Source organism: Camarhynchus parvulus, chromosome Z (genome assembly GCF_901933205.1).
Source record: "Camarhynchus parvulus chromosome Z, STF_HiC, whole genome shotgun sequence".
Classification (NCBI taxonomy): Eukaryota; Metazoa; Chordata; class Aves; order Passeriformes; family Thraupidae; genus Camarhynchus; species Camarhynchus parvulus.
Window position 1 is genome coordinate 36,698,307 of NC_044601.1, and position 144,179 is coordinate 36,842,485.

Sequence of the window (144,179 nt, forward strand, 5' to 3'; positions counted from 1 at the left end):
ATAAAAAGCCCTGGAAATCTTCCTCTTCCCATTAGCACTTGTAAGCTTTGTGCCTTGATTCAGTTCTTGAAGCCTACATAGAAACTGTGTTAATCCATCAGTTTAAACATTCATGCAACCCCTTTCTGAGCTTCTATAAGCAGATTGACACTGCAGATGATGCCTTAAGATGATGCCTCTGAAACCTGTACTGGTACCTGACTACCCTGGCAGGTCTAGCAGCTGCAAGTGATATTTCCTTCTGACTGTGAGCAACTGAGGAAATTTAGCCCAGCCTATCTGATACTAATTTGGTTATGGTGACTTACCTCCTTACATGTTTTCCAGGGTAATTGTTACAATATTCTCTAGCTGGCAACACAATCCCCAGGGGTCTGTAGAAAATTTGAATGTGCTCTAATTGTAGAGGTGGTTAATTTCTTAAGCATAACCAAATCTGAGTCTAATCCTAGCCATCAGGTTATTGGGAAACACTTCTAAAGAAATATCTTTCCTGCTTCTTCTGCAGATACATACCTTAAGAATGATGAAATAATGCATACTATAGGCTTAGAAGAGCAGGATATGTTTCTGCCCTACAACTCATCTGTACCTACACTGATTTTCGTATGCACTGACACATTGCCTTTGGCACAAAATTCCAGACTTGTACTTGTTGTTTTTCTAGTAATAAAAATTTTGGCTTAGCAATAATTGATTGCTCTCAGCACTCTGCAGAGTACTTTTTTCTCGCATTTGCAGCTAATAGAAAGATGCAAAAATGATACAAAGTGATAGAACTTTGTAGGTAAATTTAGTGATAGCAGGATTTGCTGCTAACCTACTCTCTGAGCTTCTTTTGCTTAGCTGATAGCTACATCTGTTTTGACTTGTAAGCAGTCCTGTGTAGGGGGTCTGAAAGTGAAGCTGATTCATCTTTCATGTGAAATGGACTAGTCAAACTATAATTCTTTGTGGCCAGGCTAAAAAAGTTGATTTTGCAATGCAATGAGCAGCTCAAAAAGTGAAGCACAGGATGACTCAAAGAGTCATACACATGCTGTCTTTTAACATCAGCAGTCTAGCCTCTCTAATGCAAGAGCCTTCCCCTCTCTCCCATGTTTCTCTGACAGCAGTTTTGAAAAGTACACTTCATCCTCCCCTCCCTGTGCACCACATGCTGGTGTCTCACTCAGTCCTTACTCATGCAGATTCCAACCCTCTCCCCCAGCCCTCCAGCTTCAATTGCTGAGGTGCAGCAGAAGCATCCTGACTATACTTCCAACACATATGGTCCAGATATAAACACATACTTCCAGTTACCTTCTAGATAGCACATATACTTCCAGTCCACGTATAGTCTCCAGGTGTGTTACAGTCAGCTGTGACCGTGCCTGAATCCATAGGGAACATACCTCACCAAGCTGCATTCTGAATCCTGTGCAGATACAGCAGAGAGCGTATTCATGAGCCTGGACACAGAGCCACCAGACATGCCTAGACCATTGCAGCAGGTGCTACATTTCTGTAGAAGGAGTATGTGTGGGCTCAGGCTGTCAGCATCTCTTTGCCAAGAAATCCATGAAAGATGCAGCATGTCCAAGCATTCACTACTGTTTGAGACCCCCTTGTCACCCTGCCCAAAATTCTTCTAAGTTTTCCTCTCTGCCTAGCGTATGTGAGTGCATATTGGTAGTGCAGGTATCCTAGGCTTGGTGACAGCAGGACCCAGAGTTTGGGCAAGGTGGTCCAGGTCTGCCTTGTCTCAGGGCAGGCCAGTGAATTTTAAGCTAGATCAAACTGACTCAGCAACATAATTGCTTTCTGAAAAAGGATCTGTAAATATGCATGTGTTGGATTTGGACGTCACCCAAAGTAGTCTGGCTGGTGCAGAAACGCTAGGTCAGTTTGGTTAATGCAAAACTGAACCAGGTCCACAAAGATCCTCAGCTGGCTTTGAGGCAGAGCCCCACTGCTTCCTGTAAAGCTTGTTATGATAAATAGTGTAGCCATACAGAGGAATACCATCCGTTCTCTTCTATATAACACTCGTCTGACTTCTGAAGACCCAAGTACTTCTATCTGCAAAATCTGAGTGGCTTGGCTGTATCCCTTTTGTAAATCTTAGGCATTGTTTAAAAACAATTTTCTTTCTCTTTTCCACCCACTGCCTTGTCTTCTGAGTCAGACAACACCTGAAATGTGAGTGAATTTATTTTTCTTTTCTTTTTTTTTGACACAGTGGACTGAGTCCAGTGTGTCAAAAAATAAGTCCACAAATAAAAAAAATCAAATAGAAATAAATTTCAATATTGTGCACAGTGCTTTTAGGCTAGCTTCAAAGATATGGCAATGCTCCATCTCCTCTGACTTAGCCAACAGCATGCTTCATTTACTTTCCTTGGAGTTACAATTTTGGGCATTACTCCTCCATTTCATTGTCAAAGCTGAAATAGTGATGCAATTCAAATTGAGGCACCTGTTTTAAGTGATGCTGTAACACAGCATCTCTGCAATAAAAAGATTGCAACGAATTAGGGAGGTAACTTCTCCTTTGAGGGAGGAACACAGCCAACAGAGGTTTAGGACCTGGAACTGGCTCTGGCACAGCCAGCTCTAAAAACTTCACTGTTGCTCTCTATAAAGACCTGACCATTTAGGAAACTGGCTCCTTTCTAAACCTCCTGGCTCTGTCAAGCATGTGACATTTGGGAGTTTCTAAACTCTTGTTGTTCCATAACTTTTTCAATCACTTGAATCCCAAAGGTCCTAAAACCTGTGACTCTCTTCATGTTACCCTTGCCTCCTCATCCTTTTAAGGTGAGAAAAAACATATCTATCCACCTCCACCTGAGGCCGTCTCTGGATGCCCTTGGCCTACCTTAATATCATTTGCATGTAACCACTGATCTCTTGTGGCTTTCTAAACTCAGCAACAAAACTTCCAAAAATAGTACAACCAATAACACTCAATAAAAACAGCCATATGAAGCATTTCTTTTATTTGATGCATATTGCTGCATGCTGGGGAGAAATCACTGGAAAAATGGCCTTCACTAAAGTGTTTGCTTCTTCCCTGTCTTCTTCAGAAAATTTCTTCAGGATTTGAGTCTGAGTGCCAGTAGAATGCTTCTCTAAAGTGCAAGATAATCTGTAATGACTCTTGGCCTTGAGCAGCAAACTTCAGAATTTGTCTATATTATGGATTTTGAAGATAAAATGAAAATTGTCATTCATTGGTTTATCCTCAAGATTATGTTTCAGCAGCTCTTCTCTGAAGCTACAAAGATGGTTACTGTTCAGCTTCAGTTATTTCACTGTCAGGAGCTAAGCTCATGATGTTTCTTGCATGCACTATACATTCTGTACAATAATGACTAAACTCTTTTGACTTTACAAAGGCCTGCATTTTCTCCATTTCTGGAGTGAGTCAGGGCAGGATCTGTGCATCTTTTAACTCTGTTCTAAAAACTGTAGAATGAAGCTCTGCTCCTAGTTGCATTCATAAAACAAAACTAATAAAAGTGAAGCAACAGAAGAGATGTTCATTTGTAACATCTGGCTAGCCTTTTTTTTATCCTCAAATTGTCATCTAGGAAACAAATTTTTTAGTTTTTTGATCAGTAGCACAGAATTTATAAGAAAGGAGTCCAAAGCTATCCTGTGACTGTGATTCACTTTCCTGAGCCTATTACCATGAAAACTGTAAATGATGCAACAGGCTGTGACTGCTAGTCAAAGGTTCATCATAGAGTCCACTAAGTAATTTATATTCCCAGGTCTACATTTTACAGTAAATGGAAAGAAGGAACTATGAGAAACATGCTGTTGGGAAGGGAAAAACAAAAATAAAGTAAAAGTAGCTAATCAGTGTTGGTAAGTTGACCACATATCTCAAGTGTGCATAAAGCATCTGGGGAGGTGGGCAGGTGAGGAAACCTTTTCTGGTAGAAACCTGGGAAGTTTTATGACATGAAAAACACCCCTCCACTTACCAGAATCTGACAGAAGTACTGAACATGTCTGCAGCTGGAAGCTGAAATATGGTAGTGGCCATTAATTGACAGAGGTAAATACAGGCTGTGTAGAGCTGGGTCTGCACTGGGCCTCTTAGAGCAGTGGTGGGAGATGCTGAACGTAGTTTGTCAGAAGCAGAATATCAAAACACAGACAGCTCAGGGTAGGACTGCTCATAAACCATACTTCTTATTGAGGACTAGACTTAAAAGGAATGGTTAACTATGGAGTCCAGCAATAGCTGGGACCTGGGGAAAGATTTAATTAAGCAAGGCTAAAATAGGCAAAGAAAGGCAGGGGGAAACAAGCATTACCATTTTAAGAAGATCTTGCATAAGTCCTTTGCAGCATACATAGGGCAGAGGTATTGTGCAAAGCTGCCTGCAGACTGTGCCACACCAAGACTGTCAGGGAATAATGTTGAGATTTTAAATAAGCAGCACCAGCAGAGTCCCTTGTGTGATGAGGGGATATTTAATGTAAAGGACAATTATTGCAGCACAAATTCTAATACAGTGTCCCCTCTCTCTGCAGCACAGCATTATCTGGAGAATTCCTGATGACAGACTCACATTTGCTGTTTTGGTTTCCATTATGAAAAACCACAAAGGAAAAGCTATGTAGCAAACTGCTTTGGCTTGTCATTTGTTAAAATGAATGCAGATTGTTCTGCTGTACAGGGACCACCTCTCCAATTAAAAAAACCCCATAAATATTCCTGCAGCATACTAAGAAATTCCCCTGAAGTCAACCAGGAGGTTCCAAGAACTTCAGAAGGTAGGCATTGCCTCTCCTCAATTCTGACTGTAAAGAAAAGAAGTTTTGATACCCTTCAGCACCAGAATATGACCAACAAGGATGCAACAAGCAACAGTTTATTTGTAGAAAAATCCTTTAAAATTTACTACAATGTAAGATTAAGGAAAAAATAGTCTTAATATATATACATACAATATATATAAACAAACACATATCACACCATGAAAATTACATGCTTTTTAGAACAGAGAATGGGTCATATTCCCTCATATCAATTTAAAAGTTATCACTGCAAGAAACCTTGCTTCCTTTTTTTTTATCCCCATCAAAGTTTTCAAGTACAGGAAGTAAGTAATGCAGGATCTAATAGTAGAAAACCTTTGTTATACACAAATTACAACTGACAGCTAGACAATATTATTCTGCAGTATCCAACACTTGCATTTTTTGAACTTTATTATAATGATATGAACTTTTACCTGAGGTGCATGAAAATAACAAAGCATGATAATTGGCAAGTTTAAGAGATTTTCACATTATGATTTGACTGTAATTGAAGTTGATTAGGTATCACACCTATACCTATAGTACTGGCACAAGAATGTTCTGCGTGAGTCATCACCAATGACTTACAAGCGCAGGAAAAAATTAATAGGCAAGCACCACTTGCAATGATAAGCATGCAGACAATTTAAGTGAAACAGAGGTAGCATGTTCTCGTAACTCCAGCAGGGTCATTCAAATCAACTGCACCCTCCCTCCTGCAAAAGGCACTCACTTTTTCAGCTAAAAACGATGCACTTAAGTTTGGTCAGATTGACCACAAATGGTGGATTTCTCTCCTTACAAATATAAAAAGAAGTTAAGCAGAGGACACAGTGAAAAGGAAAAAAAAAGAATGGAAGAAACAGACACATAAGGTACTATATGCTATTCCTCTCCCCCTACCTTTTATGAGCAGAATTGTATAAAACAGTTGCAGTATGTAATCTAAAAGTTAAGACTTTCCAGTTGAAATGGCAGTATTAAGCAGCACATTCTCAATCAGAAATAGTTTTAAACCACCAGAACTACACCAGTCTTTTTAATAAAGAGCAACAACTCACAGTTAGGAGTAGAAAGTTTACGCACAAAAAACAGGTGGTGCCAGAGAAGGATCCTCTGATGCAAAAGCTCATAAATTAGTATGCACTGTAACTTTTATACTATATCTTTTATCCTTTCTGCACTTTGGAAGGCTATCCATACAAAACACCTCGTCTTACCGTGACACTACAGAACTAATTGAGTTATAAGATGTGCCACTGTTGCAACTGGAGGCATAAGCCTCTTGACCATTAGCATCTAAATTAATTTTGAATACAGAAGATGCCTTCAGTAAGAAATCTGCTGCATCTCTGCGACCTAATTCCCTCAGCTTAGACATTAGTATCCCTACAGTGCTGTCAGGTGCATTACTCCATTCCTGCAGAAGGGCATGAACTGGACTTGAAAGATAGTAATTTTGTGTTCCATTATTTATATTGTACTTTGCAACAAGATCAGGGAGGCCCAGGTTCATGGCAAGAAGGCACCAATCTTTGCCCATTGGATCAGGTGGATCCAAAAGTCGACTTAGTTTTCTCCTGGTAAGTAGATTCAGATCAGAAACATGAATATCCATTCCTAGGCTTCCCTGGGAGTAAACATCAAGACACCCAAAACACAGTATACTGCTAAAGCTCTCTTTATATCCCCCCATAGTGTTAGTTAGTGATGTCTCCTTTTGACTCTGTGCACGGAAAAAGTCTCTAGGCTGGTAGACCATTACTGGTTCATGATGTTCCCTCAGCTGCTGAGGACTAAGGTAATATTTCCCAGTCAGAAGACCCGGTAAGGTTGTTGCTATTAAGTTATCAATGGTGCTGCACACAGAATCCAGAAGTAAACAGCACTTGATCTTCTCTGTTTCCAGTCCTCTAACTTGAACCTCTATACCCTGCCCATGGTTGACCAGCAGCACTAAAAGCTCAGCTCCACGATTCATAATCTTTGATCCATTTACCCACAGACGTATATCAGCATCTCCCTCTGTGCTCTGCTGATGAATCCACCTGCAGAGATTCACCTGAACTTTATGAAAAATTCCACAAGGAAATGGGGTAAGATGTTCCACAGGAACGATTCTAACACCACCATAAATCAGCACTTCATCCTCCTCATCTGTCCAAGACCTGTGAAGATTGTCAGTCTTTATGAGAGCAGGAATATCCACCATTGCTCCACTGCTAAGGTCCCTTGCACAAATATCCATGGCATCCAAAATCTGTATCAGTTCTTCCACGTCACTATCTGTCACCAGACGCTGGATGTCCTCTATGGTGTACCGACCTCTATAGTGATGGAGGGCTTTTGGGTTCTCCACTGACAAGATTTTTCCAAGGACATTAGAACAGAGCCAGCGAGGATCCAGAAGCACAACATCTTGGACAGTTTCACTCTGCATAATGTTAATCTGTTTATAAATATGAAAGTTACTGTTTACATCTTGTGAAGTCCAAGATGATAGCCCTCATGATGATGATAGGAAGGTGACGTTCTCACCTTCCTAACAGACTAACCCGACAATTTGATTAAAACTGCTTACAGGAAAAAAAAACCAACAGTGCATTTAAATATATGGCAAGTACTCAGAACAAAAACCAGATCTTGTTGCTATTTTCCATTAGTAATAAGATGATTAGAGCCCAACAGCTGGAAAGCCTAGTCATGCCCTGCAAGCTGTTAGTGCAAAGGTGTTATCCTACTACTCAATTTCTAGTGCACACAAATAGCAGTGAACACTTCATTGAAGGTGATAACACAGTGATCCTTTCTGGGTATTTTATATTACAACTATAGCAATAAACTGTAATTCTTTCTGTCTCAAAGAGATTATGGTAAGAAAATAGAAGCCACAAGACATAATGATAACAGAAAGTGTTCTCTACTTCTTACGATCTCTTAAGAGGAAGAGAAAAAAAACCAAACGACTTTAGACATTTGCTTAAACTCATAAAGAAATATTCTACCAGAACAGTAAATAAAGAAATGGAATTTAGATAAAAATACTTACTTCTCCTATGCTATGCAACTGCTGTGCAATATGTCGTAGGTCATTTTCGCTTGCTAAGGGATTAAGATGTTCCTGTACATCATACACAAACTGCTGCAAGGACATCAGCTGGTTGGGCCCATTAATTTTTCTCCAGGAAGGCAGTGTCGAGATTATTTTTTCACATAGGTGAGTCATAGGTGGGCAAGTCTTAGAAAAGCACAGAAAACATCCACTTGAGAATAGGGGTACTATTTTTTTTCTATGGAGGTCTAATGCATTTATAATGAATATTCAGACTTAAAGAACTCCCTTTGTGCTGGACCCTTACTCTTTCACCTGGCATTCACTTGCCATAAGATCTATCTACCTTTTCTTAAAAAAGTGAATGGCAGAAACTAGTTTTTCACTGAAATAAGAAAATTTTCCAAATATCACCATGAGTTGCCATCATGCAACTGTAAGTTAATGCTTATTTCTGAAATTATGAGAATTTATTTAGAATCTGTACTCATCAATTTCTTTACAGGACCAATTTACTTCAAAAGGTGAGACAGCAGGATGCTAAATAAGAAGCAAAAATGGTACTTTGATGTATTGATTGCCTTAGTCTTCACTGATGCCTTCTTGCTATCCTCAAGCCACAGCCTCCACTTCTTAGGCAGTAAACTCCTTCAGATTTCAAGCTATGACTATAGCTATAATAAAGCTTTCTGAGAGAAGAGAAGCTTACAAAATCAAGAAACCATCAGAAATGTAAAATGGGCTGAATTTTACATTAATCTAAATATTTTCCTCAACCCACAGAATTAACTCTGTATTACATCCACTTTTAATGAATTACAAAAAATATGTTTTAAAAGTAGCTGCAGAAAATCTTGTTGGTGTGTAACATGATATTAATCCATTTAGCACAGGCTACAAAAAATTTGACTTGGCCACCCTTATTATGAAAGTCTCCATGGATTCATGGTGATAACATCAAACCATGGCTACACTTTACCTTTAGTCTCATATGCATATATCTACACATACAGGTACAACTGCAAGCAATATTTTTCAATTAAAAAAATGCAGTCAAAAGTTAATACATATTCAGTTTACGTATCCATGTTTGGAATTATCTTTCTAACAGTTGAGAAAACTATTCTACTCTGGTGAGTTTTTAAGAAAAAAACTGTTTTCCTGAAATATGTTTATAATATATTTCTGTTTCTCTATAATACTTTGCTGAGTAAAAAAAAACAACAAAAAGGGGGGAACCAATGCTGGAATCCAGTCACTGCCAATCAAAAAACAAAATTATGACTTTGAACTGATATCTCAAATTGTTTCCTTTCAACAGAGAGTATTTTGGTCATCTGCTTGAAACAGCTACTATTTTCAAAATTCTGACTGAATCTTTGATGTCAAAGCTTTGTTTATCACAAGACCTGTCAAGTGTGCTGTTAGAACATTGGAACAACAGTGGTTTCTGAATGCTTCATTATTCTAAGTTTGAAATTTACAGTAGATCAGTACACAAGACGTTCACATTTTGGCTCATCCAACCCAGACTATTAGACACTACTTACAGAAATTATCTGGCTTCTTATTTCTTGCAAGTGATTTCGGAGAAGCTTCATATCTTTAGACCCAGATGCTCCAGCATCCAGGACAAATAGCTTTTCTGAAATTTGCAAATCATTTCCAAATCTAAAAAAAAAAAAAAAAATTATTATTAACTTAGCCCCAAATCCAGTTTATTTCTTAATACAATTGTACTTCAGTCTTAAATTATACTGGAGTTGGAATATGAAGTTTAAGTAATGATTATACTGAGATATTTTATAAGCACAGACACTATAATTGCTGTGTAATTTTCTTGAAAATAGGCAGAGGTATTGAGAGAAAATGGTTTTCTCTCAGGATGAAGAGTTAAAATGTGTAAGAAAATTGTAACTGCATCGCATGACCTGTAATAACAAACCAAAACCTTTTACTAGAGAAGAGACTACAGGAATTTATTTATTTTAAGGTCTTAATGTCAGTTGCTTGCTTTCTTCTCACTTTAAATAGTTCAGTAGTCATTGATGTTGACAGCTCTCTTTCCACTTCCTTTTGAGTTTCCAACCACACAAGCCTGTTTGCCTAGCTCTGGAGAGATTTGCATTTAAAAGGACTCCAGCACCAAAGATGACACACAGTTTTTTTTTTTCTATTGGTTTATTTCAATTTATTAAGATACTGCCCCCTCCCCAACTATTGTGCTGGAATTCCTACATCTGTTTCTTGTACAGCCCAGACAAGTGTCCATACTCGCAGGTACACATGATTTCTCATAACCAGTGTTTCCTGCTTATGCGCTCACTCTGAATATAAGGTATTGTTACTTTAAACAATAGTATGTTTATGGAAAATTCCCCATTTCCATCTACTATTAGCGTGTGCTCCAGACATTTGCTGAAGAATTCTAGAAGTTTCACTAACTTCTCTGTACCTCTTGGATGACCTTGTCACCTGTGTGACTCCACAATGTCCAGCTTTTTGCAAAGTGTGGAGAGTAAGGCCTCATTTAAGTTTTTTTCATAGGTATCCTAAATCAGTAAACAACTAAGGGTAGATCTCTGGTAAATTTTCCTCTTTTGCATCCAAAGTTTTTAGCTGCAAATGGCCTACTTTTCTGAGACCGGTGCAAAACCTGAGGACCAAGACGTTAGACAGAAATTTGGAATGGGTCTTTGGATGTAGCCCAGTGTTTACAGGGTGACAGTGCCTACACCACAATTAATTTTGACATAAGCTGGATCATTTTAGCTCACTCAGGGCAGCTTACTCACTGTAATATTGGTAAATGTTTCAATTTTAGCACAACATAAGCTTCCTAAACATATTCAAAATACCATAACATCATATAAGCCATATAAAAACCTTTTACCTATTCCAATGTATTTTAGTATTTTTCTTTGCAATTAGCATGTTTAGACACTATGTATAAATATACTTTCCACCTACCTGTTCCTGATTTCTTTCAACAAAGGGATGTCTTTGTCATACCAGAACTCTCCCCCGACAGGCCGAGGCAGATTCACTATGTCAGCATGCGTGGCAACCAAAACAACACGCAGGGGACTTTTCAGCTTTCCACCAAATGCTAGAAGAGAAACAAGAGGACTCCCTCACTACGAAGCATGCCTATGCAGATGGCTGATACTGACCCAGAAAAGCAGAAATACATTTTAGATTCTTCATACCAACCACTTTTGTAGTTATTTACCAACTCTAAGCACAGCCATTAACAGCCATTAACAGTGTAACTGTTGATGCTCTGGCAATTATCTGCTTATAGGACTGTGTATATAAGGCCCTATTTTAATAGCTAGAAAACTTAAATAACATCAGATACATTTATATTGTGTTACTTTATTGGTTTAACAAAAACAGTAATCAGTAGCACTAATGATATAGCTACTAACTAAAAACTATGACAGCATGAGGGGAAAAAAAATTAGAAACAGCAGCTTCATGAAAGGATTTTTACATAATCTTTGCATAGTCCTTAATATTACAGGTGCAGAATAGAAGATTGTAAGAACACAAAATGTCTACAACATTCATATGTTGATATGAATGCTATTTTGCAGTACTTACACAAACAATGACCTCTCACTTAGGTGAGAGTTAAGTAGTAAAGCCTGGCAGAAGCCATGAAAAAGAATGAGAAAGAAAGAAAGATACAAATGGCATGAATGAGGTGACAGTACAGAGCACAGAGTTTTCAATCTTTTCTCAAACTCATATCCCAGAAAATAGAAGACATCATTAAACTATTTTTAAATGAGACAGTACACCCTATCATGCTCTTTTAGCCTTAAAAAAAGGTCATATGCTTACATCACTGCTCAGTTCTCATCAACTAAGGGCTACATAATCTTAATTAAATCATAAAAAGACCCATTTCCCCAAATCTCTGCATAACACTTCCAGGCAAGTATTTTGTAATTATCTTCTTTTTATTTTTCTTTTTAATTGCCAGCTAAGGACTTAGACAAAATAACTGGAAAGTAATTCCAAGAGTTTTAACTTTTCTGCACACATCAGTTACTAAATATTACTTGAGAGATTTGTAGCAATACAGAGATGGATGGCTACCCATACTGAGCTGATCAATATAAACACAGATTTAAGTGAAGTATCTAAATAATGCTGATAATCAGATAAGCAAATAGAAAAAAATCAGCTGAGACTGAGGAGCAGTGAAAAGCTTTCAGCAGTTGCAAATTAGCTGCATTTGCAGCTTTGTCACCTTTTTTGCAAATCTCTGAGCTTGAACTTTCACTGGTCATTTATTGTTGGTTAGATCCAAATGCTGATATTATTAGCACTGTGATTTGATCTAAAACAGAAAATTAAAAAATGCAGATGCCTGAACTGAAAACCAAGGGTTGGCCTTGGCTCGTTGTCTGGCTGAGATAATGCATACAGAAAGAGAGAGAAAATAACTCTTTGCACAATGTTATGTATTTACTACATTTTTCTGGTGAATCCCTAGCGTTGCCAAAAATGTCCTTCAGTGCTGAGTTAGATCCACTGGCTGGAATAATCTTTCAGATCACAGAACCAAGACACATGACAGAGCTTGGTTACTCCAAGAGACTGTCACAGCCTGCAGACGAGTAATCAACTGCAAATGCAAACATGTTTAAATAAGTTACTGTATATACACCTGGACTACCAGGCCTTTTGAGAAAAATGTTATTTAAGTTAATTTACTGGGTTTGCTCACCAAGTAACTTTCAGTAAGCCTGAATATAAAACAAATAAAATTACTTAAAACCTGTGCAGAATTGGAGCATATGTGAAATTTACAAGAAATACTGATTTCTGTGCATCAGCACCAAACAGTTACCATATTTGAAGTCCAAATGGAACTTTATGTTAAACACATGAAAATTGCACATACTGAGGGATAACACTGTTCCATAATACTGTTCTGTCCTGTTGTCACTGACAAGACTAATTTATGCTGAAAATATTGTTTGTTGGGGCTAGATATAAAAGGAATTTAAGCAAAGTGTCTAAACTTGGTTCTGAATGGTTCCAGCCCTCTGAAACACTATTGATAGCTTATCTAACATAAAACTTCACCTGCCATGTACAGATGTAAATCCCAGTGCCACAAGATATTGCACTGTACTTCATGACATTTTTAATTGAGCTAAGTGGTGTGTGCAACACTTCTGGCTTCTTCCACAGATAAAATTCCCTTTTGCCAAGAAACATAATGTCAAGTTTGTTTGCATACATGGATGAAGACACCAAACACGGATGATGTACAGAGTTGCAGAGAAATACAAGAAGCTTTATATCTCTAATACTTCATTAACAAGAACATACCTATTGGCTCCTCAACTGGGACCAATGATTTCAGGAAATTGAGCCAAAAGGTCACTTGGTTTAACTGGATTTCATAAGGCTCCTCAAGGCTAAAAAGCACTATGTGAATTGCAGTGTGATCATTTGCAGCAAAATAATCATAACAGCAAAAGTACACAGGATTCCCAGAGAATTCCCAGATGCTGAAATCCCCAACTCCTGAAAAACAAACATATGAAGAGATCATCAGTAAGCATGAAACATCTTCTGGCCACGGAAATACAAACAAAACATTTAATCTGATTTAAACTGTCACAAACATAAACGGCATGCATGTGAGAAAGCAAGACTGAAAATGCAGTCATGAACAACGAGAACAAGTTTCAGTCAGTTTAGAGGCTTAGCAGTTGGGCCCTCAAAGTCTGCTCCTCTCTCACATTCCTTCTCTAGGACATTTAGCCTGATTTCACATGTAAGCACCTGTGTTAAATGCATGCAATTAAAAGTCTTATGCAATTAAATTGATTTTTGCCTTGAAGAACAGCAGCAGATCTTGTAATTGTCTTGAAAACCAAGAATAATGGCTCCCATTCTTTTCCCTGTTCGCCTCAAAAAAGCTTAATATTTTTATTAGTTATTCTTCTTAACATGCCACCACTGATCCCAAAAACCTCTGAAGCACATTCTAAAAAGAAGACACTTTGCTTTACAGAACTGTACTATTCACATTGTGCTGGTAAATCAGGGATGAAGAATCACCATGTTAAGGGTTCCAAGAGCTCCATGTTTCTTTTTGCCATCTCTAGCTTTGAGTGAGAAAAGTGTTAGTATGTTGCGCTTCCCAGATGCACCGTCTGATTAGGGTGATGTCTGCCTCGCCTGTACTGCTTCTAATTAAATACATGGTGGTTAAGAGGCACCTCAAACTTCCAGAGGGAGAGAAGTCAGAACACTCCAACCTGCTGTTATGAGTACAGCTACTCAGAGTTCACGTGTGTGTACACTTTGTTCTGTATAGTACAGAACAGAGAAAGAAAACAAAGTCCTTCTGACAGTCCATGGCACAACTCTGTTTCCCTGCAGAATTTGACTGGGCTTCAAATTATACTGAAGGAAGAAACTAGCCTACACAAAGAACAAGTTTTAGCTACTTGGCAAACTCTTCAGCATCTAGGATAAATGTTTTGTCGCTGCATTCATTATTATGCACTGATAAGCAGGTTTCTGTTTCCAAGGTAAACTCTTGATTAATACTAACTCAGCTTCAAAATTGCAGCTGCTAAGGCACGCAAAACATTTTCCATATGAAGAAGAGATCTGACCACTGATATAAATGACAGTTAATATGGCTGGGGGAGACAATTTGTGTGGTCTTAGAGCCAAAAGCCACGTGTGTACTTACGACACCTTCTGTGACCCCTCTTACTGCTAACTGGCTTCAAGGGCAGAGCAGTTAGTTTCCTTGCGAAAAAAGAAATTAAATCAGAAGCTCCACTCACAATGACTGATGAGCTCCGGGACTTACCAAAAATGCTCCAGTCCTGACATAAAGTGAGAACAGTATGTCCTTTGCATAGCCGGGAATATACTTAAATGATGAGGACTAAATGGGACCAGGCTAAATCTGATAAAATCCCCAAATGACATCTAGTATAGGTGAAGAAGCCTTCACACTAGTAGCCACATTGCTGACCTGCTTCCGTCATACCATATCCCTCTTTTCTACTCTCACACTTACTCACCTTAGAAATGTTTCTATGTAATATTGTAAAGATCTGACATGAATGATTAAAATCCCACCAGTGTTGGATTGTCAAACATAGTCACTACTATGCCAAGTCAGACTTTCCCCCCATTTTTATTTTAAAAAACAAGTTAAATGGCATTAACTGCTCTACAGCATTAAGGCATCCCAGCCCAGGGCTCTTCTTACCATGCAAGCAGGCATTCTGGATGTCAATGGCCTTGGTGGACTGGTCATCAGAAGAGAAGTGAGAGTGATGGGCAGGTGATACAAAAGTTTCTAATACCCCTTTGGTCAGGCCTGGCTCAAACATCATACTGCGGCTTCTCACGCTCACATTTTCACAGCCAGGATAAAGATTCGTAATACTTACTGAAACTGGGTCAGGGAAAGGAAAAAGATTACAAACCATGTGAAAATCACAACAAGATCACTTCAAAACAAGTATGCAAGCCATAAAAGCAGATTAAAAAACCCAAAGTGCTCTTCAAAGAAAGGAGATGTCTGTGAAGCTGTGAGTGTACACAACTACATTCTTATTCTGAATTATTAAAAGGAGAATATTAGAATGATCCCATAAAGCACTTATGTCCTATGTTCTGTTTCAAACTATGTCCTAACTTCTATGTTGCAAAAAATGCTGCCTTTTTTTTTTTTTTTAGCTAAAAGCTACAGTTTCATTGCATGACTGTAAGTCATTGCTTCCTGTAAGTAATGATAAAAAATATCACTGTTTAACAAGTGTCACCGGGGTGGTGGAGGAGAAAAGCAGGCCCTTAACCAAAATGATTTTACTAATAATCAAATTTTAAATTCCTTGTTTATTCAGCTTTCCAGAGTGCAAATGAGAAACAAAAGAGCTTTTTAACTGACTTGCACCATCTAGTGGATAAAGACTTCTTTCCTCCAGTAGTTGGCAATTTCTAATATTTGGGTTTTACAACAGAAAGAAGTTACCAGTTAGCTGTCAAACTACACTTCCATGTTTGATCTCCTAGCATTTTAAATCTTTTCGGCTGTTGTAAATAAATATTTAGCGAATTTGCACACTTATTTTTACAGAATTTAAACAAACACATAAAGAAACAAATCATATATCACCAAGTATAGACCAAATTGTGCTGATTTAAATATTTATCTGATTATGTCGCTCAGCCTAGAATATAATTTACATGCTATATAATGATTTACATCCCAAAAGAACATATACTGAAAGAAGAAAAACCCAAACTTCCAAATGCTAAAATAACCCCATAGTAGCTTTGTATGTATATAACAGCATCTCTTTCTGGCTTTATATCTAGGTAAGTTCTTTTGAAGGGCTTCAAATTCACCTTTATTTTTACATTGCTTTGCCAGTGTGACTGGCAGTCTTTCTGATTTTATGATGGTGTGAGCAACACAAAACCTCTTCTTTGGTTCTGTTACCAACCAACACAAAAAAATCTAACTTCAATCAAAACCTTCCTGTGCTGCCTCCAGGAACTGATATTCCTTGAGTAATTTATCACCCTTTGTATGACACAGTAAATTAAGATAAATAAATCAAGAACTTTTGATTGATTAATTTAATCAATCAGTTCTTTTTCCTGTTGTCACAGGTGTGAAGCCCCTGTGTTAAGTAAACATCAAATGCAGTAACAATCTGTGTGGTATGGGTCTTGCCTTGTTAAGCCATTTTGTGAATGCCCGATAGCTTCCTCAGGTGAATAGAGAGAAAGTAGACATGAGAACGAGTACTGTTCTAATATTACTTAAAAATCATGAACAAAATCCAAACCTGCAAGTATTATCCAAAGTTTTGGTTTTTTTTAAAAGGCAAACCTGGCCTAATCTAAAACTTACACAGTAAGACCACTTCTAAACATCAATTTAAACTTGAGCTCCTCAACATGCTTAGCTTGCTTGTGTAGGCTCCCAGGGTTAGAAAAGAGACCTGGACACGGTCTATCCACTGTCCCCCTGGTGGGTTCTTCAAAAACTGGGCACAGGCTTAAGTGTAAACCTAGCTAGTTCCTCTACACCTTCTAGCTCTTCCCACTTTGCACAGGCCAGCTGGTGCTACATGAGCATTCTGTTCCCTAATATTTGTAAACATTTACTTCAGTTTGGAAAACTTCCATTTCCAGCTTGTTTGAAGACGATTTTAGACACCACTAACTGGACTAATTCAAACCTGTATCTTAGGGAAAAGCACTCCAAGGCATCAGAGGCAGTTCTGAAACCTGTTACTACTTAAAAATCACATAGAGATGCAGCAACTCTTCCAATTTTGCAGTGTTTATTGAAGTTCCTCCAGCAGAAAGGAAGCTAGTAATGACACTGATGTTTGCAGCCTAGGACTTTTTGTGACAAATAAATAGCAGTGTTTACAAGTCCTGTCCTCTGCTGTGCAAGTTCACTTATGCAGCATGTAAGAAAAAAAACCCCTTTAACTACTCATATCCTTCACACTTGCTGGTCCTCTTCCTCTTACTTTAGGTACAAACCTATGAACAGAGAAGTCAGTCCATTCTCCCTTTTTCTTTTGTTTCTTACATGATTAGGCTGTCCTGTCTTCTGCAGTGCAGCCAACAGCTTCTTCTTAGGAGCTTAGGGAATAAGAGGAAACAGTTTTCTCATACAGGCATTATGGCTCAAAACCATACCTGAAGGTTTGGAAGACAAAGGTGATGGGGGGAATCTGCTTGAGTTTGTGGAAGAGAGCCTAGGCCTACGTCTTCGGAAAAAGCTTCGTATCAGGCCGCATTTGAGGGACTCCACCAGAGTGGTTTTCCCGGTGCCAGAGTATCCAAACAACTTCAGTTTGATCCGGGGTTGTGGATTCTGTGTGTGCCTCAGCTGCTGGATAAAAATCCCCCTGTGGGCATCCTAAAATTCAACACAAAGAAGAAATCAGAATGTGCAGCAGGAAACTTCTGCCTCCCAACAAACTCAGTCTGGGGTTTAGATACACTTTCTGGCTGGACTTCTATTCATCTGGCTCATCATGCAAGCTGTCAGCTACTGGACAAGCAGACAGGAGAGCTTAATGCTCACTCTCAAGAGCCACCTTGACGTTTCATGAAAATCCTGTGTCTTCAGGCTCAAATCAGTGAATAGAATTATTTTGATGTCTAACTGAGCGGGCAAAGGTGTCAAAACTAGCCTCTTTCAGTGCCCATTCTCCTAACCCACCAGTCTCAGAAGGTTAACCAATATGCATCTCTTATGGAATACACATGCAGCACTCAAGAATTTTGCTGTGACAGCTATCACCTGAACCATCCAAAAACTCAATGTGCATTTCTTCTTTTCTTTACATCAGCTTTTTCAGTGCTTCTCATGTTTGGGTGAATTTCAAAGAAACAGGGAGGAAGCAGGAAAGTGTGAGGGCAAAGGAACTAGATTGATCTTCCCTTTCTTCGTTCCCCTATTTGGAGCAGAGAGAGAGGCTCTGTTGCTCTGCATTTGCACTTAATTTACATGTAGGATGAGCCCCCCTTAATTATAAGCATGCAGCAACTGAGCTGAGAAATTTGACAGAAACAGTAGTGCAGGCAAATTTGTTCCTTCCTCACCAGCAGGCATTTCTTTAGCAAGTTAGACATTTTCCCCACATATATAGAGACAGGTCTTCAGTGATGTTATGTTCCGCAATCAAGAAGAGAGTTACAGTTTACTAATATTTCTTTCAAAAGAGATCTATCTGACCTTCTTCCTTTGTTCTAGGTCAATTTGTATTATTTGCATATTTACATTATGAATAAATCATTAATTTATCAGCCTGCATGCAGACACAAATAAGAGTTTGGTGTGGGGATGGAACTATGCAAAATGGAGCCTATTATGACAAACTTTACGAAAGCTGTCATTGCAAAGGAAGTCTGAACTTTGCACTTTCTCACATCGTTACAGTCATAGAGTTTACATTCCTAGGAAGTATAGATTTGCTGGCAGGCCTAAAGGACATGATTCTACTTCTACCTTGGCAATACATGATGTGTACCATCTTCTATTAGCAATAGAAATGGTCATTTATTTCAGTTTCTCCAATCACAGACTCATCTTTGTAATTATAACAGGATTATTTTAATTGGTCTGGCTCTTGCCTGCAATCTCCAGGCAAGTAGGCTCTGGAACCTTCCCAGCATGAGTGATGATGCCTATCTGACTAATCAATGTGTATCAGATGTGTCAGACATGCTGCCTTACAGCAAGCCCGGATTATCTTTTTGTTCTACTTAGCAAGACATTTGGATATACAGAAACTGCAGAATTAAAAGATGACATTGAGAACTTATGCAACTATTTCACATGGTATTGGTATTTTTGTAAGGGGCACAGACCTCCCATCCTTCACAACCTTTATCTAAGTGAAATGGTGATGGTGAGGAAATAAGTCATCCTGGGGGATGTGATAATAGCTTATTTTCTACTAAATACCTTAGATGCTTCGCTAGGCACTGTCAGACACTGATAGATATAAATCAACAGTGCATATTTGCTTAGCAAGCTTCTTGAATATGTACATATTTGCTTTAATTGAGGGCATAATTTCAAATTAAAAATATAAAAAGGAAAAAGAAAAAACCACAGCATTGCAGCAAGGAATTCTGCAACAGCTTTTAGAATGGCTTTGATGAAAACCTCACTTAAAATTTATGTATTCCCAACCTTTTTAAGTCTTGCAAGCAGACTGGCTACATGTTCATGCTGCTCTGCTCTGGCGAGATCTTCTGCTGTTTTCCCATCCTGTTAAAACACAAATTATTAGCAACATTTCCTTCATTTTTCTTTTACAAATGGGCATCTGGATGCCACTGTAACAAGATACTCTGAAATCAGAATCTGAGAGCAAAGTCAACACTCCTCCCCCTGAATTCCATCTCTCTTCTCAGCAATTAGAGGATGATAGTGATTTCTAGATATTGCCCACTGAATAGATTTAAAAGGTCACAAAGAAGAGACACATTAGCATATTGACTCACATGAATAGCAGGTGAATGTTTGTTTACCAATAGATAAAGACTGACAGTGGCATATCAGCCACTGGAGGATTCCAGAAAGCAAGAAACTTGTAAGGGATGCAGTTTAAATTGCATCAGCAAGTCTAAAAGGGGAAGCAAAGCTGCCTTCAGTATTCTGGTTGTACCATTTAGTTACCTATGTTAGATAGATCAGCAGTTTAATATTAAAAAGACTAAAAGAAAAATTGCCCACTACTTTGATTCTTACAGCTATTTTATGCTATTCTATTGTTTTAAATTTTGGTAAGAGTTAATTTAGGAGTACTTTGCTTATTTCACTCTCTTAGATAAGAGAATTAGAAAATACATCCACAAGCAAAATAGCAAGTTATTTTCCTATTCAAGCTTTCCTGAAAAGTACAGAGTATCTACACACTGGTGTAGCAATAGGTAAGAAAAACTGACATATAAAAAGGGCTTGGTTGCAGGATCCATGGAAGTGTATTTTGCACCTACTGGTACATTTCATTACAATTGCTGATTGGCTTCCTATATGGCAAATCAGACAGCCTGAAAGAGCTGATCCTGAGTTCAAATCACATTTGCAAGCATCTGCATTCAAAACTTTTCATCACTCTGACGATTTCAAAGTTTGTTTAGAAACTTCCATGAGGAGAATCCAACAGCATGGTGCCAGTTAACATGCGAGCACAACAGATGTTTTGGGGCATTTTCAAACATTTGAAATTGTTGCATACTCCAGGAGGGGAGGTTTTCTAAGGTCACTTAACACCATCCATGAAATCAAATTAAAAATAGAAAATGGCTTTAGTTAAATGGCTTTAACCCAGGAAGAAGGCAAGAAATTCATAATGCAGTACAGTTACTTAATGGTGTTGGAAAAGTTAGCTCCTCAGGAATGGTATACTGAGAGAAAAAAAAGGCCATTAATTCTACTGCACTGGCTCAGAAAGACCTGTTAATAAACTTTTCAGAACAGTTTAATAGCCTTCTAGCAAACCAATGCAAAACTGAAATATTAAAATTACAACATGCAAGCTCCTTTAGTCATCTCCTCCTTTTTCCTTCTCTCTTTATTCTGTGCTGCTAGAATAATGGATGGTTACATATATTCAGTGTACTGCTCCTGCTAGATTTAGTATCAGCACTATTTATTTGTCATGTCCTTCAAACTGACCTAAACTGAAGAGACAAAATGTACTTTTATCTTGGAAGGACAGTGTCCACACAGGCAATTATGCCAACACAGCTCTCATGACATAAATGAAGTGCAACAGCTCAAGAATTCCCCCATCACCCTTTTATTTTATCCTATCTCTACACTATGTAGTAGTGCAATTACATATGCACAATGAGATGTAAGAAGCAAACAAAAAAGACAAAAACAGATGACAAAGGAAATCTGTAGAGCATCCTACCAAGTCCACTGCATGCACATTTCACTATGATTAATAGGGGACATGGCAATATACAATCCAATAGTTGTTGAAAAGTAATTATTATGTCCTAAACTTGTTTAAGCCACAATTCCAGGTTTATTGGCATTCTCCTCCTACTTAAGATCTGTGCTTAAAATAAAAAACTGCAGTGTTAAATCTAGAGGAAAAAACCACAATAATTAGTATTTTCTACCAAATGGGTATAGCAAATGATATAGAAGTTTTCTTTTTTTTTCCCCCTCCATTTCAGCCATCTCAGGAAAAATTTGTTAGGAAAAGAGCTCTAAAAAATGTGGGCTCAACTAAAATCTAATGACAGCATGTCTTTCTCATATAGAGAAGTAGTTATTTCTAAGCAGAGTACACTGGTGAGTAGCAGTGAGTAGCAATGTAAAATGATCCGCTGCATCTGCGTAGAAAACATGATTCGTTTGTTCAAAACACACGTAGTGGTGTGTGTGATATCAATAATTTATCATGCATATGACGAAGGACACTTCATTCCTGCCGTGGATATGTCATTAGAAGGATGTTTCTCCCCTTACTGAGAATGAAAAATGCCCTCTGTGTTACTAATGGGAAGCAGGGGTGCTGGCTGATCTGACATGAATGATTTTGTTTACAAGGATACTCTCACGCCAGCTCGCTCATCCATTCAACCACACATCTCCCACCATAAAACTAGAACTTTGCAACCCCCTTAAAGCAAGAAAAATATTTAAGATACATACAATGCATTTGTATGTTTCTCAAATGTGAAATGGCATACATCTTAAGTGTACTCAAAACTTATATAAAGTGACTCAAAACTTATAGAAAACACAATGATGCAAGTAATTCTTAGATGAAGAAATTATTAGGGGTGGACAAAGTGGTAGCTGCACTGTACCATAATCCAGTTCAACTAATATAGTTTGGAACTGTACTGTTCCAAATTCAGTTGCAAGAAGGGAACAAGTAGACAAGAGACAGAACAATTCCCAAAGATAGAAGAAAACCCATGTTGTATCACATACAACAGGCCTTTTTTTAAAAATTTCAATGTCCTTTTCCTATACCTGTCTCTTTCATGAGTTCTCTTTCAACTATCATGCATGAAATAACAGCATCTCTCAATACTTACAGAGGTTAATGCTTCTACATTGGCACCGGTCAGGCAAAGGAACCGGACAACATCAAGAATGCCATTGTTTGCTGCCAGGTGTAAAGGTGTTCTTCCATACTAACATGAGGAAAGAAGTGTCACTACATTAGTCAAAGAACTTCACTTCAAATTTTATGTGTAATAATCAGGCATATTATACAATTATACATACTGGCACACAGGACGGATTTTGCAAAAACTGCAAGAAAAAGTACTTTTGATTGCAGCCTAAGCACAACTGCCAAAAGTGCAATTAAAAACAAAGGCTGGATGACTATTTAAAAAATGGGGAAACAACTGTGGAGGAATCCTTTAGAGGTTTTTTGGCTAAATTTGATAATGTCTTTTAATTCCAGAAAATTTAACTGCCTTTTTACTTAATTAAAGATGAACCACTTAAACAACACTAATTCCATAACCTTTAGAACTCTGGGTTCTACTTCAACCCAAGTGCTACTGAAGATTAAATATCTCCCCCTTTCACCCAAAGAAATAAAAGGAATGAATGAAAGAAGTCAGTATGAAATAATATATCTTTTTCAGTGAAGAGGGAAAGTGCTCTAAAGAATTGCTTATCCAATTTTTTCTTTTTTCCATTAATCTCTTCACTGACAACAGGTCCTCATGACAGCCACTTCTGGTTTTGCATGTTCAGAGTTACTGTTACAAAAATTACCATTTATTCTTTGCTGGTAGGCTACTATTACTTCACATTTTTATGCTTTCAATACTGTTCTTCCTGTCTACAACAGAAACAAACTCACAACATTACTGATAGAAATATTTGAGAGCAAAGCCAGCTTTCTGGCAACTGGAATCTGAAAAGATGCTCAGGTTCCTCCAGACCCTACACCTCAACTCAAGTAGCATCCTTTTACAAACGGTGTGTCCTGCAAGACCAGGGCAGTGATGGTCCCCCTGTGCTCAGCACTGGGCAGGCCACACCTCAAATCCTCTGTTCAGTTTTTGGCTCCTCATGACAAGAAGGACATTGAGGTGCTGGGCCATGGCTGGAAAAGCGGAATGAACCTGGTGAAAGGTCTGGAGCACAAGTCCTGTGAGGAGCTGCTGATGTAGATGGCATTGTTTAGCCTTGAGAAAAGGATGCTTGAGGGAGGCCTTGTCACTCTCTACAACAGCCTAAGGGCAGGGTGTATTGAGGTGGGTGTTGGTTTTCTTGTGCCATGAAACAAGTGACAGGACTACAGGAAATGGCCTCAAGTTGTGCCAGATGAGATTTAGATTAGCTATCAGGAAAAATTTCTTCACTATAAGGGTCGTCAAGCACAGGAATGGTCTGCTCAGGGAAGTGGTAGAGTCACCATTCCTGGAGGTATTTATGTAATATGGATGTGGGGACTCAGGGAAATAGTTTAGTTGTTGGGTTGGCAGTGCTGGGTTAATGGTTAGACTATGAAATTACAGTTATTTTTCAGCCAAAATGGTTCTGTGATTCTATGATTCTAAATGCATGTGATGTTCTGCTGTACTGAATCTCTGAAAGAAACAGTGCCTTCAATCAGTATTGCATACATGTGGGACAAAGACAAATGTTTGGACCAAGGACAGAAGTTCATTTTGTTAATGCCCTGTTAATACAGGGTTTTGTCCTGAAGAGGGGAAGTAGAAATTAATATTCTCTATTTAATAACACTCAAACTCCCCATTTCAAATAAAGGGCACTTTAAAAATCTGTTCAGAATACATTACTCTTAAAAGAATAACAGCAGAAGAATAACTACAACCACAGCTTCTGTAGCCATGAACCCACAGCAACTGAACATTTGAGGGCTAATTATTTTTTCCACAGCATGCCAGGGGTGATTCCAGCTCAGCACTCTCCATTAGCAAACTGGACCACAGCCTTGTGGTCCATTAACTCAACTTCTCTAAAATGTGCTCTTATCTATGGATCTGGATTTAATTGCCTAGTCAATCAGATTTGAGCTGAGAAGCGGGACTGGGGAGCTCATTGTTTTAACTTTTTTCATTAGACAGCTGATGACTTTAATTGTTGAAACCAGAAGTGATTGCACGGACAATCCTCAAAAAACCTGATAATTTTCTTTGGTTTTTATCTGGCCAGTATAATGTAAGTGCTTTGGTAATGAATAGAAGTGTTAACTACGAAAAAACACAAAGAAGCTAAACTACCTGAATCAAAGAAATTTCAGATAGCAACATAAAGATTCTTATAAGTAACTTTTAAACTTTGTAGCACATATAAAATTTAAATAGGGCAGAGAAAGACATTCAGAGATAAATATCAAGCCATAAGCACCACAGCCTGTGAGTAGAGTTCAGCGGCTGACCTTGACCTATTCAAACTACATAAAGAAAGTTGCATGAAACATCTCACTTTTCCCTTAAAGACCTCCGGGATAAAAGACATAATATAAACCTGTAAAGCATTATGTTTAGTTATCCCATACACTGCAGCATGAGCACAAAAGCAAAATAAAAGGCACTAGGGACTCTAAATTAAGGGGCAGGTAATTAAATATTCTTTTTGGAACCAACTACAGATTGTTTGCAATTTTAGCTGGCATTAATCTACCAATAACTGCTGCATCAAATAACCATTGCAATCACCATTTTTAGAGTTACAACATTGTAGCAGAAAACATACCAGTCTTCAATTCTGTGTATAGCTCAATGTTACATATGAAATCAAAGCCAGCTGCAATGCATTTTGTCTGTTCTTTTGCACTAGATGTAATCTGCATAATGCAAAGCTAAATGGCTAGGGAAGAAGGTTGGCAAAACAATGATAATTCACCTTGTTTTTTTCTTTATTGATGTTTAATGATCTATTCAACTGAAATGAATTTTGGTAAATTTGAGAGGTGAGCCATTTAATACTTTGCATTTGGCCACTTTCAGAGGCAGAAAAAGTTAGGAAGACTTTTTCATATCAGAGAACTTGAAAAGGTCACCTAATGCAACAGATGAGCTAATAAACAATGTAGTTCAGCATCCATATTCCATTTACCTTATTAGTGACATCCAAACTACAATTTGCTTCACAGAGTGCCATCACAATAGGCACATTCCCATCTTTGCAGGCCACATGTAAGGGAGTGTTGCCATGTCTGTCTTGGAAATCTACAAAACATCCTTGACTGATAAGAGTTTTAACTACTTCTATTTGGCATCTTCTTACAGCAAGATGCAGGGCTATATGACCATCCTGAAATAAAGAGACAGCTAGTAAGCGAAATCAAATAACACTAAAACTCAAAACATTTAGTAAAGTCACAACCATCTCAAGTAACAGGGTGCATCTCCTTGGTTCAAGAATCACAGTGGTTTTTAATTTGAAGGTGGAGGCAGGGAGAGGCACCATATCTGTCTGAATAAATAACCATGAGATGAAAGCAAATTTCTGTTAGGCCACTTGTCTTTGCAGTGGAATGGATGAAATACAAATGCACATTTTCTTCTAATAGCTTTCCTTGGAGGGAGGAGAGTGATCAATAGTAACAACCAGCTGAATATTGTAAACTCTAGTGTTTACTAGACAGAAATTAGTGATGCAAAAGTCATGCAATCTTGCCTTCTGATCAGTAACCTTAAAGGCAGAGCTTTCTCTATGTGGAACAACTTAAAGAGACAATGTAACCAGAAAAAACAATTTAATTCTTTTAGAAGCTTTAGAAATCTTTAGAAATTTTCTACTGAACTTGCTTTAATAACTATTTAATTAACATCACAAATAGAGGTACTTAAAAGGCCAGCCATACCAAAAAAACAAGCAAATAAATTCAAAATTTATTTATTTGGATTACATCATGAAAGACAAAAATTGATTCTGACACAAATACAGTCAAATTTTTAAATAGTTCTTATTGTAAATGGATATGATTTATCCAACCCATAGTAATCAAAGGCCAACAGCAAATCCATCTTTTTCTCTGAAGTTAACAGTTTGTTGCCAATTACAGAACCTAATGTTCCTGTAATTTTTCAAAGAGTGTTATTCATGAGGTGATAAATGATAAGGAGATGATAGATCAGCAAAAACCCAACCATGGAATAATAATGATCAATGGACAACCCTAAAGACTACTTCAGTCATCAATAGGCCCTGTGTGAACTGCTATGAAAATTCACACAGTGGAAACAATGCTGACTTGCAGCACTCAAATTAAACAATTGAGAGACACAGCCCTGTGATTTCCAGACACAACCGACCTTGTCTGTTGCGTGAAGGTCAGCCCTGTGTTCTGCCAAGCACTCCACAATATCATGATAACCCCTAGCAGATGCTGTCAGGAGCGGGGTCTCCCCTTCTTTGTTTTTAATGTTCACATTGCAGCCTGCTTCACAGAGTGCTTTGGCCACAGAGTAGTAGCCGTGCCAAGCAGCGCAGTGCAGTGGGGTTTCTTCTTCCTATCAACAACGAAAATCAAAACACAGTACTGAACCAAACTTCGGGAAGAACAACTTCCCAGCTTAAAAATACAAAAAGATGGTATGAAAAAGAAAAGACAGTCTAGTAAGTAAGTCCTATGAAAAGATACTGTACTTTCTAATTCCAAAACCAAGAATAACTTCAGCTGGCATGCAAGTGATTATGATACCTTGTATGTCAGCAATACTAGTTTAAATCTATCCTTGCTCCTGAGGCTAACTATCTTGGTTCTCTCACTTGTAAACAGACCCTTGTTCACAAACAACTTCTACATCCCGCATGCTCTGACTAATCCAGTGTCTACAACAGATTGATCACCACGGAGATGCAAATCCCACTAGGTCACTTCGCTTACCATGTTGAGAAAGCACATCCCAATGTTCTAGGTGTGAAGATACTTAAAAACTCAAGTTCTTTAAAGACACATCACAACATGCCTTTGAAACTGTTTGCATTTGGAGTTCAGTTCTGACTGAAGTACTAATTTGCTTTTTGCTTGAACCCAGGAAACTTCAAAACATTCGACTTCAATTCATTGTACGTCAGAGCAGTTACATGGAACACCATTAAAAACCTCAAATGTTTGACAAAAATATACTGAAAGCAGCCCACTGAAAAAGCAGGGAGAATTAAAACCACTAAAAGCTCTATCAAATTCTAAGAAATTGGTTAGCCTTTCTGTACCTGGCAAATATCAAAAAAGAGACAATTGAAGCTGATAATAGTGAAGGACTTGGACTGTATTCAAGGTTTCTGTAAAAATCTGAGTGTGAAGAAACAGACAAAGACCATGTTCTGTCCTCCCTCAGCCTAAGGCTCCTTAAACAATGAAAAGGAAGTCCTAGAGGATGCAGCACTTGGGGAGGCTTGTGGAACTCACACATACAGAGTCAAATCTGGGTCAAACGGATTTTCTTTCTCTGTTATGCCTTTTCTTTCTTGTTTTCTTGCAAGAGTTCAGACCTCTAAAGAAACCCTCCTCTCATTTTCAAAAATGAGTCCTTGACAGTGTAGAAAAATCCTATGACTGCTAAAACCAAGCAGAATTCAAGGCAAAAATTAATAAAAATCTTCAGCTGAACTCAAAGAGTACACAACACCACCCACACCTTCACAGAGTTGTTTCTCTGTGAAGCTTTCATTTTTGAGAGAACCTGTGTTTTATAGCACTCGTTGGTTCTCTCAGTTTTTCACATAATCTTTATCTATTTATTAAGAGCTACCAAAACCTCCATAATTCTGGTTTGCAAACATGCCAGAGGCTAAACACGAGACTTGAAGTTTTGACCACTTATATAAAGCCTTATTTGTTGAAAAAAATGCAGACAGTGTTCATGACTCACCTTGTCTTGAAAGTTTGGATTTGATCCAATGCTACAGAGAAACTGAACCACATCCACATGCCCATACCGAGCTGCCACGTGGAGAGCGGTCTCCCCGGACTGCAATTACAGGAGAACATGCCAATGTAATTCCCTGTGTCACACCATGATCATCACACTGCCTGCACACCCTGTGCAGCCTGAATGCCCTGAATCCTGCATGGGATACTCCTCCCTCTCCCTTGCCCAGACACACAGCTCCATCAGTAGAGCTTACAAGCTGGCTGTACATGACAGGCAAAGCACCACCTGGCAGGAAGGTTATTTCTTCAAAGGCTTTCTTTTCCCAGAACTTATTTTTCCACTTTATTTGTTCCAGATCATAGACACGGTGGGATTTCTGAGCAATATTAGGAGGAAGCCGTGTGTGCAATTGTGTTGAAACAGATGTCACAGTTCTATTCATAACATTTCCACATGCTCCCCCCTCCCTTGTTTATTCAAGGTAAGGAGCTGGCCTAACACATTTGTACACCCTGGTGCATTTTGGTCACTATGTCTAACTATTTGCAACACTTTCTTTTTTGAAATTATATAAAACAGAAACTGTATTTTTATTAAGAGAGTAACCCCTTTCCTAGTAGCCTTATCAGGAGTCTAACAACAATTTTCCTAATGTACCTTGCCTTGCATTAGCTCTCTCAACAAAGTAAACTGTGTTTCACAAGTATAATTTCTTCTGTACTGGAGCTCTGGCTAGTATAAAATCATTGCTATAGTATAAAAATTTAACAGCAACTAGTTTCTAGGGCATATGTTGCTCAAATAACACTGCCAAAGACAAGGTAAGTGCTCATCAGCTATAAATTGTTAGGCTTCCTCATACTCAACTTAATAACAGTCAAATTTACTTGTCAGACAAAAGTGATTTTCAATCAAGAGGAATGAAAAACCAAATCACGATTTCACTCTGAGTTCCAATGAGAAATCAAATCTTCAAGTGAAAATTAATTTAGATTTGTACTTCTCCACCTACCCACCATGTAGTCACCACATTTAACATGCACACTTGGCTAACATTTGTCAGAAAAATAATCAGTACATCCAGCTACTTTAAAGCTCTGTTATCACAGCCCTGTATGTCAACTTAGAAAACCACACTAAAAGAGCCAGTTAAATTCTTGGAATTATGGCACAGCTGAAAACCATTTCAATTGAAAGACCTCTCTCTTTGCGAAGATAAAGTTATAGGAAAAGGCCCTCTGTGTAACAAAGGAGTTATTTTCTTACCTTATCCTTAATATCCAGAGGACATTCATTATCATTGAGAAATTTCAGTGTTTCTACGTGTCCATGTCGAGAAGCCCAATAGATTGCATTAGATCCAGCCTATCGAAAAAGGTTATTTCAGATGTTATCGATCAAGTTAAAATCCTAATTCTAGGTTTTCAGCTGAGGTACATGTGCACTTAGGTGTACACAGACACACTGAAAAGCTATTCAAGCTTATATGAACACATTCACTTTTAAAAAAATTTCAAATTGATTCAACAACACCACATACCAACAGTGACAACAAAAACCTCTCTATGCAAGAATGGTTAACAGGATTACTAACTGTTTGCAAGGATAATCCTCTTCTCCCTTATTAGGGAGTTCTTTCTAAAGAACAGTCATGAGATAAAAACCTTACTTCTGCTTGCTTTACCATCTATCAGATGGAGAGGCAGACAGTTCTTCAAGCTTGCTTTAAATGAATTGTTACAGCACACTGGGGAAAAAAGCTTATTTTAAAGCATATCCTCCATCAAATATGAATATTAGTTGCTATATTCCCCACGGCTAAAATATTAATTTATCATTCTATATTAAATAAAGTTCACCATTGTGTTTTAGGGAAATCACTAATTTGAACTAATTGAGGTGGTTTTGTAAGCATGAACTACTTTGTAAGATTAGTATCATTCAAATTATTTCAGCTAATAAAGTGATGAAAATCAGAGGATATGTATTAATAACAAATGACTTTGCTAAAAACTTGGTCTTACGTTTTTTGCTGTGGAAGGCAGAAAACAAGATCTACAGCTCAGAGTTTTTAATTTCCAATACCACTTGGTCTGAACTGCTTGTCTCCTGCTAACTGTACTAAAAAACTTATAAAGAGCAATTGAAAAGCAGAACCCCAACCTTATCTTGAACATCAATACGAGATCCACGCTTTAAAAGCAACTGGAGCATTTGAATGTTTCCACAGCCAGCAGCAATCAGTAGTGGAGGTGTTCCATGCTAACAATGAAATACAAGCAAGAATGATATAGTTAATTGCTGAAAGATTAAGGAAACAGTGGAATAGAAGGCATGCATTGAATAGCATTTCAGATTTCCACCTTCAAATTAAGTCTACAGGAAATAGTGCATGGAAATAATTTATCCCTTTGTTCATAAAATTTGTTACACAGCAATTCTCCATATTTTTAAGATTAATTAATGATATATCACACAGTACATTTATGCTTTTTAAATTAGGAATATGAATGTTAAACTCTTACTATTAGCCTTTCCCTCCTGCAATTTCTTTGCAGCCACCATACCACCTCAGACACAAGCCATAGGCAACATCTGGAAAGTGAAATGGGATCACGCATATAAACAAAAAAACCCAGTGATTTCTTAAATGGTTCAAGATCTATCACAGTAAAATAACATTTTACTTCTATACTGTTCTTCATATTTCTTAAAGTACTTTGTAATGAAGGTCACTATAACCATGCAAAAAAGTGGTTGAACCACTTTTTGAACCTTGTCTTGAACCATTTAAGAAATCACTGTATTTTTTGTTTTAATGGGCAGTTCCATTTCACTTTCCTATATGTTGCTGATGCATTGAAATACTGTAGTGGAAAAGCAATTTCATTACTGAAAGTGAACACCACCATCTAACATGTTCACATATCCCACTTCTGCAGTTTGCAACTTCTGTTTCTAACAATACTTTGCAAAGTCAGTTTTAGCAGTCTGGTTATTCTTAGGTATTCTGCCATCTTCATTGGCCACAATAAACAGCAACTGCCACCAAGAGTGAAGGCAGATATTGATACACTACAGTTCCTGACCACAGATTTGAGTTACACTTTTGAAATGCCTAGGCAAAAAAATTTGGGCTCATTTGGGGTCCATTTTAATGTATCTTGAGAAGACTGAACACAAAGCACATGAATATTTCTCCTAGAAAAAAGGCAGAACTTTTTCCCATTCCCTTGCCTTTTAATTTCAGGTGTTACATTTCTATTTTACAGCCACACTGCTCTATTCAACAGGGTGGTAGCTAGTCCCCCACACACCTCATACCTCAAAACAGACCCACACTACCTTGTTGGGTTGATTGACATCGTAATTTGTCAGAGATCCCAGAAGGTGCTGTAATCCAGGAACATTGTCATCATTGATGGCATGAATAATAGCTTTCATCACAAAAGAATCTTCCTCATCCTTGCCATTAAATGAGAACGAAGAAAAATTGTTAGCTTTAAGAAAAAATCTGTATCTAACAGCTGCCAAGACATCAAAAAAAATTAAAACCTAAATTTTTTAAAACATTTTTTTGTAAAAGAGTGCTTCAGCTGCAAGTTGTAATCTTTCATGAAGCATATGGCTAGCATGTATGTATGTTATTTGAAAACTCACACTAAACCCCATGACATGTTTTCTGGTAAAGTATACTTCCCTCTTCATCACACACAAGCCTGTTAATCACTGAAACTCCACACAGCTTTCTTTAATAAGGTGTATTTTTTCCTCATAGGAAAAGTAGATGATAGATTTCAATAGAAGCAATACTTGCATAAAATGAAATTATTCCATGCATACATGTGACGATTAAAAAACCCAAGTGGTGCATGAATACCAGCTGAAGTATCAGGTTTTGTGCCATCCACAAGAGAGGTGCTTTGGTCCAAGCTTTCATCTACTCAAATGGATCAGTTAAAAATCTAGAACCTAAGTAATAAGCCTAGATACCTCTGCAGGTGTAACTTTGTTTTTCTCCCCTGCACTAGAATTTCAAAGAGCTGAAATTCACAGAGCCCATTATTTGGATTGCTCTTACCTCCTCTCTCCCGAGGTTTCAGATTTTTTAGGACACTAACATTGGGCTATAATCCTTTCTGCTGGAACACAGGTGTGAAAAGCTGATCCAGTGTTAAAAGGTATACAGATAGCTGAATTTGGGGGGTGTTGGGTAGGAAAAGGAGAGCAAGAGGAGAACAAAGAGGAGAGAAGCCAAAAGATAAGAGGAGAAAAAGTGGAAACATGAGCATGGAGTTGCACAGGAGGGACATGGGGAAGATAGTATGCAGAAAAGGGCTTTGCAGAATTTTTGAAGTTTAGTCCTATTAATGCATAGAAAAGATGATATTCCCCAGCTCTAAACATATTAACACACATTCCCTGCTGATCACAAGGAATTTGTAAAAGGTGTATTAAAACTTGTAAGTAAGCTAAGAAGACAGCTTTTAGATTTATAAGCATTTGTAATTACAAAACATACAGCAATTGCTCCTAACTGCAACTCTAGCCATATCTAATACCACAAACTGAATACATGGCCAGCTCTAAAGTTTCCTCCTTAAATAACTGCTTGTTGTGACACTGCTGTCTAGCATTCATTGGATTTAAAATGGCCTCAATGATTTTGAATATTTGGTAAAAAAAAAAGAAGGAATATTATTTTAGTCCACAAAATGGTGATGTAAGTAATGAGTAAAATTCAGATGACACTTTTCCACCATATAATTGTTTTGGATGACACTTTTTCACCATATAATTGTTACGGTACAAAAAATACTCATGAATCAAGTTTCAAAACCAAGAAATGAATTTTTGACACCAGGTATCAGCCTCAGCACCGTAAGTTAAATATCAAGGTTTCAAGAGGCAGAAGATCAAACTATGGATAACTGACCTTGATAACCTGAAAATCTATTTCTTCTTTCTTATGAGATTAGTTAATTATGCAAATTTTCAAGAGACTAATATTTCTGTTAGTTAGAAACTGGCAAAATTAATATGTGATAAAGCTTTCTAAATATATAAGAACACACTTACCAGAGTATCATCACTTCTAGCGACACTCATGCTACTTCTGGACAAGAAAGATCTTGATAATCTTTGGCACAAGGATATTAAGCGCACTGATTGCTTTATAAAAATAATAAGAAAAAAGCTATATGTAAAAAAATTAGAAAATTCTGATAGGATGCTATGGCAGAGATTTTAAAAGACTTGGCAAAACAAACTGAAGTTTGACTTCCACATCCCATCTGCTTTTTATATTGAATTTGAAACCTTAACTTTTGTTATTTATAATTCAGCAGAAGCACAAAACAAACGCACAGGCATTGGATGTAGATCACTGACAAAGAGGTCTTCTCCCACACTAGCATACTCAAGCATTTAATTTATTCCCAGTGTCGGAAGAACATGTTTCTTCTTCTTTTCCACTCTTAAATGTGCTAACCTTTCCCTGGAACAGGCAATGCTACTGCATTTGTATGTCACCAACATTTGATGTGTTATTGAATGACTTACTTTCCATTTTCGTCGTGCTGCAAACTTCTTGAATTTCTCCATATTCACTGCAGAAGCTTTTCTGCTGAGTGCTTGCTGAGTGTCTTTTGGCTGTGAGAAAAGGGAAAATAAAGATGTTCCAAAAAATTCCATAATTTCTGCATGTAAGTCTCTGTCCCTCAGTGATGACTTCCACTTACATTATAATAGTACTCCAATCATACTGTAATAATGAAGTAATTGTAAGCACATATTTTTAATATTCAGAGTCTAGTCTGGCAAACAGATGGAATTTCTTAAGAAAATGCTGTAAGGGAAATCCAGGCCTAAGAATGCAATACTAAAATGTGCTTTTTCATTTTAAACAAAAAACCCCTTCAAACATCAGAACATTCAGCCTTGTCCTTCACCTCCCTCTCTGATAGAGGCATTTGATTTCCAAGATAAATCCTGTCCTCTGGGAAGATTTCCTGGCTGATTTTAAATGCAGTCAATCTTTGTTACAGTCTCAGTGTAATCACCTGGACACTGTTGAAAAATTACTCCCTCCCCAAACAAAATCACATCCCACCTACCAGTGCAGCAAGCTCTAAGCCCTCATCCTTTAGTGGGCTAATACTAAGCACCAATGACTAGTGGAGTACACCAAATTTTGCATGTTATGATCCCATTCTTGAAGTCATTTTTATGGAGATATATATATAGCATAGAATCATGGAAAGGCTTGGGTTGGAACGGAACTAGTTTCAACTTTCCCTGCCATGGAAATGCAGGTAAAGATAGCGGTGGGAAAGGGGAAAAGAGGATATGACTAATGGAATGGGAATCAAATGCCTGGAAAGTTAAGTTATAAAGCAAAGTAATAGGGTACTAAACAACCTGTCTCTCTGCACAAGCGTGGAACTTGGTCCAAGAGAGACCAGCCTGCACAATGCTTGCTTTAGTGTTTTAAAATATCATGTCAGTATGTTCCACACATTTCAGCTATATCAGATTACCTCAGCAAAAAGTCACCAAAGCATGGTCAAATTTGTAGTTTGGCACTTTGGTGTAGAAATGCCTGCCCTCGGATGTTGTACTGTGAACTGAAGCAGTTTTGGCACAGGTAAATATTCTGCTAACTGATCTCTGGGAAGTCAAATGGGATCAAATACCCGCTGTGCATCCCCACCTCCTGGGAATCAATGGCACTGAATGGGTTTACTACTCACAATCATTATGTGATAGGAATTATAACAATAAACTGCCAGGTAGCACGACACACATTAAGAAGAATGATAGGTGCCATTTCCTCCCTCTCAACATAGCAGCTTCACAACAGCTCAATCCAAACCAAACACTGAAACACTGAAGAAGGAAGCGGACCACCACATCAACTGCTCTCTTCAGTGTAAGGGGAAGGACAGAAGAGAGATTACTTTTTTTCCCCAGTCTAAATAAAGGCATTAGAAGAAGAAAGTGCGAATTGGACTGGATTCAGAGACTGTATGTTTGTCAGTGCAATGTTCTTTGAAGATTACCTTCTCCGTCTGACCATGACTTTAATTCCCATACGGGGCTACTTCCCTACTGCTAACTCACATAGAGCATATATTAATGAAGCCCATATTCTGCATGTGTTAGCTTTCATACAGGCAGCTTTCCAAAACAGTAAGTTACATTAAACAATTATGAAAACATTCCATATCAAGGAACTCAAAAAGCATGAAATGAAAAATGATTAAAAACGGGACAACAGAGAATGAATGGCATGCTAACCTTGATCCAAGGATGCAGCAAACTGTCTTGAATAGTCATTCTCTTCCTTTAAGAGAATAAGAGATAAAACAGTTTCAGATATTAATAAAATACATACTGGTTTATGTTTATTAAACTATCATCTCCAAATATAATGTAATTTTAAATACTACAGATGTAAGTGCCACACAGAAGAATAAAGCTCACTTTGGATCTTTGACTAGAAGTCTTCGTATAAAGTCTTTAGCTAGGGCACTGGTATTACTGAAGAATTCTTCTTCAAATTCATAATTCACAGCAGACACATTTGCCAGTGTTTCCTGTTTGGTTTCTCCAAGAAATGGTGATGCACCACTTAGACTGCAAGAGAGACAGAACATTCCTCTCAGTACACGTTGTAACACTGCTGCTTCAGCCCTCTGAGATCAAATAACAGTAGAAAGAGAATGTTTTTCTTTTCCATTTTAAGGCTGCAGATCTAGTTTCAGGAAGATGTGATGTAGCGGGGCAAAAAAACTTTGCTATAATTTCAAAGAATACTATTAAGATATAGCTGTAGGAAAGTCACCTACAGATTTGAAGACAGTTTCCCATCCTAGCTCAATGCTGATTAACAGCAATGCTTTCAATAATTATACTACTGCTTTTAAGATCATACAACTTGAATCATGATGTGCAATCAGAATGCTTTGATTTGTACACACACCACCAACACCCCAGAGGATAGAATAAGAATTAAAAAACAACAGCATTTGCAGGAAACACCCATAGATTTTGGTACTTACAGAATATAAGTTATTACACCAATGCTCCTGGATTGAAGGAAAAGCAAACAAAAAAAGGATGAGGGAGAGGAGAGAAAAATAGATGGAAAGAGAGAAAGGAGAAAAAAAATGGTTAGAACATAAGCATAATCATGAGAGATTTATTTCAAGTAAGATCCAATAACTTACCACATATCTGCTTCAAGACCAAGAGGCTCATAATTTACTATTTCAGGAGCTAAAGGAAAAAGCAGCAAGGTAAGTACCTAGTCAAAGAACAGGTATAAGTCTCACTCTGAGTCCATGTATGTCAGAGATAATAAGCTAAGATGCTGATAGATTAAAACACCTTAATGCAAGTCTAATTTGAAATCAAATGCTACAAATTGCTTATTTAAATTTCAAAATGTCACGAATACACAAAAATTTCATAATCTGTAAATCAATCAAGCCAAGATAAGCCACAAATACTGTTTCACGGACTGAAAAAGAATAGTTTGAAGAAACAACAGTTTTCTCACCAACAAACTCTGGTGTTCCGAAGATATTTTTGAATTCATTTCCAAAGTCAATTTTGTGTGCTAAACCAAAGTCAATAATCTTGATTCGAGGCTTTGGTACATTCCTGTCCAACAGCATTATGTTTTCAGGCTTTGAGAATGAGGAAGGGGGGAGAGAAAGAGAGATTACATATAGGTACAAACTGTGGACAAGTGTTCTTCATCACTGAACATTCATTTTTACCTCTGTTAGACACTTAAATTGTATTTTAGGCAGAAAAATCCTGACTTTTCCTATTATGATCTAACATATGCTTTAAGTAACTACAGTAAATTAGGATTCCATGTTGATGTTGAAGCGCTATGATTTCCACAAGGCCAAGATTTTACTTCTTGTAGATACCACAGTTGCAGTTTTCATGTGGACTGACCCTTAGTGAAACACACTGTCCCCCAGTAAAGATCACAGACCCTGTGCTACAGCCATTCCAGCACTGCTGGGAGCATGCAGGAAATAAAACCCTATCAACTAATTACTGGGTTTGGTTTACATTAGTCCCTGAAAGAGGTTTCTTTCACACCACATAAGCAATCAGGAAGGTGTATCTTGTTGCCTTTGGATCTTCCAGGGAAACTTCTGGAGTGGTCCAGCTCACAGATGTTGAGGCTCAACATACTTAAAAGGAAGGAAAAAGAGCAGGTTCTCCTGTCTTTTCTAGCTAATTTTGAAATATGGACTTCACATTTCTTTACACCAAAGATCTGCAAGGCCAGAACAAAGAAGATGAAATGCCAGGATTATCAGCAAAGGGGGCTGTCTCTACACTGCATCACTTTAATGAGCATACAGAACCAGCTACTCAGTCACCATGTCCTCTTATGTCCATAAGCTGGTGTGCTCTGAAGAGGTCCTGTAGCTACATCCATCCTGTTCAGAGTGTTAGGGGCTTCTAGAGTCATTAAGGACAGATCTTCATCATCACCCTTCTTTTACCTTTTTTTCCCAATCACAGGACCTGATAAGTGCAACTGTAATTTCTGCATTTCTGTTCCATACTTTTTTTTGGTCTGCACATTGCTGCCTACTTTAATGCACAAAGTTTTGGTATCCAAGGATGACTTGTTCAATTACAAACAGATTGGCAAAAATTCACATATCATACTCTAAGAAATAAAATTCTTTCTAGCTTTACAAATTTTTTCTCTTGCTGACTGTCATACAAAGACCAAATATATTACCCAGGTGATGAGGATGAAACTGGAAAAGGTATGCTTACACTGAAATCCATTCCCTTCCCTACCTCATTCCCCTTTCAGAACGACATTTCAATTGTAATGAAATAATCATGCCTCCTTTTTCTCTTACAGACATAGCTGCCCACTTCAGGAGACTTCTGAGATGTTTAGTTGTCTACCTTTGAAAAATAACAACTTCTGGGGGAAAATGTGCTGAAATTGAAACATTTAAAAGCAGTTGCTCAGCTTAGATACAAAAAGCTCTGCTTTTATTATCAAAAGGATGCAATTAACAACTTTTCTGAAAACCAACAAAAAAGCCCCAAGAAGGGAAAAAGACATCAGTGGAAATTTGCTGCCTGCTCCACAAAAATCCTTGCACTTAACTCAGTGCAGTTTCAATTAAGCACCTAAAAAAACCCACAGTTGAAAAAGGCATCTAGGTCAGAATGTTTCACCCAGATCCCATTCACAATGGAAAAAAAATATCATAGTCCTCATTTTTATTTCAGGTTTGTTTTTTCAGAATGGTTTAATTTCATCAGAAGGTGCCATTTCCCCTGAAGAAACATTTCCCAGACGGGAACTATTTACAGTTCAGTAACTTCTTTCCAATGGCTGAGCTTCTCCCTGTCTACATAAGCTAGCAAAACAAAACCATGGCCAAGATCTTCATGATGACTGATTTGTGGCTAGAATTACAAAGGACTTCAATGGATGTTGATTACAGTTTAAGTTTTTATCTGTTCCACACACCTTAAGATCAAAGTGGGCAATTTGCAGAGAGTGGAGATACTGAACACCATTAAGTATCTGTTTGAGAAATTCTGTGGCTTCCTCCTCCGTGAGAGATTCTTTCTCAGCTAAGAAGTCGAAGAGCTCCCCACCTGCAACACTTGGAGAGTAGAAGCAGAGTTATTGACAAGTTTGCTTTAACCAATGGGTTCCTTTTAGTATAGCTATCCTCAAACCTTGAAGAGCTTTGAAAAGGATCCAGATGCTTTAAATGTTTCAAATATCAGAAAAAATGATGAAAAATACTTAATTCAATACCCAAAAGAGTTAGTAGCTCCCTCCCTTCCCCTGAAAAGAATACAGTAAAAACAGTCTTACTTTCAGACAAAAAAAAGTTTAGAAAACCTGAAAAAACATAGTTAACAGTAATTTAAATGAAGTAAAAGCCTCCTATTCTCTGTATGCACATTTAAAAGAATACCATTAAATATGAAGTAACAAGACTCAAAACATACCAACACAATGGGACATGACATTATCTAGAAAATAAAACATGAATTGGCTCATATCAGTAAAATACCAGATTTCTACACCCTTACTGAAAAATAAAAATTTTAAATCTTATATTGAAATATTTATTGGCAGCTGTCCTACTTTTAGTTTCTTAATTCCCTAGAGCATCCAACTTCTGAAAATAGATTCTGGTTTTGAAATACTGTATTACAGGCACCTATATTGCTATATTGTACTCTAACATGGTGAAACCTTTTCTACATTGAAATGTCCTTAAGACTGTTTCCAGCAAGTGTTCTAACCCCCCAGCAGAAAGAAAAGAGCTAAGACAGAGTACATAAGCACATCTGGATTTTTGCATTTGAGAGAGAGAGGAATAAAGAGAAGATGATCCTCTTCTCAGCTCAGTCAAGTAGCTCTTAACCCAGCCAACAGCACGAAGAGACACTGAAGTGATAGAACTACAGCTATTCCCAAATAACAGACACGTTTCAGCTGAAGGACACAGTAGTTTGCCCACTGTGGCAAACTACTTTTCCCATCTGTGAAATCAAGGGTACTACTTAGAAAAGTCTTAGAGATTGCAAAAATGGTCATAATATCTCCTGTGTTTTTCCTTGTAACGATACTAACACAAATTCAGAAAGTGCGCTCTAATTTTTATTGCTTTTCTGCAGGAAAAGAAAATAATCTGTTCATGATTTAAAGCTCTGATTATGAAACATGAGGTGGTGATTAACATATAACAACGGGTAAATAGTTTGGATAAATTTCTTGAAATACATTTGACTTCTTTATCATGTCTACTTTTTCAGGGACTTAATCTGCATTATTGTAATGCAAATTGCATGAAAAGTGTATTTTAATGAGTTCTTGAAGCTTTCATTGAGCTGCCTAGACAATAATGAGAGTATTGTTTTGGGTATTATTTGTGTTGTAGTATTTTCTGCATGAAAGCAATTATTGAAACAAAGTGCCATTAAAATATAAGAATTATAGACTGTAAGGACGAGAGGTAATTTTAATGATTTTCTTTGTTGTTGTAGAGACATTAAAACGGAATTCCTAATGATTAAATCCAACTTGTTATTTTACAGAGACTGGTCAGAGGTGTCTTCCAAATGGACACGCATATTCTCTCATTGTTTGCTTCTGACTGAAAAAAAAAAAAAAAAAAAAAAAAAAATTCAGGCTAATGTCTGTATCTCTGCAGCACTGCACTGAACGGTCACATTCATTTCCAATTACTGGGCTAAAGGCCTTAGCATCACGTGAAGCTTGCTTCCCCATGTTTACAAGAGGATGTTGGCTGCAGTTGTTGAGTGGCTGTAAACTGCAGCACAGCCTTGCCACATGGAGCAGGCAGACTCACTGTGGCTACTGCCCCATCAAAGCCCATCAAGTGCAGGCACTCAGTGTGGTTTGGCACTGGGCTAGCTTTCACAGTTTAGGGAACCAGAGAAGATGGATCCTCAGCTGAGGAAGAGCTTGTAAGACTGCACCAAAACACTGCATCTGGGCCCACTTTTTAAGCAGCTGGAAACCCCGAAAAACAGCAAAATCTCCTGCTGGTGCTTAAACCTTTCATCAGCCATCACAAATACAAGAGAAGTACTCAGGCAGGCATTTGCAGCCGTGGCCTCTCCAAGCACTGTGCTGTCCACCCTGCAGTCTAAAACAGACTGTGACAGTGTCACACAGGTGGTGTTATGCTTCATGGCTGGCAAAGCTTGCTCTTAACTCCTCTTGGCATTTTAAAGACATGCAGTCTGTAAAACTTAATAATCATCTATGATTATCACTTATTATACACATTCCATATAGACCCCTCAAAAAAGATTTAATTCCTAAAGTTTGCAACTTTTCAAGATACCTGCATTTGTGTAAAATGGAAAGAGCCTCTTCAGTTTCTTCTTATCTGCAATTATTCTGATTCTATACTGCTGAGTACTATTATTCTGTCTTTGCCACAGATTAATTGTAATGACCTTTCTTTAATGACACACCATAAGCCTTATAATTGTGTGCAATAAAACATTATCTGTGTTTCACAGGTGATATACCTAGTGCTTGCAAATCTCAAAACTGAGGGCCAGAGAAGGCAAAAGGCTTGAAATGCTTTTTTTTTCTTCTTTAAAACTGAAAGTTCATTAGCAAAAGTGGTAGATTTTTGCAATCTGTTGTGTGCTTCTGTGATGCTTAAGCACTGTTACCCTAAGTGACTTGGCAGCCCTTGCTGAACGAGTAGGCGAGTGAGGAGGGACGAGCTGTAATGAACTCAAAGTGTTGTTCCAGAAGCAGCTGTACCCCTGGTCTGTGGGACTCTGGTGTGCCCCCTCATGTTACACATCTCACTCCTGATGTCTAGGAGGAGATCCTGCGTGGGATCACCTCAGAGAGGGGGCCGTTGTGAATTCTCCTGCTGGTAACTCCTCAGCTGTGGGGGCGAGCTCTGGGAGCCGTGCTCTCCCCTGGGGTGCTGCCATAGCTGGCAAGCACAGTGCCCATCTAGCTGCTCCTGCTGCTTACTTATGGTAGAGACATAAAGCATGAGGGAAAAGGGTTTTTATAGCAATGATAAGTAAAAGGTTATACTAGCATGCATAAGGAACTTCACCTGGAAGCTCAGAAATGCCTGGCTCCTCTGCACCATGCAACCTCCAAAGGAGGCCCTTCTCACAAATATAAGGCAGTGACCCCATGGGATGTTGCATTTTTCAGCTTCCTCTTCATGCTTGTCAGGAGACTGCTTATTCCTTACCCTTTTGCTGACTCAGGAATATCTGATGTTAAGCTGTGCTATCATGGCCATAAAAAACCCATGCTATCGCTGCAGGGCAATCTTCAAGTGAGTCGTGGAGGGTTAATACAGGTCTACACTCAACATACTTTATAAGTTTGATTTCCACAGTTAATTGACTGAAATACAATGTCCTCAGATTTATCAGTAGAGCCCAGTTTCACAGATTTTGTAATTGGATTATATGTGTAGAATAACTAGAGGATCTTGACTAGACTTCCAGATATCACAGATGAAGAAATGGGTTAGAAGAAGCCAGTAAAGACACTGGCTGTGTAAGATATTGCAGCCTTCACAAGCCTCCTAAAATGCTGTTGGGCTGTCAAGTCTAGTCCTGTGCCTCAGCCAGTGTAACAAGAGTCCCACAATACATAAACACTGCATGTTTTTGTAAACCAGAGTCACCTTCAAAGTGGAGCCAGAAGCAAGGAGAGAGCCCTATTCCACCAATGTGGATATCCCATCTCACATACAGAACCAGTGTTAATCTAAAGAAGAAGGCACAAGTAATTTCATACATCAGCCCCTTTGACTGGTCTTTATGAACATCATCTTCTACCAAGAAGCACACTGCTTCCACCTCCATTACAACGGGCCTTTGTTTCTAAATTGGCTTTGGGGATGCTGATGCACAAACACTCCGCTGAAATCTGACTGAAACCAGACCATTGCAAGGGTTTCCCAAGCCACACAAACTGGCTCCCAGCCTCTTTAGAGGCCCAAAGGCCACACAAAGGCTCCTTTGGGCCTCTACAGAGGGGCCCACACAACCAACATCTAAAAGACTGCTGCCCCCAACCACCAAGTGGATAAAGGTTCTTCCTGAAGGAAGCAGAGGCAAGAGGTTCACCAAGCACTAGTCCATCTTCCTGTAGAGGACTTTGGAGTATCTCTACCTGGTATCTCCAAGAAGCACAGAGCTTCTCTCTCTTCAATTTCTCAGTTTGCTGGTAGGAATTACCAGACAGCTTCCTGATCAGTTCTTTGTGCCCTAAGACAACTCTAAATGCCAAAATGCCAGTTCATAAAGGATGGATGGCAACCTCTTAACAGAGAAACTTAATTACAAGTCAAGTCACAGCTAAATTTCTTTATGGCTGCAAAGCCTCCCTGTTCTTGTTCACATACTGTTTTCCTCTAAAGCTTTAATTCATTAATGTGCCTGCATAAAACGTTTCTGTTTACATTTAAATTTAATAATAATTTTGCAGTCATAATGTGCTGTTCAAATATCATGCTCAATAAAATAAGAATTTGTGCTTTGTGGCAGTCACATCTTAATTCCACCTAATTGTAATGCATTATTGACCATGTTATAACACAGAAAGTCATAAGGGCTGAGAAAATCTATTTCATCATTCTAACACAACTTTTTATATTGTTTTAAAGTAGCAGAGCACATGTTTTTAGAAGTATTTTGTATAAACATTTTCACTAAGAGCAAAGCTGGTATGTGTTATTTCACTGATACTTCTAGGCAGAAGTGCTATCTTTCCTGAAATGAGAGATGTAAATTAAAGCTCTCAGCTGACTGTGTTCTTTCTTACAAAACGCAATAGTGGTAAAAGCATTTCCCAGCCTCCCCAAAGGAAGGTTGACAGATGTGATTGCAACCCACACACCTCCCTCTGGGAAATAAAATACATCACGCCCATGGAAAAAGGATTTCTGTATAGTGCTTTTGCAAGTTGCCAGGCTTTCTTAACTATGAAACAGAACTATCGTCAGATCTCAGAGGAAGTCATTATGGGAACCTACTCAGGGAACTTAGAATCAATTAACCTTCAAAGTCAGCATGGTCACCTCGTAATGACTCAGTCATATGCTATGGTCACACTGCTTATTATGCAACAGCACCTAAATGATAATTAATGATTATCTAAGGATTTCTAATGAATTTTAAAATCTACAAATGAACCCTAAAATCTAGACCCAAATCCCTTGAAGGAACATTTATCTTGCTTAGATTTCAAAACAACATAAACTAAGTTAAAGAAGCATGCCATCAATTTATTCCAGTTTTAAAACAGATGCAATTTGATAAATTACCTGAATTCTTCTCTAGTCCAAACATTTATTCTGTCAACTTGTAAAAGAAATGTTTTCCCTAGGGATTCTGTGGTCACCGGTGTATTTTATGACATCCAGTTATGCAGTTGTCAGCCCAAGACTAGACTCATATATTATTATTCTGCTTTACGCAAGAATAAGGGGGTTTGCATCCACTTCATTTCACTGCCTTTATGAATTGTGCAGTTACCAACCCACTCCTCAGAAGTACAAAGTGTATCAAACATTTTGAAACAGCAGAGCAGGGCTGCTAGCTCATTAAATTACCTACCGGCTGAACAACATTGCACTTAAATTTTTCTGTATCTAGCTACCAGAAAAATGAAGACACGATCCAGTATCACCACGCCTTTTCATTTTCATTTGTCTAGCTTCCATTAGAGACATCAACTGTCATAAAATCCTCTCTTTAGTGTGCCTAAATTCTTCAATTATACTGAACAAGAAGCATTGGCCTCAATGGTCAGCCAGAACACACGCACCAAAACCTGGACTATAATTTAAGCAGTTAAGTCCCACTAAGGGGGGGTTGGGTGAGTGGGAGAGGGCATGAGAACTCCTGTGAATCTTTTCTGCACTCAAACACCTCTGGTATTTAGGTTTCCATCACCGAAATTCCTGAAGTGCCCAAAGTCTGCATACAGCAGGTGGTTACCTTGGCCCAGCAGAGTACCTTAGTATTTCGATCTCATCTACAACATTCAGATTAATAAATGAGAAGCATTCAGGTTTAGCAAACAGGAGGGGCAGTGATTTAGCTGAGGGACTGCAGCACACAGAAACCAGTTCTCCCTTTGAGACCTGCTCACTGTGTGGCAGAGTCACACCAGCTCTCGAGTCTGTCCTGTCAGCCCTGTCAAGCCTTTGTTCCAACCTGCCTACATATTCTCTGTGCATCTATCTGTGGGCCTGGAATTTAGGATTTTGAAATCCAAAGGCGACACAAGATCTACAAATTGGTGTCACAGGGTTTGCTAACTGCATGCTACATGTCAGAAGCACCAAATATTTAATCCTCCTCTGAAATTGCAATGCAAAGCCACTTGATAATAACTTTCTCATTTACTTATGGGTAAAATTTACAAAAATCTCAGAGGTATTTCTATCAAAAGACAAGTAAAAATTAAGGAAGCCCTGTGAAGACTTCAAGCTTCTCTGGAAGACAGGCTTTAAGTCTCTTCCTGAGCATAATTGTAAAAAGTTAAATTTAAGCCCCAATAAGATAGAAGAGGAATTTAAAGAGTTCAGAGTTACTTGCTCTTATTTGCTCTTCAATGATCAATTAATGAAATTGTCATAATTTTTTACACAAGGATGTATCATCCTCTTCTTGCACTGTTCTGTTTTGATTAACAATATGAAGCTACCACCAAAGCAGAAAGTCAGAGACAGTGTGAGATACAGGACTAAGCCGAAAATAAAGTTTATGCTTTCAAATGAAGTATAAATCCTAGCATTTAATGCACAAATGCTTCTAATACTTTCAAAACTTTCTATTTTAAAAAATTTATAAAACAGATAATTGTCACTCAGAACCATGCTAGAAGAGATAACCATCTTAAATCAAGATTTCAAATTCAGAAATGAAGTTATGCTTTTTGCAGAGAAAAGTATGAATACCTAACTCCACACTACCAAGTAAAAGGAGTCAGGTATTGCTATCAAGCCATTTTTACAAAACAGACCATCTGCATTCCTTTTGTGAATTTTGAGGAACTACTGTACAATATAGGATGAAAATATTTATTTTTTGTGTTGCAGCATGAAACCATAACCAAGACTCCACAAAGAATCACAAACTGAGTATATTTTATATCTGCAGTCTATATTAAAGACCTAATAAAATGGAAGAGAAAATAAAATGGAAGAGAGAAATTATGCATGCAAGGCCAGGAAAAGGGGAACCAAGTAGGTGCAAAACATGCTTGAGGAAAGAAAATAATTATTACTGTAGAGACATCTGTGTTTTCTAGTCTGTGAAATCTGAAAAAATGATGGCTTCAGCAGAGCTCACTAGAAATAGCTTAGTACAGCTAATATATAACAGACTGTAAGAGCTGCAGCTGGATAGAAAAATGTAAAATTAGTCCAAAAAATTCAGACTAATTCAATTATTTGTGTGATAAAAGCAAAAAAAGAAAGCTATTCAGGTTTTAAGTTAGATGAGACAGTGGCTTCCAGTTTGTATGTAATATGCATAACATTCCTTTCAAGATGATGTAAAAGTCCACAGAGTGGGAATTTAAAAGGTTATTTCCAAGTCAAGAAAGGAGACATTTTTCACTAAGAGCTAGAGTTATGAAAATATGTCTGAATGCTCTAAATATACCAAAAGACTGCAATAAAGTAAGCTTCTTCAAGGATATTTCATGCTTGTCCCTGGCTGCTGAATCTTTTAAGGAAAGATTTCGTTTTAAAAGTTTCATAAATTAAATATTTTGTAGAACTTGTTTTTTTTTTTTTTTTGTAAATCAGTTTCCTGATATAAAGTAGTTCAAATAAAAACTTCCAAACACCTATGTGGATAAAGTAGCTCTGTTTTCTATTCGGTGCTGTGAGGACCTACTTGGCCACTGCAATAATTAACCAACTGCCCACATATTCCTGCATATAAATCATGACCTTGAATAGAATCAGAGAATGGCTTGTGCTGGAAGGGACCTTAAAGATCATCAAGCTCCAACTCCCCAGCCATGAGCAGGGTCACCTCCCACTAGACCAGTTGCTCAGAGCCCCATCCAACCTGGCCTTGAGCTCTTCCAGGAATGGAGATCCAGAACTTCTCTGGGCAACCTGCTCCAGCGCCTCACCACCCTCACAGTTAAGAATTTCTTCCTAATAACCAGTCTGAGTATGCCATTTTTCAATGTGATGCCATTCCCCCTTGTTCAGTCAATTGCTCACCTCTGAGAAACTGCCAATTAGTAAGGCAGAAAAATGTTTAGGAGGCTGTATGCAAACCTCTTGCTGAAGCAGAAAATAAAAATCAATAGTGAACAGGCCATAGACCCTGTCACCCTGGGACTGTGCATGTTGACATATGGCAACAAAAGGGCAGCTGTGGTTGCTCAATTATACAAAATTGTGTCTCTGTGTGATATACTGCCTCATAATTGTAGTCAGAACAGAACACAAGAGCCAGGAAATACACTATGTTCTAATCAAAATGGAAAATGGACACGTAGGGTAGATTCTGAAGATAGAGAAACAGGTTATTTAATGAGATTTCAGCTTTATTTCTGTTCATATGAAATTGCTCTATAAGAACAAAGACTGTCAAGAGGGTAGGTCCCTAGGCAAAATGTGAATATTAGAACATTAGAGAAAAAGGATTACATATTTAATGTCTAAGCATGCAATTAAAATGACAATCCTGTCTATTCAATAGCTTTATGTAACATCACAGTGATTTTGAGAACTACAAAACTTTGTAGCAGTTAGCATATTCAAGTTTACAAAGGGATTGCTAACATCATCTTTTCTTCTTTGACTGTCTAAATAAATAAATGCATTACCTTTGGGGTATCCAAAACAGCACTTCTTCAATTGAAAGACTCACAAAGCAGTTTGGAAAAGTGAAAAAAAAAAAACTCAGATTGAAACTATATAGGGATTGCTCACCTCGCAAAACAATTACCTAAATTGCAATACAAATAATTTGCTGAGCTTCATGACATCAAGCTTATGAAATACGCAGATAGTCATTCTTCTGTTCAATGGACAGTGGTGGTTACACACTGATACCCACACAGAGCAACCTTGCTGCCAAAAGAGCTCCCATTCCATGCCTGAAGTGGGGGTGGGTGGGGTAGTCCCATTCCTCCTACCACTGCTGTGATTACCAAGTCTCCCTCACAGCTTCCGAGTACAGACACTGGCCTGACTTCATCTGCACAGAGTTCAGAGCAGAAGCAGCTGCAGAAGCAGCAATCCTCTGACAGCAAAGTTGTAGAGCAAGAGAACATGAGAGTTAGCATCAAGTAGGGAGAGGAAGAAACATCACACTAATTTTGCTGTGTATTCACATCACACTTCAAAGAATTCTGAACAAAACCCAGAAATAGTAAGAATATAAGGAACTTTTACTTTATACGAGATGATAATTTAGTTTGGAAAAAAAAAAACTTATTTAAATTATCCACATTTGTCAAACTAATGCAAGTGTATACAACTGGAACTAAAAAACCAAGCCAGACTACAACTATTACAATAAAATATCACATGCTGGACTAGAAGCGTAAAAATATGTTTGCATAAGCATAACAAAATAGTATCATTCATATATAGACCATAGGAAAAAATGGAACTCCAAAAGCTACATCCTAGTTTTCTTTTCAAATCTGTACTGTAAATATACATGTTACTGAAACCATGCAACACTGAAGTACCCTTATAAAGTGGAAATACCATTTATCAAAGCTAGTAAACAGGAAGACAAAACCTGCACAAGAAAAAACACATGGACAGCCCACAAAAAGACACAAGTGCTGCCCAAGACTCCTGCATGCATGAATTTCTTACTGTACAGTATGGTTAACTGATACCGAGCAGGTATGGCAATAAAAAAGTGCCAGGCATGCCATCTGTGTAAAGATATGCACATTCCAGCAGCACCACTCTTAACACGTGACTAAGGCTTAACTCCTACAATTGCAGTCTTTGAGGAAGAAAAAGCCAGACTTTAAAAAATGGAGAAGTAGCTTCTGCTGACATATTTAGCTCAATCTATTAGCAATGACATTGGATGAAAAATTGGGAACTAAACCAGTATAACAGTATGAAACAGTGTGGAAGTTCAGTTCTCGTTTTAACAAGAGAGAACTGTGGGAAAATTCTGTTCTATGTGGGTTAGAAAATGAGAAAAGGCATTCACTGAGGCCATTTTACACCAACACAAAACACAGTGAAATTTCCTAAACTACTCTCTACTTAGAATCTCTATTTTCCTGTGCTCTGATCTTCAAATCATTATATTTAGTTCCAGGCCATTCTTTTGGATCCATAACATCAACATTAAAGTAAAAAGCAGAAAAAAAGAAATCCTAAATATGCTGATTTTTTTAAAAAAGACTTTGTAGTGCATTCAGAGTGAAAAATATGCGTGGAAATCAGGAAACTATAACACTGACTAAAAACCAAAGATTTCTAAGGCTATTACCTATTTTCTTTTGGGGTGATAAGGAACTTCCATTGAATCACTGCAATTCTCAAAGTGTTTGTTTTTAAAAACAAAAGAAACAAATATTGTCCTACAAGTCCGTGGGTCTCTAGAGTTACTTACAGCTCCAGAATGAGAATGACATCTGTTTTATTCTCATAGACGTCATGAAGCGTTATCACATTGGGATGCCGAATCTCTTTCAGTATTCCAACTTCTCGCTCGATATCTTCCCGGCTCACTCCACGACGGCTGGACTTCGTTCTCCTTTTCTTGATGAATTTTGCTGCAAACTGCAGGCCGGTACTTTTCTCACGGCATTTTTTCACTACAGCAAACTGCCCACTGAAAAACAAAGAGATGATGGGGGTTCAGTTCAAGACAATTTACAGTAAAGAGTAGCCTGTTTGCTGTGGTGGGGGAAATCAGCTTTTAACTCTGCCCGACCTAAGTATATAACTGCTTCTTATGCCATCTAGAATAACATTTGAAGAAAACCTAGAAGAGGCAAGAAATGTAATTTAAGATTAATTAAATCTTAAATTGTCACACAAATGTACACATTTCAGCACATCAGTAAGTAAAAGGTAGCACCTTACCAGTGAGGACTGCTGGATTTTTGACAAATACATGCACTGGGGATTACTGGGCAAAAGCAATGGTTTCTGGTTTTCTCCTCCCATATGCTTGTTGAATATTTTTTCTTTGTTCTGCAGTTGAGACAATTCGTAGTTTCTTACAATCTACATTATTTGTCAATATTCACTTTTTTTCTATATATATTCTATCCTTAAGTTTGTTTAAAAAAAAAAATTTAAAACAAAACTTGGTTTCATGACACTGCTTTGGATTTTGAAAGCACCAACTAAACACAGTAGTATGAAGAATTACTCATCTTGTTAAGTACAAGTTTGAAGATGGGAAAAGTACCGAGCCACTGAGAAAAAAAAAACTATGTTTGTATTACAAAACAGAAGAAACTCCAGGAAGCTGCTGACTCCAGCACACCATCATTGATGTAGAAGCCTGCTGTTGCCAGATGATCTAGATCAGAAATCTCCAGGAGCCTAATGTTGATTTAAAGAAAGAACAAGATTTCTAGAAGTGTTTTTCTTTTAAGTTTCTCTAATCTCTTGTTGAGGATTCTCAGGAAATTCTGTTCCTGTTTTTTTCACTCTATGAAGGAATAATAGAATTACAGAATGATACTAAGGAGAACATTTTTTGAAGCTACCCTACGCTGGTAACTGAAGAAGATCTGTTCTCTAAAGCAGATTTAGAACAGCAATTAAATCAGAGCTAGCCTTAATAGGTTTGACTACATGAACAGCCATATAGCACTCAGAGCTACACATTTCATGCCACCATTACTATGCTGATCCCGCATGGTACTCTGAGTCACACACTGTCTTGAACTGGGACATGCAGTTGGGCAAGACTAAATGACTGTCACTCGTGAAAGGGCAGGGCAAAGACAGGACCTCTCATGTGAACTCTTAGAAAGACACTCTAGAGCAGCCACCACCATCTGGGAAATCTTTGAATGCAGCCATGGGTAGTGAGTGAAGTAAACTTTGACAGAAGTCTTAAACCTCAACAGTCTAAAGTTGAGGTTTAGATTTGTTTCAGTATTATGATCACCATTCAAGTTTCATTCTTCATTGTTTAATGAAATCAATTCATGAACTTGTGAGAAGATGTTATATTGCATGAAAAATGACTTTGCCTTAAATTCCACCTGCTCCCAATTCCACACAAAGTTTTCAAGGATCAGATTTCCATATGGGGACTGCCACATTATTATTACAAACTGCAGTGGACAGAGCAGTGCTTCAGACCACACCATATCCTCTTCTCCATCACACACAGGCTGGAAGACCTGCTTCACTTGCCCAGACTTGGCCTGCTAGTGTTATCAGAGACGCTCTTTGACATGTAAGACTTTCATATGTGACTGAAAGAGAAAGCACAGACCTCTGGAACACCCGTGTCATCCTAAACTGACAGCAGAGAGCTAGACAAGGAATCTTAAGGTCATCAGCCTTCTCTGCCCGGTTCAGTCCAATTTCACAAAAACTGAGTTTGATCTCCAAGCTCTGAGCAATTTTGCACTGCCAGAGTAGAGGTATTTGCACAGCTGAATTGAAAACATAGCCTTTCTGGCTCTTGCTTCCAGTGAGAAAAGCAAGTGATTGTCTCACACTCTCCCCCACAGCACGCACATCTCCACAGAGATACAAAGCTTTATTTAAAAAGCAGTCAGTTTTGCAGAAAATTCACAGTTTCAGAGAAACAACAAAGTGGAGTAGTAGACAGATGCAGACATCATCACAACTCCAAACAGCTACTTAAGCTCATAGATCACAAGGAAGTCAAAAGCTGCTGTTTGTCTTCTGACGACCTAGCTGGCTTTTAGGCTAGAAGTCTAAAATGTCTGATAGAGGAAGAAAAATATTTCTGCTTATGATTCATCCACAGGCTTGAATGCTGAATGGCTAACCACTCTCTTATCGCTGCACAGCCTCTATGTTTAGGAAAAGCTACTGCTTCACTGTGGAAAATCAACAAAACAAACAAAAAAAAGAAACAACCCTCCTGTCTACCCACCCTCACCCTCCTGTAATCCCTACACAACCCCTACAATGCAAATCAAACAAACACGGAAACAACAACCCCCAAAATAAAATATTAGAACCAAAATTACATCTAACATCAGCTCTGGAAGGAAAAAGGAAAAACATAAATCAAAACTACACAGACATACAATATATTCTGATATCCAAGATTTAATTATAAAAGTTGGCGGGGATTAAGAGTTGTCTGTGTTTTACTGACATGATGATTTTTACATAGTATTATGCATATTTTAATTACATCATTCCCCAAAGCCACTTCATGCTTGCAACGCCTTTAAGGCTAAGACTGTTTAATCTTATTTTGGCAATGGGTCAACTATGATGTTACAGCATGAGGTTGACATCCTGTAACAAAGGGGGCTACATACAAAAAGCAGATCTCCTCTCTCCTGAGATATGCCATTTATTTTTTCAGTTGCTCGTTATTTTCTCTCTCCACAACCACCTGTTGGAAGGATGCCCTGACCTATCACTATTCAACATAAAAGTGTTATCAGAAGTCCAATACATTGTTTAAAACACATTACTTTAAAGATTGGTCTCATCCACAGTTTGACAGGAGGTGAAGCTCCAAAAATCTTTGACACTGCTCAAGACTGTAAGAAGTTCATCAACTAACAGGTATCGTGAGTAAGTGCCAGTTATACACCAAATAACCTTCTTATTGTTGCTGTTGTGGTATTTATTCAGCACACAACCGCACAATTAGCTGCTTGTTATTAAACGCTGTACATGCAGATCACACTTAAGCTGCAATCAAAGGGGCTGTTTCATGCCTGTGATCCCTAAGCCACACCACTTTACAACTCTCTCTAAACTCCTGTTTTAAAAGCAGAGGAGATGTGTATATCAAAATGTATTTACTGGGTTTCCCCTTGCAGAACTGCAGTGACAAGCTGATATAAATCAGCTTTGCACACATAACACTCATAGAATATCCAGTAATATCTTCCCAAAGATCCTACATTTTCAGAGTCAGCATTCATTCATACAGCATCTTCAAAGCCAGACAAGTCCTTCAGTTTTTTAAGTTTCCTTGCTTTTGTAGGTTTGATTTAAAGTGCACGGAGTCAAAAAATTACTGCCATTTTAGAAGAAAATTACACTAACTACCCTGCACCCTCTTCCCAAAGTAAATCACAAATTCATACTAAATAAAGTATCTGACATCATTCTTTTTCCACATAGCAGAATCAGGTTAAACAGCCAGGCAGGACGACAGCTTGATGTAAGAACAAATACTTCTGCTAATAATAGTAATTTGTTTTGTGATCTTGTAATCCTTAACTCAAACAGCCCTTAATTACTACCTTAAACCTACTCCTTGTGGGACACTTGGCATACATCCATATCCAGTGATTTTTCAGACTCACTTCAGAACAAGTACTTACCCATTACCTAATCATGACATTTCTGTATCCTTTTTACATCATGAGACACACTGCCCTTTACAATAAATATATGTATAGCAGAAGTCACGCAGATAGGGGATGGAAACACCAATAAAGCCCCTGTATGTCAACTTTTATTGGTCTTTGCCTAGAGGGATCACAAAAAAACTACTCAGCAGCATGAATTAAGGAAAGTTTTAAATACAGAAACATTTGGTTTAGAATCAAAGGGAAAACACAAAAGAGTACTTCCATTTTTTCCACAAGGATGATGACAGTGATTAGGGGTGGCAGATACCCTGTATTCTTTCCCACTCCCAGCCATCTGCACCAGCTCTATCCAGGTAGTTTTTTCTTTGAAGAGTAAAACTCTTGCTCCAAGAACCTGGTGAAAGAGTTCTAAGCTGGACACAGAGTTGGTCCAGAAGACTGCCTTCCAAAGTTTGATGGGAGCAGGAGATAGCAGTAAGGAAAAGGCATTAAGTTGCCATCAGAGTAATAAGGTGCCTCAGTATGTTTCTGACATGCAGGCATTTTCTTCCTATTTAAAAATTTGATATTCAGTACACAACTCTGAAAACATAATGTACTGAGATTCAAAAAATACTTTCACTATTTGTTTGACTACTCCCCTTTTTAAAATTACACTAATCCAACAGAAAGAGATTTACATAATACTATTTGATCAGCCTGTGGAAGAAACTGCAACTCGATGATGGGGCGACTTGTTTCCTCCAACAGAACACCTATCAGCATGCTGCACACGTCTGTCTTTCCTCAGAGATCTCCTGCAGGGAAGGCAAATGGACCAGGGGATGTGCAGCCCCAGGAGCACCCCAGCATCTGTCAGCCCCACCAGCAACCACTGCTATCCATTACTGTCCGTCACCAAAGGCATCTGACCTGCTTCTGCTAATAATAATAAAAGGTTAGCTCTCACAAAACTCACTGGTGAGGCAGCAGTGTCCAAGTCTTTTCCAAAGAACAAGAACACTTGTCCACAAACTTGACCACTTGGCAACATGAAGGAAGAGCATCTATATATCTGATAGGAGAACAAGCTGGAAGCACCTGAAGCCTATTAATCACCATAAACTTGTTTCAGGCTGCACATAAACAGTTGTTATAGGAAAGGGCAAAGTGGCCATAGCATAACAGAAGTAGTAATTTTGGGAGTCACATGAAAAAAAGCAGTACTAAAGAAAGGAAAAAAGGAAAAGTTAAACATGATACAGTATTTAAGCTATAGAGAAAATACTCCTCAAATGATATATGAGTGACTAAGCAGAAGAATAATCAGCTGGAAACTGATGGTGGGCCACAGAGATCACTGTTAAGTGCTGGCTATTTCAAGTACTACTAATACAGAAAAGTAAACATAAGGGTTTAACTAGATCTGACTGTGGAGCAATAAAAAGTTGAGTGCTGCAAGTACACAGGCAGGAGATGAACATGTGTTAGGCAATTGTGCAGTACATTTCCAATAGGTGCAGAGTTAAAATGAAATTGCAATTTACACCCACCAATATAATGCATGCCAATACATTTTCCTTAGAAATATTTTGGAAAAGCAGCAAAGACAAAAAGAGCAACAGCAAGGGAGGGGAAGCAAAGGGGAAAACTAGACAGATTTATAAAAAACCCAAGTGTACTAACACCTGGTATTTCAAAGTTCTGATAACTCCTAACTTCCAAATTCCTTGTTAGGCACAGATGAATTTATACACTTATAACATCCACATCTTTTAAATTATTTTTCTGTATTTCTGACTTAGAATAAATTTTGGTGTCTGATTAGCAACTTCCAAAAGTAACAAGATTCCACCATTGAGACTCAATGCATGTATGTGATGCTAAGTTTAATTATCCTTCACTATGAATACATCAAATATTTAATTTAAAGCTATTTTCCCAAAATATGCAAAAGTATAAAAATAATTATTCCTTTATGTAATGCTTTAAATCAATAAAACCCCAACTTTCAAAAGGAACTCTATTATATTATTAATATATAATTTATTTAGATACTTTTTTGTCTCTATCCATCTTCTGATACTTCTGTTGTACTATCTATTCAAATACAGTTGGAGCAGTGTAACTGTTAACTTAAAAATTAATAGAAGCATTTTTAGAGTATCTAAGGCATGACAACATGAAGCAATCAGAATCTGAGGTTTCAAGCCGTGTAAGAAGCAGGTGGGCTAAGTCAAATTTTAAAACATATTTATAGACTAAAGTGCCTACCATAACTTTGTGTAATTGAATGGCAATCAGGTACCTCTCCCCAACCCCTCCATGCTGTGATGGGGAGGAGAATCAGGAAAAAAATTAAAAACTCAAGAGTTAAAATGAGAACAGTCTATAACAGATAATAGCTGCAATGATAATAAAAATACTAATAAAACCAATTACAGCAACAGTAACAATGGAAAGAAGAGGGTGTGTGTGAGAGAGAGTAATAAAACCCAAGAGAGAGAAGAATAAAACCCAAGAGAGAAAAGTAACGCACAACACAATTGCTCAGCACACACTGAGCAATTGTCCAAATCCATCCCCCAGCAATGATTGCCCCTCTCTTATGATAAACTCCCCCTGGATTATTTTTTGGGTATGATTTTCATGGTATGGTATATAACATGGCCCCAAATTTGCCAGTTGGGGTCAGCTGTCCTGGCTGAGCAGACTCTCCCAGCTTCTTGTGCAGCTGCTGGCTGGCAGAGCATGGGAAGATGAAAAGTCCTTGCCTTAAGGTAAGTGCTACTGAGGAGCAACAGAAACCTCAGTGTGTTACCAACATTATTCTCATGCTAAATCCAAACCACAGCACTGTAAGAGCTATTAAGAAGAAAACTAACTTTATTACAGCTGAAACCAGACACAAAGAAGTAGAGAATTTGTCCAATCTATTAATTTCCCCAACATTTTAAAGCTTGTGCCTCATATTTTTGTGGTTTGGTTATTTTAAAAACAAATCATGCCTTTTAGCTATGTATTTATATCCTGCAGAAATTATCTTGTGCTGTCAACGTCAGAAATTATCTTGTGCTGTCAACGTCAGAACATAATACTGATAAAATTGGAAGTTTCTGTTGCTCTGCTGATTTCTGTAATTTCATTAGGTTGCTAACAGACTTCTCTAGATGTTTGCTAAGCTTACAGAAAAGTGATTTTTTCACTGTTTTCTCAGATACCCAGAAGAGCCACTAGTCCTAAGAGATGACATAAGAGCATGATAAAAAAATTTATGACAGATCTAAATAAGGTATCTCAGAAAAATATATACTGTTTACTGGTTTTTACTATTATTTCTAAAATGCTTCATATTATTCCAAGAAGTGCATGAAAAATTTTAGTGGAATAGATATGCATAGAGATGGGGAAGAAGAGAAAAAGTGATAAAAAGACAAGAGACTTTTACTTCACCCATGTACAGATATGCATGCCTATGCAGTACTGAGTGCTACAAAGTATTTTAATTGCTTATGGTGAGGGTGGTTTATCATAGAATTAAACTGCTTTCTGTGCCACATATTAAAAAGGGCAAGTTGTGTGCCATTGCCAAGGCTCCCTATGGAGCCCATTTATCCATTTATGGATTTGGTCAAAATCACATCTCACTGAACACAGCTCTTCAGTACAGTAATTAAGCAAGGCTGGCCCTGAGAGAAGGGGATGAAGAAAGACAGCTACATACTGTGCCTCAATGTCAAAAGTAAGACCAAGCATGCCTATACAAGTTTTCATGTCCTTTCCCAAGCAGCCTCACCTGAAGGATCAGCATCTGCTCAGGATTTTCTTATTCCAGTGAGAGAACCACAATAAAGATTTTCCAACATACTTAATGTCAAACAAGTTAAACAGTTGGAGCATGAATACATGCACACACCTGTGCACACATTTGCTGAGCTGAAGACCACTTATTAACTAGCACAGGCCATCAGGCAGAGATGAGGCTCCTGCATCAGCAATTTGGCAGTAAACATCAATTGCAGATGACTGAAGAACTCTTCGTATTTACAAATAAGAAGCTTAGAAATAATGCAATCTCGCGATTAGGCTGAACTTCATAAAGTAGAATAAAGCACAAGTTTCAGCCATTCTCTGTGTACATATAAATATGCACAGTATCTCTGTATACATTACTATGAGGATTTTCAACACAGGATAAAAAATATGAATGGATTATATTTTGGGATTATACTTTGTTTACTGTTTATTTTATACACATTATAGTGTGAAGCAAATACATATCTGATACATTTTATCATAAGAAGTAAGTGAGTTTCTGTCCTTGAAAAGGGTTTTGATTAGATATATAGCACCTTGAAAAAGAAATTTAAAGTCAAAATGTTTGCAATATTTTTATCCTGCTGCTACAGTTTGTCTGAAGGCTAATGCATACCCATGCCAAGTATGCCTGCTGTGTTACCAGAGGAGAATGCAGTCCTCTCTTTTATCCAAGGAGAATGCCTTCACAATTTTTTCCTTTTAAAAATGGCTTCACTTCAATCCACAGCTCAAAACTGAACAGGATTTCCATGAAATCCTGGGTTCTGATGGGGTTGTACCAATTCTCCCCATGGAGCTACAAGCAGATGTGCTCAGTGTGATTCCCAAGTGTTATCAGGTGACCTTGAAGGGGGAAGAAGAGTGGAAGGAATTATGAAGAGTAGAGGCAGAGATGCTTTATTATGTGATTCAGTGAGAAAACATCTATGAAAACACTTGAACAAAGTGATGTAAGTTCTGTTTGTGTTCAGAAGAAATGGTTAAAGGGGGAAGAATGGAAAGGAAGATGGTGGATTCGCTCCAGCTGGGAATGCCAAGGCCTAGAGAATAAACAGTGTGGGAAACCATATATTAAATCTACTGCTGTTTATCCTCTTATCTGTTTGGAGAAGTAGAATTTCTGTGTAGAGATAACATAGATGTTTACAGAGACTTGTAGGCCCTGTCCCAGACATGCTTCAGCTCCCTGTTGGGAGAAAGATCAAAGCAGAGGCATAAAAAGCACAGGGAGGTCACAGCATGCTGCTAAACTACGCGTGCTCAGGCCCTGGATAAATGGGCACAGCAGCAGCTCTGCCACCCGCAAGGATTGGACTGAGCCTGATGGTGCCTGTGCCCTCACTCGTGTCTCTGCTGCCCAGCCTTGTTTTAGGATCCTCCAGTTAGTGAGGTAATGGAGTAAACTTATTCTTTGCATTTCAGCTGCGGGCTTTTTGTTGTTTTTCTGGTCATTCTGAATATTCAATCAATATTCTGCATGCATTGATTAACAGTTCAAAACAGAAATTATTTGTATTTTCCTTACACAGTCCAACCCCTTTATATTTAATTAGATGTGGCTGAACTATGGTTTGCTCTGCCTCTTTAAAGGAATGTTTAGGTGAGTTATGATGCATCACACATTAACAGAACCATAGAATAGTTTGGGTTGGAAGGGACCTTAAACATCAGGTTCCAACTCCCCTGCAATAGGCAGGGGGACACCTCCCACTAAACCAGATTGCTCAAAGCTCCATCCAACTTTGCATTTTCAGGGATGGGGCATCCACAACTTCTCTGGGCAACCAGTTCCTCCAGTGCCTCACCACCCTCACAGTTAGGAATTTCTTCCTAATATCTACTCTAAGAAGTCCTTCTTCCATTTTAAAGCCATTGCTCTTGTTTTATCACTACACACCCTTGTGAAAAATCCCTCTCCAGCCTTCCTCTAAGCCGCCTTCAGGTATTGAAAAGCTGCTGTAAAGTCCCTGCAGAACCCTCTCTTTTCCAGGCTGACAGCCCCAACTCTCTCAGTCTGTCGGTATATAGCCTGGCATTACAGTATAGGAACAAGTAAATGATGTTCAATCACCATATAAGAAAGACATTCAGCTATTAGAGATCACCCAAAGGAGGTCCATGAGGATGGAGAAGGGCCTTGAGGGGGAGCTAATGATGAGCAGCTGAGGCCACTTGATCTTTCAGCCTGGAGGAGACTGAGGACAGACCTCACTGCAGTTACAACTTCCTCAGGAAAGAAAGAGAGGGGCAGGCACTGATCTGTTCTCTGTGGTGACCAGTGACAGGACCTTCAGACCTGAAGCTGTGTCTGGGGAGTGTGCATATCAGGAGGGTGTCTGGGCCCTGGAACAGGCTCCCCAGGGCTGTAGTGACAGCACCAGCCTGGCAGAGTTCCAGAAGCATTTGAACAACACTCACGCATATGGTGTGTTTTTTGCAGATGTCCTGCGCAGGACCAGGAGCTGGACTCAATGATCCTGATAGGTCATTTCCAACTCAGTATATTACACGAATCTATGAACATTGTTAATGTTCAAGACCCTTTCAATTGCCAAAATAAAGGCAAAGATATTAAATTACAACAAAGCACTAAAACAATAACAGATGTCACAAATTTAATTTAAACAAATCATAAGAACATCACCTCTGAAGAATTTATTTGCATTGAACTCAAATTTATCTCTAAAAATACCATTGCTCAAAAGAATGAGGAAGAGGAATACGGGAGTTACAGCAAAGAATGGAAAGCTCTGTTTTCCAATATGTACAGTCTTTCAATAAATATTTATTATTTAAACTGCCATACAAAGCAGGTAATTGTGAGACAGTCAAGGCTTATGAAGCCATTTCGTAATTGTTTAAAATCATTAGACAACGAAGTTTGCCTAGGACTTTAAATAAGAATTAACATCCATAAACTCAAATTGGCAGGCAACAACTCAATAATGCAATAGAAATTTCACAAAGCCCTGCAGAAACCACCTGCTCAGAAGAAAATGCTGTGTGAGAAAGATGCATCTTTAAGCTTTGATGAGTCTTTAAGCTTAACCTTTGATCCTGCCTAAATTTTGCATTTCTATGTGCCTCATTAGTTAGCCTTAAATTCAGGTTAACATTTTTATTGACTTTTCACTTTTTTAAGGGCAAGAAGAACTTCCAATGACTCAATTTCCCTCAGTTTAGATAATTGTAAAATTAATTTATGTTTTCCCAAGTCGTCTTCAAACTTCTTATGGCATTAAAAATAACATTTATAATTTTCTTTTTCAAATTCAATGAAAGAGTGATCTGTAAAACTCATGTGCAAGGTAAATGAAAAAACCCACACATTAAATCATTACCTTCTGATCAAGACATGACAGAACTTCATACAAAATGCTATCTAAAAGTGTAAAACTTAATGTTGGTGAATACACAATAAGATTTAAGAAATCACACAGAATTCTTCAAACTATTTCTCTGGGTAGATTTCTCTTTTCAACTCTGATACAGTGGAATCATTCTGGGAAGCACTTGAAGATTCACAGAAATAGCTCCCATCTGTTAAATGCAATGCCATGTCCGCTTTCAAATGAAGACCTTTGAATAAAGTGTTTTGTTACTTTTAACACACAGCTGCAACCATTCCATGAGTTTATTCCACCTCCTGATTAGAAATAATGGTAGGGACAACAAACCTGACAAGCCCAAGATTTAAGAGAGTTTGGAGCACAGTACCTCCTAGTATCCACCCTCCTGTCCTTTCTGCCCTACCCACGGTGGTGACCGGGTTCCCTGGTTACAATACATGGGATACATGAGCCTTGTTCTTGGATACACCAACCTTGTTTTCCCTCACCACTGTGGCAACAGGTGCCACGCTGTGCAATGTGCTCTATTTCTTCTGCTCTATGGTTTGCGGTCTTTCTTGGTCAAAATTCTGCAATACAAATGAATTACTACTAGCTTGCCTTTCCCTTTTTATTAAAACTTGTTCCCTTTTATTGAACAAGCTGTATGCTTTCATGGGCTGTTTACCTCTGGTGTTTACCAGCTTCAGTCCTCTTCATCCCATTCACTGTGCTCTTTTAATACAAGAGGAAGGTTTCCTTCTAATGATTTTCACCACTGTCAGTCCCCTGTATTTATCTTCCTCACTCAGCTGTCTAAATTCCAGATTTTTAAGACTTCCACCTTCATCTGCAGTTTCAGCACTTGCAAGTCCACCTTCTCTAGTATCTCAACAAATCTCAGTGTTCAAGTCATTGTTGTCCAAAACTAGGAAAAATCACAAATTTCTCCTCATTCCTTTCAGCTCTGTTCTCATTGATACTGCTCTTTCTCGTTCTTACACATTCACCTGACACCAGCACAAGGGCCAGGTATTCAGACCTCTTCCAGAAGCTCAATTAAAGAAATGAATCAGTACTCCCCACAAAGTCTCTCCTAATGAGAGATGAATGAGAGAGATTTGGAGAGATGCCCTTCTCCAAATCACCCTCTGGTTGCCTATACTGTGTTCTCTGCTTGACACTTGCTTTTCTCCCAACTTACCTAGCTCACCTTCACAATAAAATGGCAAAGCACACCAAAAACATAACTGAAAAGAAAACCATCCAAACCCACACTATCCTGATAATTACGCTTCTGTTCTGGATTAAACAGTGTGCTGAATCCCAAACATGATGTCCACATCCAGTACTTTTAACACTCAGTAGGGTTTATTCAGTATGTAGATAGAAACAGTTCTTCAGCACCTATTATTTTCTCAGCTATGGATGTATGAAATGGATGTTCATTGCATGTTCCAGTTAACACACATGGTTTTAAACAAATACTTTACCAAAAAAAGGGATCAAACAGTAATCCAAGTCATCAATGTGAAGCTTCCACACACCACATTAAAAATACAATTCTGCTGCTTTCAAGGTTATTTACTCCCTTTTATTTAGATAGCTTAATTACTTGTTAGAGGTCTTTTAATGAATAAATAAAAAGTAAGAGCATATATGCACAAAGACTAAGTTTAACTTAACAGTTAAACAGATGTTAAACACTTAAGCAGATGGCACATCTCACAGTTACGCATCAATCTGCAACATGGGTAAAAGGATTGCTCTACAAATCTTGCTGGATAACCAGCATCAATATAGAAACTATCCATCTCCCCCTCCCCAACATCCTCCCCTTCTCACATGTATAAAAAAAAAAATCTGTTCCTTAAGCAATAGTATTTCAGTGGGAAATTCTTGGACATTTACCTACCCACTTGCTTTTGGGTCCAACTCAGTTCATTTTAAGTACTGCCCCATTTAAAGTACAAACCTTCTGAAGTTCCTGTATTTGCCAAGATATTTCACTCACAGAAATTCTGTTATGTAGGAAGTTTCATATTTCTTTTCTAATTTCAATCCACTATTTTTTCAAAGATGTAAATATAACTCCTTCTGGTTAGCTTTAGGTTTTTTTACTTCCTCTCTTTATCAACAGTCTCACCATAACTGAACTAAATGGCACAATCACCCAAAAACACACTAAAATAATTTTTCTTTGGCTTACTGCATGTATATAGCTCTAACTCTGAAGACAGAGAAAACTGCAGCACCAGAATGCTGTCCAACCTGAGAGCACAGCACAGATTCAATCGCTGGAGCCGGGAGAAAAGACAGTGACAAGGATTTTATTTTTTTTTTTATATAGCTAACTTCTAGCCAAATCCCTCTAAGTGTCTCTAACCCTGTTCCTTAAAGGAAAAATAAAACCTATGACCTAGCAATTCAATCTACGCAGCTTTTATGTTAAAATATGCTGAACTGAAGATGGTTGCTTGTTATTACTTTGGTAATAACATGGTTTTATTTAACATGGAAATATATTCTATTAGAACCTTGTGCTACAGCAACAATCACAGTATTCTTTTGAAAGTAATGGATGAAAATCACTGGTGCCAAAACAGCTCACTTCATTAAAAACACAGTGTTCTCCTCCTTTGGTAGGATTTGGAAGTGCTGTTGTACAGAACTAGAGAGACAGCAAATTTGGAGCATGACTGCAAATAATTACATGGGCCCAGGTTAAGCATGCATTTTATTTGCATAAGTACTCCTTGTGGAACAAGAATGAGTTTTCCAGCTAGACTCCTAGAGAGAATTTGAGAATACAGGAAAACATCTAGTTTTTGGAGGTCTGATTATCTAACGTTTTCAGAACTTAAATGAAAAATATGAACAGAACACTAAAAATTAAAAAGCTTGTGTAAAATTCATATGAGAAATAGATGCATCATCACTTTATTCATCTATTGGACCTCTTTCATTGCATGAAAAAAACAGCAACACGTACACTTTCTCTCAAAAAATATAAAATATTCCTTGCATGTTTTTTAATATGATTTTTGCCTATAAGAACTTTGACTTATCATAAAAAAGCTAGCAGTATGCATTTAGTCAAGAAAAGAGTACTCTGTTTCATTTTTCAGTGTTATGCAGAGAGTACCATTAACCTTTCTTTATATTTATAGGTAGCTGAGTTAATCTTCTTTTAAAGCAGAGAAATGGATTAAGTGATTTCTAGAGATCGTTTTATAAAGTATGAAGCTAGACCGTGAAGACATCCCACTTCTGCAACTGGATGTTGTGCACAGAAGCTCTCTCCTGAATGTAAGGTTTGACCTAACACCACCTCCATTTCTGATCTCAGCAGTCAGGGTTTTGAAACAGTCAGAAGTCCATATGCCTATTTCAATGATCTTTATGAACACTTGGAAAACTATTACACTGAAGGAAAGGCTGGAAACTGTTGTAACCAATGCTGACACTTTTATTAATGCAAGGAGTAAGCTCAACAAATATTAGCAGTTAAATATAACTGAAAAAAGGGAAAATGTTGCAAGTCCATATCAGCATTACTAAAAATAAGAGGTTTTCTAAATTCAGCTTCTTTCTCAAAATATAATTTTTTTTCCACATTTAGTTTTGACTAAGGAAATTTGTCATCCAAACAGTTGCATATTTAGAATTGCTAACATTACTGATAAGTTTCACTTTCTACAGTAATACAGTCAGTCTCCAAGAGATTCTAATGCACCAATTCCAGCTCAGTGCTTCAGCTCTTCCTACTCAGATGAAGAGGTAGGCATCAGAATAAAAACACTTTCACATGGATTTCAGCTTAACAGCTGCAGCTGAAAGGTTTTCTTCCTGTTACAAGGGCTGAGAGAAAAGGACTCTACAAACTACAAGGAAGCACTTTAGAAATTATAGTCTTAATCAAAATGCATTTCTGTAGAATTTTGCAGTGTAGAATTGTAACTGACCTACACAACCTGGCTTTGCCACCCTCCATCCTTGTGCTTCATCAGCTACAGATAAGCAATACTGCACCAGAGAAAAGGCAAGCACAATGACTTGGAAATATTTGGAGGAGAGATAAAGTCTGTTTAAATACAGCCCCCAAATAAAGCAATGAATTAATAAATTACATTGTAAATGCAGGTTCAATGAGTGTATTTTTCCAGAAAGCTGGTCTTTTCTTTACAGCTTTCAAACAAAAGGGTAGTACGCTTGTAGAAAGCAGTATCCAAATCCATCCTGCCTAAGAGTTCGATATAAGCAAGGAGTTGTGAGCTTCTTTCTTATTGCTATCACCAGCAGTGAGTCCCTAGATTCAGCTCCTTGTTGTGGCACCTGTGCTGTTTGGTCGCGGGTTCACGGGTTTCCTTAGTTCAATGTTAAATGTTAAACGTTTTATACGTTTTTAGCTTATTTTATATTAGGTTCTATATACCCAAGATGGCACCTGTCCCGGGCCCCCCCTCCCCCATTTTTTCCGCAGCCACCCCTGTCAGTCTTTTAGTTGCGTAGTTACTCCCGCCTTTTTGTTACGAGTTTTATATCAATCCTTTAACCCCTCCATAGTTTCCGTGGTTACCCTCTGACCCCCCTCCTATGTTGCTATGCCAACCCTCCTGCCCGTCACCCTCTGCCCACTCCCCTAGCCCCAGAATCTTCCATCTGGGGCTGAGGGTGATTGGGCAACCCCCAAGTCCCCACCCATGCTCTGCCGTGATTTGTTATTATGTTTTGTCTATTAGGTTGTAATGTTCTGTTATTGGTCTGGGGGCGGGTTTATTCCTCCCCCTGGCCACCCTTTAGAAGTTGCTTCAGTCCCGGCCTTTTGGGGCAGATCCCTGCAGGTTTGCTGGGTGTCTGTACCGCTCACCTTCGCCTTCAATAAACCCCCCGCTGCCAAGACCTGCTTGCCTGCTGTCCATCATTCCGCGACCCTCGTCAGCTGGCGCCAGAGAGCCGCATTTCAGCCCGCACTGAGGCAGCCTATCCCCTTACGCCGGGGAGGGCTCGGACCGCGTCTGACTGCTGCTGGTGTGCGTGTGGGCACTAGCCGGGCTTTGTCTGAGCGCACCCGCAGCTCCTCATCTTGCTTCTACTCAGGAACCCCCAGCGTGCAAATTGAAAATAACCAAGGGCCTGGAAAAAAAGCAGAACCAGTCACCCAGAGGCATTTCAGTACTCCCAATGAACTTTCTCTGCCCATCAGTTCCCTCTCCGTCTTTCTAGAGGCATTTTACTGCATTCTCTTTGTTATTATAACTTTCTCAAAAACTAACTACAAATTCACTTCCCAAAAGTGTTAACTCTCTACTTTAAAGATTTCAGAGTCTTCGGGAAGAGTACTGTACACATGCTGGAATGATACAAAGGGTTTTTAGTTGATTTTAACCCTGCAACAAAGCTGTAAAGTTCAGAAAGTTTGGAAAGTTTTGGGTTCCTTCAGTATATGGTATTGTAAATAAAAAAAAAAAAAATTGTCCACAATTGACTGTTTGCTTTGTGGAAGACATATTTGTTGTAGTTCCTACGTAGTTTTGCACATGGAAGTAGGAGGCAAACAGTCCTGAAATATTTCACTTTCCAAACCACAGGCTACTTTGATGCTTGATTTTCTGGACAGATTTTTCAAATTAAGATTTCAAATATTAAACAGTGCAAATTCCTGAAATTTTCTTGTATCTGGTGCGTCCTTGATAAGGGAAACAGAAATGACACAAGCTCAACTAGTACAAACAAAGGTGTAACTAATGTTTATTAATTTTTTGTTACTTCACAAAGGCATTTTATTTTGGTTTCAAGAAAACAAATTCCATTTATGTATTTCCTTCCTTTTTCTGTCATTAAGCAGCTTTTATCTGTGTAAATTTCATCTACTCAAAACATTACCTGGAGGAAGGTTTCCCTTAGCAGGGACTGCTACTGCTTCTTTCACAGAAGCCCAACTCTAATAAAAACACTGTGTCAGAGGACAATGTGCCTTGTGACTGCTTTCTGCACAGACGTGCCAGTACTGTAAGCAGCCTGCCTTTCCTTCTGCCAGCCACCAGCTTTCCAGTCTAATACAAATTGTCTCAGGGAGGCCAGCACAATGTGCTCTCCCCTGGTGACAAGCTTAATTTTGTTCTTTTTCGCATTAAAATGTCAACGAGGAGCTACCAGAAAGAGACCAGTGTGGTAGCATATTTGCCACAAATGGCCTTGCAAAACAGTGTGATGAAGGACGACAAATTTTAATAGTCCTTTTTTATTCTAGGGAAACATATCTTTTAAGAAGGATTTATTATATTGGGTATGAAAACATGTGCTGCCAGAGACAGAGTGTGCCAAGGAGCATTTTCATGTTTCTCCTCCCATAAGATCTCATGCCCAGCTAGAGAAGGCAGCAGTAGCTACTTGTCAGGAAGTTAGCACTCAAACGTAGCTCCATGAAGCCAGGAGACAGCCTAGTGTTTTGCAGGATGGCTCCCTCCTATTAATGATGTCTCAGTAACCTGCCTCAAGGCCATTTTGTACTTCTCAATTGTTCATCCTGCTATCCCTCTACACTACCATGTTTCTGAAACTATTCTGGCTGCTCAATTTCACCAAGTTCCAAGATGCTGGATGCCAAAAATGGTTGCTTCTTTCCTGCACTGATCAGGGGCTGCTGAAGCAGCTGGCAGAGCTGGAGGTCCTGAGGCAGGCCGAGCTGCTGGTGAAGGGGAGATGAGGGGCAGATGGGGCCAGCATCACCTCTGGATCACCCCCTTCTGCTGGGACTGCTGAGCCCAGTGTGCTCCATGGAACACAATGAAGAATTTGGCTGGCAAGAGCCAAGGGTGCAATAGCCAGCCCTCCACAGGTACTGCTGCCCCACTGAGACACTGCCCTCAATGCCAGACGAGACACACATGCCGCAACAGGGGATCATCTTCATTGTTCTGTAGTTTGGGACTTTGGAGCCCAAAGAAAGTAACCCCCATTTGCCCAAAGAAAGTAGAACTGGGCTCCCAGGATATCTTGGTTTCTTAACTGCCCTTGACTGTCTTGCACTTAGAAGTGCCTCATAACATGTCAGGAAGGCAAGCGTGCTGGCATGCAATTCAGGATTCAGGACGGATTGTGTCTCACTGCAGAAAATACTGTTTTGTTATGGCAACCTGTGCAGTACGTTTACTCTGACCAGCTGTGAGCAACCATGTGGCTACTCCTTGGCAGCCACAAAAAAACTAATGGAAGACACTCATGATCTTGGTAGCACATCCAGAAAACGTAGGGGCACCCAAGTTTGCATCTGCAGAGCAACAATTGCATGTTCAAGTCTTCCTTCCCCTCACAGGTCAGGTGTTTCTCTGGCAGAAAGAGCTGCTTTGGCCTCACAGCTTCCTCCTGGCTGAACACCAACAATGGAAGGAAAATCAGTTTTCAGAGGCAAAACTGAAAAAGATTGCCAGAAAATACAGACTGCTCTCTTCCTGTTTCCTAGAGCGAAATCAGTGAAATTTTTCTAGCAATTAATGAGTTTGCACAGGTGTTACTCCAAGTGTAACCATAAGACTGTCTAGCTGGCAGAAGTGATAGTGTGTTGGTGGTGACAGGCAGAGAGCTGAGCTCAGCTGCTGCAAGTACACTACTGCAGGGTTGGCAGTCAAAAATCAGCCTGTAGGCTTGACATGAGAATTTGTCAAATGGAATAGGGAATCCTCCAACACCTTCCTTTCTGAAACTGCACAATCACATAAAAAGTCAGAAAAGCTTCTGAATTAATTTTTATTGTCTTGGCAACACCACCATAGAATCTCAGCTGTTTTATAAACAGCTTTTAGGCTTAAATTCACTGCCATTTTCAATGCATTCACTACAACTGAAGACACTTACTGCTCTTTTTGAAAGCTTTCTCAAAGCTTGGAAACAAAAAAAACCCAAACCCCCAAAAACGAAAAAAACAAACCAAACAAAACTTGAGCATCAGAGAACATTTATCTCAAACTGTGAATCAAAGAACATTTGAGTAAACAATTTGGAATCCTAATACATGTGTGAGTCTAGGCTTCCCCTTGAGAGTGAAAAGGGTAAGCACAGGCATTGCTGCAAACAGCCAGACACAACCTTTGTGAGGGATACAGATGTAAATTGACTCCACAGTGAGTATCAACACCTCCCAACAAAGATTCTTCAAAAAACCAGGTCCCTTTGGAAGATGCAATCCAGCAGCAGCTGCATGGGACAAGTTACCAGGCAGCTGTAAGACATCCCTGCACACAGCCATTTCAGCATGTGCTAAAAGAAGACAATTTATCAGAGATGGGAACATAATAAGATAAAACAAGATGACAGAAGGGCTTGAAGTGGCACCCACATGAAAAGTGGTGGCACACAGTGAGCATGCTGCAGACATGAACCACTGGCATTGCCTGTGCACACAGTGTTCTCACAAGTACAGGTCACCAGAATCACTGCAAGCACAAGCAACATCTTCTGCAGATGCAACAGGAAGCTGATAATCACGTGGAAACTAGGCAGCCACCACAAAACAGTCACTTTTTCTGGCCTCATGTGATTTTGCGTACTATAATGCTGGGACTCTTTTCCCCATCTGCCACATGACTAACAGAAGGAATAAACATCGGGCAATATCACCAGGGCAGTACAAAAAAGATACTACCAGAACTCCAAGAAATGAAAGCAGGGATGATCATATGATAATAACTCTATTGAATTTTAAGCTCTGCTCCAAAGTTAAAGCCTTTTTAGGCCACACATTAAACAAATATCTACAGTAAATCAGGAGAGTCCATAAAATTAGGGCAAAAAGTAGTACTACCAAGACCAATATGAGACTTCTCTTTATTATCAATTTATAATTTTTTCCGCTCACAGTCCTCCCAAAATGGTATTTTTTAAACTAATTTTCCTACTAGCATCATACAGTGTATAAACATTTGTTCGGCTGGATTGCTAGCACAGTGACAATCCTGCAGCACATGGCTTTGTGGAAAGGGCCTCTAACATGTTTCTTGTCTGTCTAGAAGTGAAGCCAGTACAAAAATATCTGTGCACACCCTATTTAGCCCCTGCATGCCCACCTACTTCTTCCTGTTATCATATCTCTTCTTAAACTGATCTCACAAAACCAAGATTTACTTCTAACCATTAATGCTCACTGATCCAGCTTAAAAGATAATTAAAAAACCCCAAACCCTGTTCACACAAGGCATGGCAGAAAGCACTACACATGCCCTGGGATGTCCTCCTGCCGCCACCCAGGGCATGCATAACTCCCACTAGACCAGCTTGCTCAGAGCCTCATCCAACCTGGCCTCGAAGACTTCCAGGGATGGGGCATCCACAACGCCTCTGGGCAGCCTGTGCCAGTGCCTCACCACCCTCACAGCAAAGAGTTTTTGTCTAGTGTCTAATCTAAACCGACCCTCTTTCAGTCTGAAGCCATTCTTCCTTGTCCTGCAACTACCTGCTCTTGTAAATCTTTGTCTTTATTGCAGGATTCTCCTCGTCCTTTGTACCAGTTTGACAGTGTTGGTTATCGGAGAGGGTACAACTTGGCCTTTCTCACCCCATCACCTCATCCCTATGCCTTTCCCAGCTCATCTGTACTTGTTTCCACGGCCTCTGCATTTCATTCATTCAAATTTTAGTTTGACCAGCAGTACCCTACTCAGACATTCTGGTCTCTTGCCTTCCTTGCCCAGTTTTTTTGTTCCTGGGGATTGCCAGCTCTTCTGCTCTATGGGAGACTTCCTCAGAGATCTCTGTTCCACTCCCTTGATTCTCTGGGCAGTTTCCCAGGAGAGCCCACTGGCTATCTCTCTAAACAGCTGAAAGTCTGCTTTCCTAAAGTTCAGGAGCCTAACTTTACTGCTTACCTGACCCATCTCCCTCAGGACTGCAAACCCCACCAGTGCATGGTCACTGCAACTAGGCTGCTCAGTTTCTTCCAAACAAAGAAAACTAATTACTCTCAGGTTAAGAAACAAAACTAAAATTAATTCTAGCTAGTTCACTACATTTGGGATAATGTTATGGAAACATCAAATTTTATTTTTTTATACAGGACAGAGATGGATCACCTATAACCAAATATAAGCTCGTGGTTTTAAATTAAGACCGAAAGAATATGCAAAATAGGTCAGAAAATCCCTGCAGATGATTTGCTCCCTGAACTATGAAGCTGAGAGGACAGAATTGAAAACATTACACTTTGTTACACTAACTTTACAGCAGTAGCACCAAACCATCTATGTTAAAAAGTACAAAGTCAACTCCAAATATTTTCGTCAGCTTTCCCCGTTGACAAGTTATACCCAAATTCCACAAAAAACAAGCTAAGGGGCCATCATGCAATGATTGTGAAGGCCTTTTCAAGTGAGCAGAATAGTCAAACTGCATAACTGCCCCTGTAACTTGAAATTCAACAGAAATACATAATACAATAAAGATACTCCTTTATTACATCACCTTCTAATCCCAGAAGAGTATTGATGTGCAGCTTAAATGCTTTGGAACTTCAGCAGGAAGGCTTGTACAGACAATAGTGATGTTGTATGCAGGACCACTTTGGTGTCTCCAAAGGAAAAAAGTGATTAATTCAACAGTTGCTTCATTATGAACAGATCAAAAGGCCAATTTATAGTTCTGTCTCTGAAGTAGTTCTTCAGACAGAATCAGACTAACCTCCTCCAACCAAAACCACAATGGAATGCTCATTCCAAATACCTAAAACTGCATTGCTTAAAAGCAATGCAGCAACTGCAAAGGGCAAAGAAGAGACTGTAAATTGACCTTTAGAGACTTCTCAAAAGTGTGCGAAAAATATGAAATGCAAATGAATCTGGAAAATGCTAAGATATTGGCACTATTTCTTTTCTCAGCATCTTCCTACCCTGTACAAAAACAGTTACTGTCCAATTTTCAGAACAAAAATTCTAATTGTTTACAAAGAAATTAAATTTTCCATCACTTACTTATGAATAAGGAAGGAAAACATTAATAATTAGCAATTTAAAAATTAATATACATAAGATTTCCCTGTAATACTTCTTCTGATGACAATGATCCCAGCTCCACTATTGTCTTGTGATTGATTTTTAAGCTGACGTGTTGGGGAAGTTGGATTTTTCTTTTTTAAATATTCCAATAACTTTTGGTTAAAACAGCTATATCAACTTCAAGAAAACAAAACTTTAAGTAACCACAAAACTCAGCTGACAGGAATTCACTCTGTACCAAGGTGAGCTTGTTACTAAACGAGTCAGCTTTCTGAGGAAGAAAATAATAGGCTAAAAGCACAACACAGGCAGAGGAGATGATTTCAGACTAAATCTGAAGATGTTTTCAACCTTTTAACATCCTGGAAAATCTCAACTCCTGTCTGTTTATTGAGTGATTAAGGACAGCATGGTGCATTTTGACACTTGGAGATAAAGTCAAGGAAAATATCCAACAGGCATCAGGAAGTGAATATCATGTTGACATTGAATAGCTGCCAAAGTGCAGAGGGCAAAAAGCAAATGTAAGCAAAGATAACATCCAAAGCAGACCAGAAGGCAGTGATGTGTTGCTTCTGATGGTATACAGAAAAAAGCTGAACCTTAATACAAGGAGGAAGAAAGAGAAGGAAGAACAATAGGTAGAACACAATTGATTTTTAAAAAGCTACACACAAGCAAGTTGTCAAATGTGCTTAACAACCTAGTCTGAGCTTTACAAAGATTAACCCATTTTTTCCCTGTGCAATCTTGAAATACAGGAATCTACTGAAAAGATAAGGTGAATACCAGCACTCCAGGCGCAGACCTGAAACTTGCAGCTCTTTGCTTTTATTAAAGCAAGCCCCCGGCTCCACGCTACACCAGGACAAGCCATTATAAATACCTATAGTAAAACTAGAGTAAAGCTGCTCTCATGCCAGCACGAGGCTACATTGTGTATCTGAGAAATGTGCAGTAACTGTCTCCGTGCAGGTACATGCAACTGAAACACTCTCATGCACATTTGGTAACTACAACAAGGTGGTAGCAACCATATCCATAAAGCTTATCCCTTTCCCTAGAGGGTGGATTCAATTATCAATTCAATAGATATCACATTATGTTATCATGAGCTAGGAAACTGTTTCAAAAGATCTTTCTTTTTCTTTATGCCAGCTATTGTCATTCTTGAGAATGTATGAAAAATCACCAGCCATAAACAGTACTAAAGATAACACTACTTAGCAGATAGAATAAAGTTGTGTTTAAATGTTAAAAATTCATAGTCCTTCCAAACAAGCAAGAGAATTGGGTGAAGGAACAGAACTTCATTAACAAGTGATTTTGTGCAGCTGACTGAACACTAGACCTCCCAAAGCATATCAATAACAGTACATGTATGGTAAAAATGGAAGAAAAACCAAGCACAGAAACACAACTACCATACATCCTGCATGTCTCTACAAAAAGGCATACAGTCCTCTTCCCCTCCATCTCTATTGGTAAGAAAAAAAGGGAGTCATCTCCCTTACAAATATATTCCCACTTGCTTTTACCCTCTCATTGCTTCTAAAAGACCTTCTATAAGAGTACTTAAAGTTGTATGCTCAAGAGTCACAGGCTGTAAACCTTATGGCATAAATTACAGATTAACAGAATTGTATAAAATGCATAATATTAATTTGAAAAGACCTCCTTGGCAACACACAGCATGCAGTACACACATGACACTGAAAGTGCATCACCCTATTGTCCTCAACTTTTTAAAAAAGAAGTTACAAAAAAGACAGAAAAACTGTCTTAATACGGGAACACATAAACAACAACAAAAAAGATATAGTTTGCTTACTACTTTTCAAATGAAAGAGACATTAAGAAGAGCTCTCCTGCCTCAGCTTTCTTTTTCCCTGCAAAAAGCAGTCATGGTGACAGCATAAAGGATACTACTAAGTGCTACAAGTCAAATACAATTCAAAGCTCCTGCTTTGAATTCTGCACGATTCAAGCAATAAAATCTCCTACGAGGCACAATCATTCGTGCAAGAAAAGATAAAAATTAATATCCCAAAATTATTTTATTTAGCAAATGAATCCAACAGCAGCTTGGAAATGATGATGTTCTTCCTTGCACCGTACATCGCAGACTATCAACTTTAGTAATCCTAAAACACTTCCTACTTGACAGTAAAGGTCTTATTTCAGCAAGTAAATTTTCCTGTCACTAGGCTACTCCATAAGCTTGCAAAACTCCTGTGCCTCCACTTAATCTGTGGTTTGTTTTAGTACAGACAGACATACACAAGGAACTTGAAAGCAATTTCCATCTACCTTACAAAGGAGGCAGAGAAAACATTCCATCACTTGGCTCTCTCATTTATGTTACCATTACACAAAGCTTAAACCAGAAGTGCATTAAGGGACTCTTCACAGGGTAGCCCTGTTACAGTGCAGCCTCACATTCATCAACACAGTGAGCAAGGGTAGGTAACACAGGCTTCAGTAGATGAAAACTTCACTCTGCAGCAGAATACACCTTCAAGTTTTTTTGGAGATGGCCCTGATGAGCTAGACAGAAAGTATCGCCAGTATTGAAAAGGCACCAGGAGGTTTGCAGCAAGGTGCAGCTAAGGAAGGCACTGCTGGCATGAGGCGATCATGCTCCCTCTCTTCCTCCTACATTTGCTTGCTGCTGTGCTTTGAACCTTTTCAGAACACGGGGGTTAATTGCTGTCATTGCATTTCTTGTTCTACTTTGACTTACGACCAAAGTTACCTGCTTCCAAATCATGACAGCATTTCAGATTTACATTATGCCTGCACATAAGCCTTATAAAAAACAATGTGCAGAAACACAGGCACAGATTCAAGAGTTTGTCTTTCTGAAGTGCTGTGCAGCATGAAGGATAGGGTTTTTCCAGAAGAAAAGGTGGCATGGCAATAGTATTTTAGACTATGAAAGAAAGAGAAAGAAAAGATCTTGCAGCTACTAAATCCTCCACAGACAGCACCAGCACACAGCCCTCCCTACAATCAACGTGGTCTTCTTCTTTCAAAGGAGCACATGACCTTAAAGAAGTTATGACCACAGGGTTATCAGACAATATATGGGTTTCTCTGTGATCATACTCTGCTAAGCAATTAGGTCAAACCGTGCTCTTGAAAATTAGTTTAGTGCAACTGAAGGTCAAGGAGTGAAAGCATGCGGGAGAGATGAAGCAGAAAAGAAGTAGAAGGATTTAACTCTAAAGCACATACAAAGCCCTTGCCAGAAAGAGGAGTTGCACAGTTGCTAGAACTTTGTAGTGTATGAAAGGAACATTCTTGGCACTGAAAACCTGGCATCTGTGTACAAATAGAAAAAGTGTTCCAAGTCATAAGCTGTACACAGAAACAAAAAGGAACTTCTTCACATCAGTGTGCTCACCAGTACTGTCTTGTTCATTCTAAATTACAGTTTTGTCAATGGATTGATGTGGTTTAGTTGTCAGGCAAATAAGTAGATTGTTACTTTTAACCAGCACAAAGAGATATTACATTCTTTTACAGAGTTCTGTAATTCTTTGGGAAAAAAAAACCCAGATTCTTTTGCATAAGCAGGAATTCTGATGTCAGATTCTTTTTCTTATATTCACACTTGGGTTTTGGAATGCAAATTTGAATGAGTAAAGTGCTCTGGGTCTATGTTGGCAGCAGATGTTCAGAAGAAAAGGCACACTGAAAAAGCTGGAAGCATTACTAAAGGTTTGATGATTCTGTTCTCCTGGAAACCCATGGATTACTGCAAATACAAAACAGAGACACACTAACAGCTTTACACAGGGCTGCAAGAAATTGACAGAATTATTCTTCTGAAAGTAGCCAAAAATTAAATTCTCTTTCCTGCTTCTTCTAGTGCTTTGAACAAACAACATGTTGAATAGGTGGGTGAGAGGCAAACACTAGACAGGCAGAGACAAAACTTTCCCTGCTTCCTGTATGTATATAAACAATTCAGCTCTGTCTCTAGTTTCATATTGTCTATCCAGCACTCACTTGTACAGTCTGGGTAACACCAAACATGCATACTTGTCACTGTGCCAGTAGACAAGACAAGAAATGCAAGTTATCAACACTGCTGAAACTTCATACAAAAGACTAAGTAATGGTCAGACACTATTTTTATGCTGTCCAATCCAGTTACTGCCTAGTAGGAACAGCAATTACATTATTGAGGGAAAGGAGGGTTAAAAAAAAAAAAGCAGCTGTTGGCTACTCCTTTGTAAGCAAAAGCATAGTATCTAACAGCTGCAACTTCCACACTTCAGGTGCAGTAAAACCTTTCACTGCTCAGGAGATAAACATTTTTTCTTGGTTCCTTCCTGAGAATTCATTTCACCATAGGATTACATTTCACTTTAGAGTTTCATGTAATATAGTTCAATGTGACATAAATGCAGAGGCATTATACAGACAGTTAGAGAAGCAGAGGCTTAGTATATACAGTCTTCTCTGTGATATGTTCTTTTTTTTTTTTTTATTTTTCTTTTTAATATGAGACTAAGCAATACTGCAAAGCTCAAGAGCACTTAGCTTTCTCATATACAGACAAAAGCGGGGCTGCACTGCACTTTCACAGCAGCATTGTCTCTCCCACTTCCACAAAAAGAAATGTCATGTTAGATTGAGTGAATCTTGTTCTTCTGTGGTTCTCTCCCAAGCGACACTTCTGAGTCACTAACCTTTGACACGTGCATTGCTAAAAGGCAAAAAGTACTGACCTGTTCTAGAGGAATTTGGAACTGCTCCTTTGCAGTTACAGTGGGAACAATAATAATTCACTGAATGCGGTGACGTGACAAATGTAAAATGAACACAACCAGTATGAGAGTGAACTCAGTCTAAACACAGGTAGGATTCTGGGTAAAACTTGGGGATGGTAAAAAGAACACAAAAGTGAAAATGTGAGATGCCCCTATGCCGCAAATGCCTTAACAAAGTACTTAAGTAATTATCGAACTACAGAATGTGAAGAGCTCGACAGTACTAGAGAAAATACTTTAAATCAAAATCTACTCATAGACAAAGGAGTTTAAAACACAGATATAAAGTCCATGTCAAAATGTAATGGTATTTAGTGTACAAGCTGGAAGAATGTGTATGGCTGTAAAACTACCAAGGCGGCTGTATATCACCCATTTCCTATTAATGATGTCTGGGCCGGAGTTTGTAGAAACCTGTTTGGTCTGAATACGTGTACATCTGCTAAAGCATTTTCAGAAATCATCTTACACTATGAAAGTGGAGTACTCATACTTGTAAGCAGTTGAAGTAATTGCTACAGCTACAACATACCGGAAAATGCAAAAAAAAAAAAAAAAAAAAAAAAAAATAATGTAAAGAAAGCCAGAGATTTTCAAGCAACTGCCATTCATGGTATTAAAAAGTACATGTACACATAGAGCTGCTTTAAGAACCAATGCCTAAGTATTGCCATATAAATACAGAACTTTATATACCTTGCGAGTACTTTAGTCATAATGCTTTTACTGTTATTTAATACTTCATTTTCTCCTTCTTTTGGGCTTTTCATGAAATTTGTAAACTAAGTTAGCAATTAACATTAAATCGTAAGTTAATCTAGCTAAATGTTTAAAGACACCTGACATAAGTCTGACTCGGAACTGATCATAAAAGCTCAGTTATCACTAGCTCAGAAAATTTTAAACCAGGAGACTGGTGTGAATATTAGAACATATGAGCAGAACAAACATTTGATTTTGGTGATGCTAAAGACTGTTCTTGCTGCTATTTCATAACTAGCGTTTTGAGTTACGTGCTTCTCTTTTCAGCAGTGGGTTTTGAAGCATGCCTGAATCAGTGTTTGTCCTTCAGCTTGGAAAGGAAAAGTCTAGTGATAATTCTTATCAGACCTCACTTGTGCGATCCCCTCTTTCATCACAATGAACAGCTTTTCTTCCTTTCACCTTTTCAGAAATTCCCTATTTCATGGTGTATGACCTACCATCCTTTATGAGCAATAACACTGTGCCTATAAGCAGCATTCCTATGGAGATTTTTACTCCAGAAGGTATCTATGTTGAATGGCCACAAATAAAAACACAGAAATTCATCACCTTTACAGCATAGCTGCACCTGTTAAATACATTAAACAATGCTAATGTAAGAAAATTATTTTTTCAGTATAATTGAAAAAACCCCATTTAATACAGTCATAGAGTATGGATCATTGAAACACTTGCTAGACAAATGATGAAATCTAATCATTAAGAGCAGAAGTGAGGATGGACTGCAAAGCCTCAAGCAGGTTATGACTCAGCTTTCTCTAGAAATTATACAAATTCAAGGTGGGAAAGCATGTAAAGATTGGTTACTTTCTACTTCTACCAGGTATGAAGAAACACTAAAATACACAGGTGTATTACTAACCTTTCAGTATTAGAGCATAAGGAAAAACAAACTCCTCACATTCCACAGAAGATGGTGGAGTAGTTTTTTGTGCAGAAAAATTCTGGATTTTCTTCTCCAGTTATTAACCTGATGTTATCTAAATATGTAAGAAACTCACTGAGCTATAAACACTTCACTTAAGCCAGTGATGAAAGTAATGCTTTTCCATTACTTAAAGGCAGTTTTTAAGATGACATGGCATTACAAACAAAGCAGTTTGTGTCACAAACACAATGCTCTCATACTAAGTGCCTTAGTAACTTCCATATACATTATGGTTTTATGAACCACTAATTAAAACCAAGTAATTGCCAGCTCCCCAGATCTTCAGCTTTTATTCACAGATTCACAGCTATTTATGTTTATAGATGAGCTTAGACACTTCAGAATCTAGAACATAAAAAAAAAAAAAAACAAACATTTAAAAAAATAAATAAAATTCCAAGTTATCCTCTCTGACCCCTGTGCAAAGGAGGGCTTGTCTGGCTACCCTATGGCTGCTGCTACAGGAAAAGATACTCAGACTGTGCTGTCACCAGTCGCATTGTCCAGGGTTAATCACAGTCAGGCTTTGCTCCCCAGTTCAGAGCAGCTCTTGCACAGGGCCTTGGCTGGCCGGACCTGCACAGCTCTGGGGCACAGCACATTGGTGCAGGCTTTTCAGCATGCTGCAGTAGGCTGAGCCAGTACCTGTCACAAACAGAGGCTTCCCCATCCCACGGGCCCTACATTCCTATGCTGTGCTGCTGGCTGGCACTGATCCTTGTCTGACATGCCCGTGCTGACCCAATTCAGGGAGCTCAATCTGTAATCCCCTCCCGCTTCCAGGCTGCGCTCAGGATGGTGCCAGTGCTAGGGCAGGAGAATGCTGCTCAGTGAGGAACAGGAGGGTGAGGAACAGGACCATCCCATCCTCTGACGCTAGACTGGCTTAGCCACCCTGGGTGGGCTCGCAGGCAGGCAGAGCAGCACTGACCAGGAGCTAACACACCCTTATGAGGAACAGTAACGTAAAGGTTTCTTTCTAGAGGAACAAAAGAGGCAGCAGAAGTAGACCAGCTTTTCAAGATAGAATCTGGAATGGTTTGTTCTTCAGCTAATGTTAGAACTGGCAGCAAAGCCAGGAAAAGCGATATCCTCCTTTCAGACAAGAATGTGAAGTAAATAGTATCAGAAGGCCCTTTCAAATAAAAAACCATGAGAAGAGATGAGATATAAGGAACTGAGCCATTCCCTGACGTGCTTTTCTTCACCAGGGAATCAATGGCAATTCTATGCAGATGGTCCCACTCATGGAGATAAGAATATATTGCCAGACAGATAATATACCAACAAAATCAACAGTCCCATACCAAAATGTTTGAAGTCTGTGTTTGCAAGGAATAAAAACCACAACAAAACAAAAACACATACACAAACCCAAAGCAAACAAAACTAAATCCCTAAAAGAAAGAGAAAGCTGAAGGAGAGAATTTGAAGTATCCATCTCTAGGATTACATCTGCATCACCTTACTTAAAGGTAACAGGAGCCAAGTGTCCCAACAAAGGAGTCCAAGTCAGCAAGAAGAGAGGTATTGAAAGATAAAATCTGTTACCATTCAAGACTTTAATATAATTTTTTTTGCCTTATACAATAATAAACTCCCAGTCTTGTTGATGGAGTTATTCAATGTTGAGTTCTTGGCCTCAAAGTTGTAGGACCCAAGTAAGATCCACAGGAGTATTACTTTCCTTGGTGGACAAAAGCCATGTTATGGTTTGACACTGGCCAAACACCAGGCACCTACAAATGGCACCCTCCCCTGCCACAGCTGGGCAGAGGAGAGAAAAAATTAACGAAGGCTTCATGAGTTGACATAAGAACCATGAGAAAACCCTCCAAGGGAAAAACAGGCTCAATTTAGAGGTACAAAGAGAATTTATTACCAAAAAAATCAGAGGAGGATAATGAGAAGTAAAATAAGCCCTTAAAACACTTTTTCTTCCCCCAACCAACCCCTCCTTCCCACCAACAGCGCAGGGAGACCGGGTGTGGGGGCTTTGGTCAGATCATCACCCAAGGTTTTCTTCCGCTGCTCTGGGAGGAGGGTCCTTCCCTGTGAGACTGTGGGCTTCCTCCCACAAGAGATAGTTCTCCATAAACTACTCCAGCGTGGGTCCACTCTCATGAGCAGCAGTCCTCCCAAAACTGCAGGAACTGAGTCCCTCCCATGGGCATGCAGTCCTCCCAAAACTGCTGTGACATGGGCCTCTCTTTCCATGAGGTGCAGTCCTCCAAGGACAGGCTGCTCCAGCCTGGAAGCAGGGCCCTCTCTCTCCACCAGGTCTCCCACTGGATCACAGCCTCCTCCAGGCATCCAACCACTCTGGCCTGGGCACCTCCCCCACGGGCTGTGGGTGGATCTCTGCATCCCCCATGGATCCCCATGGGCTGTGGGTGGATCTCTGCATCCCCAATGGATCCCCAGGGGCTGCAGGGGCACAGCTGCTTCCCCATAGTCTCACCATGGCCTGCAGAGGAATCTCAGCTCCAGTGCCTAGAGCACCTCCTGCCCCTCCTTCTCCACTGACCTTGGTGCCTCACATGTTCTGACCTCTTCCTCCTCTGGCTAGAGAAAAAAAACCCAAACCTGTGCCCCACTTTGGTCTCATTTTCTTCTTAAATATGTCATCACAGATCTTTAATTTGCTCAGTTTTGGCCAGCAGCATGTTCATATTCAGAGCTATCAGGGATGGGCTCTGCTGGACGTGGTGGGAAACTTCTAGCAGCTTCTCACAGCAGCCACTTCCGTGGCTCCTCCACTACCAAAAACCAGGCTGAACAAAACCAACAAAAGGGGGGAAACCCCACACCTTGTCACCCACTAAACCTGACATAATGATTTAACGTGGCAGAATAACTTAATTGTAAACAATGTCAGAATAAAACATTATCAGTTAGTACAAAATTTAGCTGCACTTAATTATACCTTTTTGCCTAGCTATTACAAAGCTAGGCAAAGTAAGCACAGTGCCAAATAACAGCTACCACAAAGGATAGACATGATTTGAAGCTTTATGCATTAGCTTTCTTAGCCTCCTTTAGCAATACAGGATTACGAAATACCATATCAGCAGTGAAGTTCAATTCTCTTCTCTAAAAACTTCAGCAAACAGAAAGAATAGGAGAGAAGAGATGAGTCTTGACACCACTTTTCTATAAGCACAAGACAGTTAAAAGTCACCAGTTTCCAGAAAATGAACAGCCTTTCTCTGTCCCATAAGTGCTAACAACTTCAGAGCACTAGTCCAACAGACTGTGGTCTGGGGAAAATGTCCCTCTGCTATCAGTTCCCATGGTATGAAAGCAGGCACTCTAAGTGCATACTTCTACAGGCACACCTAGCCAGTATCTCAAAGGTAAAACAACCACTGGCCCTTGAGAGAAGATTGAGGAAATGTACAAGAGTCCAGAAGCCAATTTACAAACGATGCAGACAGCAGGACTCCAAGTAACTCATGTAAACTTAGAAGCATACCATTAATAGCTCACAAATAAATACATAGTGGAAATAAAATATTTCCAGTACATTGGTTCAGTTACCTCCTGTTTAGGCAAGAAGTGCACAGACAAATGCTATTGCCCCAAGTAATTTTTATCCTTTCAAAAACCTCACTCCTCAGTATAATTAAAAAAAAAAGAATCTCAAACTGTAATTTCAATCAGTATGTAAACAGTTATAATTCACACAAATTGAAATCTCTAGCTTTGGATAAAGCTTACAGATCCCCATAAGCTCATGACCACCCAGTTGTTCTTTCTGTTAAACACATGCAGGACCATCTGAGCTTCACAACAAACAGAGACTTGCACCTGCAGGCAGATGGCACTGGGGGAGAATTGCTGTAGAAGAGTGGCACGCCACTCTAGTAGAGTGGCACACCAGGGTCCCTGCTGCTGGTGGTCAAGGCACCCTCATGGTCAGCCACGCAGCAATGCTTCCTCCTCAGCACCACTGCCTCTGGAAGCAGAAATGGATTGGCACATAAGCTTGCACAAACAGGAAGGAATAAGGGGAAGGAAATTAAACTTCTGAAACCAAGGGAGTAAGGCTGCAGGCCAGCATGTGTATAACTCACTGTAGTGTCTTACAGCACTGCTGTAAACCACGTAAGTTGTTCTGGGACTGAGGGAAAAGTGCCTATTACAAAATATTCCCTCCAACATCAACTGTGCCGCAACCAAAAAAAACCCACAAAACCCCAGCATGCCAATGCCACACTTTTAATAAAACAGGACAACATCCTCAAGGACTATAATATGCCTGGAAACTTTGAAAGACAGTGTTTAAACTGATCCAAAATATCATTTGTATCCTTACCAGCTTTCTCCTTTTCCAGTATCATGCAATTCTTTCTTATAATTTTGCAAGCTCTATCTTTATACAATTTAGATTCCCTGTTCATACTGGTCTCATTTCAACAGGTCTCATAAGGTCATTTTCCTTGAGGCAGGAAGTCTTTCAATTCCAGCCGGCAGAACCAGCTGTGAAAATGGCAAATGTAGATATAGTTCCTAAAGTTTGTTTCACCAACCATTTTAATTTTTGCAGTCTATTAATAATATCATACCACTCCAAGCATGGCGGTACAAGGCTAAATGTATTGAAGTCTTAAATCTTCTTTTTCAAGCAGCTTAATCTCACAGCCTCACCACCTTAGCTTAGCATCTCTTATTCACTTTAGAAGAGGACAGCAGCCATCCCTTTCAAATGGAGCGACAAGACCTGCAAGTAACATGTGAAGGAGGACATACCAAGGTTTACAAGGATATAGAGAGATTCCTACCCCTACAATTCATCTCTGTCATTAGTCTGTTCCGTAACTGTACCAAAACCAACAGAAATGTCACCCAACAACTGACCAATGTGCAGGCTCCACTCTTCCTGTATCACCTCCTAGACAAGATTTCAGAGTTTAGCAACATCACCTGTATTAGACTCCTTGACACTGGCCTTTGATTCACATTATGCCAAAATTGACTGCATAAGATAGACAAACAACAAAACAGTAAAGGCTTGAAGATCTTTAGGCTTTGTCTATACTTTTCTCAGCTTCACCCATCTCAGCCACTTCCTCATCATAGTTAAATATGACCTATTATACTGCATGGCAAGTCAATGAATGCTGCTCAGGTTTAGTGGATAACCCTCCTTTGTGTCACCTATCTTCATGCAAGGGGGATAAAACAGTTTGAGAAACAGTTTTATTTGAGACAGAGCTCCTTCCAAGCCACTACCATCCAGGACACAAGGTGCTGAGCCACTGCTTTAACTGGCATCATTTCTTCAGAATATAAAATTGTATCAACAAGGTGCACAGGTTTTCTAACCAAGCCAGTTAAAAACAGAAAGACAACTGGACATTAAGCCAGGGTCTCACGAGAAACACACAATTAAAACACACAATCTCCTCCAAAAACTGGTACAGATTTGAATATGTCTGACTAACTCAACAACCATTTGTGAAGATTACTTCAATTACTATTGCACCTCCCATAGTTCTCCTAATTTCCAGCTTATACTTCCTTGTTGTCTGTTTATGCTCTTCTGTCTTTGTGGTAAAGTGACTCTTTATCTCCGTCCCTCCTGCAAATTTAACTCAAAGTAGATTTATGGAAGCAATCACAACTCCGTGCATGCTGAGATTTCACAGTGCTTTCAGCTGATCTGAGAGTGTACACCTGCCATAAATTATATATAAGGTAGGTATTTTTCCCCTTTGACAGCAGCACTAAAAAAACCAAACCAATAAAAAAAAAAAAAAACACCAATCCTGAAACAAAACAGCCTACAGAGAAACACAGCAGAGGAAACAGATACTGATCCTTTCAACCACCAACACTGCATGCAGCCTGAGCTTTGAACAAAGCTCTCATGAAACAGCGGTGTCAGCCTCCTCTTCCTAGGTGAAAGGGGCCAACTTCTGTTCAGTACGCATAATTCCAGCAGAGCAAATGACATACTCAACATCTATAAAGAGAGAAAATGGTGAGCAAAAAAACCAAACACCTAAAAAGCCCCACAACACAAAAGGACTAATCTGGAAAGCTAGAAGGATAAATTGGAGTTTCAGCACACCCCTAACATGCCTGCTCTGGTACTGGTCATGCCTCACTGAGTCTGGCTAGAAGAAAAATCAGGCAAGCATTTTTATCTTCTTCCTGATGAGTTTAGATTTACAAAGATTTGTGCATTTAAACTGAAAGCACAGAATAATCAGCAAGCTCTAGTTTTTATTACACTGTATTTTAAAAGAAATACAAAGCAGACATTATTCTTCCCAAGAGAAAGAAATAAAGTAAGCGGGACCAAGTTATACCCAAAGAAGCATCAGCACTTCTTGTGCTTTTCATGAAGCAAACCTCTCAGCACATTTTATATGGCAGCAATTGTCACCAGTGGCTCTGTATGGTGACAGCTCTTGCAGCCTGTGCAATCCAGCAGCCTGCAGGTTATTGTGCATTTCTGAAAAGGAAACATTTTGAGGCATGTCTGGGAGGCAAAGTGACTTGAGATGCATAATTTTTGCAACTATGCTTTCCAGGTAAGAAACTTTCCTTTTCAGTATCCATGCAACCATCAAAGCCAGGAGTTAAAGACAAGCATGGAACAACCAACTTCTCCTCCAAGAGTTGAATGATAAAACATGGCCATGGCTCACAAACAGCACAAAAAGGGTTATTTGATGTAATTTCAATTACACAATGTTCAATTCTTCAAACAAAAACAAAAGGGCACACAAAGACACCAGTCAACCAAGTTTCCTGGTCAGGGACTTTGTCATCAAATTTTGAGTTCCTTCTTAGATCCTTTTCCCTGAAAAGCTCCTATAATCTACTCAATTTAATTAATTATCATGTACTACTAAAATGTGAATAAAGTAGTTGTAAAACCAGTGAATTATACACTTGCAGTATCACCATGCCTGTACAAAAAACAGGAAATGGGACCGCAGGGGTTTGTACCTTCTGCTTCTGCAGTTTAACCATTTTACTGCTGCATGAAAAGGAAGGTTAACACATGCCTTATAATGGAGCAAAGTTAGTTTCTTTCTTATATCAAGAAAACACAAGGAAACAGAAACTGGAAATTTCAGTGTACCACAGTTGAAAAGTTTGTAGCTCACAGGCACTAGTTTTAGCCTTATGAAGCTGTCTTTCACACTTCTCCTTCCCCTCCCCCATATGACTTTCTGATACATAGGAAAAAATGTTACACTGTGAGATTATTAAAGATGGCTGTCATGGGTTTAAAATGTGACAGTTTTGAAAGGAAGTATCCCCTCTGTGATATTCACACTATGTTTCACATCCTATAAATCTCACAACAGAGCCTGGCAATTTTAATACATGGGCTAGTTAGCAAGATTAACTTAGATTGTCAAGCCTGAAAAGTGCCATGAAGGTTGAAATCTAGTTGCCATTCAGGTTCGTTTGTTTGGGGTTTTTTTCAGCACTTTTACTTTCATCCCAATACAGAAGTGTAGGGTAGTTGCAGTGTTTGGATAGATGATAGGTAGCCTCTGCAGTTGTAAAAAGCAGTGCTACCAAAACCCAGTATCTGAATAATCAAAACCAAATACATTCATGCCCATATATATAATATATATATACATATATATTGGTATATTCAGGCTACATACTCCCTGTTTACAATGGAAATAATTTTCCTGGAAAAATAAAAAAATAATCTTTTTTCACTGAACTCTGAAAGGTAGAGGAACATCTAAAAGAATGTAAATACATATTTGCACAGCTCTCTGTTCTCTCTTATCAACATCTTCAGCATGTTATTCTAGGCATTTTTCTCTCATGACTGATAAAGCCATTAGGTATATTAGGCAGCCGGGTTAGATTGCTGCTTTTTACTCTTAGCATCTCTGACTAGTGAGTTACCAAGCAGAGTCAGAGCAGTCTCCAAAACTGGCGTAGTGTAGCTTTCCTCTGACAAGTTACAAGTGTTTCCCTAGTGAGTCCAACAGGTCCAAACAAGCCTGACATTCAAAACTATTAGATACCTCTTCCTGCTTTCTGAATCAACAAGAATCTAAAAATTGTGAACCACAGTGCAATGCAAATACCATTCTTCAATTCCAAAACTTTACCCTAACACTCTGCATCTCTTTTAGAAAGCACATGAAAGCTTGAAGGAAAGTAAAACAACCAAAAATACCACACGTGGGTGTTGGGGGTGAAGGAAGAAGGAGCTGTCTATATGATCAGGAACTCACACAGACAAACACAGCATGTATTTATAACACAGCTTTGGATAGCTCGCCCTAAAATTATTCAAACAACACCACATTTCTCACAATACTGTATGAATTCCCAAGCAAGGCCAGTCATGGAAGGTAGAAAACGTACCTTGAAAGGTTCAGTGTACTTTGAAGGTCTTTACTTGCTTGCTCACCATAGTGAGGTTTTTAATACTGCTGAACTTGAATTCCTGACTTTTGGGAAGACTGAAGTAAAAGCACTGAGGCAGGGTATTTAAAATGCACAGTCACACCACCTGCAACTGCAGGTAGAATTAAAATGACAAAATTGCTTTTAGAAAATTTGTTGCTCTTCCTTGATAATGTTTAGCACCCCTTGAAACTTCATGGTTAGATGATTACTTAACACGTCTGCAGGTAGCCTGTATGTGAACAAGTATCACCTGTAATTTCATATTTGTAAGAAAGATGGAAAACAAAAAAAAAGTGTATGCAACACACCATATGCTAATCAAGAGCAATCTTCTTATATGTTCCAAAGATAGCATTAGATCCATAAGTCTCCCAAGACTGCATTGGTACAAAAGTTTAAGATAAATCAACCTTAACAGCCATGAACTTGTCAGGAGAAGTCAGGTATGGGCAAGAAAAATAAATAAGGTTGATTCTACCAGTATTCACAATTGCAAATTTCTTTTTTCTTATTCTCCCCAGGCATAAGTGAAAACAAACTAAAGATCAGAAGAAAACTCAAGACTTTTTTGGTACCAGGACTATGACTGTTTATTACTTTTTCTGCAAAAGCACAGTAAAATACCAGAAAACTAGAGAACACAATTTTTTTTAGCCAAGGCACACCATCATCCCTTCTTCTTATTTCCAATAATGCTAAGTCTTATGCTAAGCAATACTTAAACCTCTTTTATTACTTTCTATCAAAAATTTAATTTACACAGCCCATTTGCTTTCTTCAAGACACCTTTCTTATTTAAATGATTTTTTATTCTAGTTACTGTCAGAAGTATTACAATGTAACAAAGACTTGAATAATTTACAAGGGAAAACAATGTAGATTATTAAAACTAAAATTCACTGAGCTCTCTGAAAAGGCAGGTTGGCCTAGGAACTTAGGGATATTTTCATTGAAACACAAGCCTGTCAATAAAAACTCACCTGTTAATTTATTCACCTTTTCTGCTTCATGCCTGCAGCTAAGTAAGAGGAAATAAAAGCATTCTTCCAAGAGAAGGGGGAAAATCAGTTGATTTTGCAAAATGGGACATTTCATCACTGCTTAGTTGAAGTATTAATTTACAATTTGGGTTCCCAAAGGAATACAAGAAATTTTGAAGTCAAAGGTGTTTCTAATATTCGCTGTTTTTTGAGTTTTGAGCCTCAGGATAACTGCATTTATATGCAAACCTAACAGTCAGAAATCTGCCAGGGGGTAAATGCGGAATGGAAAGTGACAGATTTACAAAAAAAGTAGTTTGTGCAACCCTAGAAATTTAAGTTCAAAAAGAAGTTTGAAACACCACTGAAATAAACCATACAACAATATCCTGAGGTTTGTTTACTCTCATGGTTTTATGACAACAATTCACACTGGAATAATCCTGATTTCTTAAAATGATACTGAAGTGAAAGCTTTGGCCCTTTTAAATAGCTATATTCCATTTTTAAAATAAAACCCTGCCAAACATTTCACAATGTTTTACCATCCACTGGTATTTTCTCACATATGTAGATAAAATTGATGAGGTTCTTAGATTTCTTTACTCTTTTATGAGTGAAAACTAGAGTAGATTTTAACATTCTTTAAAATTCATAAAATATTATAGGTTTAGAATGCATGCTAAGCTTCTATAGCATTAGGATGGATAAAACCCCCAGTGTTGTAATAACCTGTTGTAAATGATAAAATGAATATACAATTTTTAAACTGAATGCCATTACCTAACACTCTGCCAGTTTGAAACCCTCCATTTGTTCTGGTTTTTTTGGTTGTTCTTTTACTACCTAATGTTTTCAATGTTTGCACTTCCCATAGTGTAAAAACGAAATGCCTGCTCTCTACTGCGGTGCTCTGGACCTTGTGACTTGTGACTTCCAAAGAACATTTATTTGAAAAAAAAAACCTGCTTGTATTTAAACACTTCTTATGTAATTGGCCTAAGGGCAATTGTTCTATTTCATAAATATGCATCAGAGACCAAACACTGCATCGATACTTCCTCTTTAAAAAAAAATAGGAGAAATTACATAAACCTTAGCACCTTCTAAATTTGAATATTGACATGGCCTTCTCTCTGAAGAATCTTAAAAACCCCACAATGTATGTGTGTCTTTATTGTCTTCCATGAAGTCAATAATTTATTGGTGCTGGAAGCACAATAATTGTTTTATTTTTAAGAATCCAGAAACCTAAACCTGAGTTTTGGAATACTGTGTATCCTCGTTGAAAAAAAAAACAAAAACCAGAAATCAAATAGAGCAATCTTAGGAACCAAAATAATTGTTTAGATCACAAAATCCAAACTTATTCTCCTATGAGGTTATCCAGCAAGTCAATTTTACTTCACAGTCTAACACAGTCCTAGAATGTTAATCTAGATGTATGAAATGCCAAACCAGAACACTATGTGGAAATAAAAGTACATATTTATTGTCAAAGTCACACCAACAAACTTGCATATAAATGGGATGAAGTTTACTAGAAATACAGTGCAATTAACTTTCTTATAATGTGGGGGGGGTTCTTGGTTGGTTAGTTGTTGTTTGGGTGGGGTTTCAGGTTTTTTTTTAGTTTGTTGGTTGGTTTTTTTGTTGTTGTTGTTTGGGGTTTTTGTTTTAGTTTATTCTTATTTTTATTTATTTTTAAGAAATCATGAAATATTTTTAAGTTCCTGCCTATTCAAGTAACTTGTTCACAACATTTGCTATGACTGGACACTTCACTGGAAAGGTACACAGAGGCCGATATGGGGGCATCTGCTGCACGTATACTGAATGCCCTGTGCTAACTGAACACTGATCCTCTGCTTTGAAATCACCAGGATGAACACTAGGAAAGGATTCTGCCATACTAGTTTGCTAGAATGCCATTGGGTTCCTCCTTAAAGAAGGGGGAAAGAACGTGAAAAAGGCTCTCATGTAACACAATTCAGTGTTTTAAACTATCTTAAAACATGGAAAGCACTGAAAAAACAAGGCATGACTAATATTGTGGGCTCGGAGGGGCTCACAATTACACAGCATTCAAGAATCAAGGTTCAAGTAGGCAGCTCTGCATCTGCAGCGCTCTGCTCACATCCCTTAATTTGACTTCCAGCTCCAGCAGCGATTCCCAGACAGTCATCTTCACCACAGATACAGATGGAATACAGAGCTTCTCTCACTCCTTTAATCACGTTGTCAAAGCAAAATCCAACACGCCATACAAACGTAGTCCTTCGCACTATGAACAATGCAAACTTCCCTCCTTCAAGCCCAGCCCGTTTCCAGTTCCCCGCCCGGCGAACAGCAGCCAGCCTCGCACAGCCACAGCTGCGCCGCCGACAGCAGGTTCGTCCCTGCTAGCCCACTACAGCGCCCGGGAGGGCGTCGGGCTGAGCAGAACCATCTAGGAACTGTCCCTGTCCAAAAATCTCATCAGACCCGTGTTAAAGAGGCAAAGGCGCGGTAACTTCAAATCCAAATCCCTTTCTCTCTTTGGGCACCTCAGACACGGCGGAAAGGCAACGCGTCTGTGAGCCTGCCCTCGCCCCTTGCCCCGCCGCGCTCCGAAGCCATGGCTCCATCCGCCCGCACCCACCTGCCAAGGTCCTCGCCCGTCTCGTAGTGCTCCTCCAGGTTCTCCTGCCGGAACACCGTCATGGTCGCCGCCCGCCGCCGGCTTCAGCCCCTGCTCGGCGCCCTCATCACCAGCGCCCCGGAGCCGCCCCGCGCTCGGCTGCGCGCCCTGCGGAGGAGCGCGGAGGTGAACGCCCCTGCCCGCGGTCCCTCCCGGCGCCGGGGGCTCTCCCCGTCCCCCTCACCCGCGAGGGAAGCGGCACCCGCGGGCCGAAGAGCGCCTCCCCTGTCCCTGCCCGAGCACCGGGAGAAGAAAGCGGCGCTCCGCGCCCCCGCCCCTTCCCCGGCAGCGGCAGCCGCCCAGCTGCCGTGGCGGCCACCGGAGCCCGGCGGCCCGCCCGCCGCATTCCTCAGTGGCTCCGTTGCCCTGTCAACCGGGACGTGCCGCCGGGCCTGCGGCAGGAGTCCCCCCTGGGCACCTCGGCAACCTGACCCCGGGCGAGCCGCCGGGCCGGGGGAACGGCACCGGTCCTCCCGCGGCGCAATCCGCTTACCCGCTCGACCTCCCGCCGCTCCGCGCCCTGGGAAGCGGCGACAGCGCCGCGGCCGCTCCCGGCGGGCGCGCAGACACTCGCGGTGTGGCCGCGCGGCCAATGAGGAGCGGCGCGCCCGCCGCACCACCCTCCGCCCCTCTCCGCGGCCTCCCGCCCCTGCCCCGCCGCCGCCTCCCGTCGCCTCGGCCAGGTGCGCCCACCCCGCCCCGCCCCTCTCGGCACGGCACGGCCCGGCACGGCCAGCCCGCGGCGGCGGGATCCGCCCAGCGCGGCTCTGCGGGCGGCTCCCGGCACGGCCATTGTGTGCGCGCCGCCGGCCGCGCCCTCCCGCAGCCCGCGCCCCGGGCAGGGTGAGCCCCTAGAGACCGGCGGCTGCTGCCCTCCGCCCAGCCGCTGCTGGCACCCTCCTCCACCAAAAAAGAGTTCCCACCCCAGCGCCCGCCCCGTCCGGAGCCCCCGGTCCGCGCCAGCAGCGGCGAGCTCAGGAGGGTGGCTGTAGTCTGTCTGGCACACGTGCTCACGCCGGGCACACCGAATGGTCCCGGCCCGCCCGGAGAAGGGAGCCTCAGCCACTGGCAGCGCTCTCGGGTACCTCACAAAGCAAATGCTTACGTGCTGTTTGCAGGTATTCTCTCGCCAGGACACAATAATCACCGTTTTTCAAAATACAAGATACAGTCTACTCCCTCTACACGGTGTTGCACCTTATATTTGGCGTTTTCGTGTCATCTTAGGTGCTTCTGTCACTTTTCTGGCTCAGATTTCCCAGCACTTCACATTTTCTACAGTGTATTGGTCCCATGCCAATTTGAGTACTGATTACATTCTGGAGACAAGTGTTTTTCCTAGTAGCTCTATTTTCCTCCCATCCATTTTGTTCAGCCTTGAAAAGTACATGACGTCACATAACGGAGCAACTTTTAAGTTCCATCTGAACTTCGGAGGTGTTCAGAGAGAGAATTGCTCATCAAAGGTAACAGGAAGTTCAATGCACTCATATGATTTCACACCTACTTGATTTATCTCTTGAGAGAGCCTAACCTTCAGATACAGGTCAACAAGTACAGAATCCCTCATATTTTCTGAGTGAGTTACAGCATGACCTCGTGGAAGTGTCAGAAATGTTTTTCACCTCCACTGAAGTTATCTGTAAATTGAAGGGAGGGTATTTGGTTGGATTGCTGGATGTGAAGTTACACAACACCACACGCAAAGAGTTTAGATCAAGAACTATGCACCCCTCTTTCATTTATAGTTGAAGATGCAGGAGTACGGATGCTCTGCCTTTTCTTCAGCCCATCTTCTACATGTTTAGATTTTCAAAGTCATGACTCGCACAGTTTATGTTGTCAGATTTTCAACACAGCTCTAGGCTTTTAACAAACACAGGGTACAGGTTCAAAAGTTCATTTTGGTTTTGGAGATTGTTCCTTTGCTGAAAATAAGGACAACCAGTGTAGCCAGCCCATGGAATTTTGAACACTCCAACCTTGTTTGATTGAGGGGTTTTTAACTTCTTTACTTGGTATGTTTTATGGGGGCCCTGAGCTCATACAAGAGTAACATTTCTTGTATGTATTTTGCATTGCAAGCAATGCTGAAACATGCAATTCAGTACTACTCTTTATGTACCAGCCCTGCTTCAACTGAAGGAAATGGAATTTTGCTATTGACACAAGTAAAGCATGTGCACATTGGAATCAACACACAATAACTGAGATAATTACCAAGATGCAAAGGAACAACAGAGAAACTAATTGCTTAAATGTTTCTCTTTCCCCTTTCATTAAATAACTCTATTAGAAGGTGGAAATCTTGCAACTGCAACCTATCCATATAGGTCTGGGATGCCTGAATTCTATTGTCCAGGCCCCTCAGTGGCTGCAGGGTTGTGTTTGAACCTCTTGTGGCAGCAGCAACAGCACAGGTCATCACGTTGTATGCATGAGGAAGAGTCACGCTCCACGTGACTGAAGTCAGCCACAATGGCATATCCCTGCCATGGTGTACGCAGGTACAAAAGAAGAGGTTTGCCTACAGAAGCACCATTCCTGTTTCTTCAGAGAAGTACTCACCTGGTTTTGTCTGATGCAGTCAACTTTTAAAGGGCTTGCCAGTTCCTGGTGGGACTCACCTGGCAGTCTGGGAACAGTTAGTCCAGGTGAGAACCCAGTCTCATTGCTGTGCCTTCAAAATGCTCATCGACGATCATGAGAATGATTGGATTGTACGTGTAGTAAATGGAATAAAAAATTCTAAATTACTGTCAAATATAATTCAGTGACTGTGATTTTGGTTTATGCTTACAGGTTTAATAGCATATTGGATGAAATCCAGCCCTAATAAACTTAGTGGCAGAATCTCCATGATTTCATAGTTCCATGATTTCAAGCCAGTGTGATTTTTTCACTTACTGTAATATAACAAAAATAATAAAGCAAGATTAACTCCTTACTAACACCATTGTAAATCAGGAGTGATAGTGATTATTTCAGTGTGAAAGAGGCTCAGGAGCAAGATTAGTAACAACAAATGTGTTTTCAAAGGAATGTGCCCGCCAGATTACTACCTGAAGTGTCTCGTACGTTTTGTTATGTTGAAAAGCAAGTGTTCTGTTTTTCAGTAAATATTACAAAGAATCAAATTTGCAAATATGTGTATCTCCCAGCAGCGTTAAGTGAAAAGAAAGCTACATTGTTTCTGCAAGTCAAGTGGTTTGTAGCACTTCTTTAGCCACTCGGCTCCTGAACCTACCCAGCCTTTTCTACATTAACAGACAAGGGGGCATATTAAGCTTATTGTTTCAGGATAAATCTTTTCAATATCACTGTCAGATCATTTTCTGGCATCCAGGTAACATATCTCTCCTAACAATGTAAGATCCCAATTATGGCAGAGAACATAAATTACTTAGGCTGGATGTTACTTCTTCTGTGTGTAGTTTTATTTTTGAGATCAGCATTTGTTTTCAGCATGACTACAGAAGCAATTTCCTGGCTTATGTGTGATAACCTCTGCTGATTTATAGGTTTTCCATCCCTATTTTAATTCCTCACAAAGCAGTCTAGTTACTGGTCTCAAAAATTGAGCTTCTCTATCCATCATAAACATCAGGGATGATAGTACAATTGAAAGGTGACAATCGGTGTCACAGAGCCACTTAGTTTTAGTAAACCCAAAGCACTTCTCCTAGAAAAGTTGCTCCGAGTGTGCCAGTGCATTTTGTGGTTAGGTCTTGCATCACTCAGAAAGCGGACAGAAAACACTGATTCACAAAAGCTTAAAGCTGCTGACAAGGTAGGACCTCTAGCCTCACAAGGCAGTACTTTTAGGGCAGTAACTAGACTCAACTAAGTGGTGCAGAATAAGTTTTTCTAGGTGGGAAAATAATTCCTTAGCCTTTTAATCAGAAAACAAAACACTGGATGTTGTTTAAAATTGCAAAAAATTCATTTAATTGCTGTATTTTGGAAGACATGTAGAAATAAAGTTCATAGAAAATTATCAGCCTCACTGTTCTGGAAGCATCTCAGAATGATTAGCACCTTTTGTATTCTCTAGGTATTTATGTCAGTTCCTCAGGAAAAAAAAGGGGGGGAAGAAGGTTTTTTCATCTCCCAAGAGACTTACAGCTAACCTAGCACCTGTCAACTCATGTGTTTATTCATCAGGGACCCGTACCATGTACATACCCCAACACGTGCTCTTATCTACTGAAAAATGGAAGCCGTTGATGAAAATAGGAAGACTCACATCTGTGGTGGAGAGATGATTTTCTCTGAAGCTGAACTGTGATCATGAAAGCTTTTGACAAATGACCCAAGAATAATCACTAATCAAAATCAGGGCTACATAGCAATTACATTCCTTTGAACTATAATAATTCTTACTTGTAGGTTTGGCCTCTGTGTTATTGTATGTTTCTTTAATAGAAAATAATCTGCAAATGCTTGATTTTATTTTTTTGGCAGAACTGTTTCTTTCTGAAAAGAATGTTTACTCCAAGTCAAAACATTTTGACAAAGGTTGTGTTAATTCATAATTTCAGTGAGGTAGATGTGTATTTTCTATGTTTAGTTAATATATCACTTTCAATAGTACACATTTTTGTTGCATATTGGTTTACATATTCTGTGGGGCAAAAATATATATGTTCTAAAGTAGCATAACTAAATCCTTTGGTTATTTGACTTTTTAATTCTGAGCTCAAACAGCTGGTTTTCTACAAAAACAAAATAGATCAAATATGTAACTACAATTTTTATAAATTTTCTTCAGTCAGGCCAAAGGATATTCTAAATCTGCACTTGAAAGAACTCAACAAAACACGGGTAATTCCCATGCTACCTCAAGAAATTTACAGGGACCATGAAGGACTTGTTTGTACTGTATATTGCACTATAAACCTTGAACTTGACTGGCATCTCAGTATTGTGATATGCATGTTTAATAATACATTTTATAACATTTGCTGTGATAAAACCATGAGCTTTGCATCAGCTTTTATGCAATAGGCATTAGATTTCCTGCCACTCAGTTTTGAAATATAAAAGATCATCAGACCTACCAGTAATATATGATACAACAAAAACTTATTTGCACTGATCAGTAAGTTTCATGAAGTAATGGATGACAGGATGAGGTAGCATTTCCTGTTCTGTATTTATGTCTATTTATTCACTTTTCTTTTTTAAAGGAATCTCTACAGTTCCAGTCAGTATAGAAACAAAGAAATCAAGGTATACATATGTACAAAAGAAAAAAAAAACATTTAATAAAGGAACTTAAATTTATACAATGACTCATTTAGTGCTCCTCAAATACTTTGCAAACATTGGTTCCTTTAATTATCCTTTCCTACACCTCTGTAACAGTTAGGTGTAAAGCAATTTTACTTGTAGATTCTGAACAGGTACTCCATGCATTCACCATACATGAGAACCAGTATTAAAGAAACCCATGTAGAGGGTAGAAGAGATTGGTGGGATAGTGCCTGTGGTGGTTTATTTTGGGGTTCTAACTCACCAAACTTCCCACACCACTTTCCTGCTGATGTCAGGTGTTAGAAGGTAAATGTGCTTGCTGACACGTGGCCTTGGCTCGTTGCCTGCCAAAGCCACCCGTGGGTTCAAATTCCTTTGGTATGGTACAGTAATGTGGCGGTCATAACCTTATCCTTAGCAATAAATGCTGAGTAGTGTTTAATGGATCATTTTACAGATAAGGCATGGAAAATGAAGGCTGGATATAGAGTTTAATCCCCAAACCATGGGAGTATATTTAGCTGCTGAAAATATTTTTTCTTTTTTAGCTAAACATGACTAAACTGTAAATTAAGAATGTCTGTAGGATCTACATGATGTACACAGTATAAGACTGGAAATAAATGATGATGATTGAAAAAAGATGTTATCCTAACACTTAACTCCTTATTCCAGTTAGACTCTAAGACTGTCTTTGTCAGATACCGTGAGACAAGACACCTACACAGTAGTGTTTCCTTTGAGGATGCACTGCGAAAATCTGGATTTAAAGCCATTAATGCTTTTAAAAGCTGCCCTGGATTTTTCCTGTCTCAGTAGGTCTGGCATGACAGATATACTGCTGTGGAGTCCATAAAAAATACCTTGTTACTACAGCAAGTGTTACTATCTCTTTGGTTTTGAAAGCACAGTTACCACAGGAATCTCAAATCTGTGCACTCATCAAAACCTCAGTCTTCACACTGGTGCTTGCATGTGCCTGTCACAATTTTTGTTGGAGAAAAGCTGATAATGCAAGACTAGTCCTAAACCAGAACAGATTTAGCAGGTGATATTTAAAGGTAGAAATGTGGGAGACTTCTTTTATGGGATTAGTACATGATCCAGGTTGCTCAAAATACTGGAGAATCAAGGGCAGCAGTTTGAAAATCATGAACTGGGGTGAACGCAGCAGCTGCCCAGCACTCTGACAAGCTATAGGTGTTGTGTTAAAGAAGTAGCACTCTCCAGCTATTTGTGAAATGCCTATGTGTGAAGTCATCGGCATATGAAAAAAAAAAAAAAGGTGTCTGACTGTTTTGCAGCCTTTGCTCTGTGTATTTGGGCATTTCTGGAAACAAACCAACTCTAAGCATGAATCTACAACAAACAGAACTTGTATAGAATTGTCATCTAGATTTTAGGAAGCTAAAGTAATCATCTTTGGCATGTCTCATGCCCATACATTCCATCTGCCTATCTTGCATACATGTACAGCAGACAATGAAACAATTGTGCTTAATTTCTGAAGAGAGAAATTGGAATTTTGTATTCAATTTCCTTTGTGTGAGATTCCTTTGCCCAGGTATTGCCCACAACACACTCTGTGCCAAGTGCTTCTCTCTGTGTGTATATGCCATACAGAGAGCTAGACAGAAGCACAACTAAACTTCTGCAAACTGGGGATTCATCAAGCAAGAGGGGAAAAAAAACCACCAGAGGCTTCTCTTATGTAAATTACACATAATCTTGGAGACCTGATTAAGAGATGCTGTATATTGTTCAAATACTCTAATCAAGTCACTTGTAAGTTTCCTGTGGTATAGAAAAAGTCTGTCCTGATGAAATTCCAGTTTCAGAGCTTGATCTTTAAGTTTGCCTGGTATAAATGGTACTGGTTGTGATGCTCAGCCCTGCCTGCTGAACTTTGTTTTCCCAGACCCTCCCCCGCCACTTTATTTTACCTAGTTGCATTGTTTAGTTCAAGGTAACACAACCTTGATATGTCCAACCTTGCTGTGGATGGTTACAAAAGCCTGATGAAGATCAGAGAGTCAGACAGTTTACTTCATAGCACCTCTTTGCTGGTGCGGCTGGGAGTAAAAATAGTGGAGGAAGGACTCTGGGATAAAATAATAATTTCCAAATTAACACAGGGTGTGTGTGTAATGTTGAGGACCAGTACTGAGCACTTCTCATGATGTGTGGTTCAGAGTGTGTTAAAAGGAGTATTAAAACCATTTTTCTCAGCTGAATGAATCCTTTCCCACATGCCTTCAAATACTTTTGTACTTCATCCCTTAAACTGATTTATTATTGTATCACAAATAAAGCTGAACAAATGACTTAAGGAGCTCAGGTACTATGATGGATGGGTTACTGTTGTATATTTTAGTGATTATCTTTTTTCTGTACAATTTTTAAAAGAAAAGCTGCAGCCATATACATACATACTCAACTGTCCCAGTAGGATTTTACATCCTGAGTCCCTGAAGGATTTTCCTTCTCCATATACCCTAGAGGCTTCTCAGCTACAAACAGAACAGGTGTGAAAAGTGAGAGTAGTGCTATATTGCAAAAAACAATATATATTTTATTATTTATTAGTCATTGCCACAGCTCCCTATTAGTATGGAAACTTCTTACAGGAATCTGAACCTGAGATTCAGCAAAGCAGATCTGGAGGTCTAGATGTTGGACATAACAGTATCAGCTCTTAATCTGGTGGAGTAAACCACTGCTTACGTAAGTACAGGTTGGAGAGTTTGTAATCACTCTGCTGGGTGAGCATCTCAGTGTGCAGTATCCTGTAGAATGAAGGGTGAAAGTCAAACTTATGTGCTTAAATAAAGGGACTGCTTTTCAAACCCAGAATCTCACCCTGACTTCAAGACATAGGGAGCAGCATGGGTCCACCATTAAAATACAGAATGTCATTCTAGTATTCTCATAAGAGCAGTAGCATCATGATTCATTCCTATTCACATTACAAAAGTTATACATTATTTATATGCGTATTGCTCAAATAGATACCATTGTATCCACAAAGAATTACTAAATGGGAAGTAAGCATTCAGAACATCTTATTCTTGAATTAACAAAGACATGCATTAACAATGATGGGTCTTGTACCTGAAACCATATTTAGCAACTAATTTAACTGACAGGCAAGGAGAAAGAGTTCTGTCATACAGACATGACCTTCAGCTATCAGGCTGTTGCAAAAACCTAATGCATAATATTATGTGAAGCACTTTCAAAGCTCGTTTTTCTTTTTCTTTCTCTCTCTCTCTCTATTTTTTTAAACATTAGATACTAGTATTTAAACAAGCAAAGATATTTTACAATCTGGCCAATGAGAAAAAAATCTAGTGATGATACATGAAAGAATAACAAAGACATATGAGTAAATTCAGATTAAATACTAGAAATTACTATTTAAAACCTGGTGAATATTACTCAAGGGGAGAGACTGCCTTGAACACAAGTGAGGGAGATAGGTGGGTTGGTGACTCAGGTGCACAAACAGGACCCCTGGCTCTGGAGCAAAAGCAGTGGTAATGGAAAAGGACTGGGACCAGAGGAGGAGGAATGAGGAAGGTCATGTCTCTGCCATGGCCTTGGAAAATCTGCAGCTGCACTGTCTTTCATGAGTAGTGAGGACATGAAGAGACAGCAGAGAACACTAATGTCTACTCCAAATGAAGTGAAAACTATTCCGTAATATTAAACGTCAGAAAGTTATCCAGGGCTAGTTCTTCAGCTGCTGTTAATCAGTATGATAAACTGGTTCAGTTCTGTAAAGTAATGGAACCAGGATAATTTAAACAAGGTCAGTATTTAACAGGAATTAATTGTTTAACTTAACCATTTGACTTAGCAGGATTTAGTGCTAAAGAAAAGGCATGTGTGAATCCAGCCTTGGAGAAATATCCAGACAGTTCAAATGCCTGGCTAGATACCGAGCATGAGAGTGGAAATTGTACATTGTTTCAGAATAATTACATGGAAGCCAAGATTTTTCCTTTCCTGGTACAAGCCTGTTAAAATTAGATTACATTGTGTTCCAGTGTTCAGACTTTGGAGTGTGTTCTGCAAGCTCTTCTTGGCCTGTTTGTCTGCTGTGGAGGTGTTAATTTTGAAGTTGCTGTGGTGCAAAGGAAAGGTGACATGCTGAATTAATGCAACAGCACTTTACCTAAGAAAATCAGGGTTGTACTTCAAATCTGATATTGTTCTAGCAATGCAGAGCGAGTGCAGGTGCTTGTTTCCATCTCTCCCAAGAGACAGAGAGCAGTGCTGTAGAGCTGACACCAGCAGTTAGTGCATGTGCAGAAGAGATACGAGACTGCGGATGGACAGCTGCTCACAGGCATTGTCAAAGGGGACCGGACTGGAAACATTTCAGGCAGCACATCCTGTGCTTCCTCAGCACACTGAGAATTCACTTGTCTTCTCTACACCTGTCAAAACAACAACTATTGCATCTTCCACCCCAAAACATGCAGATGAATAAAGGCTGGGGGTGGGGAGGTTTTGCTGATTATTGACTCTAATGAAGGAGAGTGGGTGGTGATAGCACATAGCAGAAACCTAGAAGAAAGGCAGTATGATATAATTTCACCCTGGGAATCTATTGCTATGGCAACAAAGAACAGATTTCTTTTTCTTTGTTTTTTTTCCCCTTTTTTATAGGGTTCAATACAAAAGTATCACAAAAGGAGAAATCACATTTTTGACAAACCCTTCCTCTTCCTTGTTTGTATTTTCTTCATTTGTATTTGTATTCATTTGTACAGAAATATTTGTAAATATGAAAAATAAATGTTTGTGGTAACTGACATTTCTCTTAAAAGAAATAAAGTATGGTTGTGTTAGCTTTATTGACTTGATGCGAAGTGACAGCAAATTTCCTGTTTATATTCTCAATGTCCAGGCTATAGACCACTCAGAGTTTGCATTTCTTTAACAGCTATTGAAGTGTTTCTTGAGATTTAACAATATGTGACTGAGGTCAGGATTTGGCCTGCAACATTTTCTATTCTATACAGATAAAAAATTAGTGAAAATAATTACTTCTGGTTAAAGCTACTGAAGTGGTTTTGATAGCCATTACAAGACACCCTGGCAGCAACATTTCTCTTTAGGAACTGTAGCAGCTTGGGATGGTGAATAGGTGCTTAGGAAGCCAATTTTCTACATTTTCTCTGTGAGAAAGGTTAAAGCTTTGCAACAACATTAAATGAAGGAACAGTTCTAATCATGCCTCTTCAGGAAGAATTAAAGCGTTTTATCAGAATGCCAGATTAATATTGCGTGGCTCTGTGCCAGCAATGCCTGCCAAAGCCCTGAGATCACCACTCTGTCTGCTGGAGACAAGCTGCTGATACAAGGAAGAGTGACCAGTTCTGGGTTTACTTTCCTCTTCAGGGTTTACATGAGCATTGTGCTCTACTAGCTAGATGAGCTAAGGATTAGTCTGTACTGGAGATTTGCTCCCCTGTTTCCCCTTTGAGGCATCTTCATTTCATTACTTTAGGCTTTATCTCACCCTGTTCTCCTAATGCCTGCACTATGGGAAAAATAATTTGCTCTTTCTTTGCTCAGAAACGATGTTAATTTCAATTGTGTATTCATGTTTATACTATTTTAGCTCTACACCAGGTGTAATTCTATTTTTTTTTTACTATATTGTGTATTTTGAAATATCTGCAAGTTTTTGTATGATATTAAAATGATATTTTTCCACACCTTTTTTCTGATACAGATCTTCCAAAAGAGGTATCTGCTGCTGTGAGATACCCTAAGCTCCATGAACAAAAACCCCTGGGAGCACCAATAATATTGTTAGTTAAAATACAAATTTAATGAAGAAAGGCAGCACACCTATAGCAAGAGACATTGACTCAAACAGAGGAGTTTCTTTGCATTACTAATTTGTACAAAACACAAACAAACCAGACCCAAACTGAAAAAAGAACAGAGAAGAACAAATAAGAACCAGGGACTCAGTTTGACAGAAGACAAAGTTAATGTATATTAGCTTTGATATAGGACCCTAAGGGGTTTTTGCCTCCAATATGATGATGAAACAAGGATGCTGTTGTGTTAAAAACTCCGTTTGGAAGTACCTACGGAGCTGGGAGGTGCAGAAATATTAATTTACCACATTTTCATTATATTTAGCATACATTTATAGCAGATTAGATTGGCAGGCATTGCTCACCTTTTGACCATTTCAAAAAGCTGTCGGGACCTGGGTAGCATAGAGGGATCTGTGGCTGTTGAGTACAAGAATCTGTGGTTGACACTGACCTTACTCACACAGCTCTGGTGCACACACTTCCTCATCTTTGTTGGCAAACAAGGCTGCAAACAAACCTTAGCATGTGTTAGGTGTCCTGAAATTAAAATCTCTGGCAAAGAGGGAAGTCTTCTTAGGGCATATTGCACAGTGTCAGCCTTTGTCCAGAAAAAAAACATCTGCAAGGACCAGTGCTGCTGAGATATTTTCTGAGATCAATTTTCACTCTCTCTTCAAGTGTCTTGCCTATAAATTATGAATTTTCAGTCAAAGGACTCCGTCTGGCAGACAAAGATTCTGCCACAGAATTACTACTCACAGAAACTGCAATACTTGTATCTGGATGGAAAGGCACTGAATTACACGTCTATGACACTGAAGAAGTAAAACTTGGTCTCAGAGGTCTTGATGCATAAAAAATAGGGACCACCTTATGTGCTTTTTGGCCTGGTATCTGCTTTTAATGTTTATGTGCTCTTCTTGTTCTCACAACATCACTACCAGTTTTCCTGCTGGCAGGCCCTCTGGCAGGAAGCCCAGGCCCTCTGATGTGAGTGAGCCTTGGCACTGCTGCTAGTGTCAAGTGGAGTATCAGCTTCTTCTATCCCTTTGTGCTGCTAATGGAACTTTAAATGAGCATGGCTTTCCTATGTGTTTGTACAGAACTTCACATTGTTTTTTTCAGAGTTGTACTTGACTTTTTTTTTTAAGCACTAACCACGAGCACCTAAATTCACCTGTGCTATTACTATACCCTAGTAAGAATATATGACAGGCACAAATCCACTCTTTTTCTTCTTCTAAGGCTGATAATAAGGAGACCCCTGTGAATACTGTGGAGTACTTTGAGGTTGCTGTTAGTTAAGCCTAAGTTATAATACTTTTTTGAAACAAAGTATGTTTAGTATGAACTGATTTTTGTTGAATATCAAATGCTTAGAATTTATGCAGCAGAGACCTCCCACCTCATATGTAACAGAACAGTAGCAATTTTACCTTCTATTAAACAATACAGATATATTCTGCCTTGTATCTGCGTAGGCTGCAGTAAGTGTGCATGTTTTTTCTATGGAAAATTCTTATTGAATTGAACAAGAAAGAAATCAGTAATATTCCATAGAAATTTAGTGCAGCTAATAGCTATGAATGGAGAATTACATCCCTGTTACAGTGTTCTCTGGGTAGTTTTAACCATAAAATAGAAAGCTTGTCATTCCTTATTAAACTCCATAGAAATTTCCCCTAAATGCTGGTTTTTGAGCTATTGGGACTGGAAGTAGATGCTAAGCATTGCAAGCACCATAATTTTACTGGACAATTAAAAGTTTTTAATCTGCCTTACATAGATGTCATTCTTCTGGGACCAGAAGACAATCCAAAATCTAAATTCCTTTATAGTGGTGCACTATAGCAGTGCCACTGTAATAGGGGGACAGAAGGTGGAATGCATGGGATGTCATCACAGCTTTAACCTGGTAGAAAGAAGATAAATAGGATGCTCATTCTTGTCTTTAACTCCAATACAACAATACAACCCACGCTATACTGTACAGCTACACTACTTCAGCATTGATTATTGTTTAGGGTTCAGCAAATGAACATATTGTTAAATAGGTAGGTTTTAATAAATACTGTGGTGTGAGAGCTGGAATTGTGTCTGCCTGTGGGCTGCAGGAAACCCTAGTGGACATTCAGGGATTGCACTTCCCTGAATGACACTGAGCCTATGTGATTCTAGTATCATAGCAACATTCATGAGTGACGATCTGTTTTTCTGAGATTTGTTTATACAAAAACCACTGTCAGTATGACTCCTGCTCTTCTACTCTTCACCACAGTGAAAAGAAGGGCTGCAAAGTGGTCCTACCAGCTTCAGTGTGAGTCATGGGGGAGTTCTCTGTGGTGGGAACCACTTTGTGCTCGGTGCCTGTACAGACATTAGCACACACTGAGCTTTAATCACAAAAAGGCTTGGTTGTGCAATGGCATAGAAAATAAAGAAATAATACTTATAACAATACTTTTCAAATACGCTTTCCTAAGAATAAGAAGGAATGTAGGGAGTTATTGTGCCTGAACAATGTAAAGCCATATGGCTAGCCTTTTTCTTTGTGCTCACCAGGTCACGCTGTGAGCACTGCTCAGGAGAACTCAACTCCAGAGGAGTAGTGCTACTCCTGTAGCTGCTGAGAGTAAGTGATTTGCTTTGCCTATGCTCTTCTCAGGTTAGAAATGGAACCTCAGGTCTACACACTCCTCACTTCTTCCCTCACAAATGCAATAGAATTAGTGAACAGAGACTCTGCTTTCAATCAGGCCTAACAAGAAAGCAAAGGGGTGAAACTGGTGTAGTGAGGCTTCTGCTATCCTCTGCTTTGGCAGGTAAACACACAGAAGATAGTGCTGGAATTTGCTTGTACATAGCAACACTGAAAGACAATGCTGACTGTGTAGAAGAATAACTGTAGCATGGGTCCTTGATCTTACAACTTTTGGTCAAGCTACTGTTTCCATCTGGCCCTGAAACTTCTGCGCAAGAGGAAATGCTTTCATTAACAATTTCTCTATGAAATTATAATCTACCACAGTGTCAACTATTGCACAGAGAGGACACCAAGCAGGAGAAGACAGGGTAACCATAAATATCTATTTATTTCATTTTGACTGCTGTCATTGGTATTAGTTCATGCATTTGTTCAAAGTGTAAAATAACCAGTTGTCATGACTTAGGAATGGCACTCCTCAATTCAGTGTCCCCCACCAAGACTCTCCCAAATGAGACACCACTTATTTGCTCACCCTACTTCCCCTTCCCCTTCTCTCTCGGGGAATGGAGTTGAGAATTGGAGGCACAAAAATATGAAAATCGCAGGTTGAGATAGAAACTATTTATGGGAAACAGCAATAAGATAAGAAAATGAACAGCTACAGCAGCAATATTAATAACAAAAGTGTACAAAAAGAGGCTGATGTACATGGAAATTGCTCACCAAAGCCAGGAACATGGTACAACAACAGTGGAAGGACCCTTGCCACATGCATGGCCATGACTGGAAAGGGCCACTGTTTCTCAGAAGAGTGACAGTGTCTTTCCCTCTGCCCTGGCAATGATGTAAGATGGGATATAACATGGTCTTAGTCATGCCTGCTGTCACTGATCTGTACAGGAACCAGGACACCACTTCTTAAAGCCACTGCACTTAGATGGTATTGGCTGAAAAGGAAGAACACGCATTAAAGTCTTTAAGCTATGTAGAGGGCAACAAAAACATACTGACTTTGTGCAATAAAACAGAGGGAATATTACATTAAATACATTATAAATTTTCATAAAATGGAAGAGACATTTTAAATTTAAATTACTGATTCTGGCATATGGCAACATAGATACTATTGCAAAGACAAAGCTAGTGCTCACTTAAGAGCTCAACCTTGCCAGACAAAGAGTGCTGTAGACACAAAAAAGCCTCAGGGTTCTTCATCCTCCAAATGAAAATTGGTTTTGCTGGGAACCATGAACATTTTTGATCCTAATTCAAAATGTGGCCTTTGACAATAAACTAATTTTGATACTGCAGACAGTTGACCTAAACTACAAGGGATCAGAAATTAACAGTAAAGATGAAGATGAGGCATATAATATCACTGTAGGTGAAAAAAATAGTACTTCAGATCATAACTAAACAACCTGGAAAAAAATGTAAATTCTTGTCAGTGCTACAAGAAAGAATCTCCATGCACTCTTGAGCAGAGATAAGTGATGGCTCCACATGTGCATTCAGTAACCTCCAGAATTTCAGGAGGTTTGGGCTACAGGTAGTTAAAAATTAGTCCTGGCATTCTACAGTGGTCAAGTCACATCCACACTTCACACTTTCATTTGTGTTGTTAACAGAGAGGTAAAAGATTTGAGTGATGCTGTGCTTGTGCCTGAACCAAGTGTTTTGCTTTCAGGGAAATACTCACATACTTTACTGCTGAGCAGTCCAGGTCAAAGCTTTAAATTTTTAGCCATTCTTTCTCCCTTACCCCAGTGTGAAACTGGTAAAAGAAACATTTTTTTTCACATGATTTATTTACATGGTACTATGTAGTATATCTGCTGCACCAGTTATCTTTATTAAATATTGTAGACAGCTCTGGCAGGTAAGCCACAGTTCCTTACAGTCTGAACTATCTATATTGTTTCTCAACAAGGTAGGGGCATCCTGAGGAAATGGTAGTGATTATAGAAGTCTTCCAGGGAGGAATGTGTGCCCTTGCTGACTCCCTTGGGATTTCTTCTTCCTGGAATTACTGGTGGACTACCTAGGAGAGCCTAATATTGTGTAACCCTCCTTATTTGAAATTTATTTATTTATTTCTATAGTAAGCTTGTTTTTATATCCATTTCACCCAGTTTACTCTCCTTGTATCTCTTCATCTGGATTGGTTTCCTATCCTGTACTTTGGTTGCTGTTTTTGGTTGCTAGAGGCTCTTTCTGCCTTGAACACTTCCCAGCACCTGGGCTCTGTCTCAGGCAGCTGAAACTCAGTGCACTGCCTGATCCCACAGACCAGGGCCAGAGCTGCCCTGGTACAGTCCTGTGCTGCCTTCCTATGGCCTTAGACCATCAATTATGAACTGCTCTTGGTCTATCAGTCTGGGACCAGGGAACTTTGAGCCTTGGCCTGTGATCCTCTTCCTCTTTTCAGTGATTCTAGAAGTTAGAAAGAACACTGTCAGCATTTGTCTGAATTTTCTGTGAAAATCCTAGTAAAAAGGATGTTGATACCTTTCCTATTTTAATTCTACTTTGCAGTCATTATTTCTCAAAGACAATAATGAATTCCTGGCCTCTGATTTCCTCTGTTAGCAGGGCTCATTAGTGGGACCTTTCAGTGCTTGGCAGCACCAGACGCCAGACCTTGTTTCTTCCTGACATTTATCAGTCACTGAGGTGGTAATCTGTTTACATCTCATGAAAACCTATTTGCCTTATATGATGCTGCTGTCCTTGATCACAAAATGAGGGAACACAGTAGCACCTGGCTCTTTATGACTCTAAGGGGAAACATAGGAGCAATGCCACTGACAGATAAATGGAAAAGAGACAAACAGGTGCTTGTAATGATGATGGGATGATGGAAAAAGGTGTTGTCTCTTGAATAAAGTAGATAGTATCCAGGAAGTTGGTAACAAAAGCAAATTCATCAAATTAAGCAGATTTCCATAGTGGTTATATATGTTTTGAGAGCAAAAGATCTTTTGGGGAATCTCTTGCCTCAGATATAGTTGTAAAGGATACAAAAAGCAACTTCAGTCAGGCATTTGCAGATTAGTCGAAACATGGGGCCATCGGGTTTTTCATGTAATTGTTCATATAACAATGAAGTTGGCACCTCCAAGAGAAAAGATCAATGGCTAACACCATGATCTTGACGTAAGAGATTAGTTCTGCTGTTTCTACAATATGTTTCCAGTTTGCAGACCATAAGAGAGAGAAGGCCTTCCCACACAGTTTCTGGATAAAAGAACAAGATAAAAGAAGCCATACCCATGGTTGCCAGGATTTACCTCTTGACTACTTTAGCCATTGAGATTCCCAGCAAAGACCCCTATACTAGTCTTAAAAGGCCCCAGTGGACCTTCTTTATGGAAAGGAGGACAGTAATGTCCGTTTCCAGTTTTTTCCTATTATCAATTGTTGTGAGTGGCTGCTAGTGGATAGAGTAGCTATTGCCTGCAAAACCAGAAATACTCTTATTGCAACACTTATGAAAAGAGCTGAAAAGCTTTGCCTCATCAAAGCAGGGGTCTTACTTTCATTCATTAGGTGGGGAGAAGGAGTGGAAAGGATAGAGCTGGAAATGTCCAGAATGAGACTATGTTTGTTAACTGTTTCTAGATCTGAGAGCTCATGAGGTCTGTCTGTTTGAAAAAGTTTGCTGATAATAGACCCCTGACACCTATTCGCACCTGTATGAATCAACAGACTCATGACACAGATGACTTAGGGTAACCACAAAAAGCCCGCAGCTGAAATGCAAAGAATAAGTTTACTCCATTACCTCACTAACTGGAGGATCCTAAAACAAGGCTGGGCAGCAGAGACACGAGTGAGGGCACAGGTACCATCAGGCTCAGTCCAATCCTTGCGGGTGGCAGAGCTGCTGCTGTGGCCATTTATCCAGGGCCTGAGCACGCGTAGTTTAGCAGCATGCTGTGACCTCCCTGTGCTTTTTATGGTCTCTGCTTTGATCTTTCTCCCAACAGGGAGCTGAAGCATGTCTGGGATAGGGCCTACAAGTCTCTGTAAACACTTACGTTATCTCTACACAGAAATTCTACTTCTCCAAACAGATAGAGGATAAATAGCAGTAGGTTTAACATGTGGTTTCTCACACTGATATTCTCCAGGCCCTGGCATTCCCAGCTGTAAGGTCACTTAAGTGAATCCACCATCTTCCTTGCCATTCTTCCCCTTGTAACCCTTTCCTTCCAAGAGCAGAGCTTTAGGAAGACAGCACCTCTCCTTGTAGTTAGGCTTGAATCTTTTCAAAATTTGATTCTGGGCACTTAGAAGTTATAGGGAGCGACCGCTACAGGTACCTCAGTTATACAGTTTAGATCCTTTAGTCCAACACACAACTTCGTTTCCCTTCAGTATGCTTTGTTCTCCCTTTTAGCTAGACTACAATTTCTACATTGCATTTTCATCTACTTTGTGTGCAGTTCAGATTGTGAGATGGAGTTCACTTCCAAATGAGGTAGGTTATGTTAGATTCTGCAATTCTTTCCCAACAGGAGAAAATATTGCACACTGAGGAAGCTGCTAAAGTTGCCTTTGATTAGTACCTTTGCCTTTTAGTGGTGAGTCACCCCGCTCTTTCCTCCTGTGAAAGCTAATCTTAGTTGTTGTTTTGGGACAAATACTTTACAACTGCAAAGTTATTCACCAGCAGTGAACTCAATGTCTTTCTATTTACAGCAAATTTCTACACTCTGCTGTCTTGTGATAGATCTGAACTTAACAGAATCTCAGAGGATGGCACGCCCTTCTGCACTGAAAAAAGCTCAAGAAAAAACTGTGTGATACAGGAAGCAGAAATGTGGTAAAGGGCAATGGAATACGCTTCCATGGAGATGCTTTGAAATGTACATTTGTTTCTGAGGAGGTGAAAAGGAAGCCAAAGTAATAAAAAACAATGGGCCATTCATTAGCCCCTCACTATCCAAACTCAAGAAATTCTATGTGTCAGATTAGTAGAACATCTCTTTATATGCAGCAAAACATCATCATGATGGAGAAGGTGAATCCATCTAAGAAAGCTAAGGCCTTGAAAGAAATGCTGTCATGGTCAATAATTAAGTTGTATGACTGTGTAAACACAGATAACTCTGTATGCCAAAAAAGTTTTGCTTTCTGCTGGGGAAATTATCAGTGATCAGAAAGTGCCTCCACCTCTGTTACAGGGAAGTGTAAGATCTATTTAAATGTGTGTAATGGAAAACAATCAGCTGTCCAGGCTGTAGTGACAGTGGAATCTATCAAGTTAATGTAGAGGTTTGTTAACCCTCTGTGTGTCCCAGAATGGGCAAGGTTGGGGGGGACCACAATGGGCCAGCTGGTCCAACCTCCCTGCTCAAGCAGGTTCATTCCAGACTACATGGCACAGAATTGTGTCTGGCCAGTTCTTGAGTATCTCCTGTGAGGTAGATTTCACAACCTCACTGGACAATCTGTTCCAGTGCTTGTTCACCTGCACAGTAAAGAAATTCTTCCTCACGTCCAGCTGGAACTCCCCGTTCATCAGTTTGTGCTTGTTGCCTCTTGTGCTATTGCTCAGCACCACCAAGCAGAGCCTGGATCCATGCCCTTGAACCACCTGCTTCATATACTCACAGACACTGATGAGGTCCCCTCTCAGTCATCTCTTCTTGAGTTGGAACAGGTTCAGCTCCCTCAGCCTTTCCTTAGAATAGAGGTGCTCCAGTCCCATAATTGTCTTTGTGTTCTTTCACTGGACTCTCTCCAGCACCTTCACGTCTCTTCATATAGTAGAATCATGAATGGTTTTGGTTGAAAGGGACCTTAAAGATCATATATTTTCAAATCCTGATGTTGGCAGGGACACCTCCCTCTAGACCAGGTTGCTCAAAGCTGCATCGAATCTGGCCTTCAGCACTTCCAGGTGTTTATTGTTAGATGCTACTGTGTTTCAAGCATGAGTTATTTATATGTTTTTCCAGGTTAAATGCACTAAAGTGGGAATGCAGTCCGAAGACTTAATAGCAGGGAAAGGAGACATCTGCAACTAATGTATTTGTGCATGGAACTGGCATCCAAGCTAACAAAGATTTGTCAGTGCTGGCTTGGGGCACTTGACCCCCATCCTGCCATGGGACTATCATGAGTTAGTTTGACTTCCAAGATATGGCTTGATGAGATTGTGCAATATCTTTATATTGATGCTTGCTTCTCCAGAAAGCCTCAACCTGCTCTCATTTGTTGCTTTTGAGGCAATCCTACCATTACAATATCAGAGTTGTTTACATGGTCCAGGACAACAGCTTGTAAAAGAAAATATTTATCACATTCTGTCTTCACCATTACCTATTGACACAAGATGGAATCCTGCAGTTGTTTTGCATTTAAAAAAAAAAGACAGACAATTGTAGCAACGGGAAAGGCACAACCTGGCCTTGAAACTTGCTCATGCTGCCTTATAAAGATATTTTGCTTTCTGAATCTAAGGATCTCTTTCTCTCCTTCATCAATGTACACCATCCTTGTGGAGATTACTTGCAAGGAAACAATTTTATACAAGAATGAAACCCATTTCTAGCACCACTTCTAGGTGGACCCATTTAGTTCACCTAAGTGGGTAAGAAATAAGAAGAAGAGCCATGCCAATGAGCTCATTGGGTTCTCCACTGACAAGTGTGAGATTTTGAGAGAGAAAGTTTTGGTGGTAGGCAAATGTCTAAAAATTGCTTATTCTTCCTTCCCTCTAAATTTTCCATTGAATATCATTTACCCCTTACCAAGTAATGTTTACTTCTCTTTAGAACTATTCTGCTCTTATGGGTTCCAGATTTCTGTTCCAATGCATTTCAGGTGCCTAACTCTAATAGCTGGAAATGGGAGTTTGAAGAGATCTGAGTATTGGGCCACAAAGTTAAATGTATATTCCTAAATTTAGATTTTTCCAAAACATGAAACCAAAAACCAGATAAATTGTAGAATGCAGAATCTAGCAGCTCTTTCCTTTTTTTCTTTTTCTTTTTCTTTTTTTTTTTTTTTTAGTATGCTACAGTCATTTATGGAAGAAGTGCACATGTGCTTTCACGCATATGTAGCTTTAGGATGGACAAGTCCTGATTCTGCAGTTTGCCCAGGATATAAGGAATAAAGGAATCAAGGTAAAACATTGGTGCTCTCAGGCAAATTGTTCACAAGTTTGTTTTAGTGTCTAGATGCAGAAAGATCATGTCTGCAGGACTTCATGTCTGCAGGAGTTAAATACTATCAGGCAGAAATTAAAAGGAAATTCTCTATAATTTTTGTTATTCAAAACAGTTTGCAGTATTTGCTGCCAGCACAGAATGTTCAGGTTTGGATGTTAACTAAAGGATTTAAAAAATACAAGCTCTGTGAAACTGGTCATTAACTGGTGAAGACACCTAAATGTTTACAATGGAAGGCAAAAAACATGCACTTAATTTCTACATCACTCCCTCTGTACCTTCACTCTCCTTGACCACTTACTTCTTATCCCCAGGGCATTTCAGTACAACCGCACCCTGGCCTTTACAAACTGCCCTTCTTAACTAGCATTTGGTGCCTTTAATAGAAGTTCCAAGTCATGCTGGTTTGCAACAGCTCTGTAATGTATGCAAAAGAGGAAAAACAGGATCGGAGCCACATGTTTGTGTTTGCTTCTAGCCTAGGGAGAGATTCGAACTTAGGTTTGCAGGAGGAACAGGCATTATCTTCTTTATTTTTACAATTCACAGTATGTTTCAAAAATTGTTATGGCTTAAAGTCCACAGCTTAAAGCTTGTTGTTGAATTTGTGCTTCTTTTGAAGAAAAAACCCACCCCACTGTGCTTGTGCAGGTTTGAAAGAACATAAAACATAGTGCCAAATGCAGTTCTTTTATGCAGGCAGGCAAAAATGCACTGCTCACTTACTGTTTTCCAAGATCTTTCGACAAATTGAGGCATGCCCTTTATGAAAAACTGTTCCCTGTTTCTAAAAGAACTCTGCATGAGTTCTTGTTTAGTAGCTCAGGACACAAAGTAGGGTGGAACAAGACTTGCATTTTGCAAATTATTATGCATTTGATCATCTATAGTTAATGCTGGCCATAAGAGCAGCAGTGCTAGGCCAGTGAATTCTCCAGTGAAAAGTCTGGCCTGTGTGTTTCCTCACAAAAAGGCACTCCTGAGTGTCTCAGGAGGGAAGGGATGGGAGTTTCTACCTCAAACAGCAAGGCTGCTGCCCTGGTCTCCAGTCAGCTGTGTGGTAAGGAGGCATTTGCTATTCCAAATGCCCAAGAAGGAAGGCACAGCAGCATAGCTAATGCTCCTCTTCCTCATAGGTCCTGCCAGCGTCAAGAGAGAAAATATTTCCTAAGTCCAAATCTGACAGTGGTTTACAGGCTATCTGAGCGGGACTCGGAAAGTTTCAGGTCTTTCAGCAAGTGATCTATGGTAACACTGTTCAGCTGCTCTTAAAAAAATACTTGAATGTAAGTCCAAAACACTTTCTACAGTACTATTGATGCAAAGGTCAGAAAACAGTCATTTGACTATTATGAATAGACAACTATTGTGTGACTCTTTAATCTATAATTTCATTCTAAATATTTATTTCCAAAATCTAAGTCAAGGGTCTACAAATGTGACAGAATTAATTCAAAATGAAAAAGAATTCGATTCAGGTGATTTTAGTCATACTTTTACACACTGAAAACAAATTGATACAATAGTCTGCATACTGTTAGGATAAAATGACTATTTAGTAGAATAACGCAACGATCTAGACAGTTATTATCAGATGCTATAATGTGCTTACTTGGACTCTTCCTAAGTGTCATTTACAAGGAGCTAAATTTTCAAATACTGTATTTCTATGAATTTCATTATATAAATATTTAATTTGAAGAAAATGCGTACATAATATAAGTCTTAACACTTTTTCCTAACTGGAAGCCAGAGCAAGCAATTTGAAAGGAAACATAAGGACAAAGACAGATTGATCCCTACTAAGTAGTGGATTATTGCCTTATAGCTGCTACATTTGGTAAATACAGCATTTCATTAATAAGTCTAATGTAAAACTGGAAGACTCATATATACTGATTTATTTTATATTCTTTGAATTCAGAAAATTCTTTCATTAGTAAGATTCAGACCTCACTGGACACTGAGGTTCTGCTTTTATAAAAATACTGCTCTGACCTGTATGCATTAAAAAATAAGAAGGATTCAAAAAACTGTGGGGTGTGCAATATTCCTAATCCTGTTCTATTAAGTACTCTGTCAACTCAGGAAGAGTTATTTCTATCCAGACCTACTGTATTTTTGACTTACTCTGCCTCTTTCTCTCTGCTCACAATAAACAGTTCTTGATGCTTGAATGGAAGGAGCCCTTTGATCCCTACTTGTCATGTCAGCATTTGTCAGCATTGTCTGTTTGTTCAATGAAAGAAAATTATGTGAAGCATCAACCCTCAGCTCATTCTCTTTTGGGGTCCAAAGAGGTCTGTGCAACCATCAGCCTTAAGGCATCTCTTTGAGAAAGACTCCAGGCAGCTTTATACTCTTCTTCATTTTCAGGCCTCTCTCCTGCAGATAGAAGTTAGCTGACTCCCTACCTATCGGTTTGGATCTGATAAATTCTAAGGTACCAGCTGTGCAACTCTGTCTCTGTATGTAATTCTGCTCTTAAAAACAGCAGGATTATCAGTTCAGGTCAGAGAAAATGCTTTGAATCCTATTATTGTTCATTGACATGCATTACTCCAACTCTCTCCAAAAGTGTTTGCTCTGGAGCATGAATATTCACTTATTGTGTCAAACTTGTTTCTAAAACTAAAAGACACTGAGGCTGTGTAAATTTATAATTAAACAATTTATATTCTGACTTATTGTTAAATCATTTTTTCTATATAAATATTTCAGAAGGAATAAGTTACTCAGACAAATGCTGTTTCTGTTTCCTATGTTGTGCATTCCATGTTGATAGTCAACACTCCTATCAAATTAAGTAAATGCTTTAATTCTGGCCCTTTAATTGTCACACTTGAAACAGAATAGTACTGTGTGTGAAATAGTATTTAGCATACTTATTTATTTCTGTTTTTTGGAAAAGATGAGTAGCACGTAAATACATACATACAGAAAAAACACAAACTACAGTTTTTTAAAGTTTGTTAGTAGGGGCATTTTACATAGGTTCAAGTATTGTTTGCTGAGATTTTTCAGCACAATTTGATAGCAAAAAGTAAAATATTTGAGAGAAAATATATGTTTTTTTCTGTTCAGGTAAGCTCTCTTTTCATGAAGAGTGAAGCTGGTAACATTTTTAACTACAGAATATGGGTATTTTTTGATCTGTAAGTCCATACAGTGCAGCTGCTCTGAGGAAAAACTGTCTCCTTCAACTAAAATGATGGTGAGTTTCCTATACTATTGTTTTTTTTCAGTAAAGTGATAGTAAATTTGGGTTCATTTAGAGTTGTTTCTATTTTCTTATTATTATGGACTTTCAGCTTTAAAGTAGACAAGATATTGTATTTTCTTCCTCCTGGAAACAACAGTACTATCATCACAAGGATAATCAGCTTCTTTTAAGATACACAATTAATGCACACAGAGATATTTTTCTTACTCCCACAGTAGTTCAAGAGGCAAGTTTTCTCTCTATGCAAGCTCAAGATGAGAAGTACATCAGCAACTATGCAGACAGCATCGGTTCAGCATGAATGCTGACAAATGTAACATGTTATTGCACAACACAGGAGCAGCACTCCTGCCTTTGCAATCCTTCTCTTCCAAGAATGCTTGCTGTATTGGTCACTGTCCCATGTCTTGCTTCCTCAGCCATTATCCTGCAGCCAGCAGAGTAATCAGACAGAGGATATTGAGTAATGTATTCTTTTACTAGCGTTCCTTGCCTTTAAGAGAGAAGACTGTGACCATAGTAACCACCATAAAGGGAACAAGTGTTTGTGGCAATAAGAATGTAGAGAAACACTTCCATATCTCATCTTATAATGGAGTATCTGTTTTGTCATGCAAGATGCTGAAAAATTTTATTTTACATCCCAAATGCTGAGTTAAAAAAAAAAAAAAGACTGGAAAATTGTAAGTAAGTGTGATGTGATTACAAAAACAAAGTTGCCTTGCAATGATGCCTACTCAATCTCACATGCTAATATCAAAAGAGAAGAATATCCCTTGTTTCCTCACGTGCTTTATAATTAGTCATGAAAGAGATACTGAAGTTCTATCTATTCCTAGAGATACATCAGGATTAGGAACTGCTCCACTATTTCAAGCATTGGCTACAAAGAAAATGGAGACTTCTTTTTTACAAGGAGTCATACAGACTCCTTGTAAAAGAGAACAGGCAAGGCGTAATATGTACAAGTTACTCCTGGGGAGGTTTTAACACATGACACATGTTTAACACATGAGAACAGTCAGCCATTGACACAATTGCCCCAGGGAAGTGTTGGATTTCCCAACACTGAACAGTTTTCAGTGGGGCAAGATGCTGGGCTATCTTGTCTAGTCTGTGCATTGGCCAAAATTTGGACCTTGAGGTCCCCTCCAAGCCTGATATTCTATGATTCCATGATCTAAACCGGAAAATTCCATCATCCTATGCATCTGAATTCTCCTCATAAAATTCTTGGCTTTTCACTTGCATCCAAAGAAGCATTTACTTATGGCTTGCTTGCTGATGAACATTTTCATTGAAGTATATCATTAAATAAAAGGTGCTGTGCTACAAATTAATTCTGTTATGCAGTGCCCAGTCTCCAGAGTAGCCAGGAGGCAGTCCCTCCTCCTTTGATTGACATGAATCAAAGTCCGGGAGACTGGCTCTAAAAACTGGCCTCATTGCTTAATGTGCCTTTGCATCCGCAAGGTTGTATTCTGAAGCCAGACCTTGGTAACACATGGGAGGAGAAGTTTACTAACACTTTACAAATATTGACAGAGACTGTTGACTCCAGAAAGAAACCCCCAACAAAATAACTAGCAGGTAACAATACTCTTTTAAAAACATAAAAGGATTAAACAAGTTTGCAACACCTTAGACCCTCCAGCCTTTTTTTCTTGTAGGCCAGAAAGCCAAAATTACAAAGACACAATGCTAGAATACAAGCCAGTAAAAAAAAATGTTAGTGCATGTATTAGGGAGTGGGGGAGTATCACAGAGAAGCCACAACCTGCTTCCAACTTCCCATGGGAAAGGCAATGAAGAGATCTGAGCAGACTGTATATGGATGTCCAGCTTCCAATGAGACATGCTGGAAACACTGGCAGACAAAACAGCTTGTACAATATACTTCTCAAGCTGGTTAAAAGTTCTTGGCTAGGTGAGTGCCCTTGCATGGATCACTGATAGCACACTAGGTTCTGTCCCCATCCACCCAGCTCACAAAGCAGGGGTTAAGTAAAGAAACTTAAGTAAAATTAACCCTGGTAATTAAAGCCTGATCTGCGTCTTTTTATCCTGGAAGACTAGATGAGGACAGCTCTTGTTTTTTAATCCTGTTGTTAATTTAGAGACTGTTGTACACTGGCATGGGTAACTGCAAACTGCTGTTGGAGACATTTAGTTTTGCAAAGCACAGAAGATGCACAAAAAACAATGACAGAAGGTGAATCACATTGTCAACCATCATGCAGAACTTCTGAGGATAGTAGGATTTTTGCCCTAATGATATCACCAGCAGCAGGCCGTACGGAAATGTGTCATTTCACAAGATGGGTCATACAGACCAAAGTGACCATACAGACCAAAGCGGCTTCTGGTTGGCACCATCCCAAGAGTTGTAGCAGTTCTCTGACCATCGCGACACAGCATGCCTTGATGTGAGAAAGCCTTGTAAACCTTTGCCATGAGACTTAAGCAGAAACCATGGCAACAGTAACTGTGGCTGTGCCTTATCAACATTTAACTTTGTATTCCGGCCCAGTTTTAACTTTTCCAAGTTTAGAGTGACCAACTGGCATAGGCACACATTTGCTCATCTCTTGGCTAAGTATGTTGGCTTGATTGCTTAAAAAAATTACTTATGGAGTTACAGGTTCCTCTTTTACCTGGATTTTTCTCCCTAATATTCTACAAGGAATTTTTTTCTACATATAATTGCAAGCACAACCTACCATTCATATTGTAATTCATTATTCACTAGACCAACGCAAGGACTAAGATGGTCACTGGGTGAGTGATTTTTTCCTTAAAGATCTACCAATCTCATACATACCCCTGCATTTTACTAATTGCTAAAAACCACAGGCAAATGGGGAAAAAAAGGCCCCAGCACTGCGTGTGCTTTGCCTTCAAAAGATATCATCATAAAAACTAAATTCTTAGTGCATATCAATAAAACATGTTATCAGGGCAGATATGCTATGGAAAAACCCGGCTAGACAGAAAGCAATTCAGAAGACTAAGGTTATGTAAGTTCAAGAAAGGTCTAATGCTATAGAGAGATGAAAGCCATACAAATAATTTGCTTTCATTACAAGTGCTTCTGCTCTACGTTTGACAAATTGCTCTTACTGCTGAAATGTAGCTTGAGCATGGAGACATATTCACAGAGATTAAAGGATACAGCTTTGCTTTCTGCTTGTACTGTCCCTGTTCTATTTTTGCATTTCATAAACAACTTTCTCATAAAATAGCTGTGATTTTACAAGGCTTCATTCTGCAGGGCTCATCATCTCTCCTCCGGATTTGTGTTACAGCAATAGGAACAAGGTTAGACAAAACCTCGTGGAAAAAAATCCTTCCAAGAGCTACCTCCTTGCTGACAAGCAAACCTTGATGCCAAGCCATGTAACTTGCACAGGTACTGGTGTAAAAAAGCAAACACTGCCTATCAGACCTAGCTACATATGCAGCATTGTCCCAAACTAAGGCTTTACTCTCAGACCCTACAGCTTTAACCCACAATCTTTTGCCTTACTCTAAACAAGTACTCCAATATAGTGTATGTTCCTCTTTCTCCATTTTCTGTATTTTTAGTTCAATGTTCTGCACTTCTGAAGGTAGAGCCATCACACATTCTGACCTCCCTTCAGAGCCTTGCATTTTTTGATTGATAAGGCTCCTTTTACCTCACACAAATACAGTCTAATTTCTTAAAAGCTGCAGATAAATAAAAATATTAGTGGCCTTGACCACAATCATCCTGGTACTTGCAAGGTCACGCTGTCTTTCCTGTACTATGGATTATGCAAATGCAGTAGATCAATAAGGCAGCTTGGCTACTTGGGGCAGCAGAGAACTGCAACACACTGTCTTGCAGCCATGAAAAGTCTACCAGGTCCTGTGCCACATGGCTCCACTAGAAGCTGCTGGGTCAGAGCTCCTTATGCAGCTTTTCCTCCACAGCCATTGTTGTATCTAGTAAGACAGGATCCATGTATGAGAAGACCCCAAGTTAAAAAGAGAAAGCTGTAGAGAACCTAGTAAAAGAGCAATATTGCAAACATTCACCATTGCAAACATTCAACTATGCATGCAGTTAAAACAAGGCATTCCTTAACATTATTCTGTTGCTGTATTTTCCACCTGTGCTAGGGCTTGTCTAACCTAGCAAAGGTGGAAAACACAGCAACAGAATAATGTTAAGGAATGCCTTGTTTTAACTGCATGCATAGTTCCTTTAATCAGTGGTACAGGGCTGCTATTACCTTCTGTTTCAACACTATTCTAAATCTTGGATTCTCTTTCTCAGAGTTTTATTGGGTCTATTTAGCATAATCCTTGCAATAGATCCCTGGAGTAGATCCCAAAACCACTGAAAAATGCTTTGAATTTATTTTCTGAAACAAATCTTCATAGGACTGCTTCATGTGGAGAATGATGTCTCTTTTACATATAATGGAATATACCAGATGCAACAGTACGTTATTGAAATTTACATTGCCAGAAGTTTCTAGTGTGTTGGTCAGAGTAACATACAAAAGCTTCTATTCATACTTTGAAGCCATTCTTTCATCAGTATCTTAATCACCTCCTACTTTTACTCAGGGAATTTATTTTGAGGAGTATGTAGGAGAACAGCAATATTATTTGAAGGGAATATATGAAAGAAACCTACAGGTTCACAGGGTGCTGGATGAAAAACCGGCTGAATGTCAGAACTTCAGGGGTTTTAGTGCGTGGGGCTGCATCTGCCTGGTGAGCAATCACCTGTGGTGTTCCTCAGGAATGCACTGTAGGACCAGTTCTGGTCAACAACTTTATCAAGGATCTGGATGCAGGACTTGAATGCACCATTAGCAAGTGTGCTGATGATACCAAACTGAGAGGTGCTGCTGACTCTCTCAAGGCACAAGAGCCTTGCAGAGGGATCTGAAATAGATTGGAGCACTGGGTAATTATCAGCGGCATGAAACAAGAACAAATCCAGATTCTGCCCCTGGGATGCAGTAAAGCTGGGCACGAGTACAAGCTGGGAGAGCAGCGTGTGCAGAGCAGCCCTGCAAAAGGGGTCTGGGGGTGCAGGTGGGCAGCAGCTCAGGGTGAGCCAGCAGTGTGTGCCCGGGCAGCCAGGAGGGCAAACCCCACCTCAGAGTGCAGCAGACACAGCATCACCAGCTGGGATTGGGATCATCCTGCTGGATTCAGCCCTGGTGCCCCTCACCCTGAGTCCTGTGTGCAGTGCTGGGCCCCACACTCTGAGAAGGGTGGGAAGAAGGTCCTGGAATGGTCCAGAGGAGGACAGCAGAGCCGGTGGAAGGACTGGAAGGCACATCCTGTGAGGAGGGGCTGAGGGCTCTGGGTCTGTCTGGTTTGGAGAGAAGGAGGCTCAGGGGTGACCTCATTGCTCTGTACAGCTCCCTGGGCAGGGGACCTGGAGAGGGAGTGCTGCTGTGTTCCTGGCATCCAGCAACATGGAATAGGAATGGTTCAAAGCTGCATCAGGAGAGGTTCAGACTGGATATCAGGAAACATTTCTTTAAAAAGAGGGTGGGCAAACACTTGAACACACTTCCTTAGGAGGTAACTGATATCCCAAACCTGTCAGAGTTTATGAGGCATTTGCACAAGGCTCTTCATAACTTTTTATCTTTTTACAGTTTTTCAGAGTTTTTACAGCCCTGAACTGGTCAGTAGTGGGACTAAATGATTGTATTATGTCCATTCCAACTGAAATATTCTATTCTATTCTATTCTATTCTATTCTATTCTATTCTATTCTATTCTATTCTATTCTATTCTATTCTATTCTATTCTATTCTATTCTATTCTATTCTATTCTATTCTATTCTCAGTATTTTAGTCTTGCAGATTTAGGGACTATTTCTAAGGATCTGAAAAGGTGAGGGAAATATGTCCACTGTCAGAGGGCTAGAATTTAGTACACAGGACCCCATATGCCCATCTGAAACCTTCTACATGTTCACAAGATTATAATTTAATATATCAATATTGTGCAAGATTGCCTTGAGGTTTTTTTAATAGGAAAAGATATCCATTCTCGCTCTTTAAAGCCAAGCAGCTCCTACCCTGGGGAAATGTTTTGAAAAGCTCTCATTGCCATTTTTGTGACATCCAGTCTGACTATTAAGGTTAGAAATGGAAAGATTAGTAGGTGTTGCTCCTTTTTTTTTTCACTTAGCTTTTTAGCTTACACTTCAGAAAAAGTAAAAGAAAATAAAACGAACACTATATTATATCCAACATCTTATGCTGCAACCACTCTATATATTATATCCACATATAGAGTGGGACCTGAATGAAAAAGCTGCCCCAACAAGGCTGGGGCAGATGTGTCTGAGCATTGGCATGAGCTGTCTGCCACCAGCTAGTCCTTTCCAAAGCAATATTTTCACATGCCTTAGAATAGCCACAGGATATGATCTTCTCTAAAGGGGCCCCACAGATGAAAATAAACTACTCCAGAGTGCAAAAAAGCTCAGCTATAAGAATTTAAGGCAAATTGTTCTCAATGCCAGACAATGGTCCGTGGCCAATTTTATGTACTACTGTAGATGTAAACTAGGCTTGGTTTGACAAAGTAAACCCAGCTGTTGAAACAGCTACCAAAATGGTGGACTGCTCTTTCCAGGGTTCTCCCACTTAATCTTGAAGCCCAGATCCAAGCAACAACTTTCCACAAGTCCTTCAACAGGATCTCAGCAGTAGACTTTAGCTGCAGAACACTAGCTGACAAAAGCTAACAGCTGAATCTGTTCTCTAGTGTCACACAGAAGTTTGCTTTTTATATTCCAGACTGGCTAGCCAAAAACCTTGGGGAAAGTCACTGCAAATTTCCTGAAATATATAAAGGCAGTTCTGTTTATCCTCTGCATTTCATAGAGTACAGGAAAGATTAAAGATTAAATGAAGAGTTCTATGCACTGATTATTCAGGATTTCAGTTGAAGGTGAAGAGCATTTTAGACTTTTAAATTTGCAAAATACAGGTTAAAATGCTTGTCAGCTCAGAAAGATGACAAAATACACACAAGAATGAGATAGGAATTATGGGGTGGTCATATCTTAGCTTTTTAATCTAGAATTAAAGCAAATCATGGGCAGTCTTCCACAGTCATTTGGTGCACTAAATACAAAACTTCTTAAGTTTCCAATATATAATCTGTAGAATTCTTGCATGAGCATCTCCAGTCTTGATAAACTGGATACATCAACAACTGGACATACTAGAAACTAGAGACCATAGGACTCAGCTAGTAATTAAAATGTTCTGCTCAGATTCTACACATTCTGGAATAACAAATGATACAAGTAATTATTTGTCTCTGAAAATTGCAACATTTATGAAGTGTAGTGTGCTATTATGGTCCAGAGCTTGGTTTTGTTTATTTTTTATTGAAGGTTTTTTAAACGGCCAAAAGGCAGTAAGATAATGAAAATTGAAATGTCATGACAACAAATCTTTGCCATTGGCAATAGCAGCTGGTGATACACAAATAATTTTTAAGTCACAGAATACTAGAGGGGCACATTTCTATTTTGTCAATCTTTCAATGTGATTGCACTCCTAAATAAATACGTATTTTGAGATAAGCTTTTCGTTTTCTGGCTTCAGGTTGCACTCCTTATTTATGTGCTTCATTGTAAGATATGCTAATTGTGTTAAGAGTCTGAAAGCCGGTGGCATAAAATGCTTTAGCTGAACTGCAGATCAGACCATGTAGGTTTTTAACCAATAAATTGTGCCTCCCTTCTCACAGAAGTTTGAGGAACCTTATACAAAGTGAAACATCAAAGGTTAAAGCCTTGCTTCATTAATCATACTTCTTTAAAGTGAAAAGCATGGGAATTTTGGTTAAGTAGGATTCAGGTAATTGGATTAGTTAGCTGTCTGCAGCTGTAGCTGCACAAACTGGGAATTTGTAGTTTCAAAATGGAAACTTCACTGCTTATTCTATGACTGCATCCTTCCCCTTGATATGAATCAGCCATGCCTTAGTGCTCTTGATTTGTCAGTCAGTGACAAGGAGACTTCTGCCCAGGCAAAAATATCAATACATGTTTCTTAAACTTCTCCTTTTCTCATCATCGGTATGCATTGTTCAGTTCAGCATCTTCCACAGCAATTCTGCTCTCAAAGCTGTCATTGCATTCTAACTGTGGGCAACAGACAAGGTCATATAATCCAGTCTTCCTTAAGAAAATTAATGTAATAAATATTATACAATATGGTATGTGATGTTCTATCTGCAGATTTTTTCTTATTATCCTTAGGGTTTTAATAATCTTTATTACTATTTTGCTGGGTCCTATCTGATATAGCATTCTTGTTTATCTCAAGCCAAAAAAATCTGTTTCCATATTTCATAATGATTCCTAAGAAGAACTTCAGAGAAATTAGAAATTCCTATTACCTATTCCTAATTAGTTCAACCTAAATAGCACAGACACTTGCATGGCACAGCTGCATTCCAAGAACACTTGTGTATTTTACTCACAATGATCTCTATAAGTGGATTTCTCAGTGCATGGATTATTGGAAATGGACATGTTCTTATACTGGAAATTAAAAAACCGGTATCTCCTTTGTTCAGAAACACCCTTGAGAAACAAATCGGGGGTAAAGATCATTTAGCATTACTGAAATTGTTTCACTAAGACATGTTTTCATTGATGATCTATGTTGACAAATGGAATTTCTGTAGCATTTCTCACTCGCACTTGGACAGTCTTGCTTCGAGCGCCGCACCCTGTGTACTGCAACTGTCTAGAGGTACAGGGTAAGGTAAAGATACTGTTCTTCACTTTTTGCAAAAAAGTGCAGGACGACGTCAGTGCTCCACTATGCAGAAAGGCAGCTCAGTTACTTCCTCAAGTACAGATTTTCCTCCAAACCAGAACAGACTTATCTGTTAAATGATCTTAATTGCAGAAGTAAAGGTTCTTTTTCTCACTCCCTTAAGAAGCATTTCAGACTGCTGAATGTATCCAGTTCAGTCTTTCTACCAAACTTCTTCCTTTCTGCTACTAAACACGCTGCCAGGTATCCTCTATTTCAGGGTAGGGAAACGTAGTAAGAACCACCAAAAGTCTTTAAGGAAGAGAAAGAGAGAAAAAGACAAACTATGACTCAAGGTAATATTTTCCATAGAACTTGGCAGGTGAAGGATGTCTGTTTTCTGTCGTAAATATATGAAAGAAGTGCTTATATTTTAATGTTTGCAGCTAGAGGGTTGTTTTATTTTTTTGTTAACCAGTGAAAAATACAGATTTCCACTAAAAATCTTCCCTTATGCAGATATATCGACGAGAGCATCTAAAAACTAGTATTTTCAGAGTTTAACACAAAAATTGAATTTATTTCATAGAAGTCAGTACTTAATAACATCTAATGCTTCAGTGACAATATTTGTGAAAACCTTTAATCCACTCTAATCAGCACAAAAAAGCCAAAGACTATCTGCACAGCCTCCTGGAGAAAGGTCTTCACACTGTGTTGAATACAACAACTTGTCATAAGCCTTAACAGTATCTCACAATATTTTTCTCCTTTAGATTGTCAGAAACCCTGCTATTATACCTGTCTCTTTGTCACATTAAGCAGGTAAATCATGGAAAGAAGGAACTTCTCTTAAAACCATGAGTTCTATTTAAAAAAAATTTAATTTACATAAACATTAGGCAGCCATCTTAGAATAATGAAGAAACAACCTGGATGCTCAGTGCAAAGTACCATTTTCTCTGAATCCCAGACACACAGATGCATTTAAGCATCATGTTTCATGTGAGACTTTCTGCCTCAGCCTGAGCTCCTTCATTCTTCACCAGTGCTACTTGATTCCTGCCCTTTGATGTACTGCTCTGCCACCCACTGGCCTCTCAATTCCTGACACTGTAGTGCAAGAAAAAACCCGATTTTCCTACATACCTCAAACTGATTATTTGAAGCAGATCCACTGGAATCATCTTGACAGCAAATGAAGCACTATTTCAATGTGGCACCTGTACTTTTCCAAAATGAAGAAATCTGTCTAAATGAAGTGTTCCTAAGGAGTGGGACAATAGACCATCCAGCACTTCAGACTACCTGGGTCACACCTATCCTGGGTATCACTGGGATACTGAACTTTCCATGCACTTGACTCTTACATAACAGTGATGAGTAATTTCCACTGGCATTAAAAGGGAAATATGAATGACCCATGCCTCGGAAGGCTAAGACCAGTACGTATTTAATTGTGGACTGAACACTTAGCTATCTAAAGTGAGGCTACATATTCTAAAATAAAAACTTAAGGGTTGGGAGGCCTTGAGTTCTACTTACCTGCATATATGAGTTAATACCAAATGTGGGAAGAGGAATTCCCACAGACTGGAAAGGTTTCTCTTGCCATTGCAGAAGTTGCAAATGTCTTATGGCTGTGCTTTGCATGTTAAAGATCATGTTGCTTGTCCATGGGAGCACTAACATTAGATAATAAAGCTTATTGCACTTCTAACTCCTCACAAACTATTTTTATGTTTTGAAAATTAAAATGATACTACTGAAAGAGAACTATTAGGCACTTAAAATGTTTTGGAAAGCTTTTACAGTTTTAAAGAAAAATGTAAAATATCTCCCCAGTATTAGAAACAATTAGCAGATTGTTAACGGTTTCTATTTTGACCTGTGAAAGAACATGATACTCACAGATTTTTTATTTGATATAAGGCATAATTGTGATACCTATATTTCCCTATTCATGTGGAAGCACAGCTTTTTGTAAACGACATCCAATATTCTGCTATGATTAATGAAACCCCTTTCTGTAGCACACATCCAGATAACTCATGGACACCAGATGCTCATACTGCCCTCCCACTTAAGCAAGAGTGGTCATTCCTGAATTCATGTCCTGATCATTAGAAGAACAGTACTCTTAAACAGCATCAAAAGTGTTCCTGCTCTTGTCTTGTTAGATAGTGTATCCTTTGAAGCTACTTTGCCAAAGTACATGCCCCCACATCTGGCTTACACTTCTGCTTTTATTAATGAAGCATGGTAAGCATTAAGATGCAGTTACCCAGCCAACTTGATAGCATGATACATGCATTTTATTAGAGAGCAGAATAGTTACAGTTTCCATAGCCACCAAATTGACCCTTATTTTAAGTGGTTTAAATTCTTCAGGGCTAAAAGACCGCTCTGTGTTTTCCTCTTGTAATAATGAAGAACGTGTTCCTTTTAATGATGGTCATATTAGACATTCTCTCAATCATTGTTACTAGGAAGCAATTACTTTAAATCAGTTTCCATGAAATAGAGGGAAAGAGAAGACAAAGATCAAGATGTAACTCTGATACTATGAACAAACTACAGAACAAAGGAGGTGGATAAAAAAAGTAATTCTCAATTAAAATATATAAACAGTGATGAGACCCCAGAAGCACCATCAACTACCACCGAAGCAGCATCAACTGCCACCAGCTGAGGGATCTAGGTGAACGGAGAACCCTTCCACATTCTAATGTAGAGGCCCATCCAAGTGTCAGGACCTGAAGCTGTGAACTGCTGCATCGGGAGAGGGAAAAGACCTGTACACCATCCAATGTCATTGATCAGACCACACAGCAATTCAAAAACAGGATCACCTTAGTTTCTGAACTATTATTCAGCATGTAGGCCCTGTAGCTAATGTCTACCAAAACATGACAAATATAATAGGGCACAATTGCTTTTCAACAGGCCAAAAGCAGATTTCCACTAACACATCTGAGGCAAAGGTAAGACGTTGAAATACTGAGAAGTCCAGGGATTTTACTACAACAAACCAAAACCAGGGAGAAATAGATCAAACATTTAGAGAAACAGATTGGTAAAATTTGTGAAATTATCTTCACTGACTCCTGATCCAAGCAGCACCCTTGTCAGCTCATTTCTGTTCAGTGTTTATCTTATTGTTACCTAGCTAGACTTAAAAGTTATGTAATCACCATAGAAATAAAACAAAATTTCATTGGGTGTTAATTAAGTTTACTTCATGGAAATTTTGCCTTCAGGACAGAAGCAAGACAATCAGACTCACGGGTTTTGGCAGTGATTACCTATGCTGCAGTGCTTGCTCCAAAGACCCACACTAAGGTACCATATGTAGTATTCTGCTGAGCCCTTTGAATCAGATATTCAGCAGAATAAAATATTGTGTTATGTTTCATTACTCTGTTTTAATATAATTTAATATACTTTTAATATAATTTTAGCACACTGTACTAGCTAATACTTTCATATAAGACAATGTTCCAGTTGTCACAAAACTGGGAGAAGTTCAGCCATAAGCGGGGATGCTGATCCCCATTTTGCCCTGCCTGGCAAAATGTCCCCTCAGACAGGTTAAGAAGTGGCAACTGCGCTTATTATCAGTTACCCACCAACAATTGCTCTCCAGGTCTCAATCATGTGGGTGAAGTGAACCACCTACTGATGTTTGTCTGGGTTGGAGGGAAGCAGGACTTTTGTTTGATCTTGACAATGGATTTACAGTTGCTCTCCTATCTTTACCTATGACTGATCACACTTGTGTAGACACTGAGCTCCAGAGCATCTACAAAAAAGAAAAAAACCTAAATTTCAGTATTTCTGTTATCTCCAGACATACTTTGTCTTAGCTATCTTCAGGTCCGCAATCAATTTGTCTTTTTAGCTCAGATTATTCCCAACTTGGGGAAAAAGCTGTCAGAGATATTTTTTTAATAAGCACCATGCCTGCCCATATCACCCTGCCAATAATTGTAAATCTGGATTGCTTTCTGTGGATTGTGTATGTCAGGCAAAAGTGAAAAGAAATAAATTAGAGTTATTATAGTAGCCGAGATCACAGATTTTGAATGAAGCTGTTTGGTGCCGTATTTTAGATTCACATTTGTTAAAAATAGCTGTCAAGGTTTTATGTCAATCTGTTAGCACAATGTTCAATTTCTCTTTCTCAGCAAGGTTGCCTGGAAACAGGGAAATAGTCTGAGAAATATTTTTCTGAAAGTGTTGTAACACGGGAGAAATCAATATGGCCACTTTGGTTTTATTCAGAGATTTAGAACCTCTGAGATTAAAAACAAAACCCAAAACCAAACAACCAACTTGTAGTGATCTTAAATACACCTAGTACAACTAGCAATTTGGAGGCAAGTCTTTGTTCATCACCCAGCGATCTGTCACTTTCACAATTGTAGTCTACACTGGTATCTCTCCTGGTGCAAGTAATTATCACATTCAAGGCAGAGTTCATCTTGTAATATGCAAACTTAGGGCTGACTGGCATCACAGGAAGAAATAAAAGCAAATTATTTGTAGCCACAAACCATGAAATTGCAGCACGAGGTGCAGCGAGACCACAGAATTATCTGTACTTGGAAGATAAACAGAAGTCTTATGTCCAGAGTAGCTCATTCAAGTGATGCTGCTGAAGAAACACACACCCAGGTGTGTTGTCAGTTCATATACTGTTTCATGTCATGCACGGCTGATAAGGGCAAGTAGGCAACAACAGGCAGCAACAGAGCGATGGCTGGGGTCAGTTATATTAACTGGTCAAGGGAAGAGATGATCATGCGAGGCTTTTTAGAAAGAGTTCCAAACTATGAGTCTCTCACTTGACTGTGCTGAAGTCTGTGCTGATGAATAATGCATCAGTCACTGCAAAGTGCTTTATGAGAAAAACAGCTAGGTTTCAGGATTTTTTCTAATGCCAAGGGTTTACCAAAACTTCTATTTTTTTTTCTTTATTGGTTTATAAAGAGGTTAAATAATCCAATACACCCTTAATTATATGAAAAACAATCACACAGGTTATGCACCTGAAGTTCTTGGGACACATGTACGGGTTTAAATGAGCCTTGATCAGGCTCCACAAGATTTTGACAGCTGCATGTTGACACAGGTGATCCTGTTCCACACCACCCCCCACTCCCTGCAGTTGTGTTCTTCTATTTTCCACATTTCTCAGTATCTTGCATTTGTAGATACTAGACAAGCACAAAAAATGCTGAACTATGAATATACTGAATGTTAAACCATGAATGCAACAAGCACAGGTGGATGGAAAAGGTTTCAGTGGGGTCAGTTGTACCATTGTCCAGTCAGGACTCCAGGCAGATGCAAGTAGAGCAAAAAAGAACAGTAGGAGGAGAAGACAGTGTCTGCTGGAAGAGCAGGGTTAACAGTTTATATTGAATAATTAATATGCTGTGTCTCACTATTCTCATTCTTCACAGGTTATCTGTCAGCAGGCTCATTAGTTTCCTTTTAATTTTCTGAGGTGAAAAAAGATCCAGCTTGATTTCTGTCAGTGATGTTTTTTGCCATCAGTGGGGGACAAGAGGGAGCACTCAGGATGCAGACTCATCAGTTACACCATGGTCCTTTAGACCATACAAACATGCCTGTTTTCTGTCTCCTTGCATGGAGAGTGACATTCTCCAAAACCTGGTCCTGCTAGAAATAAATTTACTCTAGATCTACCATTGACTTGATATGAAACATCCTGCAGTCATATTCTCAAATCAAATCAGTGCAGCATGGGTACTCACACTGAAAAAAAACCCCAAAGCCTCAAAGAAGAGTTTATACTCCACATATATGAATTTTCCTGTCCAAAAGGTTAATTGTGCAGGGACGACATGACAATAACATGAGTAGGACAATTCCGGTTCTTATTCATAACTGAGAAGGAGAAGTGTATATTCAAAAGTTGTTGCACTTTATATATTTAAGGAGGAGAAGTGTAATTCATATTCAAAAGCTTTGCACTTTATATATTTAACAGCGAAATTCGACGCAAGGCAGGACGGCCAAGAGTCAATACCAAGGAACCCTTTTGAGTTTTGTGGCCTTCAGCTAGAGCTATGGTGACTCAAATAATATAACATGCAATTTCAATAACCCTACAGGGATGCTGTTCATGAGTAAATGCAAATTATGGTGAACTTACGCATCCCTGGAGATTTACTCAAAGAGAATACAGAGATGATTGCCTTTGCGATGAATGAAAACTGCAGTACTCACTGTGCTATACCCACATTAGCTTCTGTGAGCAAGACATGAAGAATGATGGCAACAGAAAGAAGAGAATTGTTCTCAGGAGGGTTCCAAAAGAGCTGCTCCACGGGTGAACGCTCGTTAGAGAAGCTGGGGTATCTCCAGGGCAACTTGTTTCTATGACACTCATGCCACAAGCATAAGGTATTGACCCGTACAACCCTATAGATGGAGGCGTTGGATTTCAGCAGTCTTTCAATATAGTCTCTGCATGTACTTTGCTGTACCACTGTTTTCAAGAGCAGTTTTCATGCTCAGCAGCTCTAATATGGACACCAGCATATGCACTCAGATGTAGCCTCTTCTCCACTGCTGCAGATGTTCATATGCTAAGGTGCTCAAGGATACAGGGGAAATTTTAAGCATAGGCAGAAGAAGAAACAGTCATCAGGAAACGTTTATCAAGTAAAAAACCAAGGATTAGAATGTGTGGGTTTTTCAGGGAAATTAACCGTAAATGGTATTTAATTCATAATTTACCAATGTAAGGATCACTCTGAACCTTTTTCTTAATAATGTATAATATAAATGCTAGTACTTCAGGAGGCTGGGGGTTGTGTGTGTGAATTGCAGTCCCATTCACCTGAGTTCCACTTCCCCCTTGATCACCTACGACCTCTAATGACCACTTTCGGTTGTCTGCTTTGTTGCTCAAGGCTGGTGGGAGGGTGTGCTGTAGTTTTACTCCCCAAAAGCTCCATTCACCTCACCGAAGTGTTATTACACTTGAAAATAGAGTAGTGCTAATTAATTTGAGACAGAGACAAGTGAAGTGGCTACAAAGTAAAACAGTGTCTTTTCTGTAGTGCCTTGTCTTTGTTGTGTTCCACAAGATGGTCACCCACAAAAGAGGCCTTTCAGAGGGGCACTCCTAACTGTTCAAGCAGAAGGCTTTATTCAGAGGGATCTTTAATTAGAGGCTGTAAGAAATGGTGGTGTTGAAAGTAGCATAGAATACACTTGGGGTTATAACACTGAAAGCAAAGGAGGAACTTGAACATTGTGGCAAGATAACAGAAGAGGGATACGGGTCAGAAATTACAGATGAGTTTTCGAGATGACTTGGTTGAGCCACTCACTGAAACTGATCTTTATACAGCCTACTGGAGATTTGTAGCCCAAGCATTGCAAGTTGCATGCTAACAGGAAATGATTTTCTGGCTTGCCTCACCACTTGCAGGTACTTATTATACACAACAGGTGCTTTGTGAACGGCTAAGAGTAGCTGAACTTTATTAGCAATGACAAGTTCAGTAAGTCTATAACTCAGATGATATCTAAGACCTTACCATAGATTTTCATGTTTGGTCGGTCACAGGGCTTCTGCATACACATGATGTACAGACTAAATAGTCTGAAACTCTCTGTGGAAAAAAAATCTTATACCAAGAAAAGATGAGTTTCACTGACTTATTAGCCCTCCTTCCTTAGAAGCCTGAGAACAATCAGCTATTGCATTTAGAGTAATTACACTTTGCCTGGTCAATGAAATTTCTTGTCTACATGAGGAAGGCCAATCTGAAAGTCCATTTATTTCAGGAGCGCAGGGGAGGCCTTCTCCCTCATTGTGTTTCACATTCCTCTCCAAATCGCAAATGAACATATTATTGTATTGCAACAAATCTGCAAAACCAAAAATGTTTCCTTTTTGAATTGTCCACTTCATGGAAGGAGAAGGAGGGAAATAGCCTTTTACTACATTTGCACAATTTCCTTGTGTCTTCATCCTGAACAGTATTATTCTCGTTCTGATACTGTACAGGAAAGAGTGCAAAGGAGATCTAAAAAAGAACCTGAAGACTGATTGACAGGAAATTCAGAAAGCCGATGCGTCCCCGTGCTCTCCCCCCTCTTCCCGTTTTATTAAGAAACTGCGAAAACTGGAAGGAACGCCAAATACGACATAAGCACAATGGAAAACGTGCTGCCCTCATCAGGCAACCTGCCGTGAGGAGCGCACTGCTGCCTTCAGGCCAGACACTAACGCCGGACAGGCGCCACTACAAGAAATAACACTATTTAATTTTAACAACCAAGCCAGAACTCGGGAACAAAAAGCCAGCCACCGCAGCCCCCAAGCCGGAGACGCGTCCGCTGCCCCTGTGAGGGCAGGGCGAGGGCCGCAGCAGCCTCCTCAGCTCCCCTCCAGCGCCTTAAAATGGCGGCGGGCGAGCTGCTGAGATTGAGAGAGTCGTGCCGCCATGGGTGCTCGCAGACCCTCCTGACAGGGGCTTAGACTGCGCTGCCGTGAGGAGGGAGTTGAGGAACTGCTGTGTAGCTGACAAGCACCTGCCCCAGGCAAAAGGCGCTCCGGGAGGCACGGGGCGAAGGGGTAAGAGGGGGACACACAGCACTTCCAGCCCTCCCTCCTCTCCTTCGCTCCGCGCCGCCCGGAGCAGCGCACGCCAGAGCCAGCTGGGGAGAGTCGTTTGTGTCGGGGAAAAGCTCATCCGAGAGAACAGAAATTAACAAATTAAACAAAGTACCGCTGGTGGGTTTTAATGGTGGGGGTTTTTTGTTTTGTTTTGTTTTGTTTTGTTTTTTGTTGTTGTTGTTTTGGTATTGATTTTTGGTTTTGAGGTTTTTTGCCTGTTTCCTTCAAACTTACAGACAGAAACTAATAGACCATGTATGATCTAATGGTAGAGTGGCTTTTCCTTCCTGTCATTTTTGCCTATGATCTTGGGAGCCCAGGAGATAATCACGGCTTAAATAATACATGAGTATACGCTGCACTTGATAGACAGCCAGAATTTAGGCATGTTTGGGAACAACTGTTTTTGCACTGGTTTCTCAAGGTGCTCAGGCCTGACTGATGACTTGTTACATGACCTGAGGGAATGGCCTGAAGCTGTGTCAGGGGATGTTAAGGTTGGACATTAGGAAAGGATTTTTCACCCAGAGGGTGCTTGGGCACTGGAACAGCTCCCCAGTGAAATGGTCATAGCACCAGCCTGACAGAGTTCAAGAAGCATTTGGACAATGCTCCCAGTGCGTGGTGTGACTCCTGCGAATGGTGCTCTCTGCAGGGCCAGGGATAATTAGATGGTTCTTGTGGCTCCTTTCCAACTCAGCGTGTTCTATCATTCTATAAAGTCAGGTTGAGCATGGCGCAGGTGGTAAGATTTGTTTGCAGAAGCACAACCTTGTAACACCTGTAGCCACCCCTTTTTTTTGGTGTGAAATAAACCACAGGATGCACAGAAACGTGTCAAGACAGCACAGAGCCCTGCACTCATTTTTGATGGACTCAGTACTTAAAGCTGCTGTAGCTAGAGATGGGAAAGTAGGAAATACTTCTTATGTATCACTGAGCTCTGTCAGGTGGGATTACTGGCTGACATCTGTTCAACTCTATCTTGAGTCCAGACAGCTGGCTGTCAGGCTGGAGTGTCCAATCTGGGGAGGCAGTCAGTCTCAAGAGAAAATTTTGTAGTTCTTTATGTTCACAGAAACACAGAATAACCTGAAGGGACCCACAAGGATGATTGAATACAACTGGCCCTGCACAGTACCAGCCCCAGGAGTCACACCGTTTGCCTGAGAACACTGAGTGCTGTGACCACTTCCTTGGGGATCCTGTTCCAGTGCCTGACTACTCTCTGGGTGAAGAACCTTTCTCTGATATCCAGCCTAAGCATCCCCTGATACAATTTCAGGCCATTCCCTCAAGTCCTGCCACTGGTTGCCACAGAGAAGAGATCAGTGCCTTCCCCTCCTCTTCCTCTCACAAGGAAGTTGTAACTGCAGTGAGGTCTGTCCTCAGTCTCCTCCAGGCTGAGCAGACCAAATGATTGTACCTGCTCCTTGTACAGCTTCCCCTTAAGGCCCTCTAACCTTATATTAATAATTACCATTAATGTCTTTCTCATGCTGTGGCACTCAAAACTACCCCCTGCACTCAAGGTGATGCTGCTCCAGTGCAGAACAGAGTGGTAAAATCCTCTCCCTTGCCCAGCTGGCGATGCTGTACCTGTTGCCCCTCAAGACAGGGTTGGCCCTCCTGGCTGCCAGGGTGCTGCTGACTCATGACCAGGACCCCCAGGTTCCTTTCCATGGCGTTGCTTTCCAGCTTCTCATTCGCAGTCTGTCCATACATCCAGGGTTGCTGAATCCAGCACTTTCCCCTGTTGGGCTTCATAAGGTTGGTAATTTCCCAGGTTCTCTAATTTGTTGAGGTCTCTCTGCTGGGCCTCCCTGCCCTCAAGGGGGTCAACATCTCCTCTCAGTTTTGTATCATCTGTGAACTTAATGCTCCTTGCAGTCCTTTGTCGGATGTTCAAGAGCATGGGCCCTAAGATGGAGCTCTCTGGTTGACCACAGTTTCATCACCAAGTCGCAGTCCTCATTTCTTCCCAGACCTGGAAAAAAACTTTTAGCCCCCTATTTTGCAGATCCAGGGAATTCAGTTGAAGATTGGCTTAAGTATTTAAATTTGCTGATTTCCTACTGTACTTTTATTTGCCTTTCATGGATTCTGATGCAGCTACCACTAATGAGAAGCTTCAGGTGCAAATCTAGGATGGGCTTCAGAGTAAAGTTTTCATTTTTGTACGGTGTAAGGCGTCTGTTACGAATTCAGCACATGCAGCCTCTCTCACCGATACTGAAAGAAATTATGGGAAATGAATAGAAGGCATGCCACATACATGACCTGAGCAAGCCAGTTTATAGTCTCAATTACACTGCTGTGAAAATAAGGTAGTTCATTAAATTCTAGTGAGGCCAGGTTTATACCACTGCCACAGTCACATATTTGTATATATAAAAATGTATTTGCATTTTTCTTTAGCATGATTGATCTAAGGCTTGGAAAGGCAACTTGTGAATTTACAGAACATTCACCGTTATCCACAGAGTGGTGCTGTTGGCATATTCTGGAGGTACTGCAGCAGAGTACAGATGTTTCTTTAGACTCTTTAATTTAGCTAAACTTTTGTCCAGGTGGTGTGTAACTAAGGACAGAATTTAAACAAAATAAATTTATTTTCCAGGCATTCAGCCTTTCTGAACAATAAGGGTTCTATTCTAATTGCAATTCCATGTATCCAGATTAAGTTTTGTGTTTTCAGGCAGGTTCATATCATGTTATTTGTTGTTTATAAGTGAAAGCTAGTGTTCTTTGGCCCAGTGCAGGACTGGGGAGGACTGTCTGTTGTTGTCACATCTTTTGTCTTCAGTGTATGAAGAAGTGTGACCTGAGGGTTTCAGCTATGGACTCTGCTGTCTGGAAAGTCTTCTGTCAGAGCGAGACTCTGCATGCAGAGGAGCCAAGTGGAGGAGCCAGAGTAACACCTCTTCCTCACCAGCTGACGTGTGATAGTTACTGGTATTCTCTACTTCATGACTGTGAAGAGACACAGTCGTGGGTCAAATTTCTCTACATTATGCCACCACATGCTTTTGTCTAAATTCTGCCATGACAGTTTAACTCTCTGAGAAGAAAAGAATATTTTGGTTCTGATGCCCATAAACTCTGGGCCTTTCTAAGGCAATTACCAGTAAATCCTGTTTATACCATTCTGTACGACACTAATAAATTACTCTTGCTCCTTTAAAATTTACTGCTGCATTGGTTATTGTGGAGAATTAGGCTACCTTTACCTGAATGATTTACCAGCTTCAAATTCACAAGAATCAAGTTCTTTATTATCTTGTAAGTTAATCAGCCCTCACAGGCCTTTCTGCCCTTTCCTGCATTCTCTTCTGTCTACTTTGACTCCTTGACTGTTAATTTTGGAAGGAGGAAAGTAACAGCTGCTTCACAAAACAGTATATCTTGATTTTTCTTGGGTGTCAGTGCATAGTTTGGCTTGAATCTCCCCTGATTGCACAATCATAGTGTAAGTCCAGACTTTTTGGTCATAATTATAAAGTAGAATTTCAGACATTTTGAGTTTGAGATCTCAGTTGATGTGGCCAGTTCTATGAGAATAACTCTGACCTAGTTTTTAATCAGTGCTCTCCCAGCTGTCTTAAAATATTTACAAGATATTTGTGTGAATGTATTCTGAGGGACACTTGATATATTTTATCAAAAATTTAATTGCTGTTCTAGAATGGATAAAAGATTTTTAAAAATCTATGCAAGTTGAAACAAGAAGACTAGATCTCCTGAGGACAGAGTTAACCTTTTAATGAGAAATTTGGAGTAAATTCTGTGCAGAGTCTATATTTCTTTACAGGGAAAATGCTTATTTTATGTCTGTATGAAAGACTATATGTACTAAGGCTGCACAGAGAATATTGCAACATATTGATGAAAATAGAACACATTGTCAGTGGAACACTTGATTAACGTGGACCGTGGGTCTGGTGATTTCTTATCTCTGCATCAGCATATACAAGGTCTAATTTCATGAAAGCTGACTGTAATTTTGTCTTTGCTTAAACTTACTTTGAGATATACTTCAGTATCTAGCTCTTCACTGTTTTGCTTATATACTGTAAACTGTGTATTACAAATTTCATTAAAATACACAAACTTTGCCAGTAGCAAGTTGTGAAAAACCTTTATTTGAAAGAGTAGTTTGTTTAGCTATGTCATACTTCCAATATGACTACCACTGTTCTCTGAGATGCTGTTTTCAGTTGCCAGAAAGTTAATATCTTGAGGAGGAGAACTATTCTGTGTTATGTGTCTGGTTGGGGCTGATATGAATCTAAAGTTTAAGCTCAAGAAGGTCTGCCTTTTCTGGGAATATGTACAGGAGAATAAACATTCTTCGTTGTTATTGAGAAGACCTGCATGCTTTCTAGAAAAGTTCTTGATGTGGCAGGTAGATTGCTCTTTTGCCAGATGGTGCTTTCTCTAGACTTGATCTGATCAGGTTGTATGTTTGAAGAAACTTGATTTGTGCTTGCTCAATAAAACCTTTTTTGGGGCTCTGAGCTAAATTTTGCCTAGAGATCTCAGCTTGCACTGAGGGTTCTGTATCCTCTGTCACATCTTTCCAGCCACCCATAATGTATACCAGTATGAGGCCCACAGAAGAACAAGAGCATACTGACTTCCAAGATGAGCATTTTTCAGTACTTGCCCCACTGGGTATGTAAAGGACCTCTTCCAGATCGGATGCTGGAACAGATAGGATAGCTCTCATTGCTATCAGGGCAAAGCAGCATAAGGATCTTGTTGAAGAACCATTCTCTCAGGCAGAAAATGCTTTCTGCCAGAATTTGAGAGTTGAATGTGGAATTTCCAATCTGCACTCTCCTCCATGGCCAGACAACAACTTTGAAATAGACTGGCAAAATATGTTTCATATTTTCCTTTATTGGCTTATCTAGTTAAGCATGCATAAGTAAGGGCTCTTTTAGCACCAAACGAGAATCCATATGGTCTGGAATTTCTATTTTTGCAGCAAAAGAGCAAAGTTAATAACATTACAAGAAATTTAATGCTCCAAAGTTAAGCACTCCACTCACTCTGATTTGTGATCTGCAGTCATTTCTCTTCTTGCCTTATTTTCTATGACTCTTCCAGATCCTACAACAAATAATTCAGGGATTCTGGAGACAGCAGCCTTATTTACTGGATAGCTTTCCTGCGTTCCCAAACGATCTGTTCTCTACCCTCAATTTTGCAGAGGCTATTTGGAAAAACAGACTATACTCATATGCTTACAAACAGCAGAGTAGCATCTGCACAAAAGGGCCAAGTTTTAACAACCTTAGTATTCTTAGTTTCTACCTGAAGATTTTACACTGAAGAGTGTTGGATTTTCCTGAGTTTAATTTAACTTCATAGATGGAAAAGAGGTTGTAAGGGTAACTGAAGAAAACCAAAATACTGATGCAGGAATAATCTTACATTGTTTGAAGTGGAAATAAACCAGGTATCAGAAGTGCAGGAATGGTGTGATGTAAACAGATTTTTCCCTTTAAGTATTTATTAAATTTCCTTTAAGTTCCATTTTGTTTCCTTTCCCCACTGGTTATAATTAATGAAGAACTGGTGAGCTGCAATTTTATAGAAAGGCATGGGCTTAAGTTTTAAAGTACTTAGTTTGGAAAATGACCTGTGTAAGAAAGTATGCATCTGTTTAGTTCAAGTAACAAGAAGTCATTGGGTACTGGCCAATGCCTGGAAGTCTGGGGCTTGTGATCTTGCAGGCACAGCTCCAGTGACTCCCCCAAATAAGCCCAAACACTCTCCTACTGTTTTTACTTTCTTTTCTCTCAAAATGGAATTTGGCATGACTGCGTTTCTGATCCTGTGGTGCTCTGACACATACTGGTGCAAAGCCCAAGGACTGCAGGTGGGGAGTGTTGTACATAGCCATGCAGAGTTAAACAGTGACAGCAATTCTGTGCTAGCAGTTGTTACACATCCTAATTTTGTGGTCATCTCTTGAATTGTGTATCTATGACTATGCTTCATGTACTGTTTTAACAAAGAAGTAAAGAAAGGCAACTCTTTTCTGGCCTTTAAAATATTGTCCTTCCCTACTGTTAAACAGTAGACGGAATCAATGAGAGTGTCTTTGGAAACATTTAATCTATTCAGCAGTTAGGCTTCATTATTAGTGAATGGCTAAATTTACATGTCCACCTGGGTTCTTTGTAATAGTAATAACCTGAATTAGAGAGAGCCCGAAGTTTTGCAGTGTGAAATTCATTATTTAGGGTCTGCCTCCTGAAGAAAAGGGCTCCATGGCCTACTCTTCCTTGTATGTATTTTCTGTCTCTCATGTTCTTCTGAGGCATCATTAACACTACATATTAGCCAGGTGAAATTTGTCTGAAAACAGAGTCCTTTTGGGAAAACGTGTGGTTTTGCATAGGATGAGACATAGAGTAGGAAAATAGCTGGAGATTAGTCTGTTTTCCTTTATACTTTATCCCTGATTGTTTTTGTTTGTGTCTGTTTTTGTATTAAATGACTTTGTGTTAAGTATTAACATTTGCTTTGGAAATCTAGTAACCTTTTGTGAAGATAAAGGGCAATACTCCATATATTCTGCTTTGATGTTTCAGAATGATGTGGCTAGTTATGTGTCAGGATAGATCCACCTCACAGTACCCATTGCATTTCCATGTGGTGATCTGGACCTTCTCTGTTCTGGAGTTGTGTGACACTATTGTAAAAGCAGGCAGTGTCACTGTCATGCACCCTTCTCAGGTCTCTTCTGGGATAGGGCAAGCAGCCTTGGAGATGCACTGGAGAAACAGTGATGTTGTGTGATATGGATCACACCTTGTAGAAGCCAGAGGCCTTTTATTTTAGTGAAGGTGGAAATGTCTCTGAAAATGTCTAGAGAGAAATTGAGACAGTATTTCTTTTCTGAAAAATGTATGAAAGCATGGAGTTGTCTTTAGAGGCTGATAGGCTTTCTGAAAAAGATGAATAATTCAGGACTGTGTTTGTCTTGGTTGACTGGGGTAAGGATACAGCTTGTTGCCAAAAAGGGAGAAGGAAGGAGTATTGAAAAGGAGATCAGCTGAAGGATGTGGTGTGGCAAGAGGCAAAAGAACATGTAGAGGAGATGCAATCAAGAACAGATTTTTTTGTGTGTGACAAATTAATAAACCCTTACACTCCCCGGAATCCCATCTTCTCCGGTTGCCAGGACTTGTGTGTGGGCTCTTTCAATGCCATACTTCATTAAGGACCCTTAAGGGGCTAACATTAACACCTGTTTGTGGTTATTTCCTGTCACTGTTTACTCTCCCAGATGGTACAAATACAATATGCCCAGTGTGTTAGGCATTTGGCAGTAATACACCCTTTGCCAGCTAAATGCCATTTATGTTAAATTTGGCAGCTATTTCATAGTCTGAATAATCTGTCCTCAGTCAAAACCAAAAACTTAGATTCTCAAAATAAATAGGAAATAAATAGCCCAATTGTTTATCTTATAGTTAGTTTTCTTGTACCAAAAGTGTCAAACTGAGAAGAATCTTAAAATCTAATGGAGAGCTAAGACTGAGATGGATGCTCCAGTGCAGTGGGATAGGGTGTACTCATGTGATCCTGAAACTATGATTTCATGACTAGAGGATGTGTGACTTTGTTCTGGTGACTGAAAACTACCGATATTGCAAGATACTGCTGCAGAGAAGAATGTAGTTTCCAGGTCTTGAATTAAGCCTTGCTGTTGCTGGAGGAGTGATAAACAGTGTTTTCTGGAGTGCTCTGAGAAGTCATCCAGTACTGGCCAAAATGTTTTGTGTGTGATGCATGACTTCCGTTTTCACCTCTCTCTGAGCAGGGAACATGTCTTTCTAGGACTGTGATGTTTCGTGTCCATTTGGAGTTCTAAGGAAATGTTTTATATTGACAAAAATAAGAAAAATATTGTAATTACTTGGCTTTGTCAGAGATAGAAGTGCTAAGGACAGAGGCATTTGCTGATTTCTAGCCCAGTGAGCAGAACTCTAAAAGGTGAGGAAATGGATACCTATGCTAAGCTGTTGATTGTCTGTTTGCTAAAATAATTGGTATATAAAATGCTACGTTGTGCATAAGAAAGGTCAAATGGGGGGCTTATGCCAGCAGTGGGCATATTGATACATTATTTTGAGGCTGAATCTCTGACAACTGTGCCTTGGTGACAGACATGATGGTAAAGCATTTATCTCTGGATTCTGCACAGGCAAATATCTAAACCCGATTATTTTACTACATCAAGCAGAGCAAAGGCCTTGTAGAGTTCTGAATGTAGTAATTTAGTGTTGAGGTCCTTACCATGGCACATGTCTGTCTTGTGTGTGTGTATAAATGCTAAAGTCAATTCAGAATGCAAGCCACTTTCAGGACAATTTAAGATACAGATTTTGAATACTGGTTCTTCACTCATAAGATCTTATATATTTGAGCAAATATGAGATTATTCCTTCATCAGCTCTTCCCTCTATGATGAATAATTTGTCAATGATCTAGTCAAACCCACAGACTTGGTTCTTGTAAGTAGAAAGGCTCTGAGAGAGAAGATAAAGAACAAGGCAAAAACTGCAGCTGCAGAAAAATCGTCAGCAACCGGTTCTATATTCAATGCAGATTAGTGAGAAGTCATCTTCCACCAGACTGTCAGAGAAGAGAACGGTTTTTAATATAAGGAGTACATATCACAAACAGGTGGTCCTTTTTACATTTCAGTATGGCTCCTGCATCATCTCCATCATGCAGGGGAGGGCAGCTTGTGGGCAGTGGGTACCAAGTTAAATAACCATTGCTGTTGTCCTACTCATCATGTTTTATTCTCATCTCTTTGAAGCAGTCTTTAGGCATCTGTAGATCTAGGATATGGCTGCAGTATAACAAATGTACTTATGGTAGAATATTTTTCCATAGGTTTTACCAATCTTGATGGCCAAAACATTTATTTATTTGCTAGAAAAGCAACCTTCTTTTTCATTATGTCTGGGGCCAGACTCGTACATGTTGCACTCTAGTGACCTTATGCAAACTGGTCTTTTAGGTAGATAGTTAAGTAACTGCTTAAGTGAATGAATGGTGTTAGAAAGACAGACAGAAAGACTCAGGATGTCTGGCTTCTATTGTAATGGTTATTATGAACCTGAAACTTTTGCTCCCTTCTATTTGATGACCCTTCACTGAAGTGGGTATGATAAAAGAGATCATTTCTAAATTCAGATAAACTTTGCCTGTTTTACAGTGTGGCTTCTGTGATCACCACTGAATACCATTGCCCAACTGAATGAGCACACAGGATATGCTTCAGATTCTGGAAATATCAAGCAGCTAACTCAGGAGTTGACTTTTTCTATCCAGACGGCCAACAACCACTGGTTTATTTTGGAAGTGACCTCCTGCTTACCTCTAACTCCATACTGATTACTGAGGTTTGTGTATCTACTTGTACGGTGAAGACTGAGGTGTGTGTTTTGAGGCCCAGGCTTGGAATCAAAGGGGTTGGTGTGGCTCCCTCTGTGTGTGAAGAAGAAGCTAAGGTTTTACTTTATTTTTTTTTAATGGAGGAGTCTTTGTAGTGCAAAGCAAGCCTCTTTCACTACAAATGTTTGACAACAGCTCTTAGAACATATTTAAAGCTTTGAAAGCTTTTGCCATTGGACTAAAAAATTGGAATCTCCAGGAATGGTTCGGTCACAGATTTTCTCAACAACTCAAGAATAGTTTCCCCTGTACTGGCATCAAGCAGACTGCCAGAGAGCCTGTTGTGTTCTTTCTGCCTGCTTTATCAGTATCACTCAGAAAAAACTAAATAATTTGAAATTACATGACAATTTAAATGCTGATAATTATTGAGATAGAATGGGCATTACCTGGTTCCTCTCACAACTGTGATGACATGGCTGTGCTGGCAGTATTAAACATGTTTGTGCTTGCGTATGTATATTCACAGAACAACAGGGCTAAGATGTTATTTACAAAGTTCAGGCAGAAAAAGTGTATTTGTGAGAGTTATTTCTCTCTTTTTAACTTGGATTAGTATTTGAAAGTGTCCACATGAATAATTTTTACAGGTCTGCTTGATCCATTTATTCTCTATCTCAGAAAAAATCCCTTATCTGACTCTGAAAAAAGTAAATCACATGTCATAGAAGTAAAGAACCTAGGCAGGAAAAAGTGGTGCCATGTCTTCTATTCATTCTCCTGAAGAATATCCATAGAGAGCTATGGAAACTCTGTGGAGTTCCTTTCCCTACAAGTTGACTAACAAATAATAAATGAGACATCCTTGTATCTATCATCTGAGACCTCTCTCTTTCTCTCAGGTGTTGTGTGCAGGGCAGCCTGCATAACAGTCTCAAGTATTAGGAAGAGAGCTGAGAGCACCATTTTTAGTTTTGGGCAGATGGACCATCCTAAAAGATGGTTTACTTCAGTCCAGACACTATTTAGCCTGGACTTTAGCTTGTCATCTCAGTGCAGTGGACATTTTTCAATATGAAACTAGGATTTTCCAGTCAGAACCCATTTGCACAAGTTTGAATCCTTTTTATTTTTTAATCGCTGCCGCTCTCTGTTTTCTTGCTCCCATGTAACATACATTTTTATCAGCAGAAAATGCTGATAAATTGGACAGGGGTTGCCATTCCGACTGATTCCAAATGAACTTGTATTACCGTTCCTGAGACACAGACTGCCTTTACAGCATATATGTACTTTTGTGTCCACCTACAACTTCTGTTACCAAGTTGCCCTGCCCAAAGAGCAACCTAGAATAACTCCTAGTTGTAGTTATGCTAATGAAATTTAGCTTGGGCATCAGGTACTGGAGTGTTGTTTGTGGTCAGAGGGCTTTATAGCCTTTATTGACATGGATTTGGCCCACTCCAACAAGAGTTCTCCTCAAGCTGTTCCTGACACACCCTGGCAGAACCAAAGGCCCAGGGATAATTCTGAACAGACTGTTCATATGTGCCTCACTGTCACAGAAGTGGGCTGTGCCATTCCCATTCCATGCCCAGGAATGCCACTGTGTATATGTGTAATTTAATCAAGAGCTATACATCCCTAGTCAGGCTCAATGCAACCAACTTTCCCGATGTACTTGCAGTGCTGCTGGCCATGGTGTTTGAAATTTGAGGATCTTTTCTCTGCTTCATGTCCCTCCTGTATATGAAGAGATAACGTTCTTGTGACTGCTGTTATTTGCAACCATCATAACTTTATGTGCCATGATAGGTCCCCTTTTTCCTTGTTCAAATGCACAAACTACAAGACTTCAAATGAAGCCAAGAATTGTTTCTGCCATTGTCCTGTTGCTTGGCTTTCACAGAGCACTTCCAAGCATAAATGGCATGTTCTGGTGCAAGCTCAAAACTGTACTTGTGTATTTGGACCTAACCCAACCTGTCTATTTTGGCATTGTGATACAGAAACAAGAAAGAACAATTATTATTATTAAACAGAATACCAGCTATAGTCAGCGTATAGGGTCAGTTGAATATCCAACACTGATCAAATTTCTGGAGGGCTGAACAGACAATATGTCTACTTTTATGTAAATTCCTACCAGAGGACTCTCAACCTGGTCAAAAAAGCAGGCTATATATTTTGTTCCTCAGATATGGCCTTTATGCATCTGTTTCTGAACAACTGGCTTAAATGAACATGGCTTGTTTAAAATAATATCCTCTGGTTCCCCTGAGATGCTTCCTAGAGTCTGGGGGTAACACTTCTTTTTCTACTTTCTCCCTGGAAATTTTTTTCTGCGATTGCAGCCTAGAGAGGAAGGTCTATAATAAGCCTGCTTGTGCCAGTGAATTGATTAATAAAATACTGTCAGATTCCTTACAAAGACTTGTTCCCCCATATAGCATGACTATATTCATGTGCATGATGTTATACTCAGAGTCTTTATGGTAGAGGCAACTGCCTTTTAGTATCTATCCTTTTCTTCCCTGAAGTCTTCAAGTCTTCAGGCTTCTCTACTTCACCTCTTGTTAGTGAGAGTGATGACTTTCAAGTTCTTGTCCTTCTTGCTGAAATCTTCACAGGCATTACATATTGTCTGCATCTCCTTCTCATCCATGAGGATTTCAAGTAAAAGAGAAACAGCCTTTTTTCCACAGAAGTGTGTGTTCCAAAAAAACAACTTAAACAATGAGAATCTTTAAAATCAATTAGTAGTCATTGAAATTAATTTCTTGCCCAGTGGAAAAGACCAATCAGCTAAATGAAATTTTTTTCTGTGTGTAGAAATCAAGGTAATACAATCTAATTTGCGGGGTTGTTACCGCCATATAAGTATGATGTGTCCTTATGCACTGTGGGTGTTTTTTTGTTATTTTGTGAATAAATTTCTTTAGCTGAAATTTTGTTTTTCTGCTTCTCGCCTTGAAAATAATCTAAGAGATATGGAAACTGTGCTATGAGTTATTCTTCAGTTTTACACAACAGAATTGAATAATTTTGCTATGGCTTTCATCTTTGTTCTGCCTTCTTTTCTATTAAAACTCAATGTTAAACAGCTGTTTGACTAGCATGAGTG

General features: G+C 39.3%; 1 protein-coding gene across 2 annotated transcripts; it reads right to left on the reverse strand.

The window, feature by feature from the left end:
• Positions 1–4,855: 4,855 nt before the first annotated feature.
• DAPK1 (death associated protein kinase 1) lies at positions 4,856–90,575 on the reverse strand. Of its 2 annotated transcripts, XM_030968015.1 has the most exons (26): positions 90,458–90,575; positions 89,926–90,072; positions 49,418–49,639; positions 38,775–38,913; positions 36,804–36,933; positions 36,472–36,520; positions 36,304–36,330; positions 35,726–35,878; positions 35,540–35,585; positions 33,803–33,892; positions 33,320–33,412; positions 31,586–31,705; positions 30,404–30,502; positions 29,507–29,605; positions 28,238–28,336; positions 26,675–26,872; positions 25,473–25,670; positions 22,460–22,558; positions 19,584–19,661; positions 17,576–17,798; positions 15,117–15,305; positions 13,205–13,402; positions 10,823–10,961; positions 9,403–9,523; positions 7,850–8,038; positions 4,856–7,249 (listed from the first exon to the last, which is right to left on the reverse strand). In XM_030968015.1, the coding sequence occupies exons 2-26, from the start codon at positions 89,985–89,987 to the stop codon at positions 6,017–6,019; spliced, it is 4,293 nt and encodes a 1,430-aa protein (XP_030823875.1). In that variant the 5' UTR covers positions 89,988–90,072; positions 90,458–90,575; the 3' UTR covers positions 4,856–6,016. The 2 variants fall into 2 exon arrangements, with proteins under 2 accessions (XP_030823875.1, XP_030823876.1); XM_030968016.1 differs by lacking the exons at positions 36,304–36,330; positions 90,458–90,575 and having other exon boundaries at positions 89,926–90,105.
• Positions 90,576–144,179: the final 53,604 nt, after the last annotated feature.

Bases quoted from the DNA above. Each gene is read 5' to 3' on its own strand.
- DAPK1 (XM_030968015.1), bottom strand. From the start codon at position 89,987: ATGACGGTGTTCCGGCAGGAGAACCTGGAGGAGCACTACGAGACGGGC. The intron at 36,934-38,774 runs GTGTGTGGAACA...TCATTCTCAAAG, and splicing joins TTGCCCACTTTGATCTTAAG to CCTGAAAACATAATGCTGTT. The intron at 28,337-29,506 runs GTAAGAAAATAA...CTGTAATTGCAG, and splicing joins CTCTGGATATTAAGGATAAG to TCCGGGGAGACCGCTCTCCA.